General features: G+C 46.0%; 5 protein-coding genes, 1 non-coding gene and 1 pseudogene across 9 annotated transcripts in view; 5 read left to right on the top strand and 2 right to left on the bottom strand.

Moving 5' to 3' along the window:
• Positions 1–38,680, top strand: part of WBP1L (WW domain binding protein 1 like) — an 80,004-nt gene extending 41,324 nt beyond the window's left edge. For 2 of the 3 annotated variants that reach the window (XM_010356182.2, XM_010356183.2), the window contains exons 2-4: positions 19,590–19,692; positions 32,254–32,415; positions 34,993–38,680. In XM_010356182.2, the coding sequence (XP_010354484.1) occupies positions 19,590–19,692; positions 32,254–32,415; positions 34,993–35,729 (1,002 nt within the window). In that variant the 3' untranslated portion in view covers positions 35,730–38,680. The remainder of the gene's footprint in view (positions 1–19,589; positions 19,693–32,253; positions 32,416–34,992) is intronic. The other variant, XM_030940945.1, reaches the window with a different exon arrangement.
• A 14,498-nt stretch (positions 38,681–53,178) lies between these two features.
• On the bottom strand, positions 53,179–60,618 carry LOC104656530 (steroid 17-alpha-hydroxylase/17,20 lyase). Its single transcript, XM_010356184.2, has 8 exons — positions 59,975–60,618; positions 58,069–58,207; positions 57,600–57,829; positions 56,859–56,945; positions 55,636–55,851; positions 55,154–55,323; positions 54,155–54,258; positions 53,179–53,633 (listed from the first exon to the last, which is right to left on the bottom strand). Exons 1-8 carry the CDS (start codon positions 60,269–60,271, stop codon positions 53,350–53,352), a joined length of 1,527 nt encoding a protein of 508 aa, XP_010354486.1. The 5' UTR covers positions 60,272–60,618; the 3' UTR covers positions 53,179–53,349.
• A 319-nt stretch (positions 60,619–60,937) lies between these two features.
• Positions 60,938–70,327, bottom strand: LOC104656561 (annotated as a pseudogene).
• Positions 70,328–76,486: 6,159 nt separating this feature from the next.
• Positions 76,487–87,468, top strand: BORCS7 (BLOC-1 related complex subunit 7). The gene is made up of 5 exons (XM_010356185.2): positions 76,487–76,683; positions 83,401–83,463; positions 83,566–83,609; positions 85,168–85,188; positions 85,877–87,468. Exons 1-5 carry the CDS (start codon positions 76,546–76,548, stop codon positions 85,926–85,928), a joined length of 318 nt encoding a protein of 105 aa, XP_010354487.2. The 5' UTR covers positions 76,487–76,545; the 3' UTR covers positions 85,929–87,468.
• Positions 87,469–91,424: 3,956 nt separating this feature from the next.
• Positions 91,425–91,529, top strand: LOC115900539. Its single transcript, XR_004060223.1, has one exon. It is a non-coding gene; the product is annotated as a U6 spliceosomal RNA (small nuclear RNA).
• Positions 91,530–92,469: 940 nt separating this feature from the next.
• On the top strand, positions 92,470–122,994 carry AS3MT (arsenite methyltransferase). The gene is made up of 11 exons (XM_010356186.2): positions 92,470–92,519; positions 92,744–92,784; positions 93,027–93,154; positions 95,834–95,984; positions 96,483–96,619; positions 98,382–98,451; positions 100,692–100,773; positions 102,149–102,280; positions 102,624–102,766; positions 111,580–111,714; positions 121,955–122,994. Coding segments are annotated over exons 1-11 (1,128 nt in total). The 5' UTR covers positions 92,470–92,518; the 3' UTR covers positions 122,063–122,994.
• Positions 122,995–139,689: 16,695 nt separating this feature from the next.
• Positions 139,690–141,921, top strand: part of CNNM2 (cyclin and CBS domain divalent metal cation transport mediator 2) — a 186,760-nt gene continuing 184,528 nt past the window's right edge. The window contains exon 1 of one of the 2 annotated variants that reach the window (XM_010356188.2): positions 139,690–141,498. In XM_010356188.2, the coding sequence (XP_010354490.1) occupies positions 139,878–141,498 (1,621 nt within the window). In that variant the 5' untranslated portion in view covers positions 139,690–139,877. The remainder of the gene's footprint in view (positions 141,499–141,921) is intronic. The other variant, XM_010356187.2, reaches the window with a different exon arrangement.

Below are 141,921 nucleotides of genomic sequence, written 5' to 3'. Positions count from 1 at the left end.
CCCAGCACTTTGGGAGGCCGAGACGGGCGGATCACGAGGTCACGAGATCGAGACCATCCTGGCTAATACGGTGAAACCCCGTCTCTACTAAAAAATACAAAAAACTAGCCGGGCGAGGTGGCGGGCGCCTGTAGTCCCAGCTACTTGGGAGGCTGAGGCAGGAGAATGGCGTAAACCCGGGGGGCGGAGCTTGCAGTGAGCTGAGATCCGGCCACTGCACTCCAGCCTGGGCGACACAGCGAGACTCCGTCTCAAAAAAAAAAAAAAAAAAAAAAAAAAAAAAAAAAAAAAAAAAAAAAAAAATGCTTTGAAATTCCTTCTTCTGGCCTAATTCCTTAGCACCAGTAAGATACTAGTTTCTTACCTCTTCTTTCCTAGGGCTTCTTGACTCTTATTTCTTGCTAATTTGCAGCAACAGTGGGTTGAAAGAGCCCTGAGAATGGTAACAGAGGGGCACAGATACAGGGGCCTGAGCCATATCTGTGCCCTTCTGTAACCATTGTTTCTCTGGGCAGGGCTCATCTGAACTTGAACCCCAGACCTCACAAGAGGCTTCTATTGCTGGTTGCTGGAAATGGTGATAAAATCCTGTGAGGGGAGGGGCAGTGCAAGGAAGGAGACTTGGCTTTGGGTATGGCTGGAGTGTGACACACTGACTTCTTTTCCTGAAAGTGGCTTAGGGTTTGCCGGGACTGTGTTGCACATACGACTTTGGTTTCCTCGGGCATTGCATTAAGGAGGCCAGAGTATTATTTATTATTGCTTGGTTTTCTTGCTTGACACACAAGACTTAAGGATCTCCCAACTGTGACGCATGGTCTCGATGTGGTTTCAAATACCGTCCAATTGATCTTGTGGTTTCCATCGAGGGTTTGAAATCCCTTGTTACCCACCAGGCAGGCAGTGGTGTGAATACCTGTGATCTCCCACCTCTCTGGCTGTGGTTCTGGAGTGCCGTAGGGAGGTTAGGACAGGCTGGGGTGGACCGCCAGCACAAATAGAACCTAGTCATTCCTGTGTCTCTGTGTAAGATTCCAGATTCATGGGCCAGGCTCAGCTTGTGCTGGGTTACTGGAAACCAGGATGAGAGCGCCACGGCCAGAGAGCCACGGTTCAGTCTTGCACTGGTCATGTGAAAATCACACCCACACAGCCTTGCCTTAGGCTTTGGAGGACGCCTTCATGCTGCTGCTTGTACCGTGTAGCTAAGAGGCACGAGGGACCACTAGCTCCTATGGTTACTTGACTCAGCGGTCACCAGGTTTAGGACTTTGTGAAGGGTTTTTGGCCAGGATAGGTATGCTTGTGAGACTGGCATCAGTCCTGCCCATGGGGAATTTAGAGCAGGGTGGTGGCAGGGAGTCTGTGAAGCAGTCAGGGAACAAGACTGGCTAAAACACAGTTCTGCACAAAATATTGTGGGCAGTTTGGCTAAAACAGGGGTTCTAAACTAGGGACAGTTTTGCCCTTCCCCCATAGAGGACATTTGGCAGTGTTTGGACATTGTTAGCTGTCACGCTAGGGGAGTGGGAAGTTGCTACTGGCATACCTAGTTAATAGAGGCCAGGGATGTTGCTAAACATCCTACAATGTACAGTTCAGTCCTGTACAACAGATAATTACCTGATTCCAAATGTCGGTAGAGCTAAGGTGGAAAAACCTTGGGGTAGAAATCACAGACTCATAGTAGTCCACTCTGCTTGGGAAGCAGGAGTCACAGGGCTGAGGGAAGAAGTACCATATTGTTTTAATAAAGGGGAAATGGGTAGACCTTTCCTGCTGCTTTCTGAGCAATGTGTGTTCATTATCTGCCCAGAAATTTAGAATTTTGACATTGGTTGTCCCATTAATCACCAGGTACTCTGTCTTATCAATGACAGGTACAGAGTCATTTTTTGTGGGCCAGTAGATATGACCAAGCCCATCTGAAATATGGATATGACCAAGCCCATGTGAAAAGTTGGATGGAACTGACGTTTCATCTCTTACTCAAATAACCTGGATTACCACCCCCGAGGAGGACAGGATCTCAATAGTACCCAAATGACTTTATACATACAACTTAAAGAACAATTAGGCATAGTTATTTTAGTAGTAGCCCATATTTGAAGCCAGGTACCTATTGCTGTGGGTATAAGAAATTAGCTGGGTGTGGTGCTGTGCACCTAAGGGCTGAGGCGGAATGTTTATTGTAATCTATCATTAGTAACATACTGACGTCCACCTGGCCCCCGTTTTCTAAATCACCGAAGTCTATTTTAATCTTCAAGTCCAAGCTCTTAGAGTTCTAAAAGTTGTTGTTTCTTGAAAGTTTTTCTGTCTTTCGGAGACACAGCCTCTGGATTCTGAAGATCGTTTTATCCTGTGCCTGTTTGCAGTGAGACCCTTGTAAATGTGACTCCTTGTCAGAGTTAGAAGTAAACCGTTCCCTTGAGCAGTGCTGAACTTTTTGCTGGCAATACATCTCTGGTGCTCGTCCCAAGACAGACAACCACACAAGGCAAGTCCCATTACGATCTTTGCTCCCAGCAGGGTCTGCTGCAGTGAGATGGAACTGCTGAGGGAAAAAAAAAGGGTGTTAAATTTAGAATGATGCTTATAATGAGGAATGAGATGTGGCATATGCCTTTCTCAAATGAAACTTGTGCTTGAGAAGAGTCTCAAACACATCAGCAACAAATTAACTTGTACCTTCAAATATTTCAGATCCTTTTGAAAACTATACTTCTTTCTTCTTTCGAGGCGAGGAAGTGGGTATTCTATTTGACTAAGAGCTATTTTCAAGATACAGTAAAGACTGTTGAGCTGGAGCCCAGTTACAGAAAGGATAAGGAATCAAAATCAGAAGATCAGGGTTTTGACAGCCCCGATTCTGTCACATTCAATCTTAGTCTAAGCGCCATTCATTTCTTTATAAGATAGGGGGGCAGTAGCACCTCTTCAGAGACCCTTGCAGTTCTTTTTTTTTTTTTTTTTTTTTTTCCTTTTGAGACAGAGTCTCACTGTGTCACCCAGGCTGGAGCACAGTGGCATGATCATGACTTACTGCAGCCTCCACTTCCCAGGCTCAAGTGATCATCCCACCTCAGCCTCCCAAGTAGCTGGGACCTTAGGTGCATGGCACCACACCCAGCTAATTTCTTATATTTTGAAGAGACAATCTTGCCATGTTGCCTAGGCTGGTGTGGCTGGTGTGGCAACTCCTGTGCTCAAGCAGTCCTCCTACCTCCACCTCCCAAAGTGCTGGGATTACAGGCATGAGCGACTGCACCCAGCCCTGTGCATTTCTTTTGTTTGTTTGTTTGTTTGAGACAGAGTCTTGCTGTCGCCCAAGCTGTAGTGCAGTGGCACGATCTCAGCTCACTATAACTTCCACCTCCCGGGTTCAAGCAATTCTTCGGCTTCAGCCTCCTGAGTAGCTGGGATTACAGGTGCCTGCCACCACTCCTGGCTAATTTTTATATTTTCAGTAGAGACAGGGTTTCACCATGTTGGTCAGGCTGGTCTCGAACTCCTGACCTTGTGATCCGCCTGCCGTGGCCTCCGAAAGTGCTGGGATTACAGGTGTAAGCTACTGCACCTGGCCCCCTTGCAGTTCTCTAAGTTGTTCGGGGGAACTGTTTACTTCTACCTTGGACAAAGGGTCACATTAAAAAGAGTCTCACTGTGTCTTGCAGGCAGCTGGCTGGCAGGCTCAAATGAGAGGCTGACTTTTAAAAGATATTTGAAGAGCTCAAGAGGGCAGGGTGCGGTGGCTCACACCTGTAATCCCAGCACTTTGGGAGGCCAAGCTGGGTAGATCACCTGTGGTCAGGAGTTTGAGATCAGCCTGGCCAACATGGCGAAACCCCGCCTCTACCAAAAACACAAAAATTAGCTGGGCATGGTGGCATGCGCCTGTAGTCTCAGCTACTCAGGAGGCTGAGGCATGGTAATTGCTTGAACCCAGGAGGTAAAGGTTGCAGTGAGCTGAGACCACACCACTGTACTCCAGCCTACAGAGGGAGTCAGAGTGAGACTGTCTCAAAAAAAAAAAAAAAAGTTTGAGAGCTCTATGTAAATGTGTACTGTGTATATTAATTTTTATTTATTTATTTATTTATTTTTGAGACAGAGCCTCGCTCTGTCGCCCAGGCTGGAGTACAGTGGCCGGATCTCAGCTTACTGCAAGCTCCGCCTCCCGGGTTTACGCCATTCTCCTGCCTCAGCCTCCCGAGTAGCTGGGACTACAGGTGCCCGACACCTCACCCGGCTAGTTTTTTGTATTTTTTGGTAGAAATGGGGTTTCACCGTGTTAGCCAGGATGGTCTCTATCTTCTGACCTCATGATCCGCCCGTCTCGGCCTCCCAAAGTGCTAGGATTACAGGCTTGAGCCACCGCGCCCGGCCTGTGTATTTTAATTATATACACGTATTTACATGTTTGTGCATCTTCCCTGCTTGAAATGATTACCCCGAGGCTTTGCCACATTACAGATCATTAAATAAAGAACACATTCTGTTGATTAGATTGTACTTATGAAGGAACAAGATGAACTTGAATATTTCAGGAAGATTTGCAGCAACAAGAATTGAAACAAATTTAAACAAAAAAGTTTGTTAGGTTTGTTAGGTTTTTTAAACCTAACAGCTTAGTTATTACAAAGTACCCTCCAAGGCAAATTTCGTATCTTATCTGTCATTTTTGTGCCTGTCAGCATCTAGCATGAAAGTTTAGGGTAACCCTAAGCATTAAATTCCTTCCACTAAATTTTGGGTTTTAGGTCCTGGAAATTTTTCCCAGCTGAATGATCACTCTGAACCTGTTTCCTATAAAAAGGTAATGTAGGTGAAAACACCTAGGTCAGGGGTTGATATACACAGTCACTGGGCAGAACTGGTTGTCTTCCCCATGCTGTTGTGGTAGGAGATTTTTCTAGATTATCCACAGGTGTTCCCATCATGCAATGGAGAAGGGCACCTCTTCTTTATCCAGGTTCCTATTTGACATGTGTTTAATTAAGGTGCTGCTTGAGCCATAGTGTAGAGAATTCAGATGTCTGCTGCTTGTATTTAGGTGTCTTTAGCCTGCCTTAACTTCAAGGTTACTACTAAACTTTAGAGCAGGAAGTGACAGTCAGGTGCCCGCAGGGGCCAGCCAGTGGCATGACTGAGTCAAGCAAATGAGATTATTGGGCAGTAGGAATGGGGCAGAGGATGGGACTGTGTAGAATGGAGAAGCTGGAGCCCACAAACATCTCTGTCCAGCCTCTTACGGCACTTTGTGAATGTGGTCCTTGATTTTTCTAAAGAAACTGGAAATCCGGATTTTTGTATGAATTTCTCTCATTTTAAAATGTTGACCATCAGTTCCATTTTTTTTTTTTTTTTTGAGACATGGTCTCACTCTGTTGCCCAGGCTGGAGTGCAGTTAACAGCTCACTGCAACCTTGAATTCCTAGGCTCAAGGGATCCTCCTGCCTCAACCTCCCAAGTAGCTAAGACTACAGGTGCCTGCCATCATGCCTGGCTAATATTTTTCATTTTTAATAGAGACGAGGTCATGCTTCGTTGCCCAGGCTGGTCTCAAACTCCTGGGCTCAAGCAGTCCTCCCACTTCAGCCTCCGAAAGTGCTGGGATTATAGGCCTGACCCACTGCACCCAGCCCACTTTTTTTTTGTTGTGGTTGGGGACGGAGTCTCGCTGTGTTGCCTAGGCTGGAGTGCAATGCCACGATCTCGGTTCACTGCAACCTCCGCCTCCAAGGTTTAAGCGATTCTCCTGCCTCAGCCTCCCGAGTAGCTGGGACTACAGGCATGCGCCACCACACCTGGGTAATTTTGTATTTTTAGTAGAGACAGGGTTTCTCCATGTTGGTCATGCTGGTCTCGAACTCCCGATTTCAGGTGATCCACCTGGCTCGGCCTCCTAAAGTGCTGGGATTATAGGCGTGAGCCACCACGCCCAGCCGACCCAGCCCACTTTTTAAAAGTTGAAAAACAATGGTGCCATGTGGGCATAAAACTCATTAGTGGGCCCACTGGGGCTTCAGGGCCACTAGTGCAATCCCCACTTTTAAGAGGGAAGAGGCAGTGATACAACTGTGGGAAGAAAAGGACCTACTTCATCGCACCAACTGTGAGTGGATGACAGTAGGCTAAACTGCCCCCCTGCTCTGCCTGAGTGCCACCTGCTACTCACCTGCTCCGCTGCATGCTACCTGCTGTTTCAGCCCTCAGCTGTCTGCACCAGCCATTGCTAAAGAAGCCATGCTTCTCAGTGGACTTACTCTAGCAGAAGAGGCCAGTGATGAGGGATTCCTGGGGACTGCTTTTCCTTCTGAGTGTCCAGGGGTGAAAGAGTGGTCCATGAACCAGGGTCCTGTTCTTCTGTAGCCTGCCAGGCACCACAGGCCTGCATGCCCCGGGACATTGACAAGTAGACTTTAATGAAACCATGGGATATGTTGCAACTTCCGATTTTTGCTCTGGGATTTTCCTACCAGGGTCAAGTAGCTTTTTCTGAATTTGTTATTCAAGTTCCTAATGCAACACAGGAAATGGATTTTAATTTTTTTTGCTAGCTGCTCTGTTTGGGGGCTGTTTAATGAGGATGTAGTTGCAGTGCAGCTTTGGCAGTAAGTACTGGTGTGGATGGGAGCGTAGCTAACATGTCAGTTCTTTTTAAAATATATGTGTATGATCTATTATATGTTTTAGTGGAATGAAGCATAGAGAGTATAAATAATGTGCCTTGATTCTATGTAGGTACTCTTGTGGGTAACTGTGTTGGGACACGTTTGGGATTCTAGAAAAAGAATGTGAGTCTATTTCATGTTTAGAGAGCAGGAACTGTTTATTGTATGTTCTTTTTAGATCCAGGGCAGTAGTTCTCAAGCTTGAAAATACATAAACATAACCAGGGGAGTGTGTTTTAAAAGGCGGATTTTCAGTCCCTGCCCCCAGAGGGTCTCAGTCTATCTACATTCTTGACAAATACTTCAGATGATTTGGGGCCCATGGACCACACTTTTGGGAAAACACATCCCTATTTTGTTGCATTTGTTGTCTAAGCATGTTCATTGTTATTTGGGGGCAAATTCACTTATTTGTAAGATGCCCTTATTGCCCTGATTCACTCTGTTGCCCTTCCTCAGATTCTTGGCTACAGTTAGTCTTTGGGAGGCCCCAGACCAAATTGTTACAGGATGCCCTGTGGGTTGAAGTCAGTGGACCCCTGTTGTCCCCACTGCTATCCCCGGGACTCCCCTTTGGGGACCGTGACACTGTGGGCTCATCTTGAAGCAACAGCCACCTCTTTTGATTCCAGGCTTTTCTCACATTGGTCACGAGCTCCAGTCTTTGGCTTTACTCTTTAGGGTACTCTATAGCTAAAGGATGGGGGACTGGGTCCTCCTGAGCCCAGGGAGCTGGAGTCCAGAGCCCTTAAGGAGTAAACCACACTATCAGATCTGAGGGATGAGACTGAACCTTATCAGACAAGATTTACGGGGTTGGTTAGGGGAACCTGCCCATGTAGCCCAGGCTATTTGTTCTTTTGGAAAACTACTGAATTCAGCCAAACAGCATAAAAATCCATTCCTGGTGTCCCATTGCATGTAAGACAAAGTCTTGGTTAACTTCTTAGTAATGGCTTGGCCTTTATGGGGAAGGATGGAATTGAGCTCTTTTAGCCAAAGCTTATGGAATAATGATCAGGTATGGTATATACTGGAAAGGATATGAAAGTAGTACATGACAACCCTACCATCAAAGAAAGGGAGATTAGGCTGGGCACAGTGGCTCCTGCCTGAAATCCCAGCACTGTTGGAGGCTGAGACAGGAGAATCGCTTGAGCCCAGAGTTTGAGACCTGCCTGAGCTAGTGAGATCCTGTCTCTACAAACAATAAAAAAATTAGCTGGGTGTGGTGGTGTGTGCCTGTGGTCCTAGCTACTTGGGAGGCTGAGGTGGTGAGGTGGGAGGATTGCTTGAGCCTGGAAAGTTGAGGCTGCAGTGAGCTATGATCGTGCCACTGCACTGTAGCCTTGGTGATAGAGTGAGACCCTGTATCAAGAGAGAGAAAAAAAAAAAAGGGAGACTAGACTAACACACTAACACATAGGAAGCAATAGGCCAGGACTCCTGCTGCATCATCCCCCTTCATGAGCTTACTTTCTTCATCCTCAGCCCTTCGATATTCTCCTTCCACCCAATTTGAAAATGTATGCCCTTGAACAATTATGTTTATTTCCCTCAATTCTTTAAACAGTCGGAGAAAACCAATAGTGGCCAGGTGCGGTGGCTCACGCCTGTAATCCCAGCACTTTGGGAGGCCGAGGTGGGTGGATCACCTGAGGTCAGGAGTTCGAGACCAGCCTGGCCAATATGGTGAAACCCTGTCTCTATTAATAATACAAAAAATTAGCCGGGTGTGGTGGTGCACGCCTGACGTACCAGCTACTCGGAAGGCTGAGGCAGGAGAATCACTGGAACCTGGGAGGCGGAGGTTGCAGTGAGCCGAGATCTTGCCACTGTACTCCAGCCTGGGCGACACAGTGAGACCCTGTCTCAGAAAAAACAAAAAAACCAATACTATTAGGGAGAATGTGATCTTAACTTTCTTTTTCTTTTTCTTTCTTGAGACAGAGTCTCGCTCTGTCGCCCAGGCTGGAGTGCAGTGGCGCGATCTCGGCTCACTGCAAGCTCCGCCTCTCGGGTTCACGCCATTCTCCTGCCTCAGCCCCCCGAGTAGCTGGGACTACAGGCGCCTTCCACCACGCCTGGCTAATTTTTTTCATATTTTTAGTAGAGACGGGGTTTCACCGTGTTGGCCAGGATGGTCTCGATCTCCTGACCTCGTGATCCGCCTGCCTCAGTCTCCCAAAGTGCTGGGATTACAGGCATGAGCCAACGCGCCCGGCCAAAAATATTTTTATATTTATTCAAGTCTCCACCATAACCTAAGGGAGGGACTAGCCAAAACCAACAACGAATTTACAAACTGTGGTACTTTGGAGATTATTTTATTTTATTATTTATTTTTTACTGAGACAGAGTCTGGCTCTCTTGCTCAGGCTGGAGTGCAGTGGCACAATCTCGTCTTACCGCAGCCTCCACCGCCTGGGTTCAAGTGATTCTTGTGCCTCAGCCTCCTGAGTAGCTGGGACTACAGGTGCACACTACCACGCCTGGCTAATTTTTTAATATTTTTAATAGAGATGGTTTTTGCCATGTTGGCCAGGCTGGTCTCAAACTCCTAACCACAGGTGATCCGCCTGCTTCGGCCTCCCAAAGTGCTGGGATTACAGGCATGAGCCACTGCGCCCAGCCTGGAGATTATTTTAATTGTTATACAAAGCCTATGAGGTCTGACCTCAGCTGAATTCTTAGCTCTTCTTTCACACTGCTTTCCCTGAGATCACTGTAGTCAGCTACACGAGTTTTCTTTCTCTCCTTGAGCACACCAAGCTCGTTTCTGCTCTGGTATTTTTGCATGGATTTGGTATTTCCTCTTCCTGGAACACTGTTCTCACAGGTCTGGTTAAGCTGGCTCCTTACACTGTTCTCACAGGTCTGGTTAAGCTGGCTCCTTATACTGTTCTCACAGGTCTAGTTAAGCTGGCTCTTTTTCAGCAGTCAGGGCTCGACTCAGATGTCACCTGCTCAGAGTGGCCTTTCCTGACCACCCTATCTAAAACTGTTTGTCTCATTATCCTGTTTTATTATCCTCATGGAGCTTATTACTGCTCGTGAAATTCTAATTTTGCTTGTTAATTGTCAGTCTTCCCAACTGGAACATAGTTAAAAATCTTTTTGCCTTTGTTATTCTGCAGTTTCATACAGTGTACCTAGGTGTGGGCTTCTTCTTATCTGGAAATTTTGTATCTTTTTTTTTTTTCTGAGACAGGGTCTCGCTCTGTTGCCCAGGCTGGAGTGCAGTGGCATGATCTCGGCTCACTGCAACCTCCACCTCCCAGGTTCAAGCGATTTTCCTGCCTCAGCCTCCCAAGTAGCTGGGACTACAGGCGCGTGCCACACACCCAGCTAATTGTATTTTTAGTAGAGACGGGGTTCCACTGTGTTAGCTAGGATGGTCTCGATCTCCTGACCTCGTGATCCGCCTGCCTCGGCCTCCCAAAGTGCTGTGATTACAGGCATGAGCCACTGCGCCTGGCCGAAATTTTGTATCTTTAATCAGTCTTACATAGAAAATTTTTAGTTATCCCTTTAAATATTTCCTCACCTCCATTCTTTTCTTCCCAAGCTTCTTTCTCATTTTTCATTTCCATGTTTTCTCTTGTAGAAGCACTTTGATGGTTAATTTTCTCAGATCTATTCTGTAGTTTATCAATTTCCTCTTTAACTTGGTCTCCTCTTGTGTGACCCATCTATTGAGTTTTTTATTTCAATAACTATTTTTCTATAAGTTTTATCTGCCTGTTACTATCTCTTGTTTGATAATGTTCTTTTCTTGTTTTTAATTCTTTCTTTTTGCCTTTAATCATTTGAAATATGCTTGTATCTTAGGGAGTTTTTTTTCAGGGGGTCTTATCCTGCTATTTGTTGAATTTGTCATCTTGTTTGTAATGGATTATGTGTGTGTGTGTGTGTGTGTGTGTGTGTGTGTGTGTGTGTGTATATATATATATATATATATTTTTTTTTTTGAGACGAGCCTCACTCCGTCGCCCAGGCTGGAGTGCGGTAGTGCTATCTTGGCTCACTGCAAGCTCCGCCTCCCGGGTTCACGCCATTCTCATGCCCCAGCCTCCCGAGTAGCTAGGACTACAGGTGCCTGCCACCACGCCTGGCTAATTTTTTTTTTTTTTTTTTTTTTGAGATGGAGTCTCGCTCTGTTGCCCAGGCTGGGGTGCAGTGGCCGGATCTCAGCTCACTGCAAGCTCCGCCTCTCGGGTTCCCGCCATTCTCCTGCCTCAGCCTCCCGAGTCGCTGGGACTACAGGCGCCCACCACCTCGCCCGGCTAGTTTTTTTTTTTTGTATTTTTGGTAGAGATGGGGTTTCACCATGTTAGCCAGGATGGTCTCGATCTCCTGACCTTGTGATCCGCCTGCCTCGGCCTCCCAAAGTAGTTTTGCATACATTTTTATATCTTGGATTGTGAGCTTTATTTATTTATTTTATTTTTATTAATTTTTTTTGGAATAGAGTCGCTCATTGTCGCCCAGGCTGGAGTGCAATGGCACAATCTCGGCTCACTGCAACCTCCGTCTCCTGGGTTCAAGCAATTCTCCTGCCTCAGCCTCTGGAGTGGCTGGGATTACAGGCGCCCGCCACCATGCCCGGCTAATTTTTTTGTATTTTTATTAGAGACAGGGTTTCATTATGTTGGCCAGGCTGGTCTCAAACTCCTGACCTTATGATCCGCCCGCCTCAACCTCCCAAAGTGCTGGGATTACAGGCATGAGCCACCGCGCCCGGCCAACAGAACTTTATTTGTAGGAATCCTTTGTGCCGTGGCTGAGGGTAGATCTCTTCAGAGTTTTGTATTTCCGCCAGATGTTGCAGGGTTATTGCCAGCCTGGGACTACTTTTTGTGTTAAATTTTTGGCTTGGGGATCTTCAGACCATGTAGTAGTACAATTCAAATCTGAAATAACCTGTGATCACACATTATTAGAGGAGATGCTGTTTTCCTCCCACTTCAGGGCTTTTTATTGTCACTATGTGCCAGTGGGCTAATGTTTTTTCTAATCTGTTCTCCTCCTCTGAGGGCCCCAGCTTTGTATTGGTTCTCAGTTCCAATTCCCTGTTTTAGGTGGGCCCAAGATCAACAAACTACCCCACTTTCTAGGTCAACTGGAAAGGCCTGATCTCATTTACTACTGTAGTCTCTAGTTCCCGCTATCATTTTTGGTCCCGGGTGATCCTCCTTGCTTTCTTGCAAGTTCAGCTTCATAATTAAAAGGGATTGTTGTATAGCCAGGGTTTTATAGCAGAAGAATTTTTAGTTACCTACCCAGCTATATTGCCAGAAGCAGAAGCTCTCCTCTCCCACCCCCCGAATATCTTGTTCATTGCTATAGCTGTAGCATCCCGCATAGTGCCTGGCACATGGTTGGGGGAAGGGGGTCAATACATACGTGTTAAATGATTTGGAGAACTGAACATTTCCATTAGGAATTAGTTCTTGGCCAGGCATGGTGGCTCACACCTGTAATCCCACCACTTTGGGAGGCTGAGGTGGAAGGATCCCTTGAGCCCAGGAGTTCAAGACCAGCCTGGGCAACATGAGGAGACTGTCTCTGTTTAAACAAACAAACAAACAAAAAAAGATTTAGTTCTTCCTGCAGGGAAAGCCAGAGGTGATGCTCCAAATTAATTCGTATCCAGCAGCCAAGCTATTTGGTGTCCTGTGCTTTAGCATCCCAGGAAGGACTTCAATTTTCTTATTTTTCACTCTTAAACTTTAAAATGTTTTCCTAAGGACGTGACGCTGTTGCCATTAGCCAGTTGCTAGCAGAGTTTTCCAGACCCATAAAGTGGCAGATTAAAACCATGCCTGGGGAAACATTACTGCCCAGTGTGTCTTTTTATGCTGGCACTTAGAAAGTTTTTACGCTGATTAAATTGACCTTTACAGTGGCTCAGCTAAGAATAGCAACTGTAAGATGTGGAAACTGTTGAGGAAAATGTTGTTAGTCCCACAGTTTATACTGCCACCAAAGAGAGGAGATAATTTTTTGCATATGTGCAAAAGGCATACTGTTTATCCTTTCCATTGTAAAAATGTTTTTTCCAGTTTGGTGTTGGTCTTGCTTGTCTCTTCTTTGTGACTTTGTTTTCTGTTTGGTAACCATGTGTACCTTGTCCCTCAGAGCTGGTCACTGTGGCACTGAGGCTGAAGGCACATGCCTGTAACAGATGGGGCTCCTAGTAGTCACTACCAGAGTCACTCCTGAGGTGAAAGGCCTCAGCATAAGAGCATTCATTATGCACCAAAGTTCCTTTTTGACAAGTTGTGCATTTCTAGCTTTCTGGGGTTTTGTTTTAGCCGTGGAGTTTTGTGCAAATGAAAACATTGCCAGGAAGATGACATCTTTAAAATGCAAGTATGATCTTGTCCCCTCCCTGTTAGAGTGGTCCCCACCTACCTAACTTCCCTATCAACTTCCTCTACCATCTCCTTCTAGCTAAAGGCCTTTGCTTGTAGCATTTTCTTTGCCTGTGATGTTCTTCCCTGTCCTCTTCCTAGTTTCTTTCTTTTCTTTTCTTCTCTCTTTTTTTTTTTTTTTTTTTGAGATGGAGTTTCACTCTTGTTGCCCAGGCTGCAGTGCAATGTCACGATCTCAGCTCACCGCAACCTCCGCCTCCCGGGTTCAAGTGATTCTCCTGCCTTGGGCTCCCGAGTAGCTGGGATTACAGGCATGTGGCACCACACCTGGCTAATTTTTGTATCTTTAGTAGAGACGGGGTTTCTCCATGTTGGTCAGGCTGGTATCAAACTCCCGACCTCAGGTGATTCGCCCACCTTGGCTTCCCAAATTGCTGGAATTACAGATGTGAGCCACTGCGCCCCTAGTTACTACTTTCTAACCATACTGTCAATCTCAGTTCAAGCTTACCTTCCTCCCAGAAGCTGTTCTGGACCTTCTTGACCAGTTCCTAGGTCTTATCTTTTACGCACTGTCACCTAATCTGTACTTTTCCTTCCTAACATTTATTGTAGTCACAGTTTTATCTGCGTAATTATTTTGCCATCTTTCATTAGACTGCAAGTTCTGTGAGGATGACCTAAACAATATAATAATGTGTAATGTGCTTTGAAGATGCTTGGAAGAAAAGCATAAGCTAGGTGTGGTGGCTCATGCCTGTAATCGCTGCACTTTGGGAAGCCAAGATGGGATGATTGCTTAAGGCCAGGAGTTTGAGATCAGCCTGAGCAACATAGCGAGGCCCTGCCTCTACCAAAAAAAGTAAAAATAAAAAAGCCAGATGTGGTGGCACATGCCTGTAGTCCTAGCTACTCGGGAGGCTGAGGCAGGAGGATCATGTGAGCCCAGGAGTTTGAGGCCGCAGTGAGCTATAGTCGTGCCACTGCACTCTAGCCTGGACAACAGAGCAAGACCTTGTCTCCAATAAATACATAAATAGTAAAAGCATAGGATAATCATAAAGCATGCTGAGAATTTTTCTTTTTTTTTTTTTTTTTTTTTTTTTTTTTTTTTTTTTTTTTTTTTTTTTTGAGACGGAGTCTCACTCTGTCGCCGGGGCTGGAGTGCAGTGGCCGGATCTCAGCTCACTGCAAGCTCCGCCTCCCGGGTTCACGCCATTCTCCTGCCTCAGCCTCCCGAGTAGCTGGGACTACAGGCGCCCGCCACCTCGCCCGGCTAGTTTTTTGTATTTTTTAGTAGAGACGGGGTTTCACCGTGTTAGCCAGGATGGTCTCGATCTCCTGACCTTGTGATCCGCCCGTCTCGGCCTCCCAAAGTGCTGGGATTACAGGCTTGAGCCACCGCGCCCGGCCGAGAATTTTTCATATTTGACCTTTCCATTGCATTCTTTCTAGTTCCTTTTTCTTTTCTTCTTCATGTGTCTGGAGCAGCCCACATTGCCACAGAGAACTTGGCTGTTCTGAAACAATTCTGAATGAAGGCAAAGTACTGTTTGGATGGTCTTTCATGCCCAGCAATAGTGGCTCACAGAATAACGTTGATAGTAGGAGCTCCGAGAAGTTAAGTAGCCCAGGGTCACACAGTTAATAGCCCTACTGTAAGAGCTGGGCTTTGAACCCAGATCCAGCTTACTCTTTTTTTTTTTTTTGAGACAGGGTCTGACTCTGTCACCCAGGCTAGTGTGCAGTGGTGTAATCATGGCTCACTGCAGCCTCAACCTTCTGGGCTCGAGCAGTCCTCCCACCTCAGCCTCCCAAGTAGCTGGGACTACAGGTGTGCAACATCACACCCAGCCAATTTTATTTTATTTTTTGGTTGAGACGGGGTTTTGCCATGTTGTCCAGGCTAGTCTCAACCTCCTAGGCTCCAATAATCTGCCCACCTTGGCCTCCCAAAGTGCTGAAATTATAGGCGTGACCCACCACACCTGGCCCCAGCGAATTCTTAACTACTTAGGCTTTGTGTAGATCTTGAGCCACCTGGAGGAGTTTGAGTCCTAGGTGTGCAACGATTAGGCTCCTCATATAAGGAGAGGTGGAAGAGCACAGGCAGCATTTCCACACCACTGTTCTTTGCTGTGGGTTTGCATGACAGGAGACATAGATTTCATGATATCTTGCATTGGCTTGAGGCTGCTAGGTCAGAGTGGACAGGGGATGTGGAGGATAATAAAACCTTAAAGTTGAAGGAGACAGCTGGGCGTGGTGGCACACGCCTATAATCCCAGCAACTTGGGAGGCTGAGGCAGGAGAATCACTTGAACCCAGGAGGCGGAGGTTGCAGTGTGTCAAAATCACGCCACTGCACACCAGCCTGGGCAACAGAGTGAGACTCCATCCTTCCCCACCGCCCCCCCCCCCCCCAAAATTTAAGGAGACGTTATGAGTGATCTTAACCAGACCTAGGGCCATTGAGTAACTTGCCCAAAGTTCATATCTGTGTAGTGATAGAGCTGGGGTCTACAAAAATTAGATGGATGTGGTGGCGTGCACGTGTAGTCCCAGCTACTCAGGAGGCTGAGGCAAGAGGATCAGTTGAGCCCGGAGGTCGAGGCTGCAGTGAGCCGTGATCACGCCACTCTTCCCCAGCCTGGGCCAGACAGTTAGAGTCTGAGTGAAAAAAAAAAAAAAAAAGTAGGGGGGTGGGGAGAGCTGGGGCCAAACTCAAGGCTCCTGGGTTTTCCACAACACTGTTGACTGACACCAGCAGGTCTCTCTGAAGGAACTTACTTTGGCACTCATACCTCACTATCTCCCGAATCCTCCTTCACTTCTTCCTTGCTAGAGATCCACCTTCTTTTGTCCCCCTGCAGCAGAAAATGACAGTTCCCGTAACCAAGACCATCCCAGGCAGCTCAGGGACTCTGTATTTGGAGGAGGGAGAAGGACCATAGGGGACTAGATGTATAGATGTCCACAACTTGTGATGTTTCAACTTAATGATTTTTCAGCTTTATGATGGTGCAAATGACATACGCAGCCAGTAGAAATCATTTGTTTTTCACTTTTAATACAGTATTAAGAGGCCGGGCGCGGTGGCTCAAGCCTGTAATCCCAGCACTTTGGGAGGCCGAGGCGGGCGGATCACGAGGTCAGGAGATCGAGACCATCCTGGCTAACACGGTGAAACCCCGTCTCTACTAAAAATACAAAAAACTAGCCGGGCGCGGTGGCGGGCGCCTGTAGTCCCAGCTACTCGGAGGCTGAGGTGGGAGAATGGCGGGAACCCGGGAGGCGGAGCTTGCAGTGAGCCGAGATCGCGCCACTGCACTCCAGCCTGGGCGACAGAGCGAGACTCCGTCTCAAAAAAAAAAAAAAAAAAAAAAAAAAAAAAAAAAAATACAGTATTAAGTGGATGACATGAGATACTCAATACTTTATTGTAAAATAATTTGTGTTAGAGGATTTTACCAAACTGTAGGCTGATGTAAGTTCTGAGCATGTTTAAGGTAAGCTAGGCTAAGCTATGCTGTTCAGTAGGTTAAGTGTGATAAATGCATTTTTGACTGACGATATTTCATTTTATGATGGGTTTACCAGGACATAATCCCATCCTAAGCCAAGGTGCTTCTGTACTGGGTTAAAAAGTTTTTGAGGAATACTGGATTAAATGATGCTTCCACTCTGCTGCTCTCCCTGGGAAAGCAGAGGCAGAACGGTGAAGCAGAGTGGGGTCTTGTTTATTCCAGACCCCCTGCCTCGGTCCACAGAAGATCTGAGAGAAAAGCTGACTGATATCAGTAGGTCATGAGGATGCCACTTGTTTAGATTTCAAATGCATTTCACTGTATGTCTCACTTAGGACCAGTTGGCAGCCCTGTGTTCTGAGCCTGAGCCACCTCTGGTGAATTTTCCTGAGACAGAAGTGTCATTGGATTCTTTCTTGTGCCAAATGTAGGCACCACTGCCTCTTTTAGAAACTATGTGGACACTTTGAACTGTGCTCTTTCAAGCCAGTGCCGGAAGAATGGCATTCGCAGGGCCTGGTAAACTTGGGAGAAACTTTCTGATGTTTTTATGAAAGGCATGTTTTGCTCTGAAGTTAAAGAGTGTGTGTTTTGGCCAAAGTAGCAAGCATAGATCTGTTTTTTCCACATGTACCAGGTTTCAGAGGAGAAGTTGACTAGATAGCCAGTGTATCATTTTGCTTGTGGTGGGCTGGTGGGATGGTGAAAACGGAGGGAGGAAGAAGTATAGGGGACAAGATATTTAGATGGTCCACAACTTGTGATGGTTCAACTTAATGATTTTTCAACTATGATGGTGTGAGTAGCATACACGGCCAATAGAAATCAGTCTGTTTTTCACTTTTAGTACAGGATTAAGGAGATGGTATGAGAAATCCAAGTTGATAGCCAGCGTCTCATTTTGCTTATGCTGGGCGTGGGAGGGTGGTTGTGGAGGGGGGAAGGAGCACATGGAAAGAACTCTGCGTGCAGTGTTATGAGGGCCTCATTCTCAGGGTTTATAAATGCCACGTTTCCTTCTTTCTAAACTCTTATATCAGAATGTAAAGCTTTTAAGACCAAGAAACCCCTAAAGATTTATGGTGGAAATGTGCACTAAGCCGGGGTACTGGGTTTTCAGCCCTGTGCTTTCTCTTGTCGTCTCTCTGTGGCTTCAGGTGCCAGTCCTGTTTCTGCCCAGCCTCTAGCCCTGTAGACAGTCACTGGAGTGCTTGGTGTATACCCTTGGCCAAGTAGACAGTGTAGTAAAGCATGGTCCAGAGAGGAGGAGCCGACCATGTGACTTCAGTTTCCACTGGCAGCTGTCCGCCGGATGTGCACTGTGGGCAGGGCCAGCCTGAGTCGCCACAAATACTGTGGCTTTAATTTCTTTGCTGAGCAGGGCTTTTTTCCTTCTTAACTCTGAGCTTCTTGGGGATAAGGACAATGTCTTATTCATCTTTGTATCCCTTGAACCCAACACAATGCTTGGCACAAAGACAGCGTCCAGTAAGTGACTGTGTTATTGTTTAGGATGAAGAAATGTTGAAGGCCACATATAGCAGATGCTTTACAGGTTTCATCATCTGCATAGTGGTCCCAAGTACATTTTGGGCTAAGGTTAATGTTGGTCTGGGAGATATTTTATATCTTACATGTGAAATATTTTTTTAAATGTTTCCATCCTCATCCACCAGTGCTGTGGACAGAATTTGGCCGACTGCTAGATGGCCACTCAGCATCTCTGTGAGTGTCCCTAACAAGGGACAGTATGAATCCTGGATCCAGTCAGGATTCTTATTCAATAAGCAAAAATGATCTAGCAGATTGAAATTGGACTGTGTTGTCTGAGCAGTTTGGCCCTTTATTGAAAAGTGAAGAATTTCAGTTGTAGATTTTTTTTTTTTTTTTTTTTTTTTTTTTTTGAGGCGGAGTCTCGCTCTGTCGCCTGGACTGGAGTGCAGTGGCCAGATCTCAGCTCACTGCAAGCTCCGCCTCCCGGGTTTACGCCATTCTCCTGCCTCAGCCTCCCGAGTAGTTGGGACTACAGGCGCCCGCCACCTCGCCCAGCTAGTTTTTGTATTTTTAGTAGAGACGGGGTTTCACCATGTTAGCCAGGATGGTCTCGATCTCCTGACCTCGTGATCCGCCCGTCTCGGCCTCCCAAAGTGCTGGGATTACAGGCTTGAGCCACCGCGCCCGGCCATGTAGATTTTTTTTGTTGTTGCCCTCTTTAGGATCACACTGTGAGTTAACCTTGGAGAGCAAGTGTTTTAAAAAGGAGAATGGGATAACTGAGCAAATGCTAATCCTAGAATACATACTGCATTAATTATTCCAGGAAGTTTCACAGAAAAGCCGATTTTATTTAAAGCATACTGCTAATTACCAGAGAATCATCACTCTCCTACTGGCTGAGGTTAGCACCAGAACATGAAATGTTTCTACTTGGACATAAAGAAAGTGAGGCAGCCCTTTCCTGTCCTGTCCGAGGAAAACTTACTCTGCCAATTGCTTTTGTGTCCTGAATCTCCTCTCCTCTTTAATAAACCATATTTTTTTCCTAAGCTCTTTTGTTGCTGTGTAAATCTTTTAAAGTTTTGTTTTGAGACGGAGTCTCGCTCTGTCACCCAGGCTGGAGTGCAGTGGCACAATCTCGGCTCACTGCAATCTTTGCCTCCCCGGTTCAAGCGATTCTCCTGACTCAGCCTCCTGAGTAGCTGGGATTACAGGCACGTGTCACTACGCCTGACTAATTTTTGTATTTTTAGTAGAGACGGGATTTCATCATGTTGGTCAGGCTGGTCTCGAACTCCTGACCTTGCAAGCTGCCTGCCTTGGCCTCTCAAAGTGCTGGCATTACAGGTGTGAGCCACTGCGCCTGGCCAAAGTTGTTTTTCGTAATGGAATAAGCATTGATACAGACCGTTTTGTGGGCAGGTGAATAGACAACCAGGAGGACAGTGATGAGAAGGAAAGTGTTGAAAAGCTGTCATTTAATATGCTAACGTGCTTTTTAAATTTTTTAGGATAAGGAAGCCTGTGTGGGTACCAACAATCAAAGCTACATCTGTGACACAGGACACTGCTGTGGACAGTCTCAGTGCTGCAACTACTACTATGAACTCTGGTGTAAGTCCTTGCTCGGGTGTCTCTCAGTATCCCAGGGTCCCAATTACGGCCTCTGTAGCCCTTTTCGGATTCTCATGGGGACAGTGTTGGTGAGTGGAATCTGTTTATGAGTTCCAGAAGTACTTCCTTTGTAGAGGAAGAGAGTTCTGGTGCTCTTTGGACTTTGTTAGCTGAAGACTGGAGAATATGGTTTCAGCAAGGTCTGCTGCAGAAGCTCTTGCCTGGGGTTCTCCTGGATGCCCCCTCCATTGTGTGCTGAGCCGACAACAGCTTAGGTCCATCCTTGGGCCAGCCCAGAAGCCCTGGTTTGCCTTTTTTTTTTTTTTTTTTTTGACGGAGTCTCACTGTCACCAGGCTGCAGTGCAGTGGCGTGATCTCGGCTCACTGCAACCTCTGCCTCCTGAGTTAAAGTGATTCTCCTGCCTCAGCCTCCTGAGTAGCTGGTACTACAGGTGTGTGCCACCATGCCCAGCTAATTTTTGTATTCTTAGTAGAGATGGAGTTTCACCATGTTGGCTAGGATGGTCTCAATCTGTCGACCTCGCGATCCGCCCGCCTCGGCCTCCCAAAGTGCTGGGATTAGAGGCGTGAGCCACCGCACCCGGCTGCTTGCTGATTTTGCAGAGAGGGGTTGCAAGCCAAGCTACTGTGAATGCCAGGCCACTCTAGGTGGTCACTGTGCCATTTTCTTGTAAGGACCAAGGGGCTTCCAGAATTTCCCATGGAACCTCATGGAGTGCCTCTGTTTCTGAGGGTCCTTCGGAAAGGAACGATCTTTCCCTAGGTCCCTGCCTATAGAGGACCTTCTGGAGAGAGGGAGTCTTGAGGCTCAGCTCCTTTTATTTCTTACCCAGTTCTCACATGGAAGCTCCTGGAGGATTCTCCGGTGTACCTAACCTTTCACTGTCGGCTGAATGCCATGTGGAGGCCGGGCACAGTGGCTCATGCTTATAATCCCAGCACCCAGGGAGGCCAAGGCATGTGGATCATTTGAGCCCAAGAGTTCAATACCAGCCTGGCCAACATGGTGAAACCCCTTCTCTACTAAAAATACAAAAATTAGCTGGGCATGGGGGCGGGTGCCTGTAGTCCCAGCTACTCAGGAGGCTGAGGCAGGAGAATCACTTGAACCCGGGAGGCAGAGGTTGCAGTGAGCCAAGGTTGCACCACTGCACTCCAGCCTGGGCAACAGAGCGAGACTCCATCTAAAAAAAAAAAAAATTGCCATGTGGAAACATCCTTGTCTTGCCACTGGTTTGACCGAGGCCAGAACCACTTGCTTCTTCAAGTTGCACGACAGTGGTGATGTTGTTAGGGTCTTCAGGGAGTGGCCCAGCGTTGTTGAAACTGACACTCTTTGTACTCTGACCTTCCTGGAACTCAGATGAGACAGTGTAGGATGCTGGACAAAGAAAGAGAGGGTGTTGGGAGGGAGGTGGTCCTTAGGACAGGGAGGTCCCAGGTGACCGACATCACAGTAGTTCTTACAATTGTCTCTTGAGAAAGGAGACTGCAGACGGTTTCCCCAGATGATTCTAAGCCCTCATCACTGCCTCCATTTGGAAACAGACTTTGGGTTTGTCAAACCATGCCCTTGCCCCCACCATCCTATCTGCCCTTTTCCCCTTTCTCATCCTCCCGCCAACCCCTGTGTCAGTGATACGACAAGAAAGCAGCCAGAAGGACTATTGTTTGGGCCAGAGAGGAAATTAGACTCTTGGCTGGGAGGTCTTTCCCTCTGAAATGCAGTTGTATTTGTAGCCAACAGGAGTGGTTCCTCCAAACAAGACCTCTCCCTCACCCTCACCTTTCCCTTTTGAGGACTGAGGATGGGCTCATCTGCCTTTCTGAGGAATTCCAGGAGCAGTCCGGTGCAGGAGAGCACAGGGCTCAAGATATCCCCACCAGACCTGCAGATATATAAGCAGCAAAGAAGGAGGGCACAGTCATTGTTGCTATTTTAGAAGGGGTGGGGCTGAGAAACTTACTAGAGGACACACAGTGCCAAGCAGGTAGACAGACTCTGTTTAAATGTTTTAAAATGCAGATAACCACAGGGTTCAAATTCTCCCTCCCACCCTTTGTTAAAACAAAAGTCGAAGCTGGGCTGCCAAAAAGCCACAGAGCTGCAGTTTGTTTCTCTGGGGCCTGGCCAGGCGGCATCAGTTGCGAAAAAGAACAAAGTTGCTCATGGCCCCATCTCAGATTGACAGAGCCTCCTGGGCTTTTGGCAGAGTTGACTCAGGAGCCACCGGAATTGGGTCACCAAAGCCAGGGCCGGGGGGTGGAGTGGCAGGGACAGGGAGACCCAGAGGGCAAGGAGGTAGTCTGGGAAAGCAGGTGCCTCAGCCCAAGGACTCAAAGAACGTCTGAGAAAGAGCTGCATGAACGGCTAAGTGTCTCTCCAGCTATGGGCATTTGGGAAAGGAGGAGGCCCAGCAGAGAGCAGTGTCTAGACCGAGAGAAAAGGTGCCCTGTTATACGAGCTGGCACGTGTTTTCTACGTTCTGGAGGCATGGGAGGCATAAAAGCCAAACGCCCCTCTCAGGAAGTCCTCCGATACCCCTCTTTATTGAGGTCATGGCCTCTGCCTGGCGTGTATGGGAGGGAGGTTGATGTTGGAACAAACACCTGAAGTTCTCATCAAAACGGCACTTTTTGTTGCTTTCAGCCCTGTTCCCTCTAATACCTCTCAACTTTGCCTGAAGTGTGAAAGTCTTGGGCTTTGGGCTGATTTCCTTCCCACCTTCCTTTGGAAAGAAAAATCCTCAGCCAGGAAATCTTTTGGCAGAGTTTTCATCAGACAGCGCAACTCCTTAACTATAGTTGCCTACAGGAAAGGCCTCAGGGAAAAAATGCCATTTCTACCCACCCTTTACCTCTACTAAACTGAATTTTCCTGTGTGCTGAGGAAATTTCTCAATTCTCACATACGTACTTACACACACGCGCGGTTTACACAGACACACAAGCACACGTAGACTGAGCTCTGGCCGGCAACCTTTCCCACGTGTCTTTTCAATTTTTCGTAACGTAAACCAGTTATTGGGCCTGCATGTGATGAGAACAGAAGATCCTATTTTATAGGGGCAGTAGTTGAGGCTATAAGAACCAGATCATTGTTAGTATTATCTCCATGCATTGTTATGGCATGTGTACTTTAATTCATCATTCCATCAGTTATTCATTCAGCAAACCCTTATTCCAGTGCTCTTGAACTTCGGCTGCCATCAGAATTTCCTTAAGGGCTACTGAAAACACACTCTTCTGGGCTCTACTCCCAAAGCTTTTGATTCAAAACTGAGAATTAAAAAACCTGAGAATGTGCAATTGTAACAGGTTCCTAGTTGATGCTGTGACCTCCTCTGGGCTGGAAACTAGAGAGACAGAGTTCTTACCTTCAGAAGGTAATCCAGTAGGGAGGAGATAAGATGTCCAGTGGCCCAAACCCCAAAGCCACTCCTCCCAGTTCTCATCCCGGGGCTCTCACCACCCAGCAAGCTACATTTTCTAGGGAGAGATCAAAGTTGGGAATTTCTGCCCTTGAGATCATTTGGGAGAATTTCACCCAGGCATCAAATTCCCCTGGTTGGGCTTTAGGAGGGAGAGGGATATGTTTCTGGACAGTGGAATTTCCCTGAGGTGACACGAAACAGGCTATTAGCAAATCCTGTCAATGCTGCCCAACTTGTTTTTCATTTTTCATTCTCTCTCTCTCTCTCTTTCTCTCGCTCTCTCTCTTTCCTTTCCCTCCCTCCCATCTCACTCCTCCTCTCTCCCCTCCTTCTCCACTCTTCCTTTCCCCTCCCTTCCACCCTCCCGTACCCTTTCGCCCACCCTCCCGTACCCTTCCCCCCACCTTCCCCTCCCCTTTCCCCAGCCTTTCCCCTCCTCCTTCCCCCTCACCCCCCTTCCCCCTCCCACTTCCTTCCTTCCTTCCTCTTTTTTTGTGTGTAAGACAAGGTTTCACTCTATCACCTAGGCTGGAGTATAGTGGCGTGATCTTTGTTCACTGCAGCCTTAACCTCCTGGACTCAAGGGATCCTCCCGCCTCAGCCACTTGAGTAGCTGGGACTAGGAGTGCGTGCCACCACGCCCAGCTAATTTTTATATTTTTTTGTAGAGATAAGGTTTCGCCATGTTGCCCAAGCTTCGTTTTTTACCTGCTGTTTTTTTTTTTTTTTTTCGGTTTGTCTTAAGATACCCATTGTTAGCAAGAGCTCAGTAAATAGGAGTTGACTGAATTTCCAGTAAATTTTGCCAAGAACAGAACCTAAAAGCAGACTAGGGACTTGTTCCTAACCCGTGTTTCTTTTTTTCTTTTCTTTTTTGAGACGGCGTCTCACTCCCTTGCCCAGGCTGAAGTGCAGTGGCATGATCTCACTTCCCGGATCCAAGCAATTCTCCCACCTCAGCCTCCCAAATAGCTAGAATTATAGGTGCGTGCGACCACGCCCAGCTAATTTTTGTATTCTTAGTAGAGATGAGGTTTCAACGTGTTGGCCAGGCTGGTCTCCAAATTCTGACCTCAAGTGATCCACTTGCCTCAGCCTCCCCAAGTGCTGGGATTACAGGCATGAGCCACCGCACTGGGCCCTGTGTTTCTTTATGGAATACTTTTTGGGGGTCAAAAGGGAAATTGAAAGGAAATTATAAAGGAAACCTTTCCCATCTATGGTTAAACCTGTAACAACAACAATAAACATACTAAGAATTTACCATATGTCAACCATAGTTCGGCGTACAGTACATATATTAACTCATTTAGTCCTCACAGTGACCCGATAAGTTAGAGACCTTTATTCTCCCTGTTTTACAGATGAGGGAAGTAAAACCAAAATGACCAAGGTCACAAAGCTAGAATATGTTTTTAAGCTGGGCTTTGAACCCAGGCCATCTTCCTTTTCCACGTCTGCAGTCATGCTTGTAGGAAAGTTGGCTGGGCTTTCAGATGAAGTTGCAAGTCTCTGACGTCTTCGTTTCCCAAATTCAGGCCTTTTCCACTGTGGCAGTGGCAGGAGCTCCTGCTGAGAGCAAGGAAGAGCCAGGGGAGCCAGTCACCCACCGTCATGCAGGATGGGAGGAGAGCTCACTTACAGTATGCTTGATCCTCCTCATGGGGAATTTCCTGCCGGTTGAAGAGTGGTGTTTTCCCAAGTTTGTAGTGAACTCTTGGGGTTTGTAGTGTAGTCATGGGGCACATGACTCAGTTCCTACACTGCACTGTGATTGTTTTTAAAAACATGTTTTCCATTTTGCTTAGCATGACAAATGCACCCCACAGTGAACTCACACTTTTCAAACTTGTCATTGAGGAATATAGTCTCTTGGTAGGTGTGTGTTTGTCAGGGAAAGGAGGGTTGTATTTCTGTCGCTGGTGTGTCTTTTGTTGGGTTTTCCTTTTTTTTTTTGAGGCAGAGTCTCGCTCTCGTCGCCCAGGCTGGAGTGCGGTGGCGCAATCTTGGCTCACTGCAAGCTCCACCTCCCGGATTCACGCCATTCTCCTGCCTCAGCCTCCCGACTAGCTGGGACTACAGGCACCCGCCACCACGCCTGGCTAATTTTTTGTATTTTTAGTAGAGACCGGCTTTCATCGTGTTAGCCAGGATGGTCTGGATCACCTGACCTTGTGATCCACCCGCCTCGGCCTCCCAAAGTGCTGGAATTACAGGCGTGAGCCACCGTGCCTGGCCAGGTTTTCCTTTTTTTAAACTTTCTTCCTTGTGCTTGCTTCAGCAGCACCTATACTAAAATTGGAATGATAGTGAGATTAGTGTGACCCCAGCCAAGGAGAGCAGGCAAATTTGGGAAGCACTCCATAAAAAAAAGTAAAAAATATGAAAATGAACTTTCTTCCTTAGTTTTGAAATCTAGCTAAAAGACTAAAATTTTTCCTAAGTTAGGCAGGCGTGGTGGCTCACACCTATAATCCCAGCACTTTGGGAGGCTGAGGTGGGTGGATCACTTGAGGTCAAGAGTTCAAGACCAGCCTGGCCAACATGGTAAAAGCCTGTCTCTACTAAAAATACAAAACTTAGCCCAGCCTGGTGGTGCACGTCTGTAATCCTACCTACTCAGGAGGCTGAGGCAGAAGTAGAGTCTCGCTCTGTTGCCCAGGTTAGAGTGCAGTGGTGCGATCTTGGCTCACTGCAATCTCCGCCTCCTCGGTTCAAGTGATTCTCCTGCCTCAACCTCCTGAGTAGCTGGGATTATAGGCATGTGCCACCATGCCCGGCTAATTTTTGTATTTTTAGTAGAGATGGGGTTTCGTTGTGTTGGCCAGGCTGGTCTCGAACTCCTGACCTCAAGTGATCCACCCGCCTTGGCCTCTCAAAGTGTTGGGATTACAGGTGTGAGCCACCATGCCCGACCTCGTGTTGGCTGATTTCTTTTTGCAGTCACCTTCTGCCCTGCCTAATATTTCCTTAGAAAAAAAAAAAGCAGCTGGGCGTGGTGGCTCACACCTGTAATCCTAGCACTTTGGGAGGCCGAGGCAGGCAGATCACCAAAGGTCAGGAGTTCAAGACCAGCCTGGCCAACAAGACGAAACCCCATCTCCACTAAAAATACAAAATTAGCTGGGTGTGGTGGTACATGCCTGTAGTTCCAGCTACTTGGGAGGCTGAGGCAGGAGAATCGTTTGAACCCAAGAGGTGGAGGTTGCAATGAGCTGAGATCACACCACTGCACTCCAGCCTGGGTGACAGAGTGAGACCCTGTCTCAAACAAACAAAAAAAAAGTCCTCTTTTTTTTTTTTTTCTTTTTATACTTCTGGTTCAGTGAATCTAGCCTTTTTCTGGATCAAGGATTCCTTTAAAAATCTGATGAATACTTTAAATTCTCTCCCCAAGAAAAATTTGTAATCACACTGCAGTAGTCAGGATAGGCTAAGTGATGCCACAGGAACAAGCAAGTCCAAAATTCTAGTGACCTATAAAACAGCAGGTTTATTCCTCACTCACACTGTATGTCTGTCGAAGGTTGGATGAGACTTTTGTTTCCACTTCACCATCCTCTGGGGCCCAGACTGATGTGAAATCACCATCTGGGATGTTGCCAATTGCCAAAACAGAAGGAAGACTAATGGAGGGTCTCATATTAGCAAGGCACATTTTGGCCTCTAAGTGACACATATCACATCCAATCTTGATTCATTAGTTAGACTTAGTCCCAAAGCCTCACCTAGTCACAAGGGGGTCAGGAAGTTCAAGCCTACCCACATGCCTAGAAGGAGAAGAAGCAGAAATACTTGGCGAACATGAAAACCAATGCATGTGATTTTCTTTAAAGCGGGGAAAACGAAACAAAACAAAACAAAAACAACCATGTTGGCCAACGTGTGGTGGCTTATACCTGTAATCCTAGCACTTTGGGAGCCAAGGTGGGAGGATTGCTTGAAGCCAGGAGTTTGAGGCCAGCCTGGGCAACAAAGTGAGACCACCCCCATCGCTACAAAAAATTTAAAAATTTGTCAGGTGTGGTGTGCACCTGTAGTCCTAGCTACTAGAGAGGCTGAAGTGGGAGGATCCCTTGAGCCCAGGAGTTGGAGGCTGTAGTGAGTTCTGGTCTCTACTGCACTCCAGCTTGGGTGACAGCTTAAAAATTAATTTTAAAATGTTTTTTTAATTAATTTTTTAAAAAAATTGTAAAAGCTGTGAAATAGATCATATATATTGCAGTATAAAAGTTAGAAGTTGATTTACCCTTAGGTAGAGAACTATTGAAAAAATGACTGGTGGCCAGGTGAAAAACCAGTAGAGTTAGATGCTGGCTGCCTTTTTTTTGTTTTTAGAGATGGGGTCTCACTGTGTTGCCCAGGCTGACCTCGTAAGAAGCAGTTCTCTCGTCTCAGCATCCCAAGTAGCTAGGATTTTAGTTGGGAGCCACTGCCAAGCAGATGCCGATTATCTAATGGGAGAATGTACTTTTAAAATTTTAAAGTTTGGCCATCTGCAGTATCTCATACCTGTAATCCCAGCACTTTGGGAGGCTGAGGCAGGAGGATTGCTTGAGACTGGAGTTTGTTTGAGACCAGCCTGGGCAACCTGGTGAGACCTCATCTCTACAACAACAGCAGCAACAACAACAACAACAAAATTAGCCGGGTGTAGTGGTGCATGCCGGTAGCCCCAGCTACTCAGGAGGCCAGAGCAGGAGGATCACTTGAGCCCAGGAGATCAAGGCTGCAGTGAGCTGTGTTCACACTACTGCACTCTACCCTGGGTGACAGTGAGACCTTGTCTCTTAAAAATAAGTTTAAAAGGCCAGGCGCGGTGGCTTACGCCTGTAATCCCAGCACTTTGGGAGGCCGAGACGGGCGGGTCACAAGGTCAGGAGATCGAGACCATCCTGGCTAACACGGTGAAACCCCGTCTCTACTAAAAATGCAAAAAAAATTAGCCAGGCGTGGTGGCGGGTGCCTGTAGTCCCAGCTACTCGGGAGGCTGAGGCAGGAGAATGGCGGGAACCCAGGAGGTGGAGCTTGCAGTGAGCTGAGATCTGGCCACTGCACTCCAGCCTGGGCAACAGAGCGAGACTCCGTCTCAAAAAAAAAAAAAAAAATACGTTTAAAAAAATTGGCTGGGTGCAGTGGGTCATGCCTGCAGTCCCAGTGCTTTGGGAGGCCAAGGCAGGTGGATCACTTGAGCTCAGGATTTTGAGACCAGCCTGGCCAACATGGTGAAACCCTGTCTCTACTAAAAATACAAAAAAAAAAAGAAAAATTAGATGGGCATAGTGGCACACACCTGTAGTTCCAGCTACTCAGGAGGCTGAGGCACAAAAATCACGTGAGCCTGGGAGGCGGAGGTTGCAGTGAGCCGAGTTCCCATGCACTCCATCCTGAGCGACAGAATGAGACCCTGTCTCACAAAATAAATAAATAAAAATAAAGTAAAAAAAAATAAAGTTATAAAGTAACACAGAAGTATAATGGAGTGTGAGATTACACTGAGAAAGTAAGAGAAGTATAGGTAATACCAAATGGTTGTCAGCCCAGAATCATTTAGACTTGACTCCAGAATACACATGCAGCCAGGTTCTTAAGCAGAGTGTCCACCCAAACAACCCTAGGAGATGTTATCAAACTATGTCTATAGCCGGTTTCATCTCCATAACTCCTTTCCAGCCTCTCCACCCTTCTCTGAGGGCTCCTCTGCCAATGTCTACTCTTAAGTCAGGCAGTATTCATAAAGAAAGAAACGTAAGTTGAGCAAGTTTGACTAGTGAACCGGGAAAGACCAAAAGGGAGACTTCTAAGTTCACTTTATGGTCTCTGGTTAGGAATGGATTTTCCTGTCTGCTGATGGGTAACGGAAAAAACCCTCTGTTCTCTTACTGCAAGGCTGCAGCATGAAGGTTTGGTTGAACAGTGATACCTCCTGAAAGCAATTAGGTGCCATGGAATGGTAGTGCCAGCCTGCCGGGGCTGGGGGGCATGTCACCATCCTGCCCCACTTGGTGGAGGGCAGCTTTGTGGGGAGATTCAATGGGGGCATCCCAGGGGGACAGAGAAAGAGCTGTCACCAGATGCCACACCCTAAATGCCAGAGGATCTTTTGGAAAATTGTGTATATACAAATAAGGGGGAAAAATATCAAGGATTTGTTCATTTTTACATGTCTGTTTTGTGGGGGAGGGAGGCATTTTTTTCTGTTTTTAAACAAGGTTAACTTGATTTAACTCATTCTGACAAGAGATACATGTGGAAATACTTTAAAAATTTTAAACACAAATTTATAATTACAAAGCAGATGATAAAAAATACACAGCATTTGGAATGGAAAACAATGGAAGTTTTTCAATAATAGAGAACAAACAATAGTATCTATTCTTATTTAGTAACAACTCATCTTAAAATTATTCATTCGATACATTTTTCATTGAGAAAAAAATATTCTTCCTACTACAGAGAAGTATATGTCCACCTTAGAAAAATTAGGAAATAGAGGTAAGCAAAGAACAAAGGAACTGGTACTGTCTGTCATCCAGATTACCCCATGGTTAGAGCTTCCTGACTATACCCCTCCTTTTTCTGTCCATATATACTTCTTTTTTTTTTTTTTTTTTAAGACTGAATCTCACTCTGTTGCCAGGCTGGAGTACAGTGACGCGATCTCGGCTCACTGCAACCTCCGCCTCCTGGGTTCAAGCGATTCTCAGCTTCCTGAGTAGCTGGGACTACAGGCGTGCGCCACCATGCCCGGCTAATGTTCGTGTTTATTTTTAGTAGAGATGGGGTTTCACCATGTTGGCCAGGATGGTGTCTATCTCTTGACATTGTGATCTGCCCACCTCGGCCTCCCAAAGTGCTGGGATTACAGGGTATGAGCCACTGCACCTGCCCATATGTAATTTTTTTAAGCAAAAGTTAGGATCATATTTTATTTTGTCATCTGCATTTTTCATTTAATATCAGAAACTGTTTGTCAAAAATAATATTGTGTAATTTTTTAATGATTTATATTATTTCATTGTGTAGCCATATTCCTAGAGGAATTTAAAAACCTACCCAGAAATTAATTGATTAAAAAAAAACAAAAGCTAGCTAAAGTAAAATTAGTCATAGATATTTTTTAAATTTAATTTGTTTTGGCCAGGCGTGGTGGCTCACACCTGTAATCCTAGCACTTTGGGAGGCTGAGACAGGAGGATCCCTTGAGCCCAGTGTTCAAGACCAGCCTGGACAACACAGTGAGAAAGCCAGGCACAGTGGCGTGTGCCTATAATCCCAGCTACTCAGAAGGTGGAGTTGGGAGGATAGCTTGCGCCCAGAAGGTTGAGGCTTCGGTTGAGCTGTGATCGCGCCACTGTACTCCATCCTGGGTGACAGAGCAAGACCCTGTCTCAGAAAAAAAGAAAATTAATTTGTTTCTAGTTTTATAATTTGAAAGAAAATAATCAAAAGAAGAAAATTTAAATTTCTTATTCTGTCATTTAAAGATGTCATTATTTTTGTTTTCCTTTCAGTTCTTTCCCCGTCGTGTGTGTATGTGTATGTGTGTGTATGTTAAAAGCAAAATTCCTCATTAACTAAAAAAAAAAAAATTTAGAAGCTTGTTGTGCCACACATTTAAAAATTGGAGAGGAGGTCTTATACTGTGGTTTGCTGAGATTCTCTGAGTATGATCCCAGAGACAGCACAGATGGAAATAAAGCGCTGTGGGGCTTGGCCTCTGTTCCGCCACCCTTTCCTGGAGCAGGGAGGAAGAAGGGGCTGCTGATGGCCCTGCGTCTACTGCAAAGGCAGGCCAAAGGGAGGGAGAGTTGATTGTGGCAGTGGGAGATGGAATTGTACCCGATTAGGATTATATCGAGAGCAGAGGAAATCATTTACACTCTCTAGGGAGGAGATGGACCTGAGGCAATTAGAATTTTTCCACCTCTAACTTTAGTGATTCTTGTATTACAGAGGCATATGTGATAGAGAAAAGCACCTGATCTTTTTGATGCTATCAGGAGAATCCTAAGACTTCTTTTGTCGGGAGGCCCCTCTGAGCCCCCTTGCAAGTGCTGATCCTCTGAGTTGGTGGGGAGGGGAGATGGGCGCTAAGGAAGTGGAGCATTTTCTCAGAGATCTCTTAAGAGAGGAGGAGGAGACTGTCCCAGAAGGTGAGCATATTTAATGCTCACAAAACCTATAATGCAGGGGGTACCCATCAGTGGTGCTGGAGAGATGCCTTGGCACTCATGCCTTCCTCCAAGGTGCTGGAGGCATCCTGGAATGAGAGACCTGCTTTGTTATCATTCTGTTTTGTTTTGTTTTGTGATGGAGTTTCGCTCACCCAGGCTGGAGCGCAATGGTGCAATCTCGGCTCACTGCAGCCTCTGCCTCCTGGGTTCAAGCGATTCTCCTGCCTCAGCCTCCTGAGTAGCTGGGATTATAGGTGCATGCCATCATGGCTGGCTAATTTTTGTATTTTTAGTAGAGACAGGGTTTCACCATGTTGGCCAGGCTCGTCTTGAACTCCTGAACTCAGGTGATCTGCACGCCTCGGCCTCCCTAAGTGCTGGGATTACAGGCGTAAGCCACTACGCCTGGCCATTCTTTTTTTTGAGACAGTCTTGCTCTGTTGGCCAGGCTGGAATACAATGGCGCAATCTTGGCTCATTACAACTTCCGTCTCCTGGATTCAAGTGATTCTCGTGCCTCAGCCTCCTAAGTAGATGGGATTACAGGTGCCTGCCACCATACCTGGCTGAGTTTTGTATTTTTAGTAAACATGGGGTTTTACCACGTTGGCTAGGCTGGTCTTGAACTCCTGACCTCAGGTGATCCACCCACCTTGGCCTGGTATTACAGGCATGAGCCACCATACCCGATCTGTTGTCATCATTCTTACATTCCTGCCCACTTCTGTCCCATGTGTCTTTCACTCTGGCACAAACATTTATGAAAATTGATCACATGGCTTCCATGTAAATTAACTGGGTGAGGCCCAGCCATGCCAGCTTCAACCACATGGGCACCGTCCAGGGACCTCCCTGTTCTGCAAGCTGCCCTTCTGGCTGGTACTCACTGTGTGTGAGTGCCTCTCTGTCTTGCCTTGCCCACTCCCCAGGGTTCTGGCTGGTGTGGACCATCATCATCATCCTGAGCTGCTGCTGTGTCTGCCACCACCGCCGAGCCAAGCACCGTCTTCAGGCCCAGCAGCGGCAACATGAAATCAACCTGATCGCCTACCGAGAAGCCCACAATTACTCAGCGCTGCCATTTTATTTCAGTGCGTACACCCAAGCCCCCATACCCACCCTCAGGAGCACAGGTGCAAAGACCCAGGGCTCAGACTGAATATTGGTGGCCAGGGCCCCTGTAGGCATAGGGGGTTTGTCCTCTCCCTGCCTCTCCATAAAGCAGGGTCTTGAAAGTACAGGAACAAGGGGGCACTCCTTCAGCACGGAGGAGCAGGTGCTAGGGATGCAGTTCCCTGAAGCCACTGGGCCATTCCAAAGCTCATAGTGGCTGGGTTCTGGCTGGATCTCTGCTCTTTTAGCACCTGCCTACCTACCTACCTTCCTACCTACCTACCTTCCTTCCTTCCTCTCTCCCTCCCTCTTTTTCTCTCTGTCTTTCTCTCTTCCCCCGCCTGCCTGCCTTTCCATCCCTTCCTCCCTCTTTTTCCTTCCTTCCTTTCCTTCCTTCCTTCCTTCCTTCTCCTTCCTTCCCTCCTTCCTCCCCTTCCTTCCTTCCTTCCTTCCTTCCTTCCTCCCTCCCTCCCTCCCTCCCTCCCTCCCTCCCTCCCTCCCTCCTTCCCTCCCTCCTTCCCTCCTTCCCTCCCTCCTTCCCTCTTTCTTTCTTTTTTTTGTTTTTTGAGACAGAGCTTCGCTCTTGTTGCCCGGGCTGGAGTGCAATGGCACGATCTTGGCTCACTGCAACCTCCGCCTTCTGGGTTCAAGTGATTCTCCTGCCTCAGCTTCCAAAGTAGCTGGGATTACAGACATGCACCACCACACCCAGCTAATTTTTGTGTTTTTAATAGAGATGGGATTTCTCCATGTTGGTCAGGCTGGCCTCGAACTCGTGACGTCAGGTGGTCTGCCCACCTCGGCCTCCCAAAGTGCTGGGATTACAGGCGTGAGCCTCCCCTCCGCTCCCCTCCTGTCCTCTCCCCTCCCCTTCCTTCCCCTCCCCTCTCCTCTCCTCTCCTTTCCTTCCTCTTTATTTTCCTTCCTTTCTTTCCCTTCCTTCCTCCCTCCCTCCCTTCATTCCTCTATTCCTCTCTCTCTTTAATGGCAGATAGTCAGATAATAGGACAATAATTATTAACATTTATTGGACACTTACTATATGCCAGGTACTGTGCTAAGCACCTAGTCCTTCTAGATGTGGAACTGAAACAGTTGTGGGCTGGGCTCAGTGGCTCACACCTGTAATCTCAGCACTTCAGGAGGCCGAGGCGGGCAGATCACTTGAGGTCAGGAGTCAGTATATAACGTGAATGAATTGAGATTTGGGTTCATTGGCCTGAATTCTCCCATTTTGCTTATTTCTGTGTGATATGCCTGAGCAGAGGTTGCCATGAAAGGGGCAACTGGAGGGGTGGCATTGGGACTTTTGAGCACCGAGAAACTTAGTGACTCTGTGAAGAGCACTTCCCAGACTTCCCTGGGACTCCTTACATGTGACCTCTCAGAGGGTCAGTGGAGGCCCAGCTGTCCACTTTTCCAAAGCCAGGCTGTGTGTATTCTACAAAATAAACTTTCTCAGTTGTTTCTTTTTTTTTTTTTTTTGAAGACAGAATCTTGCTCTGTCACCCAGGCTGGACTGCAGTGGCATAATCTCGGCTCACTGCAACCTCCTCCTCCTCCCGGGTTCAAATGATTCTTGTGCCTGAGCTTCCCAAGTAGCTGGGACTACAAGGGTGCGCCATCACACCCAGCTAATTTTTGTATTTTTAGTAGAGATGGGGTTTTACCATGGTGGTTAGGCTGGTCTCGAACTCCTGAGCTCAAGTGATCTGCCCGCCTCAGCCTCCCACAGTGCTGAGATTACAGGCGTAAGCCACCGTGACGGCCCATAATTATTTCAGTTCCACATCTAGAAGGGTTAAGTGCTTAGCACAGTGCCTGGCATATAGTAAGTGCTCAATAAATGTTAGTAATGTTATAATTAAATTATCTGTGTCATAAGGCATTCAGCACATTCAAAAGATAACTCACCTAGCATGTTTTTAATAAGCCTTGGATGGCAGAGGACCCTTACCCTTTGTCGGTCACCCATCTGCTTCTGATCTGAGTCAAGGTGAAGTTTGGTTTGTGTTTCCAGACCACCTCCAGCCACACTACAGACAACAGAGATTTCTAACCCCCTAGCAAAAGACCCTGTGTAGTGCATTTGGAAGGTTAGGAGGAAGAAAAGTAGTTAAGAAGTCTTAAGTCAGGGACCCTGGCCCTGAGGCCTGTGGGACTTGGATGAAGGACACAGTCTAAGTAAGAACACGAGACTCGTATGCATGTGGAAATAGGTCCATTTCAGGCAGAAGTTATTTTTTGGCCATCTACCACGTTTGCCTAATTCTCAGCCTTAACTCCCAACAGGCATGAAGTCCTTGCCTACAAAGCAGCTTTAGGGGCTCTCAGATTTCAAGAAGCTAGGTTAGGCCCCTCCCAAACTGTCCCTCTCTCTCTCTGCAGAATTGCTCACAGCTGTCTCTCCTCTGCCCACAACCAAGAGCTGTAGCCATCACTTGGTGGGTGCTCTGGGGTGGGAAGAGACAGTGCAAATGTTCAGCGGGAGCTTTGCAGTCTGCCCTAGAACATGACCAGCGCAGTAATTTCTCCTTCCTACCTCCTCATTTTAGGGTTTTTGCCAAACTATTTACTACCTCCTTATGAGGAAGTGGTGAACCGACCTCCAACTCCTCCCCCACCATACAGTGCCTTCCAGCTACAGCAGCAGCAGCTGCTGCCTCCACAGTGTGGCTCTGCAGGTGGCAGTCCCCCGGGCGTCGATCCCACCAGGGGATCCCAGGGAGCACAGAGCAGCCCCTTGTCTGGGCCCAGCAGAAGCAGCACAAGACCCCCAAGCATCGCTGACCCTGAGCCCTCTGACCTACCAGTTGACCGAGCAGCCACCAAAGCCCCGGGGATGGAGCCCAGTGGCTCTGTGGCCGGCCTGGGGGAACTGGACCCAGGGGCCTTCCTGGACAAGGATGCAGAATGTAGGGAGGAGCTGCTGAAAGATGACAGCTCTGAACACGGCGCACCCGACAGCAAAGAGAAGACGCCTGGGAGACATCGCCGCTTCACAGGTGACTCGGGCATTGAAGTGTGTGTGTGCAACCGAGGCCACCATGACGATGACCTCAAAGAGTTCAACACACTCATCGATGATGCTCTGGATGGGCCCCTGGACTTCTGCGACAGCTGCCATGTGCGGCCCCCTGGTGACGAGGAGGAAGGTCTCTGCCAGCCCTCCGAGGAGCATGCTCGAGAGCCTGGGCACCCGCACCTGCCACGGCCACCCGCATGCCTGCTGCTGAACACCATCAATGAGCAGGACTCTCCCAACTCCCAGAGCAGCAGCTCCCCGAGCTAGAGCAGGCCCTGCCAGCACCCAGAACTTGGCAAAGCAACCAGGGTAGGGGAGAACCACGAGAGAAGCATTAAGTGACTTTCAGAGACTTTCAGAGTACAGCCACTTGGTTCCTTTTTGTTTGTTTTCCTCCTCTCCTGCATTTTCCTCCATCTCCAGGTACAGTTTGGGGTGTGGATGCCTCTCCTTCCACAAGGGCACAGTGTTGTGGAGGGCTAAGTTGGTTCTGTGACTCATTCCTCATACTCCAACTCCATCTCCTTTCTTTAAAGTCCAATGTCATCTACCTGTTTGGATCAGAGAGATGTGTTTTAAAAGCCCCCAAGGAAAGAGGCTGGGACTGTGCCCTGACATGATTCTTGGTGATGGATTAGGTTTGTGCTCTGATTCTAGTTTAAGAGAACATTGCTGTGTCTCAGTCCAGGAGAGGCAGCCCATCTTGGCCCTGGATGAAAAAGGAAGCCCACAGAGGCCCAGGGCTTGTCCCTGTGGCTGCCAGTGGCTGCCGAGCCAGCATTGAGCTAATCCTGTGGGAGGATGAGAGTGCTGGGCCATTGTATGATAGGTTGGTAGGGGCTTGTGGATCTGTCAAATTCCAGGTGGCAAGATCGATGCACCCCATGTGCCCTTGAGGTGCCTCTTCCCCGGGCTCTGGCTGGCTGCAGGCTGGTTCTGGTGTGAAAGATGATACTGCCTTTTCCTTGTTTGTTTGTTTCCTCTAAAAACAAACAACAAAAGACAGCTGAAAACACGAACTTCACCGGTGGGCAGGCAAGAATTCTCTTCTGGAAAATGACGTTTGTGGCTCTTTCCCAAGTTGGCTTTCAAAGAGCCTGGCTGCCATTGAGCCAGAAGATGTCTTGTGTGAAGGCTGGGGTGGAAGCTGTCTTGGAACCTCTGTGAGCCGGAGGCCCTAAGCTGCAGCAGTGAATAGAGGTGCAGCTCTCGGCCTCTTGCCCTTTGGTCTGTGTTCGCAGGTGACCCGTGTCAGCCTGTGTTGCAAGCACACACCCTGCGGGCCTTCACGTCTCACTGTTCCGTATGAGGAAACAGACAGCGGACTGAGGAAGCGATGGCCCCTGAGAAAGGGCCCCTGTTGCCTGGCTCTCGCACAGAGTTTTGTCTTTGATTCTGAATAAATATTTGTTGTGGGTTTTTCTTTCTTTTTTTTTCTTTTTTTTTTTTGGTGGCGGTTGTTGTTTGTTTTAAACTGACCACTTGGAAGAAATACGTTGGTTATCTGTGGTTGTCATGCCTTGTCCCTGCCTCTGCCCCCACCCCTTTTGAGTCGGGTGACTCATTTTTCTGTGTAGAGACTCGGTGGCCCAGGCAGGAGGTGAAAGCAGCTGTCCGGAAGGCCCTGGGGACGCTTGTGCCTGTTGCTCAGCTTCAGGTCACCAGCTGAGCTGTGACAGGAAAATCTGAATGGAGGCAGCAAACAGCCAAAACAAACATTCCCCGCCCAGCCCTGTGCATATGAAGAGTCTATTTCTTCCCCCAACTCTTGAACGATGATGATATTCAGACGAAGCATCGATGTTATGGAAGAAAGAAAGAAAAAGAAAAAATATATATATATGTATGTCCAAAAACAGACAAATCCAAGGCTGTGAGGTAAACAAATGTCTGCATTTGGATTCCACAAAACCAAAATCCGTGTTGAACAAAGTGAAGTCCATACACAGTGACTTTTTGGGTGAGCCGTATGTGTCTGTCCATTGTGTGTGAGCCTCAAGCCCTGTTTTCCTGTGAAGATACTTTGAGTGGCAGCCATTCTCCCCACGTGAACCACACGTCTGGAGCACAGACAGCCCTCTCAAGGTCATTGATCTTACGCATTTACTGTTTACCGAACAAATGTCTGACTGTGTACTCGGGTGTACTCCGCAGCATTGTCGACTGCAGTCCCCTGTGTTTGCCAGATACTGTGCTTGAAGTAGAGGTTTTACTCTACTCATCACTGCGATTTGCACATTGCTCCGTGGACACTCGGAGGCCTGTGTTCTGTTCCCTGTAAATGGAAGCGTGCTCTGAGCCTGTCTGCCTCCCTCGGCTGCTGCTGGTCCTCGGTACCAGCCCCCAGGGTTGTCCACAACCACGTGGGACAGAAGAAGGTGGAATTTCAGACAGAAACTTGATTGGGTCTTCAATGACAGGCTTGGACTAGCTGTGGCCCAGACATCGGCCCTGCCCAGAATTGCCAGGAGGAGGCTTTGCAGGCTGTAGTGGGGCCACAGGGCCTGCCTCCCTCTGGTGAGTCCAACAGGCGCAAGCAAGCTAGCATGTGGCCAGAGGCAGCCAGAGTGTGTCACAGCCCTCAGATGCCTTTCCTTCTACCTTTTTTTTTTTTTTTTTAAAGAATCCCCAAATAACTCATGAAGGGTCTCAAAGGCGAACAAGTTTTACCAAAATGAATCCTTTTTCAGTTAACAGATCAAATGGATGAGTTCTGACCCTCTCAAGTTCCTTTCCCCAGTTAGAGTGGGGAACTGGGCAAGTGTTAACTGTGGGACTCACTGCAGCGTCCTACCCTAAAGGCACGAGAAGACAGAAATGCAACCTGCGGAGCTGGGATTGGTTCCCAAGTCACAGTTTGGCCCCCGATACAGGAGGCTGCCCTGCTCAGAGAGAGATTTAATAGGGAGCTGAAGGAATCCTTAGGGGGCCAGGGAGATGTGACTGAGACTGGTTTTCCACGTGAATGAGACGGGGTTGGTGGAGGGTTTGGTGCTACAGCCAGTCGGAAGATTTGCAAATGCGAACACATTCCTGTGTGAGGCACGTTACCCTTTGTCAGTTATTGTGAATATGTGTATTTTAAGCAATAAGATTCAGCTGGTCAGACTTTTCTGGGCAGTCTCGGTGACGCATTTCCTGTGCTGTGATTGTTCTGAAGACGGAGTGGCTCTAACCACTGTGAGAAGCCCGAATAAAAATTGATCCCAAAAATGCTACTGCTCTTTCTTGCTGCACTTCGTTCCCTTTTCTTCTTCCTCAGTCTTCAGGGAATTGCACCTCAAGATCCTAAACCACAAGCACTTTTCTCTACCCAGAGACTGAGAGGTTGTCACACAGCCATTGAGGACAGGGCGCTGGGGGCCAAAGAGAAACCACAGGGCCAAGGGCAGCTGGACAGTGCTGCTGGGTCCACACTCTGTCCTGAGGAGTCCTCCCCTCTCTCTGTCAGGGAATGTTCCTGATGTTTGGAATACTTTGGCAAGTCCCATAAACAGGCTAAAATCAGATCCTGAGAAAGCAGAGACAAGTTTTGTCAGATACCCCGTTGCTAAAACATGGCTTGTTTTTGAGACAGAGTCTCACTCCGTCACCCAGGCTGGGGTGCAGTGGCGCAATCTTGGTTCACTGCAGCCTCTACCTCCCAGGTTCAAGTGATTCTCCTGCCTCAGCCTCCTGAGTAGCTGGGATTACAGGCACCCACCACCACGCCTGGCTAATTTTTGTATTTTTAGTAGAGATGAGGTTTCACCATGTTGGCCGGGCTGGTCTCGATCTCCTGACCTCAGGTGATCCGCCTGCCTTGAGCTCCCAAAGCGCTGGGATAATAGGCCAGCCACCCTGGCCTGGGATTACAGGAGTGAGCCACTGTGCCCAGCTATTTTTTTATTTTTATTTTTTAAATAATAGAGACAGGCTGGGTGAGGTGGCTCACGCCTGTAATTCCAGCGCTTTGGGAGGTCAAGCTGGGCAGATCACTTGAACTCAAGAGTTTGAGACCAGTCTGGGTAACATGGCAAGACCCCATCTCTACAAAAAATACAAAACTTGGCTGGGCGTGGTGCTGTGTGCCTGTGGTCCCAGCTACGTGGGAGGCTGAGGTGGGAGGATGGCTTAAGCCCAGGAGGTGGAGGTAGCAGTGAGCTGAGATCACACCACTACACTCCAGCCTGGGCAAAAGAGCGAGAAGACCCTGTATCCAAAATATATATATATACACACACACACACATATATAATATATATATAACATATATATATAGAGAGAGAGAGTCTAACTTTGTTGCCCAGGCTGGGCTCAAGTGATCCTGCTGGCTTGGTTTCCCAAAGTGCTGGGATTACGGGTGTAAGCCACTGTGCCTGGCCAAAACATGGCATTTAAAAGAAAGCAAGCACTCTGAGAGATCTTTTTTTGTTGATATGATAGACATGGGGGTGTATGCTTGACCTTGGAATTTAACACACAGTGTAATGTATCGAGTTGCCCACTTTCTGCCCAGCACTGTGTCGAGGCCCAGGATAATGTCAGAGATAGAAGATGAGGCCTCTGCCCTCTAGAACTTACAGTTAGACAAAATGTGGCTGGGCGCGGTGGCTCACACCTGTAATCCCACCACTTTGGGAGGCTGAGGAGGGTGGATCACCTGAGGTTGGGAGTTCAAGACTGGCCTGACCAACATGGAGAAACCCCGTCTCTACTAAAAATATTATAAAAATTAGCCGGGTGTGGTGGCACATGCCTGTAATCGCAGCTAATCGGGAGGCTGAGGCAGGAGAATCGCTTTAACTCGGGAGGTGGAGGTTGCGGTGAGCGAGATGGCGCCATTGCACTCCAGCCTGGGCAACAAGAACGAAACTCCGTCTCAAAAAAAAATACCTGTGTGAAATAGTTAATTAACAATGTAAGTTAAGTTTGAGGTGAAGTGAGTGGTACAGATTTGGAGCTTTTCAGGGATAGTGGGAGGTAGTCTGAGGTCTTGAATGCCAAGCAAGAGGTCTCAGAGCTGATTTTAGGTAGTGAGGAAGCCACCAGTGTGCCAGAATCTGTCATCGTGGGCCAATGATTCTTTCCTAAGACAAGGAGAGTTCCTTTGTTTGTTTTACCATCTGCTTAAGACTGACCTCTTAGGTGTAAGTCTTTTTTTTTTTTTTTTTTTTTGAGATACAGTCTCGCTCTGTCGTTCAGGCTGGAGTGCAGTGGTGCCATCTTTGCTTAGTGCAACCTCCACCTCCCGAGTTCAAGTGATTCTCCTGCCTCAGCCTCCCAAGTAGCTGGGATTACAGGTGCCTGCTGCCACACCCAGCTAATTTTTGTATTTTTAGTAAGGATGGGGTTTCACCATGTTGCCCAGACTGGTCTCGAACTCCTGGTCTCAAATGATCCACCTGCCTCAGCCTCCCAAAGTGCTGGGATTACAGGCGTGAGCTGCTGCGCCCAGCCAGGTGTAACTCTTTGTTTGAAGAACAGCTTACTACTTCTGCCCAGGGAGGGCACCCCTACCCAGCAAGACTGCAGATGGGCAAAGCAAGGTAGTACACATCCTAGGAACCCTCCAGGAAGGGGTTCCTGCCTCCATAAGTGGAGCGCTCACTGGTGGGCCAGCGGCCTGGGGATGCCGGCAAGTGAGTGTTGTCCTCCCTAGGCCCTGGCTTGCCCAGCAGTCAGCCCTGTTGTTTCTGTAGGCCAGTTTTAGCCAGACATGCCCCTACCCCTGTCCTTGACCCTCTGGCAGAGGACATTCCTGGCCCTTCGGTGACACTAGTGGAGTGGTTGCTGACTTGTTCTTTCTAAACTGTTGGGTTCCTTCAGGCAACCCCAGTAGGGCCATGCTAGCTTCTAGAGACAGTTCTGCTCTGAAACCACGGGAAAGAACTGGGAGCACATCATTCTTGCCTTCTTTAAGCTAATGTCTGAGTGGCACAAAAACAAAATGGTGTATAACTCTTAGGGGCTGGTTGCCAGAGGCTGTGCATGTACCCTGGGTGCCCAGATCTAGAGGGGACACCATGCCGTTGGACCCCAGGCTGCCGGGTCACTGAGTTCCTCATTTCTGTAATGAAGTTGCTTGTCTCTATTGCCCCATGTGACCAAGTGCAGGTGGCGACAGTACCAATGCCCAGAACTGCAAAAGAGAGTACTTTTGGTGAGCAAGAATTTCAAGAAACTCCATATTCTTCAGTTTCCTGTTTTCAGCCAGGGGCGAAAACCAAGGTTTGACTCAGAAAAGGAGGGAGAAGTGGGTTTGGTTGGTAGCTTCTTGCTGAACCTGCTGGGAAGGGTTGTGGGTCTTGGGAGGATTTGGGTTCTGGCCTGGGGGCAAGTGTGGCCTCACTGAAGAGCTGAGCCTTTATTGAGCACCTAGCAGGTGCCAAGGCATGAGAATGCAAAGATGCCTTAGGACTGGCTCCTTTTTTTTTTTTTTTTTGGACAGTCTTGGTCTGTTGCCCAGGCTGGAGTGCAGTGGCGTGATCTCGGCTCACTATAACCTCCGCCTCCCGGGTTCAAGTGATTCTGCTGTCTTAGCTTCCTGAGTAACTGGGATCACGCCTGGCTAATTTTTGTATTTTGGGTAGAGACGGGGTTTCACTATGTTGGCCAGGCTGGTCTCGAACTCCTGACCTCAAGTGATCTGCCTGTCTCAGCCTCCCAAAGTGCTGGGATTACAGGTGTGGAGCCACCACGCCTGGCCCTGGCTCCTCTTTAGAAGACCTAATGGTGTTCTCGAGAGGAAGGAAGGAAGGCACATCGGCAATTTTAGTACCATGTGGAAAGCGCCACGAAGCATGTGTGCACAGAGGAGAATTTAGTCAAACTAGGGGATCAAGGCAGGTTTCCTGGAGGAGATACCTCTAAACTGAGTTTGTCAGGTGAAGAAAGGTGCAAGGGAATTCTAGGCAAATGTTTTTTCTGCAGACTATTGAGTGTCTACTATGTGCTTGGTGCTGAAAAGCACAAAAAAGCATGGGAGGCCTACAATAGGAGACTGCATGGCATGTAGAAAGCTGCGAGCAATTTATCACCGCATTCTGGGAAGTAGCAAGAGATCAAACTGGAGAGAGAAGCAGGTCATATATTTTAATATTTATTTATTTATTTATTTATTTATTTATTTATTTATTTAGAGATGGGGTCTTGCTCTGTCACCCAGGCTGGAGTGCAGTGGTATAATCTCGGCTTACGGCAACTTCCACCTCCCAGGTTGAAGTGATTCTCCTGCCTCAGCCTCCCGAGCAGCTGGGATTACAGGCACACACCACCACGCCTGGCTAATTTTCATATTTTTAGTAGAGATGGGGTTTTGCCATGTTGCCCAGGCTGGTCTCGAACTCCTGAGCTCAAATGACCCTTCTGCCTGAGCCTCCCAAAGTGCTGGGATTACAGGCATGAGCCACTGCACCTAGCAAAATATTTTAATTTAATTTGTCTTTATTGTTTTGTTTTAATTTGTCTTTATTGTTTTGTTGGTTGATTGTTTACGCAATGCCGGTCTTGTGTGAGCATCTTAGCTACATTAAAAAAGAAAAGAAAAGAAAATTAGCCTCAGGCTGGGCACGGTGGCTCACGCCTATAATCCCAGCACTTTGGGAGGCTGAGGCGGGCAGATCACCTGAGGTCGGGAGTTCTACCCCGTCTCTACTAAAAATACAAAATTAGCTGGGCGTAGTGGCGCATGCCTGTAATCCCAGCTACTCAGGAGGCTGAGGCAGGAGAACCGCTTGTACCCGGGGGGCTCAAGTTGCAGTGAGCTGAGATCATGCCATTGTACTCCAGCCTGGGTAACAAGAGCAAAACTCCATCTCAAAAAAAAAAAAAATGTAGCCTCAAAACAGGTCTCTGAGGTATATAGACTGCAATTATTCCTGCTTTATTAATGGGATTGTGGCATCCAGAGGACTTAACTAACTTTACAAGATCACAAAGCTAATAAGTGGCAGAGCTAGGATTTGAAGCCAGGTCTGTTGGCTCCAAGGCAAATGTAATAACCAGAAGGCTGGACAGTGAAGAGCTGTAATGTAGGTGCTCACAAGCCACATGAAGAACTTGTGACTTCTTCCTCTCTCTCTTCTCTTTTGGCCCAGGCTGGAGTGCAGTGGCACAATCTCAACTCACTGCAGCCTCGACTTCCCAGGCTCAAGTGATCCTCCCACTTCATCCTCCCCAACTAGCTGAGACTACAGGTGTACACTGTCATGCCCAGCTAATTTTTGTATTTTTTGTAGAGATAGGGTTTTGCCGTGTTGCCTAGGCTGCTCTTGAACTCCTGGGCTCAAGCGATCCACCTGCCTTGGCCTCCCAAAGTGCTGGGATTCCAGGCATGAGCCTTGTAATTTCTTTTCAAAGGTGAGGGAGAACTAGCGAATGATACATTGAGCCAAGAGTAACATGGTGGAAAATGAAACAGACACCATTTCCTCAGGAGCTCCAGGGGGCAGACCCCCCACCCAGCCAGGCTTCACCTCCAAGAGCCCCTCAGTGCTAAAATGGCGTCACCCCGGGACAGGTGACGCTGCTTGCCACCAGTATTCAGACCAGTGTCAACTTCCAGGGAGGGTGTAACCCCTTGGAAACATTGTAAAATTCTCAGGAGTTACAGTTTGGATCTTGTCTCTTTTCCTTGAAAGAGTGTTTTTGCTCTTCTTCCAAGGGGATGAAAGTAGAACCTTCTGTGTTTGTGAGGGGAGAAGAGGATTTTTGTTTGACCTGAAGTTTCTCCTCACTCTGTTTTGTTTGTTTTTGCTTCTTTTTTTTTTTTTCCTTTGAGACAGAGTTTCGCTCTTGTCACCCAGGCTGGAGTGCAGTAGCACAATCTCGGCTCACTGCAATCTCCGCCTCCTGGGTTCAAGTGATTCTCCTGTCTCAGCCTCTCAAGTAGCTGGGATTACAGGTGCCCACCACCACACCCGGCTAATTTTTTGTATTTTTAGTAGAGACGGGGTTTCGCCATGTTGGGCAGGCTGGTCTCGAACTCCTGCCCTCAGGTTATCCACCCGCCTCGGCCTCCCAAAGCGCTGGGATTACAGGCGTGAGCCACTGCGCCTGGCCTCTCCTCACTCTGTTATAAGCCTGTTCCTCACCATAGCTTCAGATTCCCTTTCATGTTTTCTCACCAAGAAGTCTCAAGAAACCAATCCCATGGAGACTGTGACGGAACACCTTCTGTGCTGGAGCTGCGAGTTTGTCTTTGGGTTCTCCACCTGCTGCCCGGCAGTCCGTCAGCCCTGGCCCTCTGGGGACAGAGCGGGCAGGCAGCAGGCCAGGGGCTGTAGTTGGCCCTCCGGGGACAGAGCAGGGAGGGTGGGTTCCCCAGGGTTCCATCCCGTGGAGGGACTCATCTGCACACACCCGCTCCCCCTCCTGACCAAACTGGTGGCTTTTGGGGAGATTTGTATAAAACCCTGAGAAGGACTCATTTCTTGGGTTTGGATATAGAAAACGATGAGAAACCCAATATTTATCAAGGCACTAAATGTATTTCATAGGTTCACATTTCATCCTCACAGTAACACTATGACACAAACATCCCAGTTCCCCACCACCCGCCCCTGCCATATTGCAGCTGGGAAAACCGAGGCTTAAGGCCACATAAGGTGTCCATGGCCACTCAGTCTGTAAATGACATCACCAGGAGGATCTGTCTCTGCAACCTGACTTTGAGTCATTTGTATTCCCATCTGTGTGGGACTCTCCTGCCCACATACTCCTTTCTGCCTCTCATCCTCACCAGAGCCTCAGAAGATGGACTGCACAGGTGCTAGGTTCCCCCACATTATCCATGGGGAAACTGAGGCTCAGGAAGTTAGTGATGGGCCTAAGATCCAGGACCAGGAAACGGTAGCCGGGACCAAGCACCTGGGTGGTCTGGATCTAATTCATCCATTGCGCTTCCCACCCTACTGCACGGCGTCTGTGACTGGATCCACACCCTCCAGAGAGGGGCACTAACATCTCTGAGTGTGACTGCAGAGAGGGCTCCTCATTTGCCTCAGGTTTTGTGGCCACCCGAGGCTGATAGAACATTCACTCACTCTCACCCTCCCATGATAGGGAAGGATTTCCCCTCCCATCAGCAGGGAGACTCAGGGGAACTGCTTTTCTTCCTTTTTTCTTTTCTTTCTTTCTTTCTTTTTTTTTTTTTTTTTGAGACAAGGTCTTGCTCTGTCACCCAGGCTGGAGTGCAGTGGCACACTCACTGCCAGCTTCGACCTCCTGGGTTCAATGTGATCCTCCCACTTCAGCCTCCCAAGTAACTGGGACCAGCTAGGAGCACAGGTGCATGCCACCACACCTGGCTAATTTTTTGTATTTTTTTGTAGCAATGGGGTTTCACCATGTTGCCCAGCTGGTCTGGAACTCCAGAGCTCAAGAGATTCGCCCACCTTGACTTCCCAAAGTGGTGGGATTACAAAGTGCTGGTGTGGTGAGCCACTGCCCCCAGCCCAGGAACTCCTCAGTTTTTGTTTGTCTGTTTTGAGACGGAGTCTTGTTCTGTCGCCCAGGCTGGAGTGCAGTGGCACAATCTCGGCTCACTGCAACCTCCACCTCCCGAGTTCTAGTGATTCTCATGCCTCAGCCTCCTGAGTAGCTGGGACTACAGGTGCACGCCACCACGCCCGGCTAATTTTTGTATTTTTAGTAGAGACGGGGTTTCACCAAGTTGGCCAAGCTTGTCTCAAACTCCTGACCTCAGGTGATCTACCTGCCTCAGCCTCCCAAAGTGCTGAGATTACAGGCATGAGCCACTTAGCCCAGCCAGTAACTGCTTTTCTTTAAGACAAGAGTGGCCCATTTTTCCTGGGAGGGTTGGCTCTTAATAGCTCACTAGAACTGATTATTAAATTTTCAGAAATTTTATGAGCTGTTTATATGAAGCAGCCAATTTAAAAAACTTAAACCTACAATTGAGTTATATTAAAAACAAAGGTAATAGATACTCAAAACTGATCATTTCCTAGTTATTTTACTACATGTCACTGTTATCTGTGCCTTTGAGGTTATTTACTTTTATGTATCAGAATGGTGGAACTACTACATAATGGCATTTACTATATAATGATAGTGGTAAAAAACATGTAATGCTATTATGTGTCTCTTTCCAACCCTGTTTACTGGCATCACATTGGTACCTTAAAATTGGTCATGGTGGGAGTATTTACACCACAGTAATCAGCAAACACTACAAATCAGGGCTATTCCACACACCCTCGCCCCTCCCAGACCTGGTTGTTAAACATTTACTTATCATCACACCACTGGTTAAGGACAGTCTGAGGCTCAAACAGTTAACTGTGAGGTCTTTGCAAAGACCTTCCAGCTTTGTCAAAGATCTGGACTTCCTTCTATATAAGGAGATAGAATGTATTTACTATCATTGGGCCAAATAACCAAGTGATTTACAGCATTTGATTCAGTCCTCTTGAGGCAGGAGGTGGGACTCGGACATGGAACCAAATTAAGGACTAGCTAAAACAGGTAGAGGGGGCAGAAGCAGCTTTCCATAAGACATGTCTGCCAGTGTGCCATGTCAGTTTACCATTGCCATGGCAAAACCTAGGAGTTAACATCCCTTTTTGTGGCAACGACCTGATGACCTGGAAGTTACCACCCTCATCCTGGAAATCTCTGCATAATCCACCCCTTAATTTGCATATAATTAAAAGTAGATATCCATATGAGTGCAGCCCTGTCTCTGTGTTGCTGTTCTGGGCACACTGCCCATGAGTAGCCCTGCTCTGGGAGGAGCAGTACCTCTGCTACTCTGTGCACTGCTGCTTGCTGGCTACCACCACCAGCTTGCCCTGGAATTCTTTCTGGGTGAAGTCAAGAACCCTCCTGGGCTAAGCCCCAGTTTTAGGGCTTGCCTGTCCTGCATCACTCTTGTTTGTCTAACCTTCTATTTGTCAGGTGCTGATATGCAGGATAAAGAACATGAGAAGGCTCAGCCTTGAACTCCAGAGGTACAGGAGGTGGACAGTGTCCCTGGGGGGCCCCACCCATTTCAAGCCCAGGCAGATGCTCAGATGTCAAGGTTCAGTTTAGGTTCAGTACCAAGGAACAGAAGTTGAGTGCTGAAGAGGGATAGTTATGGTGGACTCATGAGTCATAAAAAATGTATCTGAGCCTCAAGGTGGGTGGGTTTAGATCAGTAGTGAAAAGGCCTTCCAGACAGGGGAGAGCACAGTTTGGGCAGGAGTCAAAGTTCATAAAGTCATTTTCTAAACGGTCACTCACCTGGCCGGGCACGGTGGCTCAAGCCTGTAATCCCAGCACTTTGGGAGGCCGAGACGGGTGGATCACGAGGTCAGGAGATCAAGACCATCCTGGCTAACACGGTGAAACCCCGTCTCTACTAAAAAAATACAAAAAAAAAAAAAAAAATTAATTAAAAAAAAAAATAAACAGTCACTCACCTTTCCTGAAAGGTACTCTCCCGGCCAAACGTCCCAAGAGCCCTTCAGCATGACCACAGGGGACAGGTGGGAAAGCATGGCTGACTCCTCACCATGCACCACTGAAATCTTGAGTTCTGGTCCCAGCCTTGCTGCTAAGTAGCTGTGTGATCTGGGGCAAGTCATACCCTATCCCCAGCCCCCACAATGGCCCTCAGTTTCTTTATCTTCAAAATGAAGGTTTAGACAGGACACAGTGGCTCACATCTGTAATCCCAGAAATTTGGGAGGTCAAGGTAGAAGGATCACTAGGGGCCATGAATTTGAGACCAGCCTGGGCAACATAAAAAGATCCCCATCTCTTCAAAAAACTTAAAAATTAGCCAGAGTGGTGGCACACGCCTGTAGTCCCAGCTACCCAGGGAGCTGAGTCTGGAAGATCTCTTGAGCCCAGGAGTTCCAGACTGCAGTGAGCCATGATTGTACCACTGCACTCCAGCCTGGGTGACAGGGTGAGACCCTGTCTCAAAAAAAAATGAAGTCCATAGGAGAGTCTGTGGGCAGCTGACCCCAGCCCCCATCACAAGCAGCCTGGGAGAGATGCTGACACCACAGTGAGCCCAAGGGAAAGGCTATACTGGAGGTTGTCCCCTTCCCTCTCATGGTTCCTCTGCCACTATCAGCTGGGTGCTGGATTGAGTCAAGCTATCCTCAGCTCAAAGCAGAGGGGAATAAGATTGGCTGGAGAAAAGTTAAGTATTTCAGATTTGTTCAGAATTTGAAAGGCTTATTTATTTATTATTTATTATTATAATTTTTGAGATGGCATCTCTCTCACTCTGTCACCCAATTGTAGTGCAGTGGCACAATCTCGGCTTACTGCAGCTTCCACCTCCTGGGTTCAAGTGACTCTCCCATCTCAGCCTCCTGAGTAGCTGGAACTACAGGTGTGCGCCACCATGCCCAGCTAGAAATGGGGTTTCACCATGTTGGCCAGGCTGGTCTCAAACTCCTGAGCTCAAGTGATCTGTCCACCTTGGCCTCCCATAGTGTTAGGATTACAGGTGTGAGCCACTGTGCTTGGCCTGAAAGGCATTTTGTGGACTAGTGATGAACAGATAAGCAATTAGCAGAAGGTCTGTGTCCTCTGTGGAAGTGGTGGGTGAGTTTAACTGCGATGGAAAACATCCCAAGTTTGCAAGAATCTCATACAATGTCACTTGAGAACTCTGGGGGGCGGGTGCACGTCAGTGTGTACAAGATTCACCTGGATAGCCTGGAAAATGCAGATTTCCAGGCCCTGCTCCCAGAGTGTACACAATGCATGAAAGATAGGGACCAGAGTCTGTGTTTTTTTTTTTTTTTTTTTTTTTTTTTTTTTTTTTTTTTTTTTTTTTTTTTTTTGAGACGGAGTCTCGCTCTGTCGCCCAGGCTGGAGTGCAGTGGCCGGATCTCAGCTCACTGCAAGCTCCGCCTCCCGGGTTTACGCCATTCTCCTGCCTCAGCCTCCCAAGTAGCTGGGACTACAGGCACCCGCCAACTCGCCCGGCTAGTTTTTTGTATTTTTTAGTAGAGACGGGGTTTCGCCGTGTTAGCCAGGATGGTCTCGATCTCCTGACCTCGCGATCCACCCATCTCGGCCTCCCAAAGTGCTGGGATTACAGGCTTGAGCCACCGCGCCCGGCCCAGAGTCTGTGTTTTTAAGTAAGTTTCTCAGATGAGTCTGGCTCAAGGGGTCTGTGAGCCACACTTTGACAGATACTGACCTGGTGCATATTACATCTATCTATACCCATTTGTCTGTAGGTTCCCATGTATCTTCATCTCTCTCTCTGTCTCTCACTCTCCCACCCACACACATATCCACTCTTTCATTCTCCAACTAATGAACCAGAACGTTGAATGGCAGGAAAATGAAAGACTAATCCTTCTTCTTCTTTCTTTTTCTTTAGAGATTGGGTCTTGCTCTAGGATGCAGTGCAGTGGCGCGATCTCAGATCACTGCAGCCTCGGCCTCCTGGGGTCCAGCAATCCTCCCACCTCAGCTTCCTGAGTAGCTGAGACTACAGGTGTGCCACTATGCCTGGGTAATTTTTTTTTTTTTTTTAATTTTTCTAGAAACAGGGTCTCACTGTTGCCCAGGCTGCTCTCGAACTCCTGGGCCCAAAGTGCTGGAATTCCAGGCATGAGCCACCACACCTGGCCTCCTACAGGCTCTTTAGCAAAGTCCCAGGGTAAGTGGCACATGAAGGCCAAGACCGAGTTAGGGGATAGTAGGGAATGGTCCACTGCCACCTGATTAACAAAGCTCTTTATAAGGAAGAAGGTAGTGCTGTAATTGAAAACTGTGTCTCGCTCCCTATAGGGACTTCTCTCTAAGACCTAAGCTAGGCAGGGGATCAGCCATGCTCTGCTGAGGTCCTTCTCTCTAGTCAGAGGGGAAGGACTGGGCTGTTGATGGATGATCTGACCCTGGTCTGGCTGGCACCAGGGAGTTGGGGATGGGGCCTCTCTCTAGGCTAAAAGGGTCAGTTTCTTCTGGGATGTCTGAGGATATTCATGTGCAGACCGGCCAATGACCAAGGTTTAAATATACCAGTTTCAAGATAGAAAGGAGTCAGGGCTCCATTTTCTAATGAGGAAGCTTTTACAGACTTCCTGGGGTTTTTGAGTGGGGAGAAGGAGGCAGAACCCATGCGCTGCTGCAGAAGACAGCTGTAGAAGCCCTTACCTGACAGAGTTTACCCCAGGGAAGGATGAGGAAAGGGGGACCCGCCAGTCTTGGTCTTTGCAGACCAAGACAGAGGGATGGCAATGGCAAGTCCAGTCTGTGGGTCACATACACTCCCCCAAGGTCAAACCTGTGAGGTAACATGCAGTGAAACCTGTTTGGACCCAAACAAGCAACATTTTTGCCCTACTTTCTTGTTTTTCTTTTTTTTTTTGAGACGGAGTCTCGCTCTGTGGTTCAGGCTGGAGTGCAGTGGTGCGATCTCAGCTCGTTGCAAGCTCTGCCTCCTGGGTTCACGCCATTCTCCTGCCTCAGCCTCCCAAGTAGCTGGGACTACAGGTGCCCATCACGCCTGGCTAATTTTTTTGTATTTTTAGTAGAGACGGGGTTTCACCGTGTTAGCTAGGATGGTATCGATCTCCTAACCTCATGATCCACCTGCCTCAGCCTCCCAAAGTGCTGGGATTACAGGCGTAAGCCACCGTGCCCAGCCTGCCCTACTTTCAAATATAAGCTTAAGCCAGGCTTGGTGGCTCACACCTGTAATTCCAGCACTTTGGGAGGCTGATGTGGGATCATTTGAGGTCAGGAGTTCGAGACCAGCCTGGCCAACATGGCAAAAGCCCATCTCTACTAAAAATACAAAAATTAGCCAGGCGTGGTGGCAGGTGCCTATAATCCAGCTACTTGGGAGGCTGAGGCAGCAGAATCGCTTAAGGGAGGTGGAGGTTGTAGTGAGCTGAGATCGTGCCATTGCAGTCCAGCCTGGGCAACAGAGCAAGAGTCTGTCTCAAAAAACAAAAACAAAAACAAAAAACAAACACACACACACACAGAAAACAAAACATAAACTCAATCCTACCACTTCTCACTGTTTCCACTGCTGTAGCCATGGTTTAACTCATCAACATCTGGTTTTCCTGGACCAGCACAACAGCCTCCTTCCTAACTGTTCTCCCTGCTCCCACTCCCATCCCTTAGCAGGACATTCTCCACACAGCAACTACGGTGATCTTTTATAAATACAAAGCAGCCGGGCACAATGGCTCATGCCTATAATTCAAACACTTTGGGAGGCTGAGGTGGGAGAAGTGCGTGAGCTTAGGAGTTTGAGACCAGCCTAGTAAACACAGCGAGACCCCATCTCTACAAAAAGTAAAACATTAGCCAGGTGTCATGATGTGCGCCTGTAGTCCTAGTTACTCGGGATGCTGAGGTAGGAGGATTACTTGAGCCTGGGAGGTTGAAGCTGCAGTGAGCCATGATTGTGCCACTGTAGTCAGCCTGGGCCACAGAGTAAGTGAGGAAGCTTTTACAGACTTCCTGGGGTTTTTGAGTGGGGAGAAGGAGGCGGAACCCACGTGCTGCTGCAGAAGACAGCTGTAGAAGCCCTTACCTGGCAGTGTTTACCCCAGGGAAGGATGAGGTCACTCAAAAAATAAAACAAACAACACCCCCCCCCCCCCAACAAAAACGAAACAAAAAACAGGCTGGGGGCAGTGGCTCATGTCTATAATCCCAGCACTTTGGGAGGCTGAGATGGGTGGATCACCTGAGGTCAGGAGTTCGAGACCAGCCTGACCAACATGGCAAAACCTTGTCTCTACTAAAAATACAAAATTAGCTGGGCGTGGTGGCACGCGCCTGTAATCCCAGCTATTCGAGAGGCTGAGGCAGGAGAATCACTTGAACTCAGGAAGCAGGGTTTGCAGTGAGCCAAGATCGCGCCATTGCACTCCAGCCTGGGCAACAAGAGTGAAACTCCATCTCAAACAAAAACAAAAACAGGCCGGGCGCGGTGGCTCAAGCCTGTAATCCCAGCACTTTGGGAGGCCGAGACGGGTGGATCACGAGGTCAGGAGATCGAGACCATCCTGGCTAACATGGTGAAACCCCGTCTCTACTAAAAATACAAAAAACTAGCCGGGCGAGGTGGCGGGTGCCTGTAGTCCCAGCTACTTCGGAGGCTGAGGCAGGAGAATGGCGTAAACCCAGGAGGCGGAGCTTGCAGTGAGCTGAGGTCCGGCCACTGCACTCCAGCCCGGGCGACAGAGCAAGACTCCGTCTCAAAAAAAAAAACAAAACAAAAACAAAAACAAAACAAAACAAAAAAAACCAGATTGTTCCACTTACAAACTTAAAATCCTCCAATGACTTCCTGTCATAATTAGAATAAAACCCAGCCTCCCTCCTGGCCTCCTGTAATCCCAGCTACAGTGGGAACGGACCACTATGTCCCACTTTGACCTCATCAGGGCCCACTCTCCCCTTCACTGGCCATGCTGACCTCTCCCAGCTGGAGGCCTTTTCACCTGCTTCTCTCTCAGCATGCAACACTTTTCCTAACCCCTTGTTCAAAGTAGCCATCCACTGCCTCTGCCATTTTCTCACGACATCACACAAATTGTGATTGACTTCAAAGCACTTATGAGTCTCTGAACTTATTCACTTGTTAGCCTTCACTAGAATGTAAGCTTCAGAGACCACCACGGAGCTCGAGTGTCCTGAGACAGTGAATGGCACGTAATAGGTGCTCAATAAAATCTGTGTTGAAAGAATGAGTGAGCAAATGAATACATAAATGAACTACTCAGGGACCTTATGGAAAACAAAAAAACTTTATGCACATCACTGGCATTGCCACAGGCTGAAAAAGAAGGCGGAGTGGGCTGGGAGCAGGGAAGAATGGCGGAGAATAGGTAGGGGGTTGCATCTCTAAATCGGTGTTGTGGGGCCACACAGGGTGGACAGGGGCTGTAAGTTACAGCCTTTAGGTGCTACCCTCAGCCTGGGCTTCCCTCCAGGCCTGGCGCACTTTGATCTTCACTTTGAAAGAGTCGATCAGAAAGACCACCTTTGGGTTGCCTTCCAGGGAGGGCAGCTGCCCGTCATCTGGCACCTCCAGGTCGAACCTCTGCAGCAGCCAGGCCATGATGAGAAAGAGCTCCTGGCGGGCCAGGATCTCACCTATACAGGAGCGAGGTCCTGCTCCGAAGGGCAAGTAGCTTAATGACGGTGAGATGAGCTGGGTCCCCGCTGGATTCAAGAAACGCTCTGCAGGCAAGGAGTGGCATCAGCCAGGGGCTAGGGCAGGAGGGAGGAGAGGCATGGTTCTGCCCTGGCTGAGGGGGAGACATGGCTCTGCCCAGGGAACCCCAATCTGAGGATGTAGCCTTATTGTGGGGGAACCCCCGCCTGGGGAGAGATACAGCCCTGCTCTCAGGTAGCCCTTAATGACACAGAGGAAATGAAATATTCAGGAAAGATGGAAAAGAGGTGGAATTAACCTATGAAAATACCACCACCCAGGGTGAGAAGGGACAGACTTGATGGCAAACAGAGGCGTAGAGGGCTTCTTGGAGGGTGAATTTGCAGTTGGTTGGAAGAGCGTAGGAAACCCAGCTGTGAAGAGTTTGGGTAAGTCTATGGCAGGATGAGGGTGTCAACAGGTACGTATTGTTGGAGCCAAGAGTTTTCTAGTAGCAAGCTTGGCAGAGGTGAAGGGATACTGGGGTGGTGGAGCAGAGTCCAGGCTGGCTGTGCGGCCCAGGATGCAGAACAGGACAGGGACTCACCAGGCATGAACTGGTCCGGCTGGTGCCACTCCTTCTCATTGTGATGCAGCGCCCACAGATTGATGATAACATGTGTGCCCTTGTCCACAGCAAACTCACCGATGCTGCTCCAGAGAGGAAGAGGAAAAGTGGGTCTGGGACATTATCCTCCCTTCCTTGCTCAGCCTCATGCCCCCTCATTCCTCCACCGTGGGGAAAGTGCCCTTTACTCCCTCGTTCCCACTCACTCATCTTTTCCTCAGCTTCTGCCAGATCAAATCTAAATCCAGCCCTTCTCCAGCCCTTCCCTCCTGTCAGCTTATGTCTGAACACCTGTGTCTGCGGACTTTGGTGTCTGGCAGTGAATGTGGGTGTGCGTTTGGAGCTGCGGCGCATGTTATGTGCGTGCTGCAGCTAGTTGGAGCATGGAGCTCCCAGTCTTTCATCCCAGACCACGTGTCTCCGAGGGCAGCAGGAAGCTCCTCCGGGAAGTCAGGCAGATCTGTGGATGAGTCAATGCGTGCATGTAGGTGGTAGAGACATGGAGCCACAGGGCTGAGGGCAGGATGATTTTTATTTTATTTATTTATTTATTTATTTAGAGACAGAGTCTTGCTCTGTCACCCAGGCTGGAGTGCAGTGGCGCGATCTTGGCTTACTGCAACTTCTGCCTCCCGGGTTTAAGCAATTATCCTGCCTCAGTCTCCCAAGTAGCTGGGACTACAGGCGCATGCCACCACGCATGGCTAATTTTTGTATTTTTAGTAGAGAAGGGGTTTCACCATATTGGTCAGGCTGGTCTTGAACTCCTGACCTCATGATCCATCTGCCTTGGCCTCCCAAAGTGTTGGGATTACAGGTGTCAGCCACCATGCCCGGCCAGCAGCATATTTTTTAGCAGTTGATGGTTGACTGACTTTAGGCTGGCCAGCAGGGGCCGAGGGTAGGGAGAACCAGGTAGGCTGGCGAGCTGTGTTGAATGCATCATGGGGCTAGATGTCGCTGGGAGGGCAGGCACACCTGGAGTCAACGTTGGCCTTGTGGGGGATGAGCATAGGGGCCACGGGCCTGATGCGAAGCACCTCTCGGATGGTGGCCTCCAGCAGGAGAAGACGGTTACGGTCACTGATGGTTGGTGTGCGGCTGAAACCCACATTCTGGTCAATCTCCTCGTAGAGCTTCTTCATCACCTGAAGACCACAGTAGGTTGGAGGTGACTAGTGTGTGTAAGTCCAGGAGAAGCAAGGGCTTAGAGAAGAATCCAACTGTGGCATCCAGAAGAGCCTGTCCAGTCCCTTCCCAGTAGTGGCTCTGGGGCCCAGGCCCGGCTTCCAGAAGATAGGGCAGCTCTACTCTGGGGTCAAAGCCAACTACTGCTTGGGTAAGGGGCAGGGCAGGCCTAGTCTTCCTGCACAGAAAGCCAGAGGGAATTGGCTCTCCCTCTCTCTGCAGCCCAGAGGTTGGGCTGCCTGGGGTCTAGGATTGATGAGGGGGAAGCACACCTGAGGATTGTGCAGCAGGAAGGCCACGATCCATTTCACCACAGAGGTGGTGGTCTCCACGCCAGCCCCAAAGATGTCCCCTATGGTGGTGAGAATGTGGTTATCTGAAAGCAGCTCTGAGTCTTGATCTGGGCCAGCGTTGCCATTATCTGAATTCATCTTGGCTTGCATCAGTATGTCCAGCATGTTGGTGATAGAGTCACTGCGGAATTTCTCCTGAGTTGGGTGAGGTTGGGAGACATTAATAAGGAAGGAGCCCCATCTGTGACACTCCTGCCATACTTCTGTCCCTGACTAGAGATAACAAGGCTCCTTCCACTTGGAAGTGGAGCGAGTCTGGGCAGGGCCTATGAGCTTGTGGAGATGGGAGGCAGCCCTGGGCCCTCTTCAAATTTGGTGGAGAGGTTAGGTCTCTTTTAGGATCCTCTTCAATTCCTAATTCCTCACTTTTCCATCCCAACTCCTTAAGTTAGTTTTTTTTTTTTTTTGAGACAATCTTGGTGCAATGCCCAGGCTGGAGTGCAATGGCATGATCTCAGCTCACTACAACCTCTGCTTCCCGAGTTCAAGCAATTCTCCTGTCTCAGCCTCCCGAGCAGGTGGGACTACAGGTACACACCACCATGCCCAACTAGTTTTTGTATTTTTTTTTGTTGTTTTTTGGAGAAGGAGTTTCATTCTTGTTGCCCAGGCTGGAGTGCGATGGCATGATCTCTGCTCACTGCAACCTCTGCCTCCCGGGTTCAAGTGATTCTCCTGCCTCAGCCTGCCGAGTAGCTGGGATTATAGGTACGCGCCACCACGCCCGGCTAATTTTGTATTTTTAGTAGAGATGGGGTTTCTCCATGTTGGTCAGGCTGGTCTCGAACTCCCAACCTCAAGTGATCCACCCACCTTGGCTTCCCAAAGTTCTGGGATCACAGGCATGAGCCATCTTGCCTGGCCTAGTTTTTGTATTTTTAGTAGAGACGGGGTTTCAGCATATTGGCCAGGCTGGTCTCGAACTCCTGACCTCAATTGATCTGCCCGCCTCGGCCTCCCAAAGTGTTGGGATTACAGGCGTGAGCCACCGCACCTGGCCCTTAAGTCAGTTTTTATTGTGCACCTACTATGTGCCAGGTTCTACTAGGTTTTGAAGCTCCTACAGTGTGTAGAATGGACCCCACCCTGCTCTCGTAATTACTTTTAGCCTAACTCATATTCTCTTCTGCTCTATCACCTACCTTGTAATTTTCAAATATTTTAGCCAGCAGATCATTTCGTGTTTTAACATGCCCCTTTAATTTTTCCAGAGTTTTGTTGGGGAAAACCTGGGAAGTAAAAAGAAATGTTAAATCCGCCCTTCTTCCATTTTGCTTCTCCGGCTGCCAGAGTCTCTCCTGGAGGCAGATCTTAGCTTTCTGTCTCTGGAAGTTCCTACTCCACCCCTGACCTTCAGCCAGAATGGAAGGCAAGATGGGGACACAGAATGGGTTCATCATGACAACGAAGACAATTCTAAACAGGGGAGGAGGGCGTGGTCTCCACCCCTCCTTCCCCATTCAATCAAACATCAAGCGCTGACTCTGCTGTGTGCCCAGCCCTGAAGACATGAGCCTGAAGCCTCAGACAGGCTCCTTAACCCCGCTAAGCCTGCTTCTCACCTGCACAGTGGGGATAATACAACCGACCTCCACAGGGAATTCAGTGATGAATGCTTATAGAATGCTTCATACTGGCACATGGTCATTGGAAAAGAAATGAAGGTCATTATCTGGAGTACTAAGGTGCATAATTAAAAGGCTAAATCTATCTCTGCAGAGAAATGGCAAAGGTTTTAAGTGGCAGAGGAGGTAGAGCTGGCGGAGATAGTCAGGAAAAAGCTGGGTCACTGCGGCTGGAGCGGGGAATTAAAAGGGAAGGAAGACTGGGGACACTGTCAGGGTCTACTAAAACCTGAAGGCAGGGTGTGGCATCATGCTCACCTTCAACCAGGGGAATAGGTCCACCAGGCTCTCCTTGCCCAGGCTGTCTATGATGCCTTCATTGTAATTCTGTACAATCTTCAACTCAGGGTCCCCATTCTTGTAGGAGATGTTGAAGCAGATCAAGGAGATGACGTTGGTTACCGCCATGAAGACAGGAAAGGAGATGTCTATGGTCTGTCCGTTGTGGGTGGCCAGCATATCACACAATGTACTGATTTCCTGACAAACTGAAGGGAGAGAGGGGCATGAGGGTGGGAAATGAATCAGCGTCGTTATCCCCTCTCTCTACCAGTTGCTCGTAACAGGAGCGGGGGACAGATAGCAGATGGCCACTAGATGGCAGCAGTAGCCAAGAAAAGGCTGCATTGCGCTCTAGTCCTAACCCTTACCCCTGCCCAACCCTCCTCTCCCTCCAGCAGTTACTGTGGGATGCAGCCCTAGCCCCAGGGGCCAGTCTGGCACTCACTGATCCTCTCCAGCTTCTGATCGCCATCCTTGAACAGGGCAAAGGTGGCCATCGCCAGCCTTCGATGCAGCTGCCAATGTGCGCCGTAGTCAGCGAAGGCAATACCCTTACGGTTGTTGGACAGGATGTCTAGAGTTGTCTTTGGAGAGCAGGCAAGGCTATAGGAATCACACACCATCCACCCCACCCTTGCCCTTGCACCTCTGGTCCCTGCTCTCCTTCCTGGGGGAGAAGGCAGGTACCTGGCATGCTGACTTCCATGAGGCACAGCCCCACTGCACTCCACCATGACTGCAAGGGCTTGGTAGGACAGACCCTAAGGTCTCCTACTCCCAATTCCTTCAGAAATACAGTAGATCGGGGAGAGAGAAAGAACTCTTAATTAGAATGTGGCAGCACTGGGCTTGTGTTCACTGACAGGGTGCCCTCTGGGCTTCTTTTTGCTCATCAGTTTCTGACCAGCGGAAGGCAACTCTGGATGGGATAAACGCTAAACTATGCCTATCCAGACGGTAGGGAGCAGGCGGGATTGTAGAGGCTGAGGACTGCACAGGTCTCTGCTTTTCCCTGAGCCCTTAGCTGAGCTAAAGGCACAGCTCACCTCACTCGGGTTTACCCTTCCATTGCAAGCCTGCATACCCAGCCACAAGCCCACATTTGGAGAGTACAGATGTTTTGTCTACACAGTCTGGACTTGGGCCGAGGCGCCGCCTCCTAGAGGTGCCCCCAAAAGCATAAGGGTCCAAAGGCTCCCTTTTCCATCTCCTAATCCCGAAGATCCCCATGACTACCCTCCTCCATCTTCTCTGCCCCGGGGGAGGAAGCCAGCAGAGGTGGGAGCCAGGTAGTTGGTCAGCAGACCTGGCTGATTGGTCCAAGGAAAAATAGACCAACCCTTGGCTTGATCAAAGCTGACAGGCTGGTGGGACGCAGTGGCTCATGCCTGTAATCCCAGCGCTTTGATAGGCTGAGGTGGGGGGATCATGAGGTCAGGAGTTTGAGACCATCCTGGCTAACACGGTGAAACCCCATCTCTACTAAAAATACAAAAAATTAGCTGGCGTGGTGGCATGCTCCTATAGTCCCAGGTACTCGGGAGGCTGAGGCAGGAGAATCACTTGAACCTGGGAGGCAGAGGTTGCAGTGAGCTGAGATCGTGCCACTGCACTCCAATCTGGGCGACAGAGAGAGACTCTGTCTCAAAAAAAAAAAAAAAAGCTGAGAGACTGGGGGCCCTACTGGGGTGTTCGGGGGAGTTCTCAGCAGCAGGATGCTGGGCTGGGGGCACTGGCAGTGTTTCTGAATGATCAGTACCCCTCCTGGCCGGGGAGCATGACAGCAAGCTCAGTAGGAGGCTCATCAGCAACCCTGAAACGTCATTGTAGATCACTGCCCCTGTGAGCTAGAGCAGCTGGAAATGGCATCAGGAAACCAGCAATCCCAGGCTGCAACAGCAAGGCTACTTCTCCCCAGCAGCTTTCATGGAGGACAGTAATCACTGCCGCCATTTTCCACGAAGAGTAACATGAATCCTGGTTGTATAAGGGGCACTTACTGTGCTGGGTGCTAGGCTAAGTGCTGTACATGCACCTGCTCAGTCCATTAGAGAAGTCTAGGCCTAGAGAGATGAGTGAAGTGAGGACTCCTTGACCCCTCAGACCACTGTAGTCTTCCCATCTCACCTCCTGGGCAGCCTGGTAGAGGAGACTTTCCTATAATTCTTCCTGCCTCATTTAGAGGCTGGGTGGGGGTCTGAAGGTTCACTCCCTTCACATCACCCCACTAGTCTACTTTGGGAAGAATTACAGGTTGTTGGAGCTGGAAGCACCATTCTAGGCATGGTCTGAAGACCTGAACAATCCCAGGGGTTGGTGAAGGGGGCAGGGAGGAAATGGACACCACTTACCACTTGAGGCCGCCCAGAGAAGTCCTTGCCCTTCTTAATAAGCACCTCCTTGGCCAGCTGGTGGTGGCCGACAATCACTGTAGTCTTGGTGCCCATACGAACGGAATAGATGGGGCCATATTTTTTCTGCAGGTTGAAAAAGTTGTTATGCATATGGCCATGTCTGGGGAGGAATGGCAGGCTGCCCACCAGGGGCAGGGACAGGAGGCTCTTAGGATACTTGGCACCAGGGCACCTTCTCTTGGGCCAAAATAAATAGGCTAGGGTGAGCAGCAAGAGAGCCACAAGCTCCCACATGGTGGCTGGGTGTCAGCAGGCAAGATAGACAGTGGTGGAGTAGAAGAGCTGCGGCAACTCTAGGGTACAAGGAGGCCTTTTAAAGGGCTACCCTGATCTTCACCTTGACTTTGTGTTATCTCTTGCCTTGTGCAAAGGTTATCCTGGAGCCCAGCCAGGCCTGAGCTCATTTCCAGAAGGGAGAGAGGCAGGAGTGAAGGCCTCCTCAAGGGCTGGCTCAACTCCAGGCAAACCTCCGGAGGAGGAGCTAGGTAAGGGAGGTCAGTTGATCCCCCTCTGAGGAGCTCCCCATGCTTGAATGACCCCAGAGTGCAAATGGTATCCGGGCTCAGGAATCAGGGCTTGAAACTTCCCATGTTGCAAAATCAAAATCACTGGACAGATGACAGAGTCAGGAGGGTCACGAGTAGCAGGGACTGTCAAAGGTCTTTTATGCATTCTTTTTTTTTTTTTTTTTTTTTTTTTGAGACAGAGTCTTGCTCTGTCACCAGGCTGGTGTGCAGTGGCATGACTGTCCATCCAGCCCTGCCCCTCAAGCCCATGTAGTTTTGGCAGCAATAAGGGGTGTGGGGTAATGGCCCCCAAAATAAAAATGTTATATGTGTGTATGGGAACAAAAGGGGTGCAAAGCTGTGGGGAGCAGTGGAGGGGAAGGGACAGATGAGGTCAGTACTGGGAATGCCAGAGGTGGGAGGCTGTTTTATAACATTTCTTATTGATCAAACTGCTGTTGACACCTTCTTTGCTCATCAGCAGGACTAGTGTATTGGGGGAACCACCCCCAATATTTCAACATAGGTTCTTTCTGTAAGTGTTGGCCAGCTGAGAAATAGAGAGCAACAGTATAAAGAGAGGAACTTTACAGCTGGGCTGCCGGGGGTGGCATCACATATCAGTGGGACCGTGATGCCCACCTGAGCCTCAAACTAGCAAGTTTTTATTAAGGGTTTCAAAAAGGGGAGGGGGTGTAAGAACAGGGTGTAGGTACAAAGATCACATGCTTCAAAGGGCAAAAAGCAGAACTACTAATAAGGGTCTAACAAAGATCACATGCTTCTGAGGGAACAAAACAAAGGGCAAAAGCAGAACTACTGATGAGGGTCCAACAAAGATCACAATGCAAAGGGCAAAAGCAGAACTATTGATAAGGGTCTATGTTCAGCAGTGCATGTATTGTCTTGATAAAATCTTAAACAGCAGAAAACAGGGTTTGAGAGCAGAGAACCAGTCTGACCACAAATTTACCAGGGCGGAGTTTTTCCCCACCCTACTAGGCCTTAGGGTACTGCAGGAGACCAGGGCGTATCTCAGTCCTTATCTCAACTGCACAAGACAGACATTCCCAGAGTGGCTGTTTATAGACCACCCCCAAGGAATGCACTCCTTTCCCAGGGTACTAATATTAATATTCCTTGCTGGGAAAAGAATTTAGCGATATCTTCCCTACTCACACGTTTATAGGCTCTCTGCAAGAAGGAAAATATGGCTCTTTTTGCCCGACCCCACAGGCAGTCAGACCTTATGGTTATCTTCCCTTGTTCCCTAAAAATCACTATTATTCTGTTCTTTTTCAAGGTGCACCGATTTCATATTGTTCAAACACATGTTTTACAATTAATTTGTAAAGTTAACACAATTATCACAGTGGTCCTGAGGTGACATACATCCTCAGCTTACAAAGATAACAGGATTAAGAGATTAAAGTAAACACAGACATAAGAAATTAGAAAAGTATTATTTGGGAACTGATAAATGTCCATATTAAAATGAAATCTTCACAATGTATGTTCCTTGGCCGTGGCTCCAGCCGGTCCCTCCATTCAGGGTCCCTGACTTCCCGCAACATCTCTCCCTTTCTTTTTATATAAACGTGCCATGGCGATGAAGGCTGTTCGTTCTCTCGGTTTTGACACAGGATTCTTTGACTAATCTGACACACTAAAAACAAGCCCATTAAACAGAGAAACATGATTCCAAAATTTACTACAGCAGAGCCCCCAATAGACTTAATCCAAGTCACGGGGTTTACTCTAGAAAGACTTTCTGCCACCTGATCTAACGCCACAGCTCCAGGCATAATGGATAAATGAGCTTGATAGGCTCCAAAAATTTGTTTCTTTAGTTATGTCCAAGGATAAATTATCTACCTAGAAGGTGTCTTTTGACTATTTCCCATGAAAGATCAGTCTCGTTGTAGGAATATGGTGTGATACAGATATCAGAAGTGTTCCAATCACATTGCATTTGCATGCAATGTTCGAGACTCATTAGCTGATCCCCAAGCCAAATAACAGACTGTCTTAATCATTAATTTGACTAGCTAATTTTTGATCAATGCCTTGTTGAGAATTCCTCATTTGGGTGGAATTGACTTGCCAATCATTAACAAAATGAGCCACTTGAATAGATTGGTGTAATGCCACTCCGGCAGTGATGGCCAGTGCAGTGACTGTAATTAGGCCCATGATCACAGCAATTAAAGTGAAAACAAATCTCTTAGATCTTTTGAAAATTCGTTGTAACACTTCATTAATTAAATGTACTGAGGGGGAAGGTTCCCAAGGTCTGGGTAAAGTTACTGGTATCCAGATTCCTTCCTGAGCTTGAACCAACATTACACTTTTCCTAAAGTCAAAACAGGAGTTAACACAAGTGTATAAATGACAATTAATGCATTGGGCAGTTTGATTGTTCATCCAAATTTTGATATTTCCCACTAACAGCATGTAAGGAGGCTTAACACAACTCTGGATAGGAATAGTCAGGCTGGAGGTAAACAAAGCAGAATGTTTGAATCTATGTTGATACTGAGGGAGAGGAGTGGCTGTGGCAACGCCTGATGTTCTCTGCCATAAAGAAGCAATCCAAGGTTGCCCGGGGATGCTGAAGAGGTAGAGGGGCATACCTGGGTCAAGAAGAATTATCAAAATGCCAATCAGAGTCCCATAAAGGAGGATTAGCATCAAAAAGGGGAAAAGGGTTCAAAGGGAATTTATCATGGGGTTCAGAATCACAGCTGCGAGGGGTGGTAGTGGAGACAACGGACAGAAAAGTTTCCCCTTCCCATACTTGTAGTCTGGGACATGGCAATAGCCAGTTTCCAAAGTTCTGGGTGTTCTGGGCTCAGAATGGGAACATCATACAAGGCCTCAGCAGTGGGGGCGGGTAATGCCCTTATCTTCCCATTTTAAGGGACAGAACAAGCTGAACTTCCTACGCAAAGTAGGATGATGATCCTTGTCCTCCCAATAAGAAATAAAATAAGCAGCCTCCAGGCATTCCCTTCTGCCAGAGGAGCAATTGTTTGTCAAATAGCCCTTTGGTGCCCAGCCTATTACTAAACCATATGAGTCATTTTTTAATACTACTGCATGTGAATTAACACAATCTTCCCTAATTAAAGTTTTAGATGGGCCCTCAAAATTTTTAGGACATGGTTTTCCTACAGGTTTATATTGAAAGTATGGGGTATCTCCTATTACCCCCCTTTTCATTTGCCTTAAAGGAGAAAGGGAGAGGCTGGAGACCAAATGTTCTCGTTCCCCTGTGGCTGATCTCTTCAGAAGGTAAGCAGCCCAGACTTGAGTTTCCAGATGGATGCAAGCAGGTGCATGTCCGAGACACAGAGGAGGGTATCTATAACCCACAGTAACATTAAATGCAGTGCCTTCTTTTCCTGGTTGAGCGGGGCAATGGTCATCTGTAGCTCCAGATATCCACACGCTATCATTAGTATATTTCCAAAGGAGCATCCATCCAGGTGAGAGGTTGAATAAGTGGAGGGAAGGCACATAAGCCCAATAAGAATAATTTTGTGTAGCAGGTAAATAAGTGTGAGGGGAAACTGGTGAGACAGAAAGTATAAAGAGGAGAATTTTTTTTTTTTTTTTTGAGACAGAGTCTCGCTCTGTCGCCCAGGCTGGAGTGCAGTGGCGCGATCTCTGCTCACTGCCAGCTCCGCCTCCTGGGTTCACACCATTCTCCTGCCTCAGCCTGCCGAGTAGATGGGACTACAGGTGCCCGCCACCACGCCCGGCTAATTTTTTGTATTTTCAATAGAGACATGGTTTCACCGTGCTAGCCAGGATGGTCTCGATCTGCTGACCTTGTGATCTGCCCGCCTCGGCCTCCCAAAGTGCTGGGACCCCAGGCGTGAGCCACCGTGCCCAGCCAGAATTATTAAATAAAACTTATTGTAAGCAAGATCCATGCTGAAGGAGGACTAGAAGAACAGGGGGATGTTATTTTCAGGCTAATAGAAATGGTGAGATTTTCAGGTTCAAAGGAGAAAAAGAAAGGGAATTAGGAGAAGTGGGATTAGTTAGAGGGGTCTCTGTTGCCTTTAGGAAGGATTGAACAAGACCCATTTTGATTTGGCATGCCGGTTTCTGAGGAATCGGCACAGATTTCACCAGGTATGAGGGTGTTCTCTGATGCAGACGTCTCTTCCCTGTGGTTTTTATTGTCAGTATTCACACGAAGTTTAAGTCTTCTAGTGGGCACCAAGACAGGGGATTGATGATCTCCTGGTGAAACACAAGCATACCCTCTTCCCATGTTATAATTGTTCCAGGTTCCCAGGTATTGGTCTGGGAATTAAAGGCAAAGAATTAGGTAGTAAATTTAGAGGAACGGTACTACAGAGATTGACTGCCCCGCCCCCAACTGTGGAGGTGGACATGCATTGTACTGAGACAGAAGAAGAGGCTGGGACCTGTCTGGGTTGGCTGTAGGTACATTTGTTTTTGCTGGGGGCTGCGCTGGGACCGCTTGAAGCGGAAATGCAACATTGATCTGAGTCTGAGGTGTCCCATTTGATATTGGGGGCTGGGACTGGCCCCACTTCCCATTTCCCTGGTTCTGTGGCAAGGGATTTCTATCTATATCAGACTTAAGAGTGGCAAGTACTTGCCCAATGTTTACCTTTACGACAATGAGGACAAACAGTAGCAGGAGCATTTGGCTGTGTTTTTTGAGCCGGCTTGGCCGCCTTTAAGTTTTTAACAGTGCAATTTTTTTGAGTATGACCAAGTTGACCACAAGTACAGCAGGCTCCAAGGAAAGAATCAGTCGAGTCAGTTTGACTGCAATCCTTCATGGCCCGTGCCCACAGAATAGCTTTTGTGGGTCTCCAATCCAACGCCTTCACAAGCTTTAATATATGCAGGCAACACCTCGTGATCATGTAAACTTTGTCGTTGGACAGAACGCATGGCCATTTTACACTCATGGTTCTCATTCTCAAAAGCTAACACACAAAGAAGAATACCTTGAGTGTGCTCATCAGAGACAGATTTTTCAACAGCATCTTGTAATTTAGCCAAATAATCAGGACATAATTCATTGTGACCCTGTTTAACAGTAGTAAAAGAAACAAGAGCTTGGCCTGGGATGCGTAATTTACCCAAGCTCTCATACACAACTTTGTTACTTGTTCTGTGGTGAGAGCATCAAAGCCTAATTGGGCGGTAGTGTCAGAGTTATTATTGGAGCCTGTGAGCGGAGCCTGAGTAATTAGAATGCCATCAGCCCGATTTAGCTGAGCCTGCAGACGGGCCTCCTCTGACCACCAGGTACAGAATTGTAAGTGCTGAGATGGAGTTTGAGCAGCTTTTGCCAAAAGGTCCCAGTCTAAAGGAAGCAAAATGACCTCAGCACAGAGTCTGTAATACCATTTTAACATATGGAGAAGTGGGACCATACTGAGTACAGGCATTCTTGAATTCTTTTAAAAAGGTAAGATAGAGTGGTGCATATCAACCCACTTGTACCCCTTGAGCATTGCAAGGTTCCAGCGTGACCAGATAAGGCCACGCCTCTAATCCACTTGCTTTTTTGTTTTGGCATAATAAGTGTAGCAAGGAAGTTTCAAGAACAGGCACATGAGATGGAGTCGGCATAGAAGTGACAGGAAAAGTATGTGTAGATAAGGGGAACTGAGGTTGAGGAGGTCAGACCGGTATGACAGCATGAGAAATGGGCTTTGGAGGAGGAGAAGAGGCAGAAGCATACCAGTGATTATTGCCCAATCCTGTGCAACAAGAGTGGTAGGAGTATCCATGTGTGAAGATTGGTACAGAGAAGCAGGTTGAGTGGATGGCAAAGTGACCAGTTGAGGGACCGAAATGACAGGAGGGTGATAGGCTGCAATGGACAGAGAAGAGCCTGCAGAATTACAGGTAAATTGTAGTTTAGTCCCAGAGTCATTAGATGGCTCCAGAGGCAAAGGCTGCAAAGGTTTGAAGAATGAAGAGTTAGCATAGATATAGTCCCGGGCTGTCTGAGTCGGGGCCGCGGGAGCTACAAGTACCAGCTCTTCCTGAAAAGAAGATCATCAGAGGGTGACATTAAGCCAAAGTCACCGGAGTTAGATATTGAATCTTCAATATCCTCAGGTGGGGGAGGAGCAGACAAAGGGAGAGAGAGGCTGAGCAGATAGCAAAGGCCGAGCATGAGAGGAAAGCTGAGGAAGAGGTGGAGCATCTCCAGATTCAGAAAATGTAACTGCAGGGGGTCACAGGATTGGTATGTCATTAGGACGGCATGTACCAAGGCCCAGTCACCCCAAACAGTGATGGGAACATAATATCCTGTCAGGACCAGTTCCTGGAATTTTGCACCAATATGATCCCATAGTTCCACAGCTAACGTTCTCTTTTCAGGAAACCAAGGACAGTGTTCTTCCAGCACCCTGAATAGGGTGACCATATTTTCCAAGGGTACCCGAACCCCCCCCGTTTTAACAGGAGTTTAATATAGCAGAGATAAGCATAATGTTTAGACTCTGCGTGACCCATAGTTACCCCGCACAATACACAGACAATTCACCAGTCTTCAGGGAGCGAAACAAGCGTTTCTGTGGACCAGACTGATGAACGTTTCTCCACCCCTTCCAAAGGGAATTGTGTTCCCACATGCACTTAGGAAAAAGAAAACTATGTTGGCATTTGAGATATTGGGGGAACATGCCCCCAATATTTCAACGTAGGTTATTTCTATTTTCCATAACTGTTGGCCGGCTGAGAAATAAAGAGAGACAGTATAAAGAGAGGAATTTAACTGCTGGGCCACTGGGGGTGGCATCACATATTGGTAGGACCGTGATGCCCGCCTGAGCCTCGAACCAGCAAGTTTTTATTATGGGTTACTTTTTCTTCTTTTCTATTTTTTTTTTTTTTTTTTTTGAGACAGAGTCTTGCTCTGTCACCAAGGCTGGAGTGCAGTGGCACGATCTTGGCTCACTGCAAGCTCAGCATCCTGGGTTCATGCCAGTCTCCTGCCTCAGACTCCCGAGTAGCTAGGACCACAGGTGCCCGCCACCACACCTGGCTAATTTTTTTGTATTATTAGTAGAAACGGGGTTTCACTGTGTTAGCCAGGATGGTCTTGATCTCCTGAACTCGTGATCTACCCACCTTGGCCTCCCAAAGCGCTGGAATTACAGGTGTGAGCCACCGTGCCCAGCCTATTAAGGATTTCAAAAAGGGGAGGGAGTGTAAGAACAGGGTGTAGGTACAAAGATCACATGCTTCAAAGGGCAAAAAGCAGAACTACTAATAAGGGTCTAACAAAGATCACATGCTTCTGAGAGAACAGGACAAAGGACAAAAGCAGAACTATTGATAAGGGTCCCACAAAGATCACAAGGAGAAGGGCAAAAGCAGAACTACAGATAAGGGTCTATGTTCAGCGGTGCACGTATTGTCTTGATAAACATCTTAAACAACAGAAAACAGGGTTTGAGAGCAGAGAACCGGTCTGAGCACAAATTTACCAGGGCGGAGTTTTTCCCCACCCTAGTAAGCCTGAGGGTACTGAAGGAGACCAGGGCGTATCTCAGTCCTTATCTCAATTGCACAAGACAGACATTCCCAGAGCGGCCATTTATAGATCTTCCCCCAGGAATGCATTAGTTTCCCAGGGTATTAATATTAATATTAATATGCCTTGCTAGGAAAAGAATTTAGCGATACCTTCCCTACTCTCACATCTGTTTATAGGCTCTCTGCAAGAAGGAAAATATGGCTCTTTTGCCCGACCCCACAGGCAGTCAGACCTTATGGTTGTCTTTCCTTGTTCCCTAAAAATCACTATTATTCTGTTCTTTTTCAAGGTGCACTGACTTCATATTGTTCAAACACACGTTTTACAATCAATTTGTACAGTTAACACAATTATCACAGTGGTCCTGAGGTGACATACATCCTCAGCTTATGAAGATAACAGGATTAAGAGATTAAATAAAGACAGGCATAAGAAATTAGAAAAGTATTATTTGGGAACTGATAAATGTTCATATTAAAATGAAATATTCACAACTGATGTTCCTCTACCGTGGCTCCAGCCAGTCCCTCCATTCGGGGTCTCTGACTGCCCGCAACTCAGCATCCTGACAGTTATGGTGACAGTGACATTGAAGGTGGGAGCTCCATTGGTGCTCTTGGTACAAAGATGGGTCAGTTCTCCCTCCTGCCGCAGTGGGTCTTGGATCACAGAACATTTCTGGCCCCCAAGTGCCACTCCATTCGCAAAAAAACTTGACCAGTCTTTGCCAATCAGGACATCAACCTCAGCTGGCCGGATGTTGACAAAGGTTTTCCCAGGGATGGTGGCCTGGATGGAAGGCAAATCCTTGTAGCCCACGATGGCTGCATCCTACAGGTCCCTTCCACCACGAGGTTGTCGATGTGGGTGTTCCACCCTGCTATGGGCTGCTTGCGGCACTGCTGTCACCTCACGGGCAGGTAGGGGAGGCAGAGAGCTCAGGGCATGCACTGTGGTCGGGACCGCTGCTCTGCTGGCTGTGCAAAAGCCCTCGTACAGCCACTTCTTGGAAGTGATCATTTTAAGCATTTATTTGAAATTGATATTTTTCACTGTATTGATCCAAATGATTTCAAGCATAAAAGAATGGACAGATCAATTTTATTTGTTTACAAAAAGGAAAATGTGGCCAATCATGGCCAAGGTTAACAAAACAAAGGGCAGAGCTTAACTGGCTGAGTGTGGACTCCAATCATTGGAAAGACTGGGAAGATGATTCAGATGAAGCCATGTCTGATTTTGATCATTTCTCTGAGATGATGAACAACATGGGTGGTGAAGAAGATGTAGATTTAGCAGATGGAGCAGATGATCATTCACAAGACAGTGATGATGAAAAAATGCCAGATCTGGAGTAAGGAATATTGTCATTATCTGGATTTTGAGAAAGAAAAATAACTTCTCTGCAAGATTTCATAATTGAGAGAATTCCTGAGTTGATAGTTCTAAAGACAGATACTGTATTTGCTTACTTTAACCCATTTTTCAACCTGTTTGTTCTTTAAAAGCCCTAAGGGTTGATATGTACCACTGTATGGGGCAATTTTCAGTCAGCTAAGGCAATAACCTTATGCATGAACATTTCCCAGACTTCCATGAAGCTGTTGAAGTCCTAGGCAATTGATGCAGCAGTTGTGATACATACATACATCTCACCTAAGTCTCCTTTTCTTCATAACATAGATACTGACATGATAGAAAGCTCTCAGTTTAGGGAAAGAGAACTAAATTTTAGATTATAGGACATGGATTCAAAAGTGGCTGGAACAAATTGGCTGACATCTTACTGGTAACCTGCTATTCCTCTTGTGTTGTTCTTCAGGATTGTTCCACTAAAACTTACCTTTCAAAAAATTTACCTCTCAGGCTGGGCGCAGTGGCCCAAGCCTATAATCCCAGCACTTTGGGAAGCTGATGCGGGCAGATCACATAAGGCCAGGAGTTTGAGACCAGCCTGACCAACATGCCAAAACCCCGTCTTTACTAAAAATACATAAATTAGCTGGTCATGGTGGTGTGTGTCTGTAATCCCAGGTACTTGGGAGGCTGAGGTAGGAGAATCGCTTGAACCTGGGAGGTGGAGGCTGCAGTGAGCTGAGATCACGCCACTGCACTCCAGCCTGGGTGACAGAGTGAGACTCTGTCTCAAAAAAAAAAAAAAAAAAAAAAAAAATTGATGTTACCAGATGAAATCACAGCCCCAAGGTAGTGGACATTCTTGGTGTCAATCATTATCGAAGAGAAGGGCCAACCAGGAGTTGTTAGTTGAGGCTCACAGAGGTGGGAGATGGCATCTGTCCCTGCCTCTGGGAGTGGTCTGTCTGCAGGTTCAGTGAGGACTGAAGTGAAGGCTGCTGGAATCAGGCAGGAAGGCAGCAGGTAGGGGGCCTCATGATGAAGAAGAGCTGGCCAGGCCTCGTAAGTCAGACTGCCTGGTTGCCCATTACTCAGAATTTTCAAATGTTGTTCAGATTTTTAAGGCCATTTGCAGCCATGGGTGTGGGCTGGGATGAAACCCATGAGAAACTTTCATGAAAGAAAGGGGATTTGAGGTAGGCCTTGAAGAAGAGCTAGGACTGATGCAGGACAGTCAGGCAAACCTCTAAACTGGGGCTTAGCCCAGGCGGGTTCTTGGCTTCACCCAGTAAAGAATTCCAGGGCAAGCTGGTGGTGGTAGCCAGCAAGCAGCAGTGCACAGAGCAGCAGAGGTACTGCTCCTCCCAGAGCAGGGCTACTCAGGGGTAGTGTGCCCAAAGTCACAGCTCAGAGGCAGAGCTGCACTCATATTTACAGCCACTTTTAATTATATGCAAATTAAGGGGTGGTTATATAGAAATTTCTAGGATGAGGTAGTAATTTTCAGGCCATCAAGTTATTGCCATGGAAAGGGGTGTTAATATCTGGGTGTTGCCAAGGCAATGGTAAAGTGACATGGCACACTGGTGGGTGTGTCTTATGGAAAGCTGCTTCTGCCCTGGACCTGGTTTTCTTTTCTTTTTTTTTTTTTTTTTGAGACAGAGTCTCGCTCTGTCGCCCAGGCTGGAGTGCAGTGGCCGGATCTCAGCTCACTGCAAGCTCCACCTCCTGGGTTCACGCCATTCTCCTGCCTCAGCCTCCCGAGTAGCTGGGACTACAGGCACCTGCCACCTCGCCCGGCTAGTTTTTTTGTATTTTTAGCAGAGACGGGGTTTCACCGTGTTAGCCAGGATGGTCTCAATCTCCTGACCTCGTGATCCGCCCGTCTCGGCCTCCCAAAGTGCTGGGATTACAGGCTTGAGCTACCGCGCCCGGCCTGGTTTTTTTTTTGAGATGGAACCTCACTTTGTTGCCCAGGCTGGAGTGCATTGGTATAATCTTGGCTCACTGCAACCTCTGCCTCCCATGTTCAAGTGATTCTCATGGCTCAGCCTCCCAAGCAGCTGGGACTACAGGCACACACCACCACACCGGCTAATTTTTGTATTTTAGTAGAGATGGGGTTTCACCATGTTGGCCAGGCTGGTCTCAAGCTCCTGACCTCAGGCGACCTACCCACCTCATCCTGGGATTGCAGGCGTGAGCCATTGTGCCCAGCCTCTTTTGACAATGTCAAAAGGCAGGACTCACCTGAATGATTGATTTTCAGAAGTGAAGGGGCAGATCCTGATTGTTTGGTTTGCAAAAGGGGTTCACTGAGGTGAGCTGTCATAAACTGATCAGATTTCTTTTTCTGCTTATTTTCTTTATTTTTTTTTTTTGAGACAGGGTCTGGCTCTGTCATTTAGCCTGAATGCAGTGGTGCAATCACGGCTCACTTCAGCCTTGACTTCCTGGGTTCAGGTGATCCTCCCACTTCAGCCTCCCAAGTAACTGGGACTACAGGCACACACCTTCACGCTCAGCTAATTTTTGAACTTTTCATAGAGATGGGATTTCACCACCATCCCCAGGCTGGTCTTGAATTCCTGAGCTCAAATGATCTTCCCTACTTGGCCTCCCAAAGTGCTGGGATTACCAGTGTGAGCCACTGCGCCCAGCTGAACAGATTTCAAATGAGTTCTGGTAATATATTAGTTTTCTACTACCACATTACCATGAATATTACCACAAACTCTGTGGCTTAAAACAACACACCTGTATTATCTTACAGTCTTGGTGGGTTAGGAACCTAAGTACAGTTTCTCTGGGACATCTACTTAGCATCTCACAGGCTGCAGTAAAGGTGTGGGCCAAGGATGGGTTTCATCTGAAGGCTCTACTGGGGAAGAATCTGCTTCCTATGTGCCTGGTTGTTAGCAGAATTCAGTTCCTTTTGATTGTTGGACTGAGAGCTTTTTTTTTTTTCCGCTGACTGTCAGCTGGAGGCCCAGAGGTAGGTGACTAGATGGTACTTGCAGTTCCTTGTCACATGGAGTTCTCCAACATGGCCACTCGCTTACTCACAGACGACAAGAGAGAGAGGCTCCAGCAAGATGAGGGGAATGGTGATGTAACATGTAATCTTATGTAACAACATCATGTGTTTCTTATCACCTGTGCATACACAATCGATTAGAAGCAAATCAAACATCATGCCCACTCACAAGAGGATCACACAAGAGCAAGAACACCAGGAGGTGGGGTCAAAAGTTATTACCCTCAGGGGCCATTCTGTCCACCACAGGTAGCTACTACTTGTTACCATGGCTATAGAACAGTCCATCTTTTCCTAAGTTTGTGGATGTGGAGCAACTGGAGTGGTATACACGGCTATTGGAAATGTGAAATGTTAAACCACTTTGGAAAACGGTTTGGCAGTTTCTTGAAAACGTAAACACCATATGATCCAGTCATTCCACTACTAGTTACCCAAGAGAAATAAAAACAACCCACATAAAGACTTGTGTACAAATGTTCATAGCAGAATATTCATAATATTAGAAAAGAAGAGGCCAGGTGCAATGGGCTCACGCCTGTAATCCCAATAGTTTGGGAGGGCAAGGCAGGAAAATCACTTGAGCCCAGGCAACATAGGGAGGCCCTGTCTTTACAGAAAAAATTGTAAAAATTAGCCAGTCATGGTGGCATGAGCCTGCAGTTTCAGCTCTTCTGGAGGCTGAGGTGGGAGCATTGCTTAAGCCTGGGAGCTTGAGCTGTGGTCATGCCATGCACTCCAGCCTGGATGACAGAAGAGTGACCCTGTCTCAAAAACAACAATGACAAAAACCAAAACCAAAAATCAACAAAACAAAAACCCAAAAGTGGAAACAACCCAAGTGTCCATCAACAAGAGAGTAAATAAACACAGTGAGAACTACCCATGCAGTGGAATATTTCTCGGTAATAAAATGAACAGGTTAGTTATATGCGCAACAACATAGATGATTGTCAAATCATCATGCTGCAAGAATGAAGCCAGACAAAAAAAGGCCTCCCTCCCCACCAAAAATCCTGTATGATGCTATTTATTTGCCATTCTAGAAATGCAAATTAATCTATAGTTCCCAAAAGCAGGACAGTTGTTGCCTGGGGTGAGACAGAGAAGGAGAGATGGACTTTTTAAAGGGCACTTGGAAACTTCTGAGGGTGACGAAATGTTTTGCTTTCTTTTTTTTTTTTTTTTAATTGAGACAAGGGGCCAGGCTTGGTGGCTCATGCCTGTAATCCCAGCACTTTGGGAGGCTGAGGGGGGCGAATCATGAGGTCAGGATTTCAAGACCAGCCTGGCCAACATGGTGAAACCCCGTCTCTATTAAAAATACAAAAATTAGCCAGGCGTGATGGTGCGTGCCTGTAGTACCAGCTACTTGGGAGGCTGAGGCTGAGGCAGGAGAATTGCTTGAACCCAGAAGGCAAAGGTTCAGGTGAGCCGAGATCACACCAGTGTACTCCAGCCTGGGTGACAGAGCAAGACTCAGTCTCAAAATAAAATAAATAAAATAAAATAAAAATAAATAAATAAATAATAAAATGAGACAAGTTATCGCTATGTTGCCCAGGCTGCTGATATTGAACTCCTGGCCTCAAGCAATCCTTCTGCCTCGGCCTCCCAAAGTGCTGGGAATACAGGCATGAGCTACTGCACTCACCCTGTTCTGTATCTTAATGGTGGTGGTGGTTCACAGATGTATACATCTGTCACACTCATCAAATCGGACACTTTAAAGAATGTAGTTATTGTACAGGCTGGGCATGGTGGCTCACGCCTGTAATCCCAGCACTTTGGGAGGCCAAGGCAGGTGGATCACCTGAGGTCAGGAGTTCAAGACCAGCCTGGCCAACATGGTGAAATCTGTCTCTACTAAAAATACAAAACTTAGCCGGGCATGGTGGTGGGCACCTGTAATCCCAGCTACTCGGGAGGCTGAGGCAGGAGAATCACTTGAATCAGGGAGGCAGAGGTTGCACTGAGCCGAGATCGTGCCACTGCACTCCAGCCTGGGTGACAGAGCAAGGCTCCATCTCAAAAAATAATGTAGTTATTGTACATAAATTATAACATAAATTCATGCACATAAACTCAATAAAGTTTATTAAGGACAAAAAGTAAATAGTAAATGAGATTCAACATAGACATATGAATCCAGACACTTGGAAGTGGAAGTAATGTTGATATTGAATACAGGTAATTTTGAACAAATTTTTCAATGTAATAACATTCTCACATCTTTTATTAATTAACTAAAAAAGAAATGGAGCTACTTGAAGGTTTTTTTTTTTTTTTTTTTTTTGAGACAGAGTTTTACTCTGTTGCCCAGGTTGGAATACAGTGGCACAATCTCAGCTCACTGCAACCTCCGCCTCTTGGGTTCAAGAAATTCTCCTGCATCAACCTCCCACGTAGCTGGGACTATAGGCGCCCACCACCACACTCGGCTAATTTTTAGTAGAGACAGGAATTCACCATGTTGGGCAGGCTGGTCTTGACCTCCTGACCTCAGGTGATCCTCCCACCTTGGCCTCCCAAAGTACTGGGATTACAGGCGTGAGCCACGGTGCCCGGCCTACTTGAAATATTTTACATATTAATTCACTTACAAGGTAGTTACCATCAGTTTGGTATTAATAGAATAAAGAAGTTATTTATCAATAAAAATTACTAGTGACACTGAGCATTTTTCACATTTAGCAGCCAGTTTTTTTTTTGAATTGCCTATTTGTGACTTTTGCCAATTTTTCTATTAGATTGTTCTTCTTTCTTCATTTGTTTACAGGCCTATCTGCCTCATCAGCCTGGGAGCTCCACAGAGACAAGAACTGTATTTCATTTATTTCTCTATCCCCAGCCTAGTACAGTGTCTGGTATTTAGTTCATGAAATATTTTGTTAAAATTGAACAAAACGAGGCCAGGTGCGGTGGCTCACGCCTGTAATCTCACCATTTTGGGAGGCCAAGGCCGGTGGATCATTTGACGTCAGGAATTTGAGACCAGCCTGTCCAACATGGTGAAACCCTATCTCTACCAAAAATACAAAAATTAGCCAGGCCTGGTGGCAAGTGCCTGTAATCCCAGCTACTCGGGAGGCTGAGACAGGAGAATCACTTGAACTCCGGAGGTGGATGTTGCAGTGAGCTGAGATCGAACCACTGCACTCCAGCCTGGGCAACAAAGCGAGACTCTGTCTCAAAAAAAATAGTAAAAAAATAAAAAATAAAACGAGACAAGTTATTGCTATGTTGCCCAGGCTGCTGATATTGAACTCCTGGCCTCAAGTGACCCTTCTGCCTCGGCCTCCCAAAGTGCTGGGACTACAGGCGTGTCACCATGTTGGATAGGTTGGCCTCGAACTTCTGACCTCAAGTGATCCACCTTGGCCTTTCAAAGTGTTGGGATTACAGGCATGAGCCACCATGCCTGGTCCCTTTTCGCAATTAATCAAAAAACGCCTAGGTGACCGAGCAAGACTCTGTCTGAAAAAAAAAATACATATACATATATATATATATGAATGGAATGATAGTCTCATAACTCCTTGGAAACATTATTACTTCTGTTTAATAGATGAGGAATGTAAGACACAGAGGCTGAGTAATTTGCAGCCACACACTGCCAAATGGTAGCATTGGGACTGTAATCTGGGCCTTCCGATTCTTTTTATTTATTTGTATTAATTTTTTTTAATAGATGGGGTCTCGCTATGCTGCCCAGGGTGGTGTGGAACTCTAAGGCTCAGGTGATCCTCCTGTCTGGGCCTCCCAGAGTGCTGGGATTATAGGCGTGAGCCACCATGCCCTGCCGCAGGCTTTCCGATTCCAAACCATAGATTCAATGAAACTGTCCTCCATCCCCTCCAGAGATGTTTGCCTGGACCCAGTTTTCCTCAGGATATCAATGAATAGTCCATGAGTTTAGTGAGTGAAGGTCAACTTCCATCAGGCGCATGCGTCCCTTCCTTTTCCCATGGAGGAAGAGAGACATCTTCCGCTTTGCCTGTCTTTTGGCCCCGGCGACTCACCATCGCCCGTGCGGAGGCGATCGCTAGTTGAAAGGATGGCGACTGGAACGCCAGATTCTCAAGCGCGATTCGGCCAGTCCGTGAAGGGGCTTCTCACGGAGAAGGTGACCACCTGTGGTACTGACGTAATCGCGCTCACCAAGCAGGTGCTGAAGGGCTCCCGGAGCTCCGAGGTGAGCTGGGAGTGGACTGTCCCGGCCTGATAGTCCGGGGAGTCGCGGTCTTTCGTTGCTGTGGGAAGGAGGTCGCGTTGCAGCCTGGGAATTGTATGCTGTGAAGTACTCGCTATGAGTAGGTCTTCTTCGCGAAGGCGCGTGTTGCATTCTGGGGTGTGTAGTCTCTTTGGTTAGGGATAGTGCGTGAGGGTGGGAGGAAGAAACGATGCCCTGGGAGCCTGTGCTTTATTATTTATTTATGTATGTGTGTATGTATGTTGTTGTTGTTGTTGTTACGAAGTCTCGCTCTGTCGCCCAGGCTGGAGTGCAGTGGCGCGATCTCGATTCACGCCATTCTGCCTCAGCCTCCCCAGTAGCTGAGCTCCGCCCGCCTCGGCCTCCCAAAGAGCTGGGATTACAGCGTGAGCCACCGCGCCCGGCCGGGAACCTGTGCTTTAAAACAAAGCTGTTTGGGAGGCCGAGGCGGGCGGATCACCTGGGGTAGTGAGTTCGAGACTAGCCTGACAATCATGGAGAAACCCTCGTCTCTAGTTAAAAAAAAAATTCGCCGAGCGTGGTGGCGCATGCCTGTAATCCCAGTTACTGGGGAGGCTGAGCCAGGAGAATTGCTTGAACCTGGGAGGCGGAGGTTGCGGTGAGCCGAGGTCATGCCATTGCACTCCAGCCTGGGCAACAAGAGCGAAACTCCGTCTAAAACAAACAAACAAACAACAACAACAACAAAAGCCAGAGAGAGGCAGGGCGCCGTGGCTCACGCCTGTAATCCCAGCACTTTGAGAGGCCAAGGCGGGCGGATCACGAGGTCAGGAGATGGAGACCATCCTGGCTAACACCGTGAAACCCCGTCTCTACTAAAAATACAAAAAAAAAAAAAAAAAAAAGGAAAAAGCCAGGCGTGGTGGCGGGCGCCTATAATCGCAGCTACTCAGGAGGCTGAGGCAGGAGAATAGATTGAACCAGGGAGGTGGAGGTTGCAGTGAGCCAAGATTGTGCCACTGCACTCCAGCTTGGGTGACAGAGAACAAGACCCTGTCTCAAAAAAATATACATATATATGTATATATATTATATATATTTTCAACTAGAGATGTTTATCGTTAACCACCTATAAATATTGAACATATTCATCATAAACATACATTTATTTAGCATTTTATATGTGCTGGACACTTGTCTTTTATGGAGTTTAATTCATGAAGTCTTTAGAATGACTAATTGAAGGCAATATTTTTCCTTTTCTTTTTTTTTTTTTTTTTTTTTTTTTTTTTTTTTTTTTTTTTTTTTTTTTTTTTGAGACGGAGTCTTGCTCTGCCGCCCAGGCTGGAGTGCAGTGGCCGGCTCTCAGCTCACTGCAAGCTCCGCCTCCCGGGTTCACGCCATTCTCCTGTCTCAGCCTCCCGAGTAGCTGGGACTACAGGCGCCCGCCTCGTCGCCCGGCTAGTTTTTTGTATTTTTTAGTAGAGACGGGGTTTCACCGTATTAGCCAGGATGGTCTCGATCTCCTGACCTCGTGATCCGCCCGTCTCGGCCTCCCAAAGTGCTGGGATTACAGGCTTGAGCCACCGCGCCCGGCCCCTTTTCTTTTTTTGAGACGGAGTCTACCTCTGTTGCCAGGCTGGAGTGTAGTGGCGTGATCTTGGCTCACTGCAACCTCTGCCTCCTGGGTTCAAGCGATTCTCCTGCCTCAGCCTCCCGAGTAGTTGGGATTACAGGCACACACCACCACGCCCGGCTAATTTTTGTATTCTTAGTAGAGATGGGGTTTCATCATGTTGGCCAGGCTGGTCTAGAACTCTTGACCTCGTGATCTGCCCGCATCAGCCTTCCAAAGTGCTGGGATTACAGGCATGAGCCACCGCGCCCGGCAGCATTGCTTCTTAAACAGTCTCCACATAGCTATTTTGTTTGATTAACTGAGAATTTCATGTGTAAAACACTCATTCCACAGTATTCATTTAACAAATACTTATTGGGTGTCTGCTATGTGCCAGGAACTGCTCTAGGTACAAGGGATAAACTAAATCCCTCTACTTAGGAAGTTTACATTTTAGTGAAGAGACAGACAATAAACAAATGAAACAGAAAAAAATCAGGTGGTGGTAAATCCTGTGAAGCAAAATTAATCTGGGAATAGAGAGTGATGAAAGGGTTAATTTTTGTTTGTTTGTTTTGAGACAAAGGAGGAGTCTTGCTAGCTCTGTCACCCAGGCTAAAGTGCAATGGCGAGATCTCGGCTCACTGCAACCTCCACCTCCTGGGTACAAGTGATTCTCCTGCCTCAGCTTTCTGAGTAGCTGTGATTATAGGCGCCTGCCACCATGCCCTGCTAATTTTTGTGTTTTTAGTAGAGATGGGGTTTCATCATGTTGGCCAGGCTGGTCTCATACTCCTGACCTCAAGTGATCCTTCCCGCCCTGGCCCCCCAACGTGCTGAGATTACAGACATGAGTCACCACACCCGGTGGAAAGGGTTAATCTTAAACAGATGATCAGGGAAGGGCTCTCTGGGGAGAGAGCCTGTGAGGAGAAACACAGGGACATTTGCCCACAGCACACTGAGTGGTTATGACTCATAGGCTTGTCTCTTGGCATGCCTGTGTTTCTGCTCCTCCATTTGAGTTGTGTGCTTAGTGAGGGTCCACTGTGTTTTTTTCTAAACATAATGTGTGTGTGGTCTTGGCGCAGTGACTCATGCCTGTAATCCTAACACTTTGGGAGGCCGAGGCAGGATTGCTTAAGCCCAGGAGTTCGAGACCAGCCTGGGCCACATGGTGATATCCTGTCTCTGTAAAAAAAGAAAAAAAAAAAATGAAAAAAAATTTTTAAATGTGTGTATGGCACTTATGCTTACAGTTGCAACTATATAATTTAGTGAAATAATACGAAGAATGATGAAATATGAGTACCAAAAAAGAGGGTTGCTATTGCTATGAAAACTAAGTTGAAAATCAGAAACACTTGTTGAAGATGAGTAGCTAAGACAAATTGTTATTGAGTTAATTATGAACAAGTTAATGGTAAAAGCCTGGGAGAAAAATTTGTAGCAATCTAAAAAGATTCTGTAGTGAAGATTGTTCAGGTGTATTCAAGATATTCCTCCATTTTAAAGAAAGCAAAACTAGAAATCTTAAGATATGGTATGTTATGTGTCTGGTCGGTTTATGTAGGAAAGTGATGCAGAATGCCAATGAATATATCAAGGAAAGGCCTTGGCTTTACTTTACAACAGCCCCTGCCTTCAAGGCAACCACAACTCCCATCCAGTCTGTTTTCTGAATGTCTCACAAATCCTTTGTTTCTTTTTTTCTCGGCTACTTCTGTGTTTCAGGCCATCCTCACTGCTTGCTTAGAGTACTGCTGTGTCATCCTAACCAATCTCTGTGCCTCATTCCCCACTCTAGTCCACCTGCTGGCCACATTTCTAAAACAGAAAAATGGATCATGCCATTTTTCTCTAGAATTACACACACACGATTAATTCTAAACCCTAACTTTTAAGTCTCAGATTAGAAGTCACTTCTTTTAGGAACCTTTCCTGAACACCTACCCCTGTAATCAGTTAGACCTCCTGCCCCACTACATGCTCCCAGAGCAGCCAATGCTTCCCCATCAGTACTTACTGTAAGGTGATTTAAGTGCCTATGTTCCCTTTGTATCCCCTCCAGATTGTGAGCCCCGTTATCACTCTTAACCAGAGTAAGGGCATATGTTAAACACTCAACAAATGTTTGTTAAATGAATAAGTGAATGAAGTAGATTCTGTTAGAACCCTTTTTTTTTCTGCCATCGGTTTGTAAGTCACCATCTCCCATCTATAGGAGTTTGAAGTTTTCCCTTAAAAGTAGCCACAGGAGGAATGCAAAGTGGTACAGCCCTAAAGGAGAGGAATTTGGCAATATGTAGCAAAATTAAAACCCCACAATCACAATCACAGTCCTGTGAGTCTATCCCAAATATATGCTGGCAAAAAGATGCAAATATATGAGATATTTGTAACAGTAAAAGCTATAAGATGCAAGATATGAGAATTTTTAGTACCACTACTTACTGTGGCAAAAGACTGGGAACAGCCCCCAAATCCCTCAGCAGATAACTGATTGAATAACCTTATGGTCACCTATAGAGTGTGGTACTCTGCAGTTGTAAAAGAGCAATGGATTCAATAGGAGATAGCAATTGAATATGAGAGTCAATATGTGTTGCTGCAGATAGCCCTCAGGGATCTATTGCAAAGTGAAAATATCAAGGTGTAGGCTGAGTGCAGTGGCTCATGCTTGTAATCCTAGCACTTTGGGAGGCCGAGGCAGGCAAATCACTTGAGCCCAGGTGTTTGAAACCAGCTTGGGCAACATGGCAAAACCCCATCTCTACAAAAAAATACCAAAAGCTATCTGGGCATGGTGGCGTGCACTTGTAGTCCCAGCTACTCTGGAGGCTAAGGTGGAAGGATCACCTGAGCCCGGGAGGTCGAGGCTTCAGTGAACAGTGATGGTGCCACTGCACTCCAGCCTGGGTGACAGAGTGAGACCATATCTCAAAAAAAAAAAAAAAAAAAAAAAATATATATATATATATATATATAGAGAGAGAGAGAGAGAGAGAGAGAGTGTGCAAGGTGTAAACAAGTACACATAGTATGTTACATTTTAAGTAGGAAGGTGGTATGGAGGAAAATAAATACATGCGTCTATTGTTTAAAAAGGAACAATGGAAAGAAAACCACAAAGCTAATAAAAGTAGTTATGCATGGGGCTGGGTGTAGGGGCTCATACCTGTAATCCTAGGCGGGTGGATCACCTGAGGACGGGAGTTTGAGACCAGCCTGGCCAACACGGTGAAACCTTGTCTCTGCTAAAAATATAAAAATTAGCTGAGCGTGGTGGCGTATACCTATAATCCCAGCTACTCAGGAGGCTGCTGCAGGAGAATCTCTTGAATACGGGATGCAGAGGTTGCAGTAAGCCAAGATCACATCACCGCACTCTAGACTGGGTGACAGAGTGAGACCCTGTCTCAAAAAAATGAAAATTAAAAAATAAAAAAAAAATTATGCATGTGGGGGAGAGAACAGGGAAAGAAAGGGACCAAGATGGAAAGTCCTGTTTTATTGTTTTGACTTTAGATGTCTAGAAAGGGTTACTAACTTTAAAACTTATAAATAAAGTTGCCCTGGGTAGGGGAAGAAATCTGGCAATCCTAGTTACTTTGAAATCACACCACCCTTTCCACCAGAGTCTCCCTGACCCGGGAGAACAGGGAAGGGCTAGTAGGATACATATAACAGTAGCGCCTTTTACTTGGCTGGATTTAGGAGCAGGGTGCAGTATTAGGCCAGGAATCTCTGTTGGTCTCTACTTGCCTCTCAGTGGTAATGCAGTCAGCTCTTCCTTGACTGTAGGCCACCCAGTAGAATCCCAGCTCTGCTTTTCTCTTTCGGTCTCAGGACCCATTAAACTCAGTGACCTCATTAAATTCTGCCTGCACATTTCTCCTTTCTTTTCTTTTTCTCTTCTTTTCTTTTTTTTTTTTTTTTTTTTTGTGACAGAGTCTCACTCTGTTGCCAGGCTGGAGTACAATGGTGCAATCTCAGCTCACTGCAACCTCTGCTTCCCAAGTTCAAGAGATTCTCCTGCCTCAGCCTCCTGAGAAGCTGGGATTACAGGCACGTGCCACCATGCCTGGCTAATTTTTGTAATTTTAGTAGAGGGGTTTTGCCATGTTGGCCAGGCTGGTCTTGAACTCCTGATCTCAGGTGATCGCCTGCCTTGGTCTCCGAATGTGCTGGGATTACAGGCGTGAGCCACCACACCTGGCCATCTCCTTTCTTTTCTTTTTCCCAGCCCTGTCTGGTCATCTTTTATGGAGTGGTTCCCTATTTTAAGCCCTGAGCTTCTCCTCATGGCTTCCCCACAGCTCCCACTGTTTCTCTTATTCCATTTTCTTTCTTTCTTTCTTTTTTTTTTTTTTTTGAGACAGGGTCTTGCTTTGTCGCCCAGGCTGGAGTACAGTGGTGGGATCCTGGCTCACTGCAACCTTCGCCTCCTGGATTCAAGCAATTCTCCCACCTCAGCCTCCCGAGTAGCTGGGATTACAAGCGCAGGCCACCATGCCCAGCTAACTTGTATTTTTTGGTAGAGATGGGGTTTCACCATGTTGCCCAGGCTGGTCTTAAACTCCTGACCTCAAGTGACCCGCCCACCTCGGCCTCCCGAAGTGCTGGGATTACGGGCATGAGCCACCGCACCCGGCCTTCTCTTATTTCAATTCTAAATAGCTATGTTCTTCCGTTCTTTTCAGCCCATTCTAACTCTTGTGCCTTTACTACTCTCAAACCACCCCAAATCTCAAATCTGCCTTTAAAGAATCAAGAGTCATCTCTCACTGAACTTGTGGTGCCAAAGTTTTTTTGCAGACTTCTCTTAGCATTTAATGAATACACTGTGCCAACAGCTCAGCAGTTAGGAAGCACTTGATTTCTCAGGCGGTGGCCTTTGAAACAGATGTCAGGTCCATGCCAGAACTGCCATAGTGCCAATGAAATAAATTTTCAACAAGAACAAATAGAAAATGATCCTCCATTACATTTTGAGTGTTTGTGGTTGTATAGGGTGGAGGAGCGGGAGAGGAGAGAGGGTAGTGGTGGAACAGCTGCAGACAGAAGATTACAGGAAGTTTGGGGATTTTGATTATTACCATTTTATTTTTGTGTTCCAGCTGCTAGGTCAGGCAGCTCGAAACATGGTACTACAGGAAGATGCCATCTTGCACTCAGAAGATGTAAGAAACAACTTTTTTTTTTTATGATTTGGGTTTATGTATATAGTTTGTGTGGCCACAGGAAAGTGGAATGTTCTATTTATCTCTCTCTTTTTTATGCAGAGTTTAAGGAAGATGGCAATAATAACAACACATCTTCAATACCAGTGAGTATGCCCCCTCCAGCAACTATTTGCTGCAGAATCGTTATCCTTAGTCTGCTTTCATGGCCTTTGTGCTTCAGCGCTTTCCTATGGAGGCCAGAGTGGGAGTAAAGGTCGGGGTGGCCAAGGATGACTTTTCTCGATGGCAGAGATGCCTGAGACTACAGAAGAAGTGGGGGTAAGGGATGCGAATCAGAAGCAGAGTCCACCTTTTATGAACCTCCCCATGTTAAATTGAGGCCTCTTCAGAGAGAGACTGTAAACCCTGTGAAGGCAGGGCCCGTGCCAGGACCATGCTAGCACTGTACTTGGCACCTATGAGGCAGTTCATCCTTATTTGATGGCTGACTGTGCCCAAGGTTTCTCCTGGGAAGTTGGGTCCTCTACTAGGGAATCAAGTTTAACACACCTATATCCTACATGGTACGTAGGTATCTATGGCACCTGCTACATATAAATCATGTAGGGAATTTTGAAATATAAGATGCCCCCCCTTTCTCCATTATAATTTGCTCTTCATCTTATTTCATGTTGTTATATATTTTATGTACTTGATATTATACTTATGTACCTGTTAGAAATATATGGTTAGGGGCTGGGTGTGGTGGCTCACACCTGTAATCCCAGCACTTTGGGAGGCTGAGGAGGGCAGATCACCTGAGATCAGGAGTTCAAGACCAGCTTGGCCAACACGGTGAAACCCCTCGCTACTAAAGATACAAAAAAGTAGCTGAGTGTGGTGGTGGGTGCCTGTAATCCCAGCTACTCAGGAGGCTGAGGCATGAGAATTGCTTGAACCTGGGAGGTGGAGGTTGCAGTGAGCGGAGATTGCACCTCTGCACTCTACCCAGGGCGATAAAAGTGAAACTCTGTCTCCAGAAAAAAAAAAAGAGGCTGGGCACAGTGGCTCATGCCTGTAATTCCAGCACTTTGGGAGGCTGAGGCGGGCGGATCACCTGAGGTCAGGAGTTCGAGACTAGCCTGGCTAACATGGTAAAACCCCGTCTCTACTAAAAATACAAAAATTAGCTGGGCATGGTGGCACACACCTGTAATCCCAGCTACTCGGGAGGTGGAGGCAGGAGAACTGCTTGAGCCTGGGAGATGGAGGTGGCAGTGAGCTGAGATCAGGCACTACTGCACTCCATCCTGGTGACAGAGTGAGACTGTCTCAAAAAATATATGGTTAGAAATTTCACTCTTTGATATTTAAATAGCTAACATTTGTCATAGTCATTCTTTGGGTATCTACATATTAGGTATGTGACCATTTGATTCCATAGACACAGACTAATTTTAAGCCATGCATGTAGTTTGTTGGACCACATTTCTCACTCTGGGAGAGTGTTACTATCTGTTTAGGTTTAGAATCCATCTTTTCAGCAGCTCTGCACTCAGATAGGAATCCCTGTTCAATAGCACAATCTTAGGATAGGATGGATAGAAATACAGAATGTGACATAAGCGGAAATTTCTTCTGCCTATATGCATATATCTGGTCATAAATGAAATTTCTACTAGTTCACCTATGTGTATTTTCCTCTTTCCTTTTCTGATTTAGGCAAGAAGCTATTCAGAAGAAGTAAGTAACCCCAAAGGTAGAGGAGTAGGGAACCAACTGAAGCAGGCTGGGGAATTATACTGCTGGGTCCAGGATCAATACAAAACACTGGTTGTCATATGCCCTCAAATTGAAATATGCTATGGGATACTCACTTGGGATTTAAAGAATACAGCATATTTCAAAGGTGTGCAGTAACTTAACTCACTGCTAGTAATAGTAAAGCTTTCTAAAAGTTACAGGGTATAGAGACCAACCTTAAGAAGTAGAAAATCTTTTACGTTGCTAATATTCATTAAACAGAGTAAATGTGGAAAAACCATTAAACAGCCTTGTTTTCTAAAATGGATTAAATTTGTCCCTTGCAATATTGTTTACATTACTAATTGACTTTGCAAACCTTTCATCAGAGTTTAAACACTTCTGGGACCCAACTGGACTGATAGCAATTTTGATTTACATGCAACAGTATTTATGCATTAAACTACAGACAGCTTATACAGGACGGGTGTAGTGGCTGGCTCATGCCTGTAATTCCAGGACTTTGGAAGGCTGAGGCTGGAGGATTGCTTGAGCCCAGAGTTTGAGATTGCCCTGTGCAGCATTGTGAGACCCTGTCTGTAATGAAAAAAAAAATTGTAAATAGTTGTACAAAGATGTCTTTATTATTGCTCATTGCAGATAAACCCTGTCTCTATTCTAATTCTAGTGTGGAACAGTCATCAGATCTACAGGACCAGTTGAATCATCTGTTGAAATAGAATGACATGTAAGAGTGCTGTAGCACTCCTTTGCCTAATGCTGAGGAGTAAATACTTTATACAACCGTCCTCTGGGTTTGGTTTTCTATTTTCTTCTCCAAAAGTTAAGTTAGAAAAGTTCTGTGTTGATGTACAGTTTCTCCTAAGAAGAAGCGAGGTGGTTGAATTTTGGAGGCACTTCTTGAATCGGACTAACCCATGCTCTTATTGAATTCTTTCAGCTGCTGTGTTTAGTTTGATATTAAAGCAAAATTAAAAGAGGTTTTAGTTTTTCCCATAGAACTTTTAATATGTCAAAAGCTATATTGTCTGAATTGCAGTACTTAAGCAAATACTGAGTAGTGTTTTAAATTCAGAAATAGAGCTTCTATTATGAACACATAAAAATGATTTTTTCTCTTAATCATTATTAAGGAAATATTTTAATTTCATGGTCATATAATGGTGAGAAGTAATACCTGATTGTTTCCTTTTCTGTTCTAGTAACTCAGAGGAGATACGTGTTTTATTTGTGATAGCAAATTCCTAAATGAACATTAGGCAAGTGGTATCATTATCAGGCCAGCTGCAGCCTCTTGCCTTGACCTGCATTCCTAGAATTTCTTTGTTGCTGTAATTCTTGATTAAGTGACCTTGACTTTGATTTTGTGATTTTGCTAATCATCAGCAAACTCACTTGCATGACGTTACTGCCTAATATGAAGGCAGTTGAATTATTATGAGTGATTGCCGCAGAGGGTTGTGCCATGGTGAAAACTTTGATGTTTGTCTGTGTTCATTGGATCCATCTTTTTAAATGACATTACCATGAGTTTGTGGTCAAACCTGAATATCTTTGTTTGAATTTAAAATGGGACTCTATATTGTTCTAGTTCAGGTCTTCATTTACTAAGAGATTGAGAGAAATCTGACGTAAGAAAATACTGTTTTCACTGCTGGAACAAAGAGGAGGTAACAGTGAATCCAATATAGTTCATATTGTTATCCAGTCATCAAGTTAACTAAGCATATCAGATTATGTTTATTTCTCATCCATATGGATATTAACTTAAGGTAGAAAAGCTAGATGTGAAGGGTCTGAAAAGGCATTAATTTATGTACTAATTCTGTAAATATGTATTAATTGCAGTATTATTAAATACAGATGGACTCAATTTACCTTTGAAAAGGAAGACCACTAATTTAGAAAATGAAGCTAAGTGCAGTCATTACAAGAAGCAGAGAAATACTTAAGTTGGAAAAAAATTAAAATGAAGGGATGGTCTAAGTTTTCTTTATGCTGGAACAAATATTAAAGAAGCAACGATTGCTTACATTGTATGTGATAAAATATATGTTTCACAATCAAAATTTTAATAGTAAATATAAGATAAAATTTATATTAAATAATGAAAATGTATTTGTACTGAATTTAGTCACTAGAGAACATTGTAACAAAATACATGAAAGAAAAGTAGCCAGAAATGTGAGAACAGGTGGAAATGTATACATTATTTGATGGGTGTTTTTAATAGAAATAAACAACATACATAGAATTAAATGGTGATCAAAAACATGGAAAAAATACTTCGCTAAGTAACGTCTAAGTTGTAGAGGATGTGCTGGAAGATAATATTTTTAAAATAACAAATGTTCAAATGCCATGCAAGAAAATTTATGTGATAATACCAAAGCAATACTATAAGAAAATTATCATGCTTTAAATCTCTGTATTAGGGATAGGGTGGAAATATTTTTGTTTTTTTAAAGGGATATATAGTTAGAATTTAGAAAGAAATCAAAATGAAAATAATAAAACTAAACGAATTAGAAACAATAAATTAGAAAAAATAAAAAGTATTAAGTAGTTCTTATAGATTAAATTGGTAAAGTGTCAGCTCAGCCAGAAAAGTACAAATTAGTAAATTCGTAATTGAATAGGCAATATATAAAATCAATTAGATTTGAACAAAGTTATCAATTTGCTGCTAAAAATTTGATTAATATATGCCCAGCTCCTTATAAAGATAAAAAATTACAAAACTGAAACCTAATGGAGAATATTCCGGATTGGTTATGAGAAATAATCCACAAACTAAGAATAAGCAATTAAAATGGCATTTGCTTGTGAAGGCTTTCATGAGACTTTTCCAGACTGTCAAAGAATATATGCTCCTGGCTGGGCGCAGTGGCTTATGCCTGTAATCCCACCACTTTGGGAGGACAAGGCAGGCGGATCACAAGGTCAGGAGTTCGAGACCAGCCTGGCCAACATGGTGAAACCCCATCTCTACTTAAAAAATACAAAAATTAGCCAGGCATGGTGGCACGCGCCTGTAATCCCAGCTACTCGGGAGGCTGAGACAGGAAAATTGCTTGAACCCAGGAGGCGGAGGTTGCAGTGAGCCGAGATCGAGCCACTGCACTCCAGCCTGGGAGGCAGAGCAAGACTGCATCTCAAGAAAAAAAAAAAGAACCTATACTCCCAAAATATAGAAAATGATCATAAGACACTAATTCATTTAATGAAGTAAACAGGATTTTCATTTTAAAAATAAAATGACGTAAGAAAGATGATGCAAGAGGATGTAAGATAATATAGGTGATTTTTTTATGAGTATAGATGCAAAAATCCGAATAACATCTTAAAAAACTGAATAGAGAAATATTTTGAATAATTGCTCATGTAACTCCAGAATTTCAAAGTTGATGTAATAGTTACAAAACACATTACGTTAATAAGAAGTAACAAAATCTTTTATCACTATAATATATACCAAAAAGGCATTTAAAATACACTTTCTATTTCAAAAAACACTAAACAATTTTTTAAAAGAGTATGTTTTAAAACCCAACATAATATTTGATGAAGAAGAGTCATATAACCCCAGAATATTAGAGCTGTATGGGGCCTTAAAAGTTCTTAAATTCTGGTCCCGTGTTTTACAGATGAAACAGACACAGCCAGGAAGATGAAATGACTTACCCAAGGTCACTGAGCTTGATGGCAGGTCTTTTGACTACTAGTCTAGCTCTCTGTTACCTGCTGGTTTCCTTATGCATAGAAACGGGTGCCACCTGTCATTACTAGTCTTCAACATATACTAAAGAGCTCTTAGAAAAGGAAAAGATCTATGGCCGGGTGTGGTGGCTCATGCCTGTAATCCCAGCACTTTGGGAGGCTGAGGCGGGCAGATCACGAGGTCAGGAGATTGAGACTATCCTGGCTAACACGGTGAAGCCCCGTCTCTACTAAAAATACAAAAAAAAAAAAAAAAAAAAAAAAAAAAATTAGCTGGGCGTAGTGGCGAGCGCCTGTAGGCCTAGCTACTCAGGAGGCTGAGGCAGGAGAATGGCATGAACCTGGGAGGCGGAGCTTGTAGTGAGCTGAGATCGTGCCACTGCACTCCAGCCTGGGTCACAGTGCGAGACTCTGTCTCAAAAAAATAGTAATAATAAAAAAGGAATGGATCTTGGAAGTAGCTGAATCCAATCCATTTGCCCCTGCTTCTGCATCTCAGGTGAGCCATCATCCAGTCATTCATCTGGCTTCTGCTTACATTATTTGGGGAATCCTTTACTTAGGGGTGCTGATCCTTTTGTAAATCTCCACTTCTTGAAAGATGGTTCTCTGTAATTAACAAAAATCTGCCTTTCTCGATCATCCTGGAATTGTCACGCCAGTAGCTTCCAAGATAGAATGTGTGACGGTGTGCACAGGCCTCCGTTGAAGGGTGAGGAAGAAAATTTCTATGTATGTTAATTTTTTATCTTAAAAATATTAGCTTTTGTGAGGCTGGGTGCAGTGGCTCATGCCTGTAATCCCAGCACTTTGGGAGGCCAAGGCGGGCGGATCACGAGGTCTGGAGATCGAGACCGTCCCGGTGAAACCCCATCTCTACTAAAAATACAAAAAAATTATGCGGGCGTTGTGGCGGGTGCCTGCAGTCCCAGCTACTCGGGACGCTGAGGCAGGAGAATGGCGTGAACCCAAGAGGCGGAGCTTGCAGTGAGCCGAGATCATGCCACTGTACTCCAGCCTGGGCGACAGAGCGAGACTCCGTCTCAAAAAAAAAAAAAAGAAAAAAAAGGTTTTGCCAATATTTAAAATACGACTTCACTTCATGTGAGAGTCCTAATTTGTTCTACCCAGTATACAGTTATATAGCATTCCTGTCATTTAGCAGGGGTGATAGTAAAACAAACAAAAAACTCACAAAACCTGTGGTGAGGCACTGACCAATCAGAATGATTGATGGTCACAGTCTGATCCAAAATTAGCCCCCACGCCAGACACCATGAAGGAAAAGTGAGAATAACTCAATTTAACTTGACAGTGATTTGTTTTATTGCAGTTTATCTGTGTGTGAGTAGATAGATTTAAGGATTGTTGGCCAGGCATGGTGGCTCACGCCTGTAATCCCAGCACTTTAGGAGGCAGAAGCAGGCAGATCACCTGAGGTCAGGAGTTCGAGACCAGCCTGGCCAACATGGTGAAACCCCGTGTCTACTAAAAATACCAAAACATTAGCCAGGCATGGTGGTGCATGCCTGTAATCCCAGCTACTTGGGAGGCTGAGGCAGGAGAATCGCTTGAACTGGGGAGGCAGAGGTTGCAGTGAGCCGAGATTGCACCATTGCCCTCCAGCCTGGGCAACAAGAGTGAAACTCCATCTCAAAAAAAAAAAAAAAAAAAAAAAAGGATTGTCAAATGATTCTTGCAAGTAATCCATAAATTAAAGATAACAAAACAAGCACAAGAGAAAAATGATAGAGCCCTTTCCTTGACCTCTCACTAATCTGCCGTTTTAAGATAAAGATATCATTTTAACTATGAGAAGGTAACTGTTTTTCTAAAGAAACTCATTTTATGAAGAGAATATTTTGAAAACTAATATTTAGGAGCGTTTTCACCATTCTATGATTGCCCGAAAACTAAGTGATACTTATAAAAACACTAAGTTTTATACACATACTAGTTGGAAATATTCTAACCTGTAGAAATATTCCAACAAGGATTATTTCCGTGGGATTAATTTGTTAAAAATATAAAAGATACCACCTTTCTATTAATTTGTAACAGCTAATTGACATCAGGGAAGATGAAAATTTACTAGCTGGATATCAACCAGATATTTGTATTATTGGCAGTTGAGATTGAAAAATGAATAAAGGAGTCCACTTATTCCATTTAGATATCCTTTCACTTGGATCTCCCTGTTTCCTTACTGTCCTAATGAATAGAAATGATCGTTACAAGCTGGGCATGATGGCTTGCACCTGTAGTCCCAGCTACTGGGGAGGCTGAGAAGGGAGGATGGCTTAAAGCCAGAGTTGAAGGATCCAGAGATGATTGCGCAGTGATGCTAAGCCTGGGCCACAGAGTGAGACCCTGTTTCTAAAAAAATTTTTTAATTTATAAAAAGAGAGACAAATACTTGTCACAACCACAAAAGGATATAAGATATATGCATATAATTGTGGAAGTAAAAATAAATAATTTAAAAATACTTTCGGGTGCTCGCTTTGGCAGCACATATATTACGGTTGGAATGATAGAGAAGATTTGCATGGCCCCTGTGCAAGGGTGACATGCAAATTCGTGAAGCATTCCGTATTGAAAAAAACAAAAAATACTTTCGGGCCTGGCACTGTGGCTCATGCCTGTAATTCAGACACTTTGGGAGGCCGAGGCAGGCGGATTGCTTGAACCCAGGAGTTGGAGACCAGTCTGGACAACATGGTGAAATCTCATCTCTACAAAAAAATACAAAAATTAACCAGGTGTGGTGGTGCACGCCTGTAATCCAAGGTACTTGGGAGGCTGAGGCAGGAGGATCGCTTGAGCCGGGAGGTTGAGCCTGGGTGACGGACCATCTCAAAAAATTTAAAAATTAAAAAAAAAAAAAATTCTGCAAGATGTATACCTAGAAAATACACGTGAATTGACCAAAAATTACTATAGGTAAAAATAAATTTAGCAAAGCTGCTTTCCTAAATACAACCCAAAATAAACTGGGAACAGCTACATACTGTAATGGTACCATCTATGTGACATTGTAGAAAAGGCAGAACTATAGGGAGGGAAAACATCTGTGGTTGCCCAGGAGCTGGGGGTGGGAAGAGGGAATTTACTACAAAGAGGCACGAAGAAACTTGCGGGCCAAAGCTCTTTCGGTCTCCGTTATGGTGATGTATATAAGTTTGTTAGAGTTCACAGAACTGCACACTGAAGAGAGATGGATTTTACGGAATGTGAATTATATCTCAATAAACCTGACTTTAAAAAACAGATCGAGAAAAGATGATTCCATTCCCAAAAGGGGGGGGGGAATATCATTATATAGGTGAGTGTTCATTTAAATCAGAGTATGAGATTTATCCGTGAAAATCACAGTGGAGCGAACAAGAGGGAGGCTGATACCGACCTCCTGGTTGGAAAGCCTGTAGAGCAACGCAGATAACTGTGGGACGGCGGGTCAGGCGGTGGGCGCCGGAGAGAGGGACTGGAGCTGGGTGGGCGGGCGGAGCAAGCCTGCCAGCCTGGGCGGGGCCTCGGCGCTGGAGCTGGCTGCGGGAGCCCGCCGTACCGAGTCACAGGCCGAGGAGACAGTGAGTGCGCGCCCTCGGCGCCCCGCCCCAGCCCCAAGGCAGGCCCCCAGCCCCTTCCCTGGGCCCCAGCAAGGCGGGAACGCGAGCGCCTCACCCGAGCTGTGTCTCGAAACCTTGGTCCTCTCCGCACCCCTCGGCCTGCTGCCTGCCCTTTACTGGCCCCCTCCCTCTTGCCCGTCCCTCAGCACCCTTTTCCTTTCAACTAACTTTCCCCCTCCCGACAGTGGCTGCCCCCCACGACGCTGAGATCCGGAAGGACGTGCAGGTGAGAGCTGTAGGGCCTGGAATGGCCCAAGTGGAGCCTAGGCTAATGGAAGTCTGGCCTGGCCCCGCGCCCTGTCCTCCGGGACTCCTAGAGTCGGGGTAGGGCAGGGTCTAGGCTTGGACCTTTGCTGGGAACTGAGGTCAGCCAAGTGGAGGTGGAGGTGGTGATGGAGCCCTCGCGCTGCAGTCACAGTTCTTTTTGCCCTTCCCTATTCCTCACTCCACTGTGGGACGCTGGGTCAGACCTACTACGGGCAGGTGCTGAAGAAATCAGCAGACCTGAAGACCAACGCCTGTGTCACCACAGCCAGGCCGGTCCCCAAGCACATCCGGGAAGCCTTGCAAAATGTACATGAAGAAGTAGCCCTAAGGTAGAGTGTCCCGTGCTGTCCCCAGGAAGACCCCAAACTGCAGTTTTCCCAAAAGATAATGATGCAGATCACTAGGGAGTTAACCCGTAGCCACCAACCCATCAGCTTGCCTTGTCTATTGTAAAAATCCTAAATCTCAGCACCCATCATCTTACTGCTCTAAGAACCTCCGATGAATCTGGGCGCGCCGGTGAGCCTGTAGTCCCAAGTGCTTGGGAGGCTGAGGTAGAGGATCGCGTGAGTCCAGAAGTTACAGGCTGTAGTGTGCGATCCGGGATGTGAATAGCCACTGCACTCCAGCCTGGTCAACACAGTCAGATACATCTCTAAAATAAACGCGTACTTTTAAAACATTGCCCCCCCCCCAAAAAAAAAAGAAGAAGCAGCTCCAATGTGAACACTCCGTAGTCCCTGCCCATGCTCAGAGAATAGTCACACTCACTGGATCTGCCATTCAAGATATGCGCAGTTCGGCCCTCCCTAATCAACCTTGGCCCTTCTGAACCTTCCCTTCCTCACTCCATCAGCACTGCCTTTCCAGCGGGCAGTCACCAGTTTGGAAAGCCTTCCCTCTTCTTTCTCCTTCCAAACCTTGCCCATCCAGCACCACCCTGCTGTCCCACCTACTGCATGGAGCCTTCTCTAATCTTTGAGCGGCCTCTTCCCCAAACTGCCACAGCACTCTGTCACTCGGTCTGTCCGTAAATCATGGGAAGTGTTTTCTGTGTACAATGTTTTACCTCGCCTCTTAAATACACCTACGGGGCCGGAGGCTGTGGCTCACGTCTGTCATCCCAGCACTTTGGGAGGCCAAGGCAGGTAGATCACTTGAGGTCAGAAGTTCAAGACCGTTCTGGCCAACATAGTGAAAGCCCGTCTCTACCAGAAATACAAAAATTAGCTGGGTGTGGTGGCGCACGCCTGTAGTCCCAGCTACTTGGGAGGCTGAGGGAGGAGAATCACTTGAACGCAGAAGGCGGAGGTCGCAGTGAGTGGAGGTTGTGCCACTGCACTCCAGCCTTGGGAGCAGAGCAAAACTCAGTCTCCAAAATAAATAAATAAATAAATAAAAAGATCCAGGGCGGGGGCGGTGTCTTACGTCTGTAATCCCAGCACTTTGGGAGTGCGAGGCGGGCAGATCACGGGGTCAGGAGATCGAGACCATTGTGGCTAACACGGCGAAACTCCGTCTCTACTAAAAATACAAAAAATTGGGGACGGGCGCGGTGGCTCAAGCCTGTAATCCTAGCACTTTGGGAGGCCGAGACGGGCGGATCACGAGGTCAGGAGATCGAGACCATCCTGGCTAACACGGTGAAACCCCATCTCTACTAAAAATACAAAAAAAAAACTAGCCGGGCGAGGTGGCGGGTGCCTGTAGTCCCAGCTACTTGGGAGGCCGAGGCAGGAGAATGGCGTAAACCCGAGAGGCGGAGCTTGCAGTGAGCTGAGATCCGGCCACTGCACTCCAGCCTGGGCGACAGAGCGAGACTCCGCCTCAAAAAAAAAAATAAATAAAATAAATAAATAAACAAATACAAAAAATTGGCTTGGCGCTGTGGCAACCGCCTGTAATCCCAGCACTTTGGGAGTCTGAGGCGGGCATATCACGAGGTCAGGAGATTGAGACCAACCTGGCTAACACAGTGAACCCCGTCTCTACTAAAAATACAAAAAATTATCCGGGCGTGGCAGCGTGCGCCTGTAAGTCCCAGCTACTGGGGAGGCTGAGGCAGGAGAATGGCGGAGCTTGCAGTGAGCTGAGATCGCGCCACTGCACTCCAGTCTGGGTGACAGAGCAAGACTCCGTCTCAAAAAAAAAAAAAAGAAATTAGCCGGGCATGGCGGCAGGCGCGCCAGTAGTCCCAGCTACTCGGGCGGCTGAGGCAGGAGAATCGCGTGAACCCGGGAGGCGGAGCTTGCAGTGAGCTGAGATCGCGCCACTGCACTCCAGCCTGGGCGACAGGGCGACACTCCATCTCAAAAAAAACAAAAGAAAAAGTAAAAAGGAAAAAAAAAAACAAACCTATGGGACAGAAACCTTACATTTTTTTCCTCAATAACTAGCAGTCCTGGGCCTGAATTAGAAGCTCAGCTAATGACTAAATGTATTTATTCAACACATTATTTTATTTTACTTATTTATTTTTTGAGACGGAGTCTCACTCTGTCTCTTAGGCTGGAGTGCAGTGGCACAATCTCGGCTCACTGCAACCTCCGCCTCCTGGATTCAAGCCATTCTCCTGCCTCAGCCTCCCGAGGAGCTGGGATTGCGGGTACCTGCTATCATGCCCAGCTGATGTGTTTGTATTTTTAGTAGAGACAGGGTTTCACTATGTTGGCCAGGCTGGTCTCCAACTCCTTGCCTCAAGCGATCCACCCACCTCGACCTCCCAAAGTGCTGGGATTATAGGCGTGAGCCACCGCGCCCGGCCTGAACACATTATTTTAGATGGCTTATAAAGTGTTAGGGCCTAGCACATGCCCAACAATACTGTGGTAAAGCAGATACAGTCCCAGCGTTCATGGGTGTCCAGTTCAGTGGAGACTAAACATCAGAAGTATGAGTGAATGATGCAAGAAAGAAGGGAGGGAGGGAGGGAGGGAAATGTGTATACTATTTAGTGGTTTCATGTCTTCCAGTCTCCAGGGAAAAAATATGTGTTTTCCATTTCCCAGGTATTATGGCTGTGGTCTGGTGATCCCTGAGCATCTAGAAAACTGCTGGATTTTGGATCTGGGTAGTGGAGCTGGCAGAGATTGCTATGTACTTAGCCAGCTGGTGGGTGAAAAGGGACATGTGACTGGACTAGACATGACCAAAGGCCAGGTGAGGCAATGATTTGGAAGACAAAGAGGAAAAGATTCTCAAAAGCGTTCTTTGAGAAATAAAGTTTTTTTCTTCGTGGCTCTTCAAGGATAATTTAAGAAAGCCTCTAGTTAGCAATGCTCATTTGTGCCACTAGTGCTTCCTGGCTTGGAAACTGATAACTTAAACAATTAGGGGCTCTTCTGGGCAAACACAAGAGTCGGAGGTTTGTTCTGATATGCATATTGTGACGACAGAGCGGACTTTGATCTTCCCCTTCTTGCTGCCATCTATCCTGAAAGATTTTGTTATTGAATGAGGCATTTATTCAAGCCAAACTGCACAGGCAGCAGGGAGTTTATGTCCCAGGTTGTAGTACATCCTACATGTCCACAGGAATCTTGTATATTTTTCCAAAATAATCTAGAGGAAGTATATTGTGTTAGTGACAGGAAATTTTTAGGAAAAAGTCATGTATTTTTTCAAAATGTTATCAAAACTATATTTTTCTTACTTTAGGTGGAAGTGGCTGAAAAGTATCTTGACTATCACATGGAAAAATATGGCTTCCAGGCATCTAATGTGACTTTTATTCATGGCTACATTGAGAAGTTGGGAGAGGCTGGAATCAAGAATGAGAGCTATGATATTGTTGTGTAGGTCTATATTCTTACTATTATGACTATAGCCCATTTTTATTATTATTATTATTATTATTATTATTATTATTATTTTCAGTCGGAGTCTCTGTCAGTCGCCCAGGCTGGAGTGCAGTGGCGCAATCTCGGCTCATTGCAAGCTCCGCCTCCCGGGTTCACGCCTTTCTCCTGCCTCAGCCTCTGGAGTAGCTGGGACTACAGGCGCCCACCGCCACGCCCGGCTCATTTTTGTTTTGCATTTTTAGTAGAGACGGGGTTTCACCGTGTTAGCCAGGATGGTCTCGATTTCTTGACCTCGTGATCCGCCCGCGTCGGCCTCCCAAAGTGCTGGGATTACAAGCGTGAGCCACCGCGCCTGGCCTTCTTTATTATTATTATTATTTTTATTAATTATTTTTTGAGGTGGACTCTCGCTCTGTCGCCCAGGCTGGAGTGCTGTGGCCCAATCTCAGCTCACTGTAACCTCTGCCTCCCGGGTTCAACTGATTCTCGTGCCTCAGCCTCCCAAGTAGCTGGGATTACAGGCACACGCTACCACACCCAGCTAATTTTTTACATCTTCTTTTAGTATAGATAGGGTTTCACCGTGTTAGCCAGGCTGGTCTCAAACTCCTGACCTCAGGTGATCCACCTGCTTCGGCCTCCCAAAGTGCTAGGATTACAGGTGTGAGCCACCATGCCCAGCACTCATTTCCTTTTGAACACACAGATGTCACTATTACTGTTTGCTGAATTGACTCTCATTTGGGGTGTTAGACTAAACTTAGCATGGCTTACTAATGGGAGAGAGCTGGTTTGAGCTGCTGGAGCTCACCAGCAGCAGAACAAGGTCAAGAAATCGAGACCATCCTGGCTAACACGGTGAAACCCTGTCTCTAGACCAGGAGAGAACTTACTTGAAACTTAACCAAAAACCAATGAACCCAAAAGACCAGCAGGACCACTAAGTTTGCTCCTACAGTACATGCTGACCTGCATCTTTCATTATATTTCCATGGTAAATTATAGGATTCTATTTCCTTTTTTCCCTCAAGTTGTTATTGCCAGATCATGCCCAAGTGACAGCTGCCTTTGAGGAACGTAGCCTGTTTACATGGGGCATAAGAAATGCCTCGTTCTGGCCGGGCACGGTGGCTCATGCCTGTAATCCCAGCACTTTGGGAGGCCGAGGCAGGTGGATCACGAGGTCAGGAATTCAAGACTAGCTTGGCCAACATGGCAAAACCCCATCTCTACTAAAAATACAAAAAGTAGCTGGATGTGGTGGCACGCGCCTGTAATCCCAGCTATTTGGGAGGCTGAGGCAGGAGAATCACTTGAACCCAGGAGGTGGAGGTTGCAATGAGCCAAGATTGTGTCATTGCACTCCAGCCTGGGCAACAGGAGTGAAACGTCATCTCAGGAAAAAAAAAAAAAAAAAAAAAGAAAGAAAGAAACAAAGAAATGCCTTGTGTGGTAGGCATCTGGTCCGAGGGTTCATCTTGTTGCATGATGAACATCAGGACAGAAACAAATAAGAATCATGCCTGATATTTTTTTTCTGCACATTCAAACTTGCTAACAATTTATTGAGATTTTAAACACTCTGTCTCTGATCTTGGGGAAAAGCTTAGTTGAAGGCATTAGAAAGAGAGGAGGGAGGCAGTAAGAATGGGGTAGCTTTGACAGAAAGGTAGGAGCCACCTTTAGGGTCTGAAATGATTTGCAGATCTCTGAGTATTGTGAAGATCTGCTCGACACTTCATCTGTTCTCTTTTAGATCAAACTGTGTTATTAACCTTGTGCCTGATAAACAACAAGTGCTTCAGGAGGCATATCAGGTGCTGAAGGTGAGGAGGAGAGTGAGATAAATTATCTTTGAACATCAGTGAGAGCTGATGGGTTCAGTCTTGTTTGTTCCCCCTTAAACTAAGAGCTCAAACTCTCTTAATTTATCCATTAAATGAAAAAGGGGTGGCAAAAGGGGGAAGGGGCAGGAATATCCTGGATATGGGTTACTTTCCCTCTCAGGTTGCAAAAGGTAGTAAATCGGAGGTGACAGCTGTCACTGAATGTGTTAAGGTATTTGCTTTCTTGACTGTCTCTCCTATTTGCTGCTGTACATGATCCTAGAAGAGTATCTGTGGAGCTATAGGAACCTTTGCACTGACTGCTAATGATTGCTTTGAATACACTCTCTTCTACCACATACAGTGTTTCTCAGGGCTTCTGATATCTTATCTGTCATGATTTCAGATCTTTGGGAAGTTACAGAAGATGGAACTTTTACATTAACTACTTTCTAAAAGGAAAGCTTACAGGAGCTCCACAGCCTTCATTGTATCATGAGATGTGTATCTTCACGATAGAAGATGAAAGATTCAGCCGGGCGTGGTAGCTCACACTTATAATCCCAGTGCTGTGGGAGGCTGAGGCGGGCAGATCACCTGAGGTCAGGAGTTCGAGACCAGCTTGGCCAACGTGGAGAAACCCTGTGTCTACTAAAAATACAAAAATTAGCTGGGTGTGGTGGCATGTGCCTGTAATCCCAGCTCCTCGAGAGGCTGAGGTAGGAGAATCGCTTGAACCCATGAGGCAGAGGTTGCAATGAGCCGGGATCTCACCACTGCACTCCAGCCTGGGAGACAGAGCGAGACTCCATCTCAAAAAAAAAAAAGATTTTAGCTGGGTGGGTGGTACGTGCCTGTGCTCCTAGCTACTTGGATGCTGAGGCAAGAGGATTGCTTGAGCTCTGGAGTTTGTGTCCAGCTTGGGCAATATAGTGAGACCCCTGCCTCTAAAATTTTTTTTTTTTGAGACGGAGTCTCACTCTGTTGCCTAGGCTGGAGCGCAGTGGCAGGATTTCAGCTCTCTGCCACCTCCGCCTCCTGGGTTCAAACAATTCTTCTGCCTCAGCCTCCCTAGTAGCTCGGACTATAGGCATGTGCCACCATGCCCAGCTAATTTTTGTACTTTTAGTAGAGACAAGGTTTCACCATATTGGCCAGGCTGGTCTCGAACTCCTGACCTCATGATCCACCTTGGTCATGAGTGCTGGGATTACAGGCATGAGCCGCTGCACCCGGCCAAAGAATTTTTTTAAATTAACAACATAGTTTTGAGATTTTTGGTTTACAAAGCTGTCATAGTACTCAAATACAAGTATCTGTATAGAAATGATTTAATGATTTAGTGATGTATTTGTTAGTATGTCATTTTACATGCCAGTTTACTTATCTCCACCAAAAATGTACTTATAAAAGGTAGAAACACCATTGTAGAATATAGGTCTCCAGGTTTCCAGATTTTTGAAATTAGCTAAATAAAATGTTAAGTTCCTGATCACTCATTTGCCTTACATTTTAAGGATAATATTTTAAAGATATAATGTGTTGTTATAAAAGTAAATAACAACATTACAAAAAGGTATATTTTTTAATAGAAATGGGGTCTTGCTGTCACCCAGGCTGGAGTGCAGTGTCACTATCATAGCTCACTGTACCCTCTTACTCCTGGGCTCAAACAATCCTCTTGAGTAGCTGGGACTCCAGGCACATGCCCCCATGCCCAGCTAATTTTTAAATTTCTATATTGGAGAGAGGGTCTTGCTGTGTTGCCAATGTTGCCAAGGCTAGTCTCAAACTGCTGTCCTCCAGCAATCCTCCCACTTCAGCCTCCTGAGTCACTGGGATTAGAGGCCTGAGCCATCATACCTGGCAAAGTTATACTATTCTTAAGAGACAAAAGATTATGAATACTGATTATACCGTCTGTTAGTTCTACAATGACCTGGGGCTGCTTTTGGTTCAGATTGGCTAAAAATTTAAATTTAAGTAATCTGAAAATCTTTATTTAGGAGACAGTCTTAGAATGTGATTTTATTACCTGTTGGATAAGCCACTGGGAGGAAAAAACCTTGGCACTTGACTATTGATTATAACTAAAGAGGCAGCTGTTATTTGTTCAAAAAGGGTCAGCTTAAACATTGCTATTGATTTTTAAATTTGATTTTGTTCCCCTATTCTTTCCTTTGTTATTTAGGATCAATGTAATCATTAATCTTGTTTGGACTAATATGGCTCTGTTTCAGCATGGTGGGGAGTTATATTTCAGTGACGTCTATACGAGCCTTGAACTGCCAGAAGAAATCAGGACACACAAAGTTTTATGGGGTAGGTGATTTTGTTTAGTTTGGTATTAAGGCAGATGGTTGTTCATGTGCAGAACTCCTTTCTGCTAATAGCCAGGATGAGGCTTTATGACGTGAGATCACATGGGGTTAGGCCATGAGGCCAAGGTTCCATTCTTCCTCTGCCATTCAAAAATGATAGGGCTTTGGATAGTTTAATTCATCTCTTCGAGTTATCATTTTCCAAATTGTAAAATGTAAATAATAATACAATCTGCCTTATAGGGCTGTTATGAAGATTAAATGGGATAAAGAATGGGAAAAATACTTTGAAAACTCTAGTTTGGAAATGAAGACAATTGTTCCCGAGCTGGTGCCCTCTTAGTCCCCTTATGTTCTCATCATTATTGTGTTCTTTATTCTTTTATTACCATTTTAATAGTCTCTGGAAGTTGAGATTAATGCATGCTTTTCATCAGTCTGACTATGAAATTAAAAGTTCTTATTCTTAAAATAATATTAACTTTATTCTTACTATGTAATAATAAATAGGTACTGTTAATAAGTTGGAAAATGAAAAAAAAACGAAAGAAAAAATTACTAAGCTGGACACAGTGGCACACACCTGTAACCCCAGATATTTGGGAGGCTGAGTCGGGAGGATTGCTTGAGCCAAGGAGTTCAGGTACAGCCTGGGTGTCATAGTAAAACCCTATCTCTTAAAAAAAGTTACTTATAATCATATAACCCAGTGATAACCTCTTTTTTTTTTTTTTTTTTTTTTTTTTTGAGATGGAGTCTCGCTCTGTCACCCAGGTTGGAGTGCAGGGGGGCAATCTTGGTTCTCTGCAACCTCCACTTCCCGGGTTCAAGTGATTCTCCTGCCTCAGCCTCCCGACTAGCTGGGATTACAGGTGCCTGCCACCATGCCCAGTTAATTTTTGTATTTTTAGTAGAGATGGGGTTTCACACTGTTGGCCAGGCTGGTCTCCAACACCTGACCTCGTGATCTGCCCACCTCTGCCTCCCAAAGTGCTGGGATTACAGGCGTGAGCCACCATGCTTGACCTACAAATTATTTTTTATACTACTTTATTCACATAACATAGTGCTTTTCAGAATGTGGCCTACTGCATACATGAATATTATGCTTGCAGCTGAGTAGAACCAATCCACCAGTGAGTCTCCTGAAGAATGGTTCCCAGAGACTGTCAGGAGCACACCCAATCTTAACCATGGCTTTCTAGACCTTGGGGGGATGCTCAAGTTAGCTTCTACTGCTAGGATCTATGTTTTAACTGATACCATGTCCTAATTAATTATATAGAATAATAATTCCCTTAATACTGTATTAAGTGTTGGTTGGTCTGTGGATTTTTGTTGTTGTTGTTGTTGTTGTTTTGCTTTTTGGTTTTTAGGTGAGTGTCTGGGTGGTGCTTTGTACTGGAAGGAACTTGCTATCCTTGCTCAAAAAATTGGGTTCTGCCCTCCACGTTTGGTCACTGCCAATCTCATTACAATTCAAAACAAGGAACTGGAAAGAGTTATCGGTAAGATATGACAGACAGCAGGGACTATTATAACTACAGCTTGAATGAGTGAAATGTGGTGATTAGTAAGTGGCTTCTGAGGGAGTCTCATTGAGGGATACTTTGTGTTATCTGGAAATAGCTATATTGTCTCCTGTATAATGGTTAGCACCTCCCCCCCCAATTTTGATATTTAATAAAGCACTTTGAAGTCATTCAGTAAATAGAGTGAAGTGCCCAGAAAGATAATTGATGACATGCAAAGAAGAAAGTCATCTTTACAATGTGTTTGCTCCTTGTCTGCTGAGCAAGGCAGCAACTGGGGGAGTGCTGGAGATGAACCATGAATAAATTCTGTTTTTAGGTGACTGTCGTTTTGTTTCTGCAACATTTCGCCTCTTCAAATGCTCTAAGACGGGACCAACCAAGAGATGCCAAGTTATTTACAATGGAGGAATTACAGGACATGAAAAAGAACTAAAGTTTGATGCCAATTTTACATTTAAGGTAAATAAAACAACTTCCATGACTGCTGGCATTATTTCTGCTCTTGCCCTTGCTCCAGCTATCTTTTCTTGACTTTCCATTGCTTCCCACTTTTCTGGTGTTGGTTTGTTTGTGTGTGTGTTTAAATGTATGTGTGTGTTTCAAGTGGAGTAAAAAAGCATGTTTTCCCCAATATTTATTTATCGACAGGGTCTCGCTCTGTCACCCAGGCTGGAGTGCAGTAGCACAATCACAGTTCACTGCAGCCTTAATCTCCTGGGCTCAAGCGATCCTCCCACCTCGGGCTCTTGAGTAGCTGGGACTATAGGCGCACCAACACACCTGGCTAATTTTTGTATTTTTTGTAGAGACAGGGTTTTACCATGTTGCCCAGACTGGTCTTGAACTCCTGGGCTCAAGTGATCTGCCCACCTCAGCCTCTCAAAGTGCTGGGATTACAGGCGTCAACCACCGTGCCCAGCCCTCAATATTTATTATAAAAATGTTTTTGGCCGGGTGCGGTGGCTTACACCTATAATCCCAGCACTCTGGTAGGCTAAGGCAGGCAGATTACCTGAGGTCAGGAGTTCGAGACCAGCCTCACAAACATGACAAAACCCCGTCTTTACTAAAAATACAAAAATTAGCCGGGCGTGGTGGTGGGTGCCTGGAATCCCAACTACTTGGGAGGCTGAGGCAGGAGAATTGCTTGAACCCAGGAGACAGAGGTTGCAGTGAGCTGAGATCATGCCATTGCATTCCAGCCTGGGCAACAGAGCGAGACTCTGTCTCAAAAAAAAAAAAAAAAAAAAAAAAGCTGTTGAATACAGAAAAGTTGATAGTACAATGAATACCCATATATGCATTACCAATATTTCAGCAATTGAGAACATTTTTCCATGTTTGTGTTTATGTGTATATATATATATATATATATTTATTTGCTGAGCCATTGAAAATAAGTTGCAGATATTATGACATTTTACCCTTAAATATTTCAGCATGTGTCCCATAATCACAATACCATTAACCACCTAAGAAAACTTTTTACAGGAAACCTCATTCAGACATTGGATTAATAGAGTTATAGAGAAGTAGGATGGAAAAAAGTAGGAGTATGTACAATAGTATTTCAATTGTTTAATTTTGTCAAGGAATTAAGAAATTTTAATGTTCAATGATGGCACTAATTGGCGTTTTTACTGCCCTGTGTATAGTAAGATTTGTTTTCTCAAAATGGGAAAGCTCAGGCTTTGGAATCAGATACCTGGGTTCAAATTCTGGCTCTATTATTATTATTTTTTATTTTTTTCTGAATGTCACTAGACAATTAAACTTTTATTGAAGCGTAAATTGTGGTACAGAAATACATTTTAACTGATTTAAGTCCAATACCAGTGAAAGGAGAAATTATGGCACCAAAACTTTCCCTGTTGTATCATACCATGATTTAGATTATGATTCAATCTACATTTCTCTTTTCTAGGCTTTGTTGCATACAAATTTGCATAGTTTTTCAACATTAGAATTCTTAATTCTATTAGAAAAAAACAAAAAACAAAAAGCAAACAAAAAACCAGACCTGAAGTCAACAAATCTATTGGGATATTGTTTACGAACAAAGTCTACCTTAAGCATTGGTCCTCAAAACAGAGCTCCTCAAAATATTAGTTGCTGTGCTCATTACAGAATCAAACTGATCACACTGATTGAAAACTTCCTCAATGAAATTTTCAATCAACAACATGCTTCAAATAAAAGTCAAACAGTGTTCCAACCACTTGATTTCAAGCCAAGTAGATTTGAGGTTTAGAAACACTAAAAAAAAGGTGTTTCATTTATAAATATGGAAGGAACAAAAACATCACTGCACCAATCCAGAAATTATCAAAATATTTAGAGGACAAGAAATATAAAATTTAGTCAACTTTGCTGTTTTCTCTGTTCCTTAAAATCCCAGAGTATCTGCAAATATAGCTAAAAGGTGCCAACTCTTGAAAGCCTATATTACTAGTCATTTCCCATTGAGTATTTTGGAATTTTATTAATGTTCTACTTATTTATTCATGTATTCTGCTTTATGATGTTTATCTGAATAATCTGGACAAATTCTCATTCTGGGCAGTCATTCATTTCATCCTATGAATGCCATAAGTGAAACACCGTAGTCAGAGGAACAGATGAAGTCAGAACACTCACATGCATCACAGTCACAGAACTTTAAGTCACAAGATGTATAAGACATTGATTCTGCTTTGGATCAAAGTTTATAGAACACTACTTAATGGAAACTAGTGGAAATGACTGCTAAAGGAAAAGTTAAGGTGAATGATCCAAGCTGACTTGATTTACTGACTCCAGAGCAAAATTACGCTAAATCTCTCTGGCAATTAACTAAATAAAGATCATTTTATATTACAACTTAGTAAGTTAGTAAAGGCGTGCTACTCATTAGACGCTAATCTCATTTACTGAGGAACACAGAATTGTATATGTTTTCTGGCTCTATTATTTATTACTTGGGTAAACTTGAAGAAGTCATCAAAATTCGTTGGGTTACAGTTTGTTCTATGGTAAAAGCAGGGATAATAATACTTGCTTTGCAGAATTTCTATAAAGATTAGCAATAACGTAGCAAAACACTGGGTACATACTGCAATTTCAGTGAAAAGAAGATACAGTCATTATTTATTCCAAAGGTGGAAGAACTTCCTATTAATATTTCATTTTTCTGATTTATTTATTTATCTATTTTAGAGACAGGGTCTCTGTCACTCATGCTGGAGTATAGTGGTGCATAGCTCACTGTAACCTCAAACTCGTGGGCTCAAGTGATTCTCCCACCTCAGCCTCACAAGTAGCTGGGACTACAGGCATGTGTCACCATGCCTGGCTAATTTTTTATTTTTAATTTTTTATTTTTAATTTTTTATTGGTGAGACAGGTTCTTCTTCTTCTTTTTTTTTTTTTTGAGATGGAGTCTTGCTGTGTTGCTCAGGCTGGAGTGCAGTGGCCCAATCTCAGCTCACTGCAAGCTCCGCCTCCCAGGTTTTTGCATTCTCCTGCCTCAGCCTCCTGAGTAGCTGGGACTACAGGTGCCCGCCACCACACCTGGCTAATTTTTTGTATTTTTAGTAGAGACGGGGTTTCACTGTGTTAGCCAGGGTGGTCTCCATCTCCTGACCTCGTGATCCACCTGCCTCGGCCTCCCAAAGTGCTGGGATTACAGGTGTGAGCCACTGCGCCCAGCCGAGACAGGTTCTTATATTGCCCAGTCTGGTCTCGAACTCCTAGCCTCAAGCAGTTCTCCCACCTCAGCCTCCCAAAGTTGCAAGCATGTGTTACTGTGCCCGGCTTCTTCTGATTTTTTGGTTTAAATAGCATCTCCAGATTTTTTTTTTTTTAATTTAAAACATTTATTTATTTCTTTATTTAGACACACGATCTTGCTATGTTGCCCACACTGGGGTACAGTGGCTATTCACAGGTGTAAGCATAGCCCACTATAGTCTTGAACTCCTGGCCTCAAGGGATCCTTCCACCTCAGCCTTCCAAGTCTGGGACTACACCTGGCTAAGCATCTTCAAATTTATTTATTTATTTATTTATTTATTTTTGAGATGGAGTCTTGCTCTGTCACCTAGGCTGGAGTGCAGTGAGTGACTCAATCTCGGCTCACTGCAACCTCTGCCTCCCGGATTCAAGCTGATTCTCCTGCCTTAGCCTCTTGAGTAGCAGGGATTACAGGCGTGTGCCACCACACCCCGCTAATTTTTGTATTTTTATTAGAGACAGGGTTTCACCATGTTGGCCAGGCTGGTCTTGAACTCCTGACCTCAGGTAATCCACCCACCTCGGCCTCCCAAAGTGCTGGGATTACAGGCGTGAGGCACCGTGCCTGGCCAGGCCACATCTTCAGATTTCTTAAATACTCCTTGGTATGGTGGAGCCCTTAATGCTTTTCACTAATGCACTGCTCCTTGATGTGCTGCCTACGCCAGTAGATTCATAGAATCAGAGTGGGATGGGCCTTTGAAACCATTGATTTGTTCCAGTGGTTTTCAAAAACCATTTTTAATACAATTATTTTTAAGCAAAATTTTATATATATATATATATATATATATATATTTTTTTTTTTTTTTTTGAGATGGAGTCTTGCTCTGTTGCCCAGGCTACAGTATAGTGGTGCAGTCTCGACTCACTGCAACCTCAGCTTCCCTGGTTCAAGTGATTTTCCTGCCTCAGCCTCTCCAGTAGCTGGGACTACAGGCGGGCGCCAACACACCCAGCTAATTTTTGTATTTTTAGTAGAGACAGGGTTTCACCATGTTGGCCAGGCTGGTCTTAAACTCCTGACCTCAGTTGATCCACCTGCCTCGGCCTCCCAAAGTACTAGGATTGTAGATGTGAGCCACTGTGCCCAGACAGAAATGCATTTTAAAAACCACCAGTCCTTGGCCGGGTGCGGTGGCTCACACCTGTAATCCCAGCACTTTGGGAGGCTGAGGCGGATGGATTACCTTAGGTCAGGAGTTCGAGACCAGCCTGACCAACATGGTGAAACCCCATTTCCACTAAAAATACAAAAATTAGCCAGGCATGGTGGCGCATGCCTGTAATCCCAGCTACTTGTGAAGCTGGGGCAGGAGAATCGCTTTAAGCTGGGAGGTGGAGGTTGCAGTGAGCCAAGATCGTGCCACTGCACTCCAGCCTGGGCAACAGAGCAAGACTCCATCTCAAAAACAAACAAACAAACAAACAAACAAACAAAAAAACCCCAATAGTCCAAAGCCCTAAAATTCCCCCCAGTATTTATTTTTTTAATGGACAAATTTTTAAAATTGTATATATATATTTATGGTGTACAACAGGATGTTTTGACATACGTGTACATTATGGAATGACTAAATCAAGAAAATTAAAATGCATTACCTCACATATTCACCATTTATTTGTGATGAGACCACTTAAAGTCTACTCTTTTAGCAATTTTCTTTTTTCTTTTCTTTCTCTCTCTTTTTTTTTTTTTTTTTTTGAGGCGGAATCTTGCTCTGTCGCCCAAGCTGGAGTGCAGTGGCAAAATCTCGGCTCACTGCAACCTCCATCTCCCAGGTTCAAGAGATTCTCCTGCCTCGGCCTTCCAAGTAGGTGGGATTATAGGCATGCACCACCACACCTGGCTATTTTTTTTTATTTTTTATTTTTAGTAGAGACGGGGTTTCACCATATTGTCCAGGTTGGTCTTGAACTCCTGACCTTGTGATCTGCCCGCCTCAGCCTCCCAAAGTGCTGGGATTACAGGTGTGAGCCACCGCACCCTGCCCTTCCTTCCTTTCTTTTTCTTTCTTTCTCAGGGTCTCACTCTGTCACCCGGACTGGAGTGCAGTGGTGCAATCATGGTTCATGGCAGCTTTGACCTCCTGGGCTCAGGCGATCCTCCTACCTCAGCATCCGAAGTAGCTGGGACTACAGGCTACCATGCCTGGCTGATTTTTGTATTTTCTGTAGAGACAGGCTTTCACCATGTTGCCCAGGCTGCCCTTGAACTCCTGGGCTCAAGCAATCCACCTGCCTTGGCCTCCCAAAGTGCTGAGATTACAGGCGTGGGCCACCACACCTGGTCTTATTTGAAATCTTTCTACTTTTTTGATATAGGCATTTATTGCTGTAAACTTTCCTCTTAGTGCTGCTTCTGCTGTATCCCATAGATTTTTGCATGTTGTATTTCCATTTTCATTTGTTTCAAGAAATTTTAAATGTTTCTCCTAATTTCTTCATGGACCCATTGGTTATTCAGTAGTATGTTGTTTAATTTCCATGTGTTTGTGTATTTTCCAAGGTTCTTGTTATTGATTTCTAATTTTACTCCATTGTGGTGAGAAAGATACTTGTTATGATGTCTACTTTTTTGAATTTGTTAAGACTTGTTTTGTGGCCTAAGATATAGTCTATGCTGGAGAATGTTCTATGTGCTATTGAGCACAATGTCTATTCTGCAGCAGTTGGGTGAAATGTTCTGTAAATGTCAGCTAGGCCTCTTTGAGCTAGTATATAATTTAATGTTTCTTTATTATTTTCTGCCTGGATGATCTGTCTTACTGAGAGTGAAGTGTGGTGTTAAAGTCCCCTACTACTATTGCATTACAGTATATTTCTTCTTTTAGATCTATTAATGTTTGCTTTATATACTTCGGAGTTCCAATGTTGGGTGCATACATACTTATATCCTCTTGCTGAACGGACCCCTTTATCATTATATAGTGACCTTCTTTGCTTTTTTTGACAGCCTTGATTCATAGTCTATTTTATCTGATATAAGTATAGCTGCTCCTGTTCTTTTTTGGTTTCCAGTTGCTTGGAATGTCTTTTTTCCACCCCTTCGCTTTCAGTATTTTTATAAAGTAGGTTTCTTGTAGGCAGCATATAATTGGGTCCGATTTTTGTATGCATTCAGCCACTCTATTCCTTTTTTGGGGGTGGAGGTTCCCAAGTTTTATTCAAGAACTCATACAAAATATTCCAGATAAATAAATTTTTATATTCACCTTCCTCCTCTTCTTCGTCCAGGTTAATTTGGAAGTAACTTCATTCATAATAACTCTTTTTGCTGTTAGCAACTACACACAACCAATCACATAGATTATTCTTCAAATATTTTTTGGTGAGATATTTCAAATACCTTTTGGAAAAGCTACCTCAGAAGTCACAGTGATCTTGCTCTTGTTCCTTTCGATGGTTATAATGCTCCACCAAGATTCCCAGCTTTTCCATTCACTTTGATCCTCTCTTGCAAAAACTGCTCAAAATTGGCAGCATCTATGATTCCATTTTCTACAAGGTGGGTGCAGTCAAGGGTGAACGTCAGAACCTGCTTCTTTTTATGCCCCTCTTTGCCACAAGCTTTTTCACAGCACTATGCCTCTTTTTTTTTTTTTTTGAGAAGGAGTCTCGCTCTGTCACCCAGGCTGGAGTGCAGTGGCCAGATCTCAGCTCACTGCAAACTCCGCCTCCCGGGTTTACACCATTCTCCTGCCTCAGCCTCCCGAGTAGCTGGGACTACAGGCACCCGCCACCTCGCCCGGCTATTTTTTTGTATTTTTTAGTAGAGACGGGGTTTCACCGTGTTAGCCAGGATGGTCTCGTCTCGATCTCCTGACCTCGTGATCCGCCCGCCTCGGCCTCCCAAAGTGCTGGGATTACAGGGTTGAGCCACCGTGCCCGGCCAGCACTATGCCTCTTAATTGAAGAATTGAGTCCATTTTCATTCAGTGTTATTATTTATACATAAAGACAACATTTTTTTAAAATTGATGCATAATTAAATTGATATAGATATTTTGGGGGGTTCATATGATAATTTAATACATTAATATAATTGTAAAGATCAAATTAGTGTAATTGGGATAACTATCACCTTCAATATTTGTCTTTTCTTTCTTTCTTTTTTTTTTTTTTTTGAGACGGAGTTTTGCTCTTTTTGCCCAGGCTGGAGTGCAATGGTGCGATCTTGGCTCACCACAACCTCTGCCTCCCAGGCTCAAGCAATTCTCCTGCTTCAGTCTCCCGAGTAGCTGGGATTACAGGCATGTGCCACCATGCCTGGCTAATTTTGTATTTTTAGTAGAGACGGGGTTTTACCATGTTGGTCAGCCTGGTCTCGAACTCCTGACCTCAGGTGATCCATCCGCCTCAGCCTCCCAAAGTGCTGGGATTACGGGTGTGAGCCACCACACCTGGCCCTGTCTTTTATGTTAGAAACATTCAAATTATTGTCTTCTAGCTATTTTGAAATATATATATTATTGTAAACTAGTCACTTTACTGATATATCAAACACTAGGTCTTATTTATTTCATCAAACCCTATATTTGTAACCATTAATCAACTTCTCTTTATCTCCCCCATTCTGTACTTTTTCTGGCCTTTGGTAGCTATCAGTATACTCTCTATCTTAATGAGATCCACTTTTTTAGCTTCCACGTATCAGTGAGAACATGATATTTGTCTTTCTGTGTTTGCCTTATTTCTCTTAACATAATGACCTGCAGTTCCATGCATGTTGCTGCAACTGACAGGATTTCCTTCTTTTTAAAAATCTGAATAGTATTGCATTGTGTATACATGCCACATTTTCCTCATCCATTCATCCATTGATGGATAGGTTGATTCCATATCTTGGTTATTGTGATTAATGCTGCAGTCAACAGTCAGCGTTAGTTGTGCAGATATTAGGAGTGCAGATATTTCCTTGACATACTGATTTCATTTTCTTTTTCTTTTCTTTTCTTTTTTTTTTTTTGAGATAGAGTCTCACTCTGTTGTCCAGGCTGGAAAGAAGTGGTGTGATCTCAGCTCACTATAACCTCCGCCTCCTGGGTTCAAGAGATTCTTCTGCCTCAGCCTCCTGAATAGCTTGGATTACAGGCACATGCCACCATACCCGGCTAATTTTTTAATATTTTTAGTAGAGATGGGGGTTTCATCATATTGGCTAGGCTGGTCTCGAACTTCTGACCTCATGATCCTGACCCGCTTCAGCCTCCCAAAGTGCTGGGATTACAGGCATGAGCTATTGTGCCTGGCCAATTTCATTTTTTTAAGATATATACCCAGTAGGGGGATTGCTGGGTCATATAGTAGTTCTATTTTTAATTTTTTGAGGAATCTCCATACTGTTTTCCATAATGGCTGTACTAATTTAAATTCCCACCAACAGTGTGTAAGGATTAGTGCTGGTGAGGATGTGGAGAAAACGGTACTTCTGGGCATTTTTCTTCTATTGAGACTAAAGTTGCAACTCTTAGTATATGTTTTTTTATACTACTGTTTAGGAAGGTGAAATTGTTGAAGTGGATGAAGAAACAGCAGCTATCTTGAAGAATTCACGATTTGCTCAAGATTTTCTGATCAGACCAATTGGAGAGAAGTTGCCAACATCTGGAGGCTGTTCTGCTTTAGAGTTAAAGGTTTGTCTGGCTTTCACTACCTCAGAGAACTATTTTATTTTATTTATTTATTTTTGAGATGGAGTCTCTCTTTCACCCAGGCTGGAGTGCAGTGGTGCGATCTTGGTTCACTGCAACCTCTGCCTCCTGGGTTCAAGCAATTCTCCCTGCCTCAGCCTCCCAATTAGCTGGAATTACAGGCACCCACCACCACGCCCAGATAATTTTTGCATTTTTTAGTAGAGATGGGTTTTCGCCATCTTGGCCAGGCTGGTCTTGAATTCCTGACCTCAGGTCTCCCAAAGTGCTGGGATAACAGGCGTCAGCCACTGTGCCCGGCCAGTATGCATACTCTCTTGAGGCACGCTTCTCTTACTGGTCAAATGTTGTTAGAAGGTTATATACCAGTTAAACACTACCATTTTGCCTCTTAATGTGCATGCTTGAGCCCACTTGCCCAACTCCTGAGATCTTATTGGGAAGCTGCCGATCACCAGTTTCAGGTGTTTCTGTTTATTGCGAGACTTCCTTCCCTGCTGCTGTCTGCGACCAACTGTGATTTTCGAGAGACAGTTAACAACCACTTGATCATCACTTAATGCTGGCCTGACATTCCTGGTGGAGTCGGTGGGGGGAGCCCTCTCCTGCCCTGCTCACGCCTGACTAGCTATTCTACCTACTTTAACAAGTTCTCCAAAATTCAGAAACCTTTCGTGAGTATTCTGATTTTATAATAATACAGTTATTTGCATAAATTTAGTAAGAGTCTTTTCTTTCAAAACAGGACAATTGGAGACCCTTGGTTATTTTACCAAGGTTTTGACTGGAATAACATTTTTAGGTAAAGTTCCAGCAAAGCCAACTTGAAAAGGGCTATATGGCCAAATTCTTGCTGGACTTTATGCAAATGATCAGGCAAAGTATAAGAAGCCTAAAATTTATTTAGCACACAAAGTGGCCTTACTATAATTTGTCTTTAGTATAAAAGGACGAGCTGGGCGCAGAAGTGCACACTCATAATCCCAGCACTTTGGAAAGCTGAGACAGGCAGATTGCTTGAGCCCAGGAGTTTGAGACCAGCCTGGGCAACATGTTGAAACCCCATCTCTACCAAAAATACAAAAAATTAGCTGGGTATGGTGGTGCATGCCGGTAATCCCAGCTACTCAAGAGACTGGAATGGGAGGATTGCTTGAGCTCAGAGAGGTGGAGGGCAAACCACTGCACTTCAGCCTGGGCAACAGAGTGAGACTCTGTCTCAAAAAAAAAAAAAAAAAGGCTAGAGAGAGAAATGGTTTCAAAGGAAAACTATAATACTTGTTACTAGATTTCCAGCCTGGACTTTTGTTTTTGAATGCATATTGAATCATTAATTATTTATTGGCTACAATAACCCTCTAAAGATAAACCAGGTTATAATTTTTCTTCATGTTTTTAGTTTGTGCCCTAAATGGAATAGGTTCCTTTTTATGTTCTGATACACGAATACTCTTCTGACTGTCATATTATTAATGTTATTTATATCTCCTTCTTTTACTTCCAAGGAAACCAGCATCATGGTATTCTAAGGCTAGAGAATTCCTATTTGGAATCGCACTAGTCCTAATCTGCTTTTCACTGCAAATTCCTTGCTGCTAAAATTATATAAGCACCCTTCTCTAGGCCCAGGGACCTATCACAGAAGAGGTAGCTGTGTGAGACTCTAAGGGCCAGTTTTGAGAGGAGTAGTTCAGACCCTCCAAATAAAAAATGGGCACACAGATACCTAAACAGCTGGTAAAATAAGGGACTCTGCCTCCTGGGTTATTATGTGTGTGGCACCTTTTCATCCATCCCAACCATAAAGAATTTCCTGCTTCCTGTAGAATGAAAAGAAAATTCTTACTGAAAGGATATAAAGGTACCTCATGTCAAAGCCTCCTAGGTTTAATACTCTGAGTTATGAGATTTATGCAGATAACATAAATATTTTTTAAAATTTTAGAAGAGGCCAGGCACAGTGGCTCACACCTGTAATCCTAGCACTTTGGGAGGCCAAGGTGGGCAGATTGCCTGAGCTCAGAAGTTTGAGACCAGCCTGGGCAACATGGTGAAACCCCATCTCTACTAAAATACAAAAAAAAAAAATTAGCTGGGCATGATGCCATACACCTGTAGTTCCAGCTACTTGGGAGGCTGACACAGGAGAATTGCTTGAGCCCAGGAGGCGGAGGTTGCAGTGAGACGAGATCGAGATCGTGTCACTGCACTCCAGCCTGGCAACGGAGCGAGACTCTGTCTCAAGATAGATAGATAGATAGATAGATAGATAGATAGATAGATAGATAGATAATTTTAGAACAAATTACTGAAAGACCACAAAAAACATTGTAGCACAACAGAAGTCTCTAAATTCCTTAGCTTAAAAGGTTTTAACAATGCTTATGTTTTGTATAGCTAATTGCTGTAAGTCTGTAACTAAAACCAAAATTACAGTAGTGCAACACATAGAAGTTAAAGATAAGTCAAGTTTTTTTTTTTTTTTTTTTTTTTTTTTTGAGGCGGAGTCTCGCTCTGTCGCCCGGACTGGAGTGCAATGGCCAGATCTCAGCTCACTGCAAGCTCCGCCTCCCGGGTTTACGCCATTCTCCTGCCTCAGCCTCCCGAGTAGCTGGGACTACAGGCGCCCACCACCTCGCCCGGCTAGTTTTTGTATTTTTAGTAGAGACGGGGTTTCACCGTGTTAGCCAGGATGGTCTCGATCTTCTGACCTCGTGATCCGCCCGTCTCGGCCTCCCAAAGTGCTGGGATTACAGGCTTGAGCCACCGCGCCCGGCCAAGTCAAGTTTTTAACCTCACCTTTGGCTTTTTGTTTGTTGGCTTTTATATTAAGAAATTTTAAGGGTTTATGAACGCCTATCCACATCCATTCCCATCTGGCCTAGAACTTTCTTTTTTTTTGGGACAGGGTCTCGCTCTGTCACCTAGGCTGGGGTACAGTGGCGTGATCTCGTCTCACTGCAACCTCTCCCTCACAGGTTCAAGCAATTCTCCTTCCTCAGCCTCCTGAGTAGCTGTGATTACAGGCATGTGCCACCACGCCCAGCTAATTTTTTTTTCTTTTTTTTTTCGTGATGGAGTCTCACTCTGTTGCCCAGGCTAGAGTGCAGTGGTGCGATCTCGGCTCACTGCAACCTCCGCCTCCTCAGTTCAAGCGATTCTTCTGCCTCAGCCTCCAGAGTAGATGGGACTACAGGTGCCTGCCACCACACCTGGCTAATTTTTATTATTTATTTATTATTTATTTATTTATTTATTTATTTTGAGACAGAGTCTCATTCTGTTGCCCAGGCTGGAGTGCAGTGGCCGGACCTCAGCTCACTGCAAGCTCCGCCTCACGGGTTTATGCCATTCTCCTGCCTCAGCCTCCCGAGTAGCTGGGAGTACATTAGCTGGGACTACAGGCGCCTGCCACCTCGCCCGGCTAGTTTTTTGTATTTTTTTAGTAGAGACGGGGTTTCACCGTGTTAGCCAGGATGATCTGGATCTCCTGACCTCGTGATCCGCCCATCTTGGCCTCCCAAAGTGCTGGGATTACAGGCTTGAGTCACCACGCCCAGCCTATTTTTTTTTTTTTAGTAAAGACGGGGTTTCACCATATTGGCCAGGCTGGTCTCGAACTCCTGACCTCGTGATCTGCCCACCTCAGCCTCCCAAAATGCTGGGATTACAGGCATGAGCCACCATGCCTGGCCCTAATTTATATTTTTAGTAGAAACGGGGTTTCACCATGTTGGTCAGGCTGGTCTCAAACTCCTGACCTCAGGTGATCAACCTGTCTCAGCCTCCCAAAGTGCTGGGATTACAGGCGTGAACCACCACACCTGGCCTGGCCTAGAACTTTCAAATTAGCTATATGTCTTTTGGCTCTAAGCCCCTTGACCATAGGGGTGCCACCAAGGGACAGGATGAACCCAGGGAAGGCAGCCATGCCACCCCAGCAACACAATGAGATAAAATAAAAGTTTGGTCACCACTGATGTTGCCTCTGACAAATCTAGGCCAGAATGAGGAGAAAGTAAATAAAAAATAAAATTCGAAACCCCCAACCATCTGAATGGACCCCTTCTGTTGGCCAAAGGCATTCCAAAGTTAACCTGAAAAACTAGTTCAGGTCATGAAGGGAAAGAGAAGTTGGACATGCCTCATTATTCCCTCTTCCCTTTTGGAATTCAGACACTGCTGACCAGCATTATCTTAAGACTGATAGAACGGACTCTTTAAATCTGATAAGAAACATTTACAATCTGTTCTCTCCAAAGCCTGCTACCTGGAGGCTTCATCTGCATGATAAAACCTTGGTCTACACAACCTTTTATCATAACCTAGACATTCCCTTCTATTGATCCCAGGTCTCTGGATTATAACTCAACCAATTGCCAGTCACAAAATCTTTGAATCTGCCTATGACCTGGAAGCCCCCACTTCCAGTTGTCCCACGTTTCTGGCCTGAACCAATGTACATATTATATGTATTGATTGATGTTTTATATCTCTGTAAAATGTATAAAACCAAGTTATAGGGTGACCACTTGGGGCACATGTTTGCAGATCTCCTGAGGGCTGTGTCACAGGCCACTGGTCACTTATTTGGCTCAGAAAAAAATCTTTCCAAGTATTTTAGAGTTTGACTCTTTTTGTTGACAATATTTAACATCTTACAGTTATGACAGCCTAATTTGAATTTATACAGCTTAACTTCAATAACATACTAAAATTCTGCTCCTTTAAAGCTTGTTCTCAACTGTTTTAGTTTTTATTTTATTTTATTTTATTTTTATTTTTTATTTTAACAGAATTTTACTCTATCACCCAGGCTGGACTGCAGTGGCACAATTTTGGCTCACTGCAGCCGCCACCTCCTGGGTTCAAGTGATTCTCCTGCCCCAGCCTCACAAGTAGCTGAGATTACAGGTGCCAGCCACCATGCCTAGCTAATTTTTTGTATTTTTAGTAGAGGTGGGGTTTCACCATGTTGGCCAGCCTGGTCTCAAACTCCTAACATCAGATGATCCACCAGCCTTGGCCTCCCAAAGTACTGGGATTATAGGCATGAACTACCATGCCCAGGTCTTTCTAGTTCTTGATATCACAAAATTATGTCTTTATTCATTTTGTGCCCCCAAAACATAAACTAGTAATTATTTTAAATGCACTGGTCTCTTAAATCATGTAGAAAACAAAAAGTAGAGTTATAAACCATTGTTAGAGTAATACTAACTTTGCCAGGCATGGTGGCTCACGCCACCAGGTGAGCCACCCACCTAGGTTGCCCAGCCTGGGCAACAAGAGCGCAACTCCATCTCAAAAAAACAAAAACAAACAGCAACAACAAAACAATACTAGCTTTTTTTTTTTTTTTTTTTTTTGAGACAGAGCTTCCCTCTTGTTGCCCAGGCTGGAGTGCAATGGCACAGTCTTGGCTCACTGCAACCTCCACCTCCTGGGTTCAAGCGGTTCTCCTGCCTCAGCCTCCCAAGTAGCTGGGATTACAGGTGTGTACTATCATGCCTGGCTAATTTTTGTATTTTTCGTAGAGATGGGGTTTTACCATGTTGGTCAGGCTGGTCTCGAACTCCTGACCTCAGGCAATCCACCTGCCTTGGCCTCCCAAAGTGCTGGGATTACAGGCATGAGCCACTGTGCCCAGTCAATCTCAGCACTTTGGGAGGCTGAGGCTGGCAGACCACTTGAGGTCAGAACGTCAAGAGCAGGCTGGCCAACATGCTGAAACTGTGTCTCTACTAAAAATACAAAAATTCGCTGGGCATGGTGGCAAATGCCTATAATCCCAGTTACTTGGGAGGCTGAGGCAGGAGGATTGTTTTGAGCCTGGGATGTGGAGGTTAGAGTGAGCCATGATTGCAATACTGCACCCCAGGCTGGGCAACAGAGCAAGACCCTGCCTCAAGAAAAAAAAAAAAAAGCACAAAGCTTTTTGAGAAATCACTTTCAAAAACAGTACATTTGTAGTTGGGGAAGGTTAACTGAACCTAAAATATAAGAATCCTGGACCCCAAAACCTGGAGCCAATATTACCAGCATGAATCTAACCCAAACTCAGTATACAAGCCACCTGTAGAGCTGAAGAGTGATTTACTCTCTTTGCTTTATTAAATTATTCAGCACTCTGCTGTTCTGACTCTTCTGTTGTTCGAAGAAGGTGATACTTTGGAAAGCAGAGAGATCTGGCTTTTGAGTATTCAATTCATTAAACATTTCAAAAATACGTCACTGAAATTTTGAAACTCCTGAGAGTTCATTGATAAGAAAACCTGCTCATGAGAATCAATTATTTATTTTGAAAGATTTTTATCATTCTAATTCTTCTAAAACCTGGTTTCCTAAATATTGGTTATAAAAGCTATCAGAAGGCCAGGCGCGGTGGCTCACGCTTATAATCCCAGCACTTTGGGAGGCCAAGGCGGGTGGATCACGAGGTCAGGAGATCAAGACCATCCTGGCTAACACGGTGAAATCCCGTCTCTACTGAAAATACAAAAAATTAGCCGGGTGTGGTGGCTGACGCCTGTAGTCCCAGCTACTCAGGAGACTGAGGCAGGAGAATGGCATGAACCCAGGACGGGGAGCTTGCAGTGAGCCGAGATCGTGCCACTGCACTCCAGCCTGGGCAACAGAGCGAGACTCTGTCTCAAAAAAAAAAAAAAAAAAAGCGATCAGAAGATAATGCTTACAAGTAAAGAGGGTCTTTCCTCGAGCTACAGCATTTTCAGTGTGCTCTGGCTAATTTTTTTTTTTTTTTTTTTTTGATACAGAGTCTCACTCTGTCACCCAGGCTCTGTCGTGCAGTGGCACGATCTTGGCTCACTCCTCCGCCTCCTGGGTTCAAGCAATTCTCCTGCCTCAGCTTCCTGAGTAGCTGGGACTACAGGTACATGCCTCCATGCCCGGCTCATTTTTTGTATTTTAGTAGAGGCGAGGTTCCACCACGTTGCCCAGGCTGGTCGCGTACTCCTGAGCTCAGGCAGTCCGCCCGCCTCGACCTCCCAAAGTGCTGGGATGACAGGTGTGAGCCACTGTGCCCGGCCACTCTGGCTATTTTTTTTAAAAAAGGAATTAAATGAGTTTGCTTCTGCAGACGACCATTTTCTTTCAGTGTAGCTGCCCTTGTTCTCCCTCCCAGTGTGCATGCAACACATGTACAGGAGGTTCTTGACCTTAGATATAAATTGTAAAATTCCACATATTTGAACTGGTTTATCCCAACATAAGGTCTCCTTTCTGCTTTAATTTATCTCAGCCTGCAGATGTGCCAATGTCTTTAGGTCAGTTTCAAGTTTTTGAAATGGGAATAAGTGACACTGAAGGAAGATTTTAATAAATGAAACAGCTGTGTGACCTAGGAATATAACCTTGTGCTCTTAGGGAAGGACATTCTTATCTTTTTTTTTTTTTTTTTAAACGGAAGACCTTTATGATAAACACTGGAGTACAGACAGTACATGCAGGTGGCATGCAGGGTATTGCATGTACTTAACGTCTTGAAAGTCCTTCTGCATTTTCTTTTCTTCATCTTCTTTTCAATCCTGATATGTAAAGTATATTTTGCCATTAAAACAATTAACACTATTAAAACACTGCAGCATCTGGCTGGGCGCAGTCGCTCCAGCCTGTAATCCCAGCACTTTGGGAGGCTGAGGCAGGTGGATCACTTGAGGTCAGGAGTTCAAGAGCAGCCTGTCCAACATGGTGAAACCCCCTCTCTACTAAAAATACAAAAATTAGCTGGGTGTGGTGGTGGGTGCCTGTAGTCTCAGCTTTTCAGGAGGCTGAGGCAGGAGAATCACTTGAACCTGGGAGGCAGAGGTTGCAGTGAGCCAAGATCATGCCACTGCACTCCAGCCTTGGCGATAAAGGGAGACTCCCTCTCAAAAACAAAAAACCAACAAAACACTGCAGCATCTGAAATGATGCTAACAGGATTAGGGCTATGGACTGTCTTAGTAGTAATGGTAGTAAAAGCATTAACAACCATAGCAGTAATATAGAGGAATTAACTTTTATTGAATAGTTAATATGTTTAAGGCACCCTGTCATTTAGTCCTCACAATAACCCTTATTATCTTCATTTGACAGATGGAGAGACTGAGCCTCCGAAAGATTCATTTACAAATCCAAAGTCATACAGCTAGAAAGTGGCGAATTTGGCCGGGCACGGTGGCTCAAGCCTGTAATCCCAGCACTTTGGGAGGCCGAGACGGGCGGATCACGAGGTCAGGAGATCGAGACCATCCTGGCTTACACGGTGAAACCCCGTCTCTACTAAAAAAAATACAAAAAACTAGCTGGGCGAGGTGGCGGGCGCCTGTAGTCCCAGCTACTCGGGAGGCTGAGGCAGGAGAATGGCGTAAACCCGGGAGGCGGAGCTTGCAGTGAGCTGAGATCCGGCCACTGCACTCCAGCCTGGGCGACAGAGCAAGACTCCATCTCAAAAAAAAAAAAAAAAGAAAGTGGCGAATTTACACCCACATCTGATTCTCGAGCTGACACTCTAAGCCAGTGTGCTACTCTGTCTCTCCATAGTTAAACTTTTCATAGAATCACAGGATGTTGGTGCAGGAAAGGACTGCTTACCTGGGCACCCCACCTTTCATTTCCTTCAAGTCTTGAGATCTTTTTGAACTAGAAGCATGCAGTTAGAAGTGAAATTGATATCACCATCTTCTGTTGGTAGATAGATCGTTGAGTGGGAAGAAGAGGGTTCAAGCGATTATGCTGCCTCAGCCTCCCAAGTAGCCACCATGCCCAACTAATTTTTGTATTTTCAGTAGAGACGGGGTTTCACCATGGTGGCCAGGCTGGTCTTGAACTCCTGACCTCAGGTGATCTGCTGCCTTGGCCTCCCAGAGTGCTGGGATTACTCCCAGAGTACATGAGCCACCGCACCAGGCCAGGGCAAACCCTTTCAAGCAGGAGTTCCAGTATACTGAACTGGAAATGCAATCGATGTGAAGTCCTAGCAGTAGCAACCAGCAGAGCTGGCCTTCTTCCAGGCTTGGAGATCCCCTGCCAGATGCTCATCTCACCAGATGCAGGCAGACCTCTTCATTTCGGAAAGGAAGACACTGAGGGACAGAGAGACCAAGTTCAGCAGGAAGTCAGTCACTTTAGTAAAGGGAATGGTCCACTAGTCTATCAGTTTCATGAATGTAGAGTCTGTGCCTGCCTTGTACACCCCTCTCTTTGCAGTGACCAGCAATAAGTAGTAGGACTGTAAATTTATGTTATAATAAATTCATTACCATTACTTAAAGTGGTATATTCATGCTTTTTTTTTTTTTTTTTGAGATGGAGGCTCACTCTGTCACCCAGGTTGGAGTGTAGTGGTGTGATCTCAGCTCACTGCAACCTCCACCTCCTAGGTTCGAGCGATTCTCTTGCCTCAGCCTCCTGAGTAGCTGAGAATACAGGCATGTGCCACCACACCCAGCAACTTTTTGTATTTTTATTAGAGATGGGATTTTGCCATATTGCCCAGGTTGGTCTTGAACTCCTGGCCTCAGGTGATCTACCTGCCTCAGCCTCCCAAAATGCTGGGATTACAGGCATAAGCCACCATGCTCAGCCGCCATGCTCTTGATTTCTTATCTCTGTACCTGGCTTTTCTCTGGCCCCACTGGTGCTATTGTTAGAGGTATCTCATTTGGAGGTGAAAGGAAGAAAAATAAATACAGCAGTCTTATCTTTTAAATAAATACAGCAGTCTTATCTTACTCTCCTCTGAGATCTGTCTGGCCATTGTTGGCAATTTCATCTGAGCATCAGCAATTGCTAGTGACAGCCCTACATCTGGGACTCAGTTTCCTGTTTGGTATAAATGTTTCTGGAGATTAGAATAAGGGAAAATAAGAAGTTTTAGCATTTCTGTATCTCAGTCCCAAAGAGGTTTAAAAGGCACATGCAAATGGCAATCCCACAAAACAAAATCAACTGAGCAAAAATCAATGCTCTGCCCAATAGGGACCATCTTTAAGAAGCTTTAAGTGAAGTTTACCTTGAAAGTGGAAATAATTTCATTAGAAGCTTCAGGAAGCAAGTGCCTTTATGGCCGAATGAATGATGTTACTCCCAGGACCCCATGGAATTGTAAAATTTTATCTCTGTTCTGTATAAGTCAACTTAAGTCAAACAGAAATATTAGTGTTTGGGTACATCAAAACACCTTTAACTTGTCCTTTCATTTTGGTTTGCCTTTTGACAGGATGTAATCACAGATCCATTTAAGCTTGCAGAAGAGTCTGACAGTATGAAGTCCAGATGTGTCCCTGATGCTGCTGGAGGCTGCTGTGGCACAAAGAAAAGCTGCTAAATCTAGAGCCAACCAGGGGATCACAGTAGTGGGCAAGAGTGATTTGCATGTTTTTTAACCTGCTTTTCCACATAGCACAGACCATAAGAAACAACAAATGGGGCTGAACATGGTGGCTCATGCCTATAATCCCAGCACTTTGGGAGGCCGAGGCAGGCAGATCACCTGAGGTCAGGAGTTTGATACCAGCCTGGCCAACATGGTAAAATCCTATCTCTACTACAAATACAAAAAAAGTAGCTGGGCATGGTGGTGCATACCTATAGTCCCAGCTACTAAGGAGGCTGATGCAGGAGAATTTCTTGAACCCAGGAAGTGGAGGCTGCAGTGAGTCAACATTGTGCCACTGTACTCCAGCCTGGGCAATAGAGCAAGACTCTGTCTCAAAAGCAAAAAAAAAAAAAAAAAAAAAAAAAAAAAAGAAAAAGAAAAAGAAAAAGAAAAAAAAACACACAACAAATGGCAGAGAGCCACCATATTCCAAATCACTGAAAAAAATAAATGAATAATTTTCATGAGGCATTGATTAAAGATTCACAGCAAATCATATGAAGACTAGTTAAGCAGACTTTTTTCTATTTCCTAATTCAAAGTTCTGGTGCCACGTAGTGGTCAGAAATGGAACAGAGAAGCTGTCTTAAGGCTTGTTTAAGAAGCAGGAAAGGCATCAGAAGAAATAACAGTTGGCAGAGGGTCTCAGGACCCTCTTCTGATCTTTTGCATATCTTCCTTCTGATCTTTTGCATGCACCTTTTGGATTTTTCATCATGTTTGCTTATTAAACAAAGCTCCTACTGCCATCATACTAATCATGCCAAAGATTGCCAAATCATGTTTGGTAGGAGAACTTTTGAGGTAGCTTTTAAGCAAATGCTTTTTTTTTTCTTTTTCCTTTTTTTGCAACAGAATTAAGAAAACAAATTTATCATAAACATCTTTGAATCAAGTATCTCAAGAAAACAAATGAATAATAAATATCTTACCCTAATGACTGATGACATAGTGATTATCTGTTGTAAATTATCCTAACTGGATCAGGAATAGAGTTCGATCGTTTTTTAAAAAGAGAGCTAAGAGATGTAAAAATGACCAGGCATGGTGGTGTGTACCTGTAGTCCCAGCTACTGGGGAGGCTGAAGCAAGAGGATCGCTTGAGCCCAGGAGTTCCAGGCTGCAGTGAGCTATGATCGCACCACTGCACTCTAGCTGGGTGACAGAGCAAGACCCTATCTCTAAAAAACAAATAAATAGGCTGGGCATGATGGCTCACGCCTGTAATCCCAGCACTTTGGGAGGTCAAGGCGGGTGGATCACTTGAGGTCAGGAGTTTGAGACCAGCCTGACCAACATGGTGAGATCCCATCTCTACTGAAAATTCAAAACTTAGCCGGGTGTGGTGGCATGTGCCTGTAATCCCAGCTACTCCAGAGGCCAAGGCACGAGAATTGCTTGAACCTGGGAGGTGGAGGTTGTAGTGAGCCAAGATCATGCCACTGCACTCCAGCCTGAGTGACAGAGTGAGACTCTGTCAAAGAAAGAGAGAGAGAGGAAGGGGAGGGGAGGGGAGGGAAGAAAGAGATGTAAACATGGTAAGTTTTCTTTTTCTTTATAAGGTGTCCTGGTTAAACTTTTAGCAAAATGATAGATCTAGTTTTTCCATAGTTAAAGAATATTAAGAACATTAAAGAAAGGTTCAAGGATGGTAAATAACTTGAATTCCAGTTGTACTTGAAGACTTTATTGGAGGACACAGAGAGGTGTAAGTCATGGTCATTATCATCAGGAGCTGGATAATTCAGTTTTTAAATAACAGCTTTCAGGCCGGGTGCGGTGGCTCACACCTGTAATCCCAGCACTTTGGGTGGCTGAAGTGGGTGGATTGCTTGAGCTCAGGAGTTCGAGACCAGCCTGGGCAACATGGTGAAACCCTGTCTCTACTAAAAATTCAAAAAATTAGCTGGGCGTGGTGGTGCGCGCCTGCAATCCCAGCTACTCGAGGCTGAGGCACAAGAATTGCTTGAATCCAGTGGGTGGATGTTGCAGTGACCCGAGATCGCGCCACTGCACTCCAGGCTGGGCAACAGGGCGAGACTCTGTCTCAAAAACAAAAAATAAAAATAAATAAACAGCCTTCAACCAATCAAGGGTTTTGATGTCAACCAGTTGCCCTGGGCTCAGTACAAAAAGAACCAGGGGCATGGCATGGTCCAGGGGATTTTGAACTAGGGGTTTGAGAATTTTAAGGCATGTAAAACATTGGAATGGATTCCATAGGATAGACATCTGTTTTAAGAAAGCTGTTTAATATGGAGAAATTCTCAGATTTTTGAATAGGTTCAGCTATAGAGCCTAACTTACTATTACAGACAGAGGAAAGAACTAGGTAGTATCTTTTTAAGCCCTATTCACCTTCATGACCTTGATTTTAAACATGCTTGCTTGGTTCTAGAGCGCCGTATCTATCTAGTCATAACCTACTTTAATGTGAAAATGGTACATTACAGCATTAGCTACAATGGTACAGCTAGAATAAGCATACTTTGCTCTTCATGAGCACAAGATGGCCCTGCTTAGGGGGAATTGATCGAAGGGCGTTCTGTTGACTGGGTGTGGTGGCTCATGCCTGTAATCCCAGCACTTTGGGAGGCTGAGGTGAGTGGATCACTTGAGGCCAGGAGTTCAAGACCAGCCTGGCTAACATGGCAAAACCCTGTCTCTACTAAAAATACAAAAATTAGCCAGGCATGGTGGCCAAGGCCTATAATCTCAGCTACTCAGGTGGCTGAGGCACAAGACTTGCTTGAACCTGGGAAGTGGAGGTTGCAGTCAGCCGAGATCCCACCACTGCACTCCAACCTGGGTGGCAGAGTGAGACTCTATCTCAGACAAAAAAAAAAAAAAAAAGGGAGGTGTTTTGTTTATTTGGTTTATTAGGCTTTTTTGCATTTACAAGGAGAGGGTATTAGCTTTTTACTTGTCGTTCTGAACTCTCAGTTCCCCAAAAAGATGTTGAGTAATGGGATTGGGCTGGGCAACCTAGCAAGACCCCATCTCTAAAAAATAAAATTTTTATTTTTTTTTATTTTTTATTTTTTTTCAAGACGGAGTCTTGCTCTGTTGCCCAGGCTGGAGTGCAGTGGCATGATCTTGGCTCACTGCAACCTCGACCTCCCAGGTTTAAGTGATTCTTTTGCCTCAGTCTCCCGAGTAGCTGAGATTACAGGCGTGTGCCACCACATCCTGCTAATTTTTGTAAGTTTAGTAGAGACAAGGTTTCACCATGTTAACCAGGGTAGTCTCAAACTCCTGACCTCATGATCCACCTGCCTTGGCCTCCCAAAGTTCTGGGATTACAGGCGTGAGCCACTGCGTCCAGCCTAAAAAATTAAAAAAAAAAAAAAAAAAAGAATCACGGAAGCCTGTAGAAACTTTTCAGCTTACCAACTCAGGGAGTCCCAGCAGTAGCCTCAACAGGCCCCCACCCCCACATCCAGTCATGCATAGCTGAAAAGGGCATGGCTTTGTACCAAGACAGCCCCAGAGCCTGCTCCTCCTATTTATTCTTGGCTTTTACTTGGATGGCTCCAGGGAAGCAGCTGAGGTAGTCACTCATTCCACCAAGTTAAGATGGGAATTATATTAAATGAGTCTGGCAAGGCATGGGAACTGTCTATCCTTTCGTTCATTTGCTAAATAGTAATTATCTCCTGTGTACCAGGAACTGTCCTAGGCACTGTTTGCTAAAATGGAATATTATGAACCCCATGGGCCAAGAGGACAAAAACTGCTGAGTGTATTTTTTAAACTTTGTTGGTACCTGTCCTGACTTCTGTGATTTGCCAATTTTCTTCAACCACGCACCACAGTTTGGGTCCAAACAAAGGTTCTTTTGTCTGAGAGTCAGTAGAGGGAGATCTCACTAGGGTAAAAATGAACTCTTTTTGAGGGTACAGTGAACTATGATCATGTAACTGCACTCCAGCCTGGGTGACAGAGCAAGACCTTGTCTCTCAAAAAAAAAAAAAAAAAAAAAAAAATTCTTTTGCAAATTAGAAGCTGGAATTATACAATCCTAACAATAACCTATGATGAGCTTTACTGTTTCATTCCAGTTTCTGTTCAGCTGCTGACCCTGCAATTCCTGAAAGCACAGCTCCCACTGAGGTTAACGCGAGTGTTATGTGAATGTAAGTTTTGTACTCAATTTCCTCCTGCTGAGTGAGCCTTGCTTGTCTTGGACTCACAATCGTAACAATTCCCTTCCGCAATGGGAACATGGTGGCCCCACCTTCCCTGTGGCAGGGCCATGCTGCAGCGCAATGCTCCAGGTGAGGGGAAAGATCAATTTACAACCAAAATATTCTGCCCTAATACTACTTCATTGCCTCATATAGTAACACAATGCCTCATAATACATTGTCCAGAAGCCAGAGAGAGTAAAAATGTAGACTGGCCAGGCAATGATGTTCTAGGTACACTGTAATCCAGACTTGGGTCTGATAACTTTTTTCTTTTTTTTTAAGAAATGGGGTCTTGCTATCTTGTCCACGCCAGACTTGAACTTCTGGGCTCAAGTGATCCCCCCATCTCAGCTTCCCAGGTAGCTGGGACTGCAGGTACATGCCAGTGAGCTCCTCATCTCTAACTTTTAAACTATGCCTAAAGCCACTAGCCTTTTTCTCATTGGTGGAGTGAAAAGTGATGCAGGAGACAGCAAGCAAGTATTCTTTTAGATCTGGCTCTGCCGCCTAACTAGTTATTTGGCCATAGGAACATCATTTGTCCACTTTGGGATTCACTTTCCCCATCTGTCAAGTGAAGGCACTGAACTTGGAAGACTCTCAAGTTCTCTTCCAGATGGAGAAACAGATTTATGGGTCCGGATTCTGTAGAGGTCATAGTGTTTTTTCCCGTTTTTTACAATTAGTTGCCTACATTTATAAATCAGAAAATTCTGTATAACATATGAATTTGGGATGGGCACGATGGCTCACGCCTGTAATCCCAGCACTTTGGGAAGCCAAGGAGGGCGGATCAGGAGTTCGAAACCAGCCTGGCCAACATGGTGAAACCCTGTCTCTACTAAAGATATAAAAATTAGCCACGTTTGGTGCCTCTAGTCCCAGCTACATGGGAGGCTGAGGCAGGAGAATCACTTGAACCCGGGAGGCGGAGTTTGCAGTGAGCTGAGATCACGCCACTGCACTCCCAGCCTGGGTGACAGAGTAAGACTCTGTCTCAAAATAATAATAATAAAAAAAATATTTCATATATATCATATATAATATATATTTCATAGATATCACAGATATATATATTTCACATGTATTTCATATATATCATATATTTATATATATCATATATTTAATATATATCATATATTTTATATATATTTCATATGTGATATATATATTTCATATATGATATATTCATATATGATATATATTTCATATATATCATATATCAATCATATTTCATATGAAATATATATATCACATATATGAGATATATATTATATATATCATATATTTCATATATATATGAATTTGGGGCTTCTTGAAAAATCGAAAATGCTGGCAATAGCAGCTCTACATTTCTGCATAGTTGTGATGGGCATAGCTGAGTAATGGGTTCCCCTTCAGACAGGGCATGTCCCTTTAGACAGTTTGCCACCATCCCCACCTCAAGTCAACTTCACTCACCCCTGTAGGCCTTTGAGTTTGTGGCCCTTTTTTAAGGATTAGAACTAGTACAATTTCATCAATGTTACAAGTGAGGTTTTTTCCCATCATAGCTCAGATGATGGAAGTCAGTGGCACTAACATATATTTAATTCATTACAAGCAGTAACCAAGAAGGGCACATGGAGCTTTGTAGGGATGCTCACAGGAGGATACCAGAGAGTGCTAGAGCTGCTTATGGTAATGTGACCTACAACTCAGAGCCTAATTGTGTCAGGTGAAGTGGCCTGGACAGCTTACTCTCTGTTCTCAGAGTTAACAAGCTCCCATCACATAACTTTCTTTGTGAATATTAAATAAGCCTACTCTGGAAAGCAAATGTCAAGTTGCCAGGGAGGAGAGGTTTGCACAGCAAGTGCAGAATGATTTGTGTGGCTTCTAGGCTTTGTAGTTAATCTTTTATTAACCGTCCTTATTTTCTTTTCAAAATTAACCTTATTATTCCTTTCAACTGGATCTAACTAAGAAAATGCTGCAAAGGGGGTATTTTTATTTTTGCTTTTAAATAATGTAGCAGGAACCCATGAAGCCAGCGCAACCCTTTAAAGATGGTGATTTCTCATGGTTATGAGGAAGATTCATTGGTTTGTGTGGGATAAAAACCAGTCAAATACCCCACGTTGTTTCTTTACTAAACTCCCTTATGCCTCCCTCACAATGCTGATTTTTCTAATTTTACAGAAAACTGAGGCTGAGTATATTCAAATGGTTTAAATGATGGGATCACTTTTTTTGTTTGTTTTTGAGACAGGGTCTTGCTCTGTCACCGAGGCTGGAGTGCAGTGGTGCGATCCCGGCTTACTGCAACCTCTGCCTCTTGGGCTCAACCGATCCTCCCACCTCAACCTTCTGAGTAGCAGGGACTACAGGCATGCGCCACCATCACGGAGCTAATTTTTGTATTTTTTGTGGAGATGGGGTCTTCCTATAGTGCACAGGCTGGTCTGGAACTCTTGGGCTCAAGTGATCCACCCGCCTCGGCCTCCCAAAGTATGGGGATCACAGGCATGAGCCACCGTGCCTGGCTGGGATCACATTCTAATAAATGTTAGAACAAAGGCTAGAACTTGTTCTGACTCCTATACCATTGTATTATATGGTTTGTCCTTGCTTTCCTTTAGGGAATTCCTAAATTTAAGGATATAGCAACTAAAAAGGGAAATGATTACTATAAAAGTAAGGATATTCCAGGGGCGCGGTGGCTCACACCTGTAATCCCAGAACTTTGGGAGACTGAGGCAGGCAGATCACTTGAGGTTAGGAGTTCGAGACAGCCTGTCCAACATGGTGAAACCCCATCTCTACTAAAAATATAAAAATTAGCTGGGTGTGGTGGTGTGCACCTGTAATCCCAGGTACTCAGGAGGCTGAAGTGGGAGAATTGTTTGAACCCGGGAGGTGGAGGTTGCAGTGAGTCAAGATTGCACCAACACCCTCCAGCCTGGGCAACAGAGCAAGAATCTGTCTCAAAAAAAAAAAAAAAAAAAAAAAAGTAAGGATAGTGGATACATCTGGAGTAGAGGGAGAAGGGTGTGGTCTAGTGGTCTAGAAGGGATATATAGGGGTTTTCTTGACTAGGGGGTGGTCATCTTTACCATGATAATGATCATGTGAACATAGTCTGCCTGGGGCTGTCCCAGTTTAAGCCTCAAACCAGGTTAAATTTTTTTTTTTTTTTGACATGGAGTCTTGCTCTGTCACCAAGGCTGGACTGCAGTGACGCTACTTCGGCTCACTGCAACCTCTGCCTCCTGGATTCCAGCAATTCTCCTGCCTCTGCCTCCCAAGTAACTGAGATTACAAGCGCCCGCCACCACACCTAACTAATTTTGATATTTTTAATAGAGACATGGTTTTGCCATGCTGGCCAGACTGGTCTCGAACTCCTGACCTCAAGTAATCCACCTGCCTCGGCCTCCCAAAATGTTAGGATTATAGGCGTGAGCCACCATGCCCAGCCAGGTTAAATATTAATAGTAGCCTTTTTTTTTATTTTCAAAGGGGTTCTGTTTTAGATCAATATATCAATATTACGTGGTCAGCTATTGTACCGTACATTTATGTTTTATGTACTTTTATGTATTTGTTGTATGTCTAAAATGTTTTTAAGTTAAAACAAATTAGTATCAGGAAGTCTGGCCTATGATGAGGAGTCCAGGCCAACCTGGGAAACCATGCAAGAGACCACAGCAGCAGTATCACCAATCCAGGTGTGGACTTCCTGAACAGAGGCTGTGATGCCCCACCTTGGTTTTCTTTTTTCTTTTCTTTTCTTTTTTTGAGATGGAGTCTGGCTCTGTCGCCCAGGCTGGAGTGAAGTGGTGCAATCTCGGCTCACTGCAACCTCCACCTCCCGCGTTCAAGAGATTCTCCTGCCTCCAGAGTAGCTGGGACTACAGGCACGTGCTGCCACGCCCGGGTAATTTTTATATTTTTAGTAGAGACGGGGTTTCACCATATTGGCCAGGATGGTCTAGATCTTTTGACCTCGTGATCCGCCCACCTTGGCCTCCCAAAGTGCTGGGATTACAGGCGTGAGCCAACGCGCCTGGACCCCACCTTGGTTTTCTTCTGGCTCCCGTGACGTGAGGTAATTATCTTTGTTTCTTTGTCTTACATATGGCTGGAGAAGTGGCATAGCTCTTAGTTCTAATTGTGAAAGTCAGTCCAAGATAATATATGAGAAAGTGCGTTGTAAACACTTTAGGCTTTTTCTACTTTGAGTGGCAGGAGTTTCCTAAATTCCTAGATCGGCAGGACCTCAGCATCATTGCAGTGGTACCTGTCAGGTTAATCTTCCCGTAATACAGCCTTTCTACTTAAAAACTTTTTACTCTAACTCCTGGATACCTACAGAATGAAATCCAAAGTCCTAAACCTGGCATTCGACACACCACAAACTGACACCCAACCAACTTGCCAACACTATTCCTGCTGTTCCTCTTCATTGGCTATTGAACCACATTCAAACATGTGGTGTTCCAAAAATGCTGTTCCTTTTCCAACCTCACCTCACACTGTTCTCTCCAGTAGAATGCCTTCTTCTTTCTTATTTATTTATTTTGAGATGGAGTTTTGCTCTTTTGCCCAGGCTGGAGTGCAGTGGCATGATCTTGGCTCACTGCAACCTTCTGTCTTCCGGGACCGATTCTCCTGCCTCAGGCTCCCAAGTAGCTGGGATTACAGGCACCTGCCACCATGCCCGGCTAATTTTTGTATTTTTATTAGAGATGGGGTTTCACCATGTTGGCCAGGCTGGTCTCGAACTCCTGACCTCAAGTGACCTACCTGCCTCAGCCTCTCAAAGTGCTGGGATTGCAGGCATGAGCTACCATGCCTGGCTTCTTTCTTATCTTTCAATCTCTTTGGTGGGGACCGAATGTCTGTGTCTCCCCAAAATTCATACACTAAAGCTCACAAGGTGACTGTATTTGAAGATGGAACCTCTAAGGAAGTACTTAAGGTTAACATAGGTCATCAGGGTGGGGCCCTGATCCGGTTGCCTAGTGTCCTTGTAAGAACAGACATCAGAGAGCTGGCTCTCTCTCCGTGCATATACAGAGGAAAGTCCACGTGAGGACAAAGTGGCTGTCTGCAAGCCAGGAAGAGAGGCTTCCCTGGAAACTCACCCTGTTGGACCTTGATCTGGAACTTTTAGCCTCCAGAACAGTAAGAAAATAAATTTCCATTGTATAGGCCAACCAGTCTGTTATGGTTTTTTTTTTTTTTTTTTTTTTTTTTTGAGACGGAGTCTTGCTCTGTCGCCCAGGCTGGAGTGCAGTGGCTGGATCTCAGCTCACTGCAAGCTCCGCCTCCCGGGTTCACGCCATTCTCCTGCCTCAGCCTCCCGAGTAGCTGGGACTACAGGCGCCCGCCAGGTCGCCCGGCTAGTTTTTTTTTTGTATTTTTAGTAGAGACGGGGTTTCACCATGTTAGCCAGGATGGTCTCGATCTCCTGACCTCGTGATCCGCCCGTCTCGGCCTCCCAAAGTGCTGGGATTACAGGCTTGAGCCACCGCGCCCGGCCTTTTTTTTTTTTTTTTTCAAAGACAGAGTCTCACTCTGTCACCCAAGCTGGAATGCAGCAGCAATATCTCGGCTCACTGCAATCTCTGCCCCCTGGGTTCTAGCAATTCTCCTGCCTCAGCCTCCTGAGTAGCTGGGACTACAGGCGCACACCGCCATGCCCGGTTAATTTTTTGTATTTTAGTAGAGACTGGGTTTCACTGTGTTGCCCAGTCTGGTCACAAACTCCTGAGCTCAGGCAATCCACCTGCCTCGGCCTCCGAAAGTGCTAGGATTACAGGTGTGAGCCACCGTGCCTGGCCCTGTTATCATGCTGAGTGTCAACTTGATTGAAGGATGCAAAGTATTGATCCTGGGTGTGTCTGTGAGGGTGTTGCCAAAGGAGATTAACATTTGAGTCAGTGGACTGGCGAAGGCAGACCCACTCTTAATCTGGTGGCCACAATCTAATCAGTTGCCAGAGAATATAAAGCAGGCAGAAAAAACGTGAAAAGGTGAGACTGGCCTAGCCTCCCAGCCTACCTCTTTCTCCTGTGCTAGATGCTTCCTGCCCTCCAACACTGGACTCCAAGTTCTTCAATTTGGAGACTCAGATTGGCTCTCCTCGCTTCTCAAGCTTGCAGACAGCCTATTGTGGCACCTTGTGATTGTGTAAGTTAATACTTAATAAACTCCTTTATATGTATATATAAAGCCTATATATATAGCCTATATATAAAGTCTCTATATATAACCTTTATATATAAAAATATATACAGACTATATATATAGACATATAGATATTAGTTCTGTCCCTCTAGGGAACCCTGACTGACACACTGTCTATGGTATTTTGTTATGGCACCTGGCACTGCGAGCACACTAAGACACCCTTTTTGGAATAGATCTGACATGGCATATACCTAAAACTTCTATTCCTCGAAATTCTTCAATCCTTCCACTTTATTTTACTTCTTTTTAAGACATTTGATGTTCTATCTTGTATTATGTAGTTATTTATGTACACATTTGCTAACTTCCTTGCTAGTAAGTTTTTGGGGTAACCCCTGATTCCATATTGCAGCTCTGCAATGCCTAGTACATGGTTTGGAAGTTATTAAATATACAATATATATTAGTTGATAAATTTATAAATAAAAGAGGGGAAAAATAAATGAGGTGGGCAAACACAAAGTTTTTATTTAAAATTTAAAGAGGACACAGAAAATTGAGGCAACGTATTAATAAATGGGAACAAATAAGTTAAATCTTCAGTTTAGTGATATTTAAAATAAATAGGTTCCTGCCAGCAGAGGTGTTAAAATATAAAAAAGATAGGTATCTCAGAGGAACTAAAAATAGGGGTGGTTTGGTTTTGTGTTTTTTTTCCCGACTGACATGTTGTTTTGTCTTTGGATGGGGGGATTTGACTTATTGGAGTCGAATTTTAGCCCTACTTCAGAGGCTGTGGAGAAAAGACCACGGGAAGGAGCTCAGCTGGTATGGGAAAGCTGATATTTTATGACTAGAGTAATAAATGGAAGCTCTGGTGTCAGCGCCATGCAGGTCTGAGTCTTATGGGAGGACTCAGAATTGGACATTCAGGACCTATTTGTTTTCCTGACATCTTATTCCTAATTACCATCCTCCTGTCAGAGTCTTCTTTATTTCCCACCTGTTTCTCACTCCCCAAATGTAGTTTTAAATTAGTTTTTTGAATAGGTAATATTCATATGGTTCAACATTTTAAAAATATGGAAGTGAACTGTTTCCCTAAAAGCATGACCTGGGTTGAGTGTTTTAGTCACAGTGATAAAGATAACCAATCTCAGAGCCTTGCTTACACCCTTGTCCACAGCAGAGCCTCCAGCTGGAAGAGCCTCCAGCTGGAAGAACCAGGCATAAAGAACATTCTAGAAGATTCTAGAAAATCCCACAGTGGCAGGGCTTGGCAGTCAGAGAGCAGGGGTGCTGGGGTAGGGCAAACAGTGGACTTTTAGCAGCAGAGCTGTTCTCTGAGTAGCCCAGAAGAGTCAAGGGAGCAGTGGAGAAAGGGAGGGGGTGACAGCTCAGAGCACAGAAGACCTCCCATGTGGGCACCTGACAGCCCCATTCCCAGGAACAGCGGCACCCAAGGACCATGGGGCGCTCTTCTCAAAGAAGATGCTTTTCCCACAACTCCATCGAAAAGCCACATTTTTCTCTTCTTCTACCTAGTAACAATGTTCAGAAAATATTTAGAAAAAGGAGGAAAACGGGAAAGCCCTAAATAAGAGGCCTGAAAACTCCTCTTGAGATGGTAAATGGTGTTGCAGATTTTATTTTACTTTTTTTTTTTTTTTTAACTGTTGTGAAAAAAAACCTTAGCTAAAAGAGTTCTATGTATTTGAGCAAGTGGATAGTGTTGCTTCAGAGAAATCCCTCTCAGGGTAAACAGATTTGATACAGATTTGACTCTGTGGAAAGTGTGGTTAACTCCAGCATTTTCCTAGTTCCTGTGTTTCCTCAGATCTTGTGGGGTTGTTTGTTTGTTTCAGACAGTCTCACTGTCACCCAGGCTGGAGTGCAGTGGTGCCATCTCGGCTCACTGCAATCTCCGCCTCCCAAGTTCAAGTGATTCTCCTGCCTCAGCCTCCCGAGTAGCTGGGATTACAGGCGCCTACCACCACACCTGGCTAATTTTAGTATTTTTAGTAGAGATGGGTTTTCACCATGTTGGCCAGACTGTTCTTGAACTCCTGACCTCTGGTGATCTGCCTGCCTCAGCTTCCCAAAGTGCTGGGATTACAGGTGTGAACCATCATGCCCAACCTTTTTTTTTTTTTTTTTTTTTTTTTGAGATAGGGTCTCACTCTGTCACCCAGGCTGGAGTACAGCGGCACGATCATGGCTCACTGTAGCCTTGAACACCTGGGCTCAAGTGATCCTCCCACTTCAGCCTCCTGAGTAGTTGGGACTACAGGAACATGCCACCATGCGCAGCTAATATTTTATTTTTGGTAGACAGTGTCATACTATGTTGCCCAGACTGGTCTTGAACTCCTGGGCTCAAATTATCCTCCTGCCTTGGCCTCCTAAAGTCGTGGGATTACAGGCATGAGCCACCATGGCCAGCCAAGATCTTGTGTTTTGGTGTGATTAAAATGTCGTTGTTGGAGCCTGATGCATTAGCTTGTGCCTATAGCTTCAGCTACTCAGGAGGCTGAGGAAGGAAGATTGCTTGAGTTTGAGCCCAAGAGTTTGAGGCTGCAGTGAGCTATGACTGTGCCACTGCACTCCAGCCTGGGCAACAGAGTGAGACCCTGTTCCCTAAAAAGAAAAAAGAAATGATACCGTTGAAGCAATAAATACGAATACTTTGTATAAGTAGGCAATTTTTGGAAAAAAGAAAAGCTTCTCTATAAAATCAGCTTTATGTTGAGCAACAAAATGTGTAGAATGACATTTAGTGTTTTACTTGCCATCTTTAAGAAAATCAAACTCATCAAACTTTAAAAGAGTTTTAGGTCTGGATGCAATGCCTTCCAAATCCCTGAACCTGGAGACTTAGGAGCTTATCTTTTGCAGGTGAGAAAATTGAAGTCACCCTTCCCTTTTAGTATCTAGTAAAGGATTCTGGAAAGGGAGGGTTAGTTAGGGAAGGTATGTGGTTCTGGCTTTATCTAAATGACTTGCCCAAGGTCAGACCGTCAGAACTTAAATAGGATTGGGCAGCAGCAGCAACCATTTAGCAATCTTGGGCCTTTTGTCCCCCTTTATGGAGGTGAAATATCATAATTCAAGAGTCTCATTTTTGTTTTTCTTCCAGATTTCAGAAGAGATCCCTAGAGGCAGGTGTTGACTGTGCCCTCCATTTAAACAAATAGATGAGCTGGGAAGTCCCTGGAAGTCACTATAAGCCTGCTCTATAGCAGGTCCTCACTAAAGAGAGGGTAACGGCTGGGCACGGTGGCTCACACCTGTAATCCCAGCACTTTAGGAAGCTGAGGCAGGTGGATCACCTGAGGTTAGGAGTTCGAGACCAGCCTGCCCAACATGGCAAAACCCCGTCTCTAATAAAAAAATACAAAAAATTAGCCAGGTGTGGTGGCAGGCGCCTGTAATCCCAGCTACTTGGGAGGCTGAGGCAGGAGAATTGCTTGAACCTGGGAGGCAGGGGTTGCAGTGAGCCGAGATCATGCCACTGCACTGCACTGTAGCCTGGGCGACAAGAGCGAAACTCTGTCTCAAAAAAAAAAAAAAAAAAAAAAGAGAGAGAGAAACTCCTGAAGCCAAAAAGCCTTCAAACTTGAAGGAAGATCCCTCTTGCTAAGGAACAATTACTTGGCTTAGGCATCTAGATTGCTCTGTGTGTTTTGAGTATACATGAAGAGTATAACCCCCCACCAACCACCCAGGATCATTCAGCAACCCTCTGTGTGAATTTGAGTTTTTTTTTTTTTAATATTGTAAGTTGTCTGGGTGTCCTTTTCTGACCTTTTTCTTCTATGAAGTCCTGAATTTCTAACTTGCTTCGAAATTGCTGAATGTCACATTTTCCTGTTGTAGCTTTCTCTGAAATGCACAGGAAATGTCTGTAGGGTTGGCAAGCTCCTCCTCCCCCCACTTCACTCCTATTCCACACGTGTACTTTCAGCATTTGAGAGCCTGTCTTCTCTCTTAGCTCCCTTAAAAACATTTGTAATATTTCCACTTTTTATGAAGTCAAAATGGTTTCATTTTCAATCCACTAAGTTAGAAGGATCATGTCTGTCCTTAACCTTTGCCAAATGTTTTTAAAAATCATTTTTTTCCTTCGAAACTTCCATAATGCCATTCTTATAAATGCATGCCAAGCCTGTAGGTGGTTTTCTTCATCTGAACTTACTGTTCAAATATAGCAGTATGCCGGGCGCGGTGGCTCAAGCCTGTAATCCCAGCACTTTGGGAGGCCGAGACGGGCGGATCACAAGGTCAGGAGATCGAGACCATCCTGGCTAACACGGTGAAACCCCATCTCTACTAAAAAAAAAAAAAAAAAATACAAAACTAGCCGGGCGAGGTGGCGGGTGCCTGTAGTCCCAGCTACTCGGGAGGCTGAGGCAGGAGAATGGCGTGAACCCGGGAGGCGGAGCTTGCAGTGAGCTGAGATCTGGCCACTTCACTCCAGTCCGGGCGACAGAGCAAGACTCCGCCTCAAAAAAAAAAAAAAAAAAAAAAAAATCAAATATAGCAGTATGAGACTTGGGGTAGGGGAAGCAGCATCATAAATGGATGGGCTGGAAACTAGATTCAGGACATTGTTTAAAATAATCAGAATGAATACTTTCACTTATTTAACCTTCTACATATATTGTTTTGAATATCTATCATTGGCCGGGCACGGTGGCTCATACATGTAATCCCAGCACTTTGGGAAGCAAAGGAAGGAGGATCTCTTGAGGCAAGAAGTTTGAGACCAGCCTGGGAACATGGCAAAACCCTGTCTCTACTAAAAATTAAAAGAAAATTAGGCAGATGTGGTGGCGTGTGCTGGTAGTCCCAGCTACTTGGGAGGCTGAGCCCAGGAAGTGGAGACTGCAGTGAGCCATGACTGTGCCACTGTACTCCAGCCTGGATGACAGAGTGAGACCTTGTTTTGTGTTTTTTTAAAAAGAATAAAGAATATCTAGGGCCAGGCATGGTGGCTCACGCCTGTAATCCTAGCACTTTGGGAGGCCCAAGTGGGTGGATCACCTGAGGCCAGGAGTTTGAGACCAGCCTAGCCAACATATAGTGAAACCCCGTCTCTACTGAAAATACAAAAATTAGCTGGGCATAGTGGTGCATGCCTGTAGTCCTAGCTACTAGAGAAGCTGAGGCAAGAGAGAATCCCTTGAACCTAGGAGGCGGAGGTTGCAGTGAACTGAGATCGTGCCACTGCACTCCAGCCTGGGTGACAGAGTGAGACTCTGTCTCTCAAAAAAAAAAAAAAATATATATATATATATATATATATAAATATAATACATATGTATATATGTATGTGATATATCTATATCTATATATCTACTATTCTAGGCCCTTGTGATACAGCAGTGAACAAACAGACACACTTTCTGCCCTCAGGGAGCTTAAGTTCTAGTGGAAGGAGACAGATAACAAACCAAATCAATAATTTACATAGTGTATTAGAAAGCGATCTTTGCTTTGAAGAAAAATAAAGTAGATGCGGCATAGAGGGAGTGTTTTCCACAAGTTTAAAATCAGATGGTTTTTGAGCAAAGCACTAAAGGAGGTGAAAAAGGCTATGCTGACATCTGGGGGAAGAGAGCCCCCAAGCCCAGGAAACAAACAGCAAGTGCAAAGGCTCGCAGGGGAAAATCCCTGGAGTGATGGAGAAACAGCTTGGAGAGAAATTAATTTGGCTTATTATCTGTCTCCTCCCACTAGGAGAACAGCAGGTGATGAGGTCTGAGAAGTAATGGGAGGTAGCAGACCTTTGAGCCTACTAGGATGATGTAGGTACTTTGGCTTTTTCTAGGATGAGATGGGAAGCCAGTGGAGGTGTTTCAGCCAAGGGAGATATAGAATCTCATGGACAAGATCACTTGCTGCTGGGTTAAGAAGGGAAAGGAGCAGGTGTCGAAGAGGGAAGATCAGTTAGGAGGCCACTGCAATCATTTCAGAAATAACTCACACCAGAAATTAATCAGAGATGTTTGACGCATTTATAGAAGCGGGGGCGAGGGGCGAATGTGCTTGTAGAATACAAAAGAGGTAGAGAAACATCAAACATTTTTAATGTTTTAAGTTTCAAGGAAAAGATCAATTTGACAGCTACTTTGCTACCTCGTCACCTCCAGGTGACGTTGGGAGTACTGGGGAGCTAGGTTTCCAGAACTTTTTGCTCTTCTATGACCCTAGCAGAGTTTGGCCAGTGTGATTAAGAACGAGCCTCTGTGGGTCGGTTTAGGATGGGATGCTTGCCGCCCTCCCATTTCCTTAACTTGCCTGGGTTCCTGTTGGGAATACATATTCGGGGCCCTTCCCACTCTGTAAATATGAGAAAGGGTCTAGGAAGTATATACTTTTAGTGATAATATGTAGGGGTTCTATGACTAGCAAATTTGGGGAACTGTCCCTCTGACCGCCCCATCCGTAACTTTCTGTACACCTTTTGGGATATGCCGCGGACCTGGAAAGCGTTGCAGGGCGCTCGTGCGGCCCGCAGGTGGCGCCATGTGATCGCGAGCCGCAGACAGCGAGTACCCTAGGAGTCTTGAGGCGCGAGGACTGCTGGTCTGCAGCTCTGCCTGGGCCACCGACGCCGCTTACCCCAGCGGAGCGCCGCGCACGTAGAGTTGGGGACAGCGGCCGGTGCCCCGGCTTTTTAGGCTGTGTGCATCCCAAGCCGCCTCTAGTTGTCTTCTCGGGCCTCCGGGGCAGGAGGGCGCTGCGGCTTTCTGCCTACGAACTGACAACTGCAGAGCCAGCAAGCCAGTGCATCGGGAACCTGCCGCCTTGCGCCGCAGGGCTTTATCCAAACCCGACCGGTCCAGGCTCCCGGATCTATTACAGGGTCCCCCGGGGAGCGCGGGCCCCGGGGACGGCTCCTTCCCATTGGCAGCAGGACGGAGGCCACGCCCCTTTCCTACAACTCTCATCTTTGACTGGCTCTCGAGTCCCAGCTGGCCACGCCCCCTCCCCTCGCACATACACAAGAGTCACGCGCCTTTCAGTTGGAAACTTGGCGTGCAGAGGGGGACGGTGGCTCTCATCGCCCCACCCATTTACCTTGCCATTGGTTCGCGGAACGGCACACGGTCACGCCCCCATTCCAGCCCCCTGGCTGGGAGGGCGGGCGCCCGCTTGTGATTGGCCGGTGGGCCTGCCTCTCGCGGGAGCAGCCGGTGCTCCTCTCCCTCCCTCTGTCCCCTCCCGCGAGCCTCGGGGTTCCTCAGCTGGCCGAGGTCGAGTCAGTGTCAGTCAGGGAGGCGAACTGCTGAGCACTGGCCGCGGACGCTCAGTTGCAGTCTCGCCCAGGGGCAGGTACCTGCGCTCGCGCCGCCGGGTGGAAAGGATGAAGCCGCAGCTGGAGCAGCCACCCTATGATTGGCTGTGGCGCTTGTGAACCCAAAGTAAAGATGGCGGGCGGGCAGGCAGCCGCCGCACTGCCCTCTTGGAAGATGGCGGCGCGCCGCAGCCTCAGCGCCCGCGGCCGGGGGGTCCTGCAGGCGGCTGCGGTGCGGCTGCTGCCGCTGCTCCTGCTGAGCTGCTGCTGCGGCGCGGGCGGCTGCGCAGCGGTGGGCGAGAACGAGGAGACGGTGATCATCGGGCTGCGGCTGGAGGACACGAACGACGTGTCGTTCATGGAAGGGGGGGCGCTGCGGGTGAGCGAACGGACCCGGGTCAAGCTGCGGGTGTACGGGCAGAACATCAACAACGAGACGTGGTCCCGCATCGCCTTCACCGAACACGAGCGGCGGCGCCACAGCCCGGGGGAGCGCGGGCTGGGGGGCCCCGCGCCGCCGGAGCCGGACAGCGGCCCCCAGCGCTGCGGCATCCGCACCTCAGACATCATCATCTTGCCCCACATCATTCTCAACCGCCGCACCTCGGGCATCATCGAGATCGAGATCAAACCGCTACGCAAGATGGAGAAGAGCAAGTCCTATTACCTGTGCACGTCGCTCTCCACGCCCGCCCTGGGTGCCGGCGGCTCGGGATCTGCGGGTGGCGCCGTCGGGGGCAAGGGCGGCTCTGGGGTGGCCGGGCTCCCGCCGCCCCCGTGGGCCGAGACCACCTGGATTTACCACGACGGCGAGGACACCAAGATGATCGTAGGCGAAGAGAAGAAGTTCCTGCTGCCCTTCTGGCTGCAGGTGATCTTCATTTCGCTGCTGCTGTGCCTGTCGGGCATGTTCAGTGGCCTCAACCTGGGGCTCATGGCCCTGGACCCGATGGAGCTGCGCATCGTGCAGAACTGCGGCACGGAGAAGGAGAAGAATTACGCCAAGCGCATCGAGCCGGTGCGCAGGCAGGGCAACTACCTGCTGTGCTCACTGCTGCTGGGCAACGTGCTGGTCAACACCACGCTCACCATCCTGCTCGACGACATCGCCGGCTCTGGCCTCGTGGCCGTGGTGGTCTCCACCATCGGCATCGTCATCTTCGGGGAGATTGTGCCCCAGGCCATCTGCTCCCGCCACGGCCTGGCTGTGGGGGCCAACACCATCTTCCTCACCAAGTTTTTCATGATGATGACCTTCCCCGCTTCCTACCCGGTCAGCAAGCTGCTGGACTGCGTCCTAGGCCAGGAGATAGGCACCGTCTATAACCGGGAAAAACTGCTGGAGATGCTCCGGGTCACCGACCCCTACAACGACCTCGTTAAGGAGGAACTGAACATCATCCAAGGGGCGCTGGAGCTCCGCACCAAGACGGTGGAGGACGTGATGACCCCACTCCGAGACTGCTTCATGATCACTGGCGAAGCCATCCTGGACTTCAACACCATGTCTGAGATCATGGAGAGCGGCTACACCCGCATTCCAGTGTTTGAGGGGGAGCGCTCCAATATCGTGGACCTGCTGTTTGTCAAAGACTTGGCCTTCGTGGATCCAGATGACTGTACTCCCCTGAAAACCATCACCAAATTTTATAACCACCCCTTGCACTTTGTTTTCAATGACACCAAGTTGGACGCTATGCTGGAAGAATTTAAGAAAGGTGGGAAATTTTGGTCTCTTTCATTGGCTTGCTCTTTCTGTCTTCATCCTCTTCCCTACTTGAGCCCTCTACCCTCAGACCAACCCCCCAAGGCGAGTTGACCGGGATTTCTCCTTCTCTCTCTTAATTGCAAAGTTGAAAGGGTGGCGTGGATTTGGGGATGGATTGAACTAGTAAGTGCTACTAGGTTATTTTAAAGCACAAGACTGCCGTCACTTACTTTTACCGTTATCAAAAAGTAGGCTGTGTAATTTCTGTGCATGACACTTTTTTTTTTTTTTTTTTTTTGGTTCCGTGTGTGGGGCCTCTGTGCTTGAGGGGTCTGCCGCCTTCATTGTCTGGGTTCTCAGTGGTTAGGTGAAGGTAGGGGCTGGCTGATGCCATGCCATTTGGTTGACTTTAATCACAGGCATTTGGAAAACA

Source organism: Rhinopithecus roxellana, chromosome 11 (genome assembly GCF_007565055.1).
Source record: "Rhinopithecus roxellana isolate Shanxi Qingling chromosome 11, ASM756505v1, whole genome shotgun sequence".
Classification (NCBI taxonomy): Eukaryota; Metazoa; Chordata; class Mammalia; order Primates; family Cercopithecidae; genus Rhinopithecus; species Rhinopithecus roxellana.
The sequence above is the reverse complement of the archived record's forward strand: the minus strand, read 5'-3'. Positions and strand labels throughout refer to the sequence as shown.

Excerpts from the sequence above, each read along its gene's own strand:
- LOC104656530 (XM_010356184.2), bottom strand. The coding sequence starts at position 60,271 with ATGTGGGAGCTTGTGGCTCTCTTGCTGCTCACCCTAGCCTATTTATTT. Across the intron at positions 58,208-59,974 it reads TCTCTGGGCGGCCTCAAGTG|ACAACTCTAGACATCCTGTC; the intron begins GTAAGTGGTGTC and ends TGCTCTCCAAAG. Across the intron at positions 55,852-56,858 it reads AAATATTTGAAAATTACAAG|GAGAAATTCCGCAGTGACTC; the intron begins GTAGGTGATAGA and ends CACCCAACTCAG.
- BORCS7 (XM_010356185.2), top strand. The coding sequence starts at position 76,546 with ATGGCGACTGGAACGCCAGATTCTCAAGCGCGATTCGGCCAGTCCGTG. Across the intron at positions 83,610-85,167 it reads ACAACACATCTTCAATACCA|GCAAGAAGCTATTCAGAAGA; the intron begins GTGAGTATGCCC and ends TTTCTGATTTAG. Across the intron at positions 85,189-85,876 it reads CAAGAAGCTATTCAGAAGAA|TGTGGAACAGTCATCAGATC; the intron begins GTAAGTAACCCC and ends TTCTAATTCTAG.
- AS3MT (XM_010356186.2), top strand. Across the intron at positions 95,985-96,482 it reads TAGACATGACCAAAGGCCAG|GTGGAAGTGGCTGAAAAGTA; the intron begins GTGAGGCAATGA and ends TTCTTACTTTAG. Across the intron at positions 102,767-111,579 it reads ATGCCAATTTTACATTTAAG|GAAGGTGAAATTGTTGAAGT; the intron begins GTAAATAAAACA and ends ACTACTGTTTAG.